This window comes from Pan paniscus, chromosome 19 (genome assembly GCF_029289425.2).
Source record: "Pan paniscus chromosome 19, NHGRI_mPanPan1-v2.0_pri, whole genome shotgun sequence".
NCBI classification, from domain to species: Eukaryota; Metazoa; Chordata; class Mammalia; order Primates; family Hominidae; genus Pan; species Pan paniscus.
Window position 1 is genome coordinate 14989672 of NC_073268.2, and position 134106 is coordinate 15123777.

Consider the following 134106-nt stretch of genomic DNA (forward strand, 5'->3'; position numbering starts at 1 on the left):
ATGAGCTCAGGGCCCTTAGTGTTAACTATCCTGCCTCGTGGAAGCATCATCTTGGTTTACGAAGGTCCCAAGAGCCTCTAGTATTCCTGATACCTCAAAGTTGGTGTCTGTGCCACAGCCACAGGTCCAGCAGGGCCCCACCACTCGCAAGACTGTCTGGCGATCGGCATCCTGGATGGAGAACTTGGGGAGGAAGGGATGCCAGGTCTGTAGCACGTGGCCAATGGTGGTGCCTGGTGGAGCCTGTACTTCCATCTGGGAGTGGGAAGCAGACAGGGTCACTGCGGAGGCAGGGGTCCCAGCTCTATCATCTGTCTATTTGGCCCTCACTAAACCTCCCATCCCCACCTGCCCACTCCCACCTGATCCAGGCCTCATCTCAGGTGGACCTCATCATTGTCCCGCCCCACCAAGGCCCGCCCTCCCGGCCCCCTCCCTCCGCCCTCCCGGCCCCCTCCCTCCGCCCACCTCCTGGAGGCCACAGGGGCAGCAGCTGCAGCCACAGTGCAGCGGGCGGAGCAAACGCAGCACCTCACGGTCCCCGGGGTCGGCCAGGCGGACACGCAGCGGCCGGCGGGCGCCACAGCACAGACGGGCGCAGCAGTTGCTCTCCTCGGCCGCCTGACCCAGGGGCTGCCCGGCCCCAGAGCGCAGTTCATACCGATTACAGGTCTCCCAGCCTAGGAACGCTGCCCGAGGTGATACGGGGAGACTCGTAGAGCCTCGCGCGCCCAGGAGCCCACCATCCGGGCCACCATCATGAGGTCCAACCTCCCACTCCTTCTACTTACTTTCCACTCGCTCAGCCTTCTGGTGAATCAAAATCTGATCAATCTGGAAAGAGAGGGGCGGTGCGCACATCAGCTGGCCCATCTGGACGCCCAAGTCCCCTCCCAGTCATCCTCCCTCCCTCCTTCCCACTCACCTGCACCAGGAATTCGAGGCCAGAAGGCACCCCTGGCAGTGGCAAGAAGGGGGCAGCAGACCCCGAGGCCACGGGGCCAGGCGAGGGGAAGAGGGCGAAGCCGGGAGCTGGGGCAGGTACCTGGGCGGGCACTGGCGCCTGCCCGGGCCCAGGATGTAGCGCCGGCTCCGGGTACCCAGGGGTGACAGGGTAGGGAGGTGGGGGCGAAGGGGCGTAGCCTTTGGGGGGCAAGTAGCCTGTAAAGCGGTGGGAGCAGGATAGATTAGAAAGGGACTCAAGGCCTCATCCCCTTATTCCTCAGCCCATGGGCCGCGAGGCTTCGGGGGAAACGTGGTGGCAAGAGGCAGAGAAAGATGGGGCAGGGGAGCAGGGTGGAGGTTCCCCGGAAGGAAGGGAGGGGCCCCACCCAGCCAGTCCGAGCACATTCCGGGAGGATGTGTTCAAACCCGGCTCCCAAGTCCGTGGGGGGGATAACGGAGACCCCCAGACTTGCGCGCACTTACCTGCCATGGGAGAAGGGCTGGGGTTTTCGGGATGATGGTATCTGGGTGGCTTAGTTCTGGAAGCGGAGGCAAACTCGGAGATAGCCAGACAGACACAGAGACAGACACAAAGACGGAGAGGCAGCTGCGCCCGGCGCCGGCCCAGGGTCTCTTGGGCGGCGCCTCTGACTCGGGGAGAAACCCAAGTGTCAGTGGGCGGGACCGGGTACCTGGGACCCTGGATTCCCTCGGGGGCCCCAGAACCGCCCCCTCCCTTTGTTCTCCCATCCTGCGGAGGAGGCTGTGGGCCGACGGCAGGACAGATGGACCCGCGGTCAGACCGACAGCCCCACCCCAAGGGCGGTCTCCCTGACCCCTCTGTGCCCCCGCTCACCTGGAGCCCCCAGAAGAGCCCGGGTGCCTAGCACTCGGCAGCTCACAGGAGCTGGCGGAGGCGGAGGCGGGCCCGAGCTCGGACCCCGGCCCCGCCCCCCGACCCGCCGAGCCCGCCCCCTCCTGGGCGGTGCGTTTGCGCCGGGAGGAAGGCGGCCGTCCGCTGCCCCGGGAAGCCGATCGTGGGCTTTGCTCCTCGGCGTCGCCGACGTTCCCGCCCCTTCCGCTCGGACTGCAGATGCCCAGAGAGTAGGAGCGCCTGGAGAAGGCGGCGGCTGGTCCCGGGCCCCGCGAACGCCGCCAGGCCGGCGGCGTGCGTGCTCAGCGCCCTGGGTGGGAGGCGAGGGCGGCCCGCGCCGCGCTGGCCCCTGGGCTCCTCCTCCCAAGGGCAGTCGGGCCTCGCTGACGCAGCGGAACACCCTTCACACTCACTCATTGGCTTCCAGGACTGGCTCCTGGCTCGCCTTCTGCCTCCCAGGGGCGACCTCGCCGTCTTCTCTCCCTGGCACAGCGGTGACCCACACGGGCACCTCGCAGCGACCGCAGTTTCTGCAGGTGCCCCAGCCACGCGGGTGACAGGCCGCCAAACGGTGTCAGTGAGCGTGCTCAGGCCGCCTAGAGGGCCAGAGGAGGAAGCGCGGTCAGAAAAGACCCCCGAGATGAGTCTCTTCGACTGGATCCTGAGCCAGGACCAGTCCTGCCTTGGGGGCCACTGGCTGAGCGGCGCAAGAGATGAGTTTAGAAACGGAGTGCAGTCCACATACACGGCGGGTTGTGTGGAAGCTGCCATTTGGCCCCACGAGCAGCGAGGAGTCCACCGAGACATTTTTAGAACAAAGAAGGTCAAATGTGTGTTTTAGAAAGATCGTGGCGGGGCGCGGTGGCTCACGCCTGTAATTCCAGCACTTTGGGAGGCCGAGGTGGGCGGATCACCTGAGGTCAGGAGTTTGAGACCAGCCTGGCCAACATGGCAAAAACCCATCTCTACTAAAAATACAAAAATTAGCCGGGTGTGGTGGCGGGCGCCTGTAGTCCCAGCTATGCAGGAGGCTGAGGTAGGAGAAACTCTTGAACCCGGGAGGCAGAGGTTGCAGTGAGCCGAGATTACGCCATTGCACTCCAGCCTGGGCAACAGAGCGAGACTCCATCTCAAAATAAATAAATAAATAAATAAATAAATATTTATTTAGACATCACCAATAAGGCGAAGGCATCACCAATAAGGCGATAGTTAGGCCGGGCGCGGTGGCTCACGCCTGTAATCCCAGCACTTTGGGAGGCCGAGGCAGGCGATTCACGAGGTCAGGAGATGGAGACCATCCTGGCCAATATGGTGAAACCCCGTCTCTACTAAAATACAAAAAAATTAGCCAGGTGTGGTGGCGGGCGCTTGTAGTCCCAGCTACTCGGGAGGCTGAGGCAGGGGAATCGCTTGAACCTGGGAGGCAGAGGTTGTAGTGAGCTGAGATCTTGCCACTGCACTCCAGCCTGGCGACAGAGCAAGACTCCGTCTCAAAAAAAAAAAAGAAAAGAAAAGAAAGAAAGAAAGAAGGTGATAGTTGACCCAGAACCCAAAGGAGATGAGGGACTGAGCTGTGCAGATTACTGGGTAAGTGTTTCAGGCAGAGGGAACAGCAAGGGCATAGGTCCTGAGGCAGAAGACCAGTGAGACTGGAATGGAGTTAATGAGGGGAAGGTCAGAGGGGTCACAAGAAGCCAGGTCACGCATGGCCTTTTACTCCACTGAATTATACCCTGAGATGGGAAGTGTTGGAGGGTCTGGACAGAGAAGAGACGTGAGACGTACTGCAGTGGTTCTCCACGTGGAGGTTCCCCCTGTGCCCTAGATGCCACCTGAGGTGAAGGATGGAAATGCAGTGAGAGCACTGGACTGGGAGGAAGGAGCCTACAGACCCAGCCTTGGCTCTGCCACTGGACCTTTGGGTCACTCTGGTTTTTCTGTTTTTTTGAGAGTCTCACTCTGCCGCCCAGGCTGGAGTGCAGTGGCGCTTTCTTGGCTCACTGCAACCTCCACCTCCCAGGCTCAAGCAATTCTTCTGCCTCAGCCTCCCAAGCAGCCAGGACTACAGCCACCACACCCGGCTAATTTTTGTATTTTTAGTAGAGACAGGGTTTCTGCATGTTGGCCAGGCCGGTCTGGAACTCTTGGCCTCAAGTGATCCTTACACCTTGGCCTCCCAAAGTGTTGGGATTACAGGCATGAGCTACTGCACCCAGCCCCTTTGGGCCACTCTGGAGGTCCCCTCTAAGGGTTGGTTTGTTTGTTTGTTTATTGAGACAGGGTCTTGCTCTGTTGCCCAGGCTGGAATACAGTGGCATGATCTCCACTCATTACAACTTCTGTTTCCCAGGATCAAGGCATCCTCCCACCTCAGCCTCCCGAGTACCTGGGACTACAGGCATGGGCCACCATGTCCAGCTAATTTTTGTATTTTTTGTAGAGATGGGGTTTTGCCATGTTGCCCAGGCTGGTCTTCAACTCCTGGGCTCCAACAGTACACCTGCCTCAGCCTCCGAAAGTGCTGAGATTACAGGTGTGGGCCATCACACCCAGCATATTTATTTATTTATTTATTTATGAGACTGAGGTCTTGCTCCGTCACCCAGGAGGGAGTGCAGTGGCACCATCAGAGATCACTGCAGCCTCAAACTCCCAGGTTCGGCCGGGCACAGTGGCTCACATCTCTAATTCCAGCACTTCACATCTCTAATCCCACTCTGCCCAGGCAGGCAGAGCACTGAAGATCAGGAGTTTGAGACCAGCCCGGCCAACACAGTGAAATCCCGTCTCCACTAAAAATACAAAAAAATTGCCCAGGCGTGGTTGGCACATGCCTGTAATCCCAGCTACTCAGGAGGCTGAGGCATGAGAATCGCTTGAACCCGGGAGGCAGAGGCTGCAGCAAGCTGAGATTGCACCACTGCATTCCAGCCTGGGCAACAGAGCGAGACTACATCTCAAACAAAAACAAAACAAAATTCTTAGGCTCAAGCTATCCTCATGCCTGGGGATCCTCAAGCTGGGACTACAGGCACATACTACCACATTATTATTATTTTATTATTATTATTATTATTATTGAGATGGAGTTTTGCTCTTGTTGCCCAGGCTGGAGTGCAATGGCCTCCCAGGTTTAAGCGATTCTCCTGCCTCAGCCTCCTGAGTAGCTGGGATTACAGGTGCCTGCCACCACACCTAGATAATTTTTGTATTTTTAGTAGGGACAGCGTTTCACCACTTTGGCCAGGCTGTTCTTGAACTCCTGACCTCAGGTCATCCACCTGCCTCGGCCTCCCAAAGTGCTGGGATATTTTTATTTTTTTAGAGACAGCATCTCACTATGTTGCCCAGGCTGCTCTTGAATGCCTGAGCTGTAGCTATTCTCCCACTGTAGCCTCCCAAGTAACTGGGTAGGGGGCTGAAGCAGGAGGATTGCTTGAGCCTAGCAGTTCGAGACTAGCCTAGGCAACCGACATGGTGAGACCCCATCTCATCTCTTTCTTGAACCTCCTGGGTTCAAGCAATTCTCCTGCCTCAGCCTCCCGAGTAGCTGGGACTACAGGCGCGCACCACCATACCCTGATAATTTTTGTATTTTTAGTAGAGATTGGGTTTCACCATGCCGGACAGGCTGGTCTCGAACTCCTGAACTTGTGATCTGCCCGCCTCGGCCTCCCAAAGTGTTGGGATTACAGGCATGAGCCACCGCACCCGGCAAGACCCCATCTCTACAAAAAAGTAATAATTAGCCAGTCGTGGTAGCTTACACCTGTAGTCCCAGCTAGTCGGGAGGCCGAGGTGAGAGAATTGCTTGACCCTGGGAGATGGAGACTGCAGTGAGTCCTTATGGCACCACTGCATTACAGCTGGGTGACAAAGCGAGACCCTGTCTCAAACAAAACGAAAAAGCACAGAGAGGCAGTGGAACAGCTGGAGGGTGGAGGGTGTGCCCCTTCAGATGTGGAAGGCCTCACCAAGGTGATCCTATTGAAGCTAAACTAAGCTTGCACAAAGTGTAGAAGTGTATTCTAGGCACAAAGAATAACTGCAAAACAGGCTGAAAGAGCAGCTCAAAATCTTGAGGCAGAAGAAAATGTGGTGGGTTGGCAATGTGGATGCCATGTAGTGACAAAGAATCACAAAGCCCAGATGGCCAGTGCAGGCCTTGGAGACAGTGGTATTGTACTTGGAATCTATTTGCAGTGCAATAGTAAGTAAGTCATTGAAAAGTTTAAGTCACTCTTTTTTTTTTTTTTGAGATGGGGTCTTGCTGTGTTGCCCAGGCTGGAGTATAGTGGCTATTCACAGGCTTGATCTTAGCACACTAGTCTCAAACTCCTAACCTCAAGTGATCCTTCTGCCTCAGCCTCCTGAGTAGGTGAGACTACAGGCACACACCACCGCACCCAGCTATCATCATTTTTAATTTCTATTTTTGTGTATGCTTTTTATAGTACAATCTGTATAATATATTGAGGGCATACTTAATTTTTCTGAAGATATGCATTTTTTTCTTTTTTGAGACAGGGTCTTGCTCTGTTGCCCAGGCTGGAGGGCAGTGACACGACCTTGGCTCACTGCAACTTCCGCCTCCTGGGTTCAAGCGATCCTCGTGCCTCAGACACCCAAGTAGTTGGAATTACAAGCACCACGCACCACCACACCAGCTAATTTGTGTATTTTTAGTAGAGATGGCATTTCACCATGTTGGTCAGGCTCATCTCGAACTCCTGGACTCATGTTATCCACCTGCCTCAGCCTCCCAGGATTACGGGTGCTGGGACTACAGGCGTGAGCTGCTGCGACCGGCTTGAAGGTATGCTTTTTTTTTTTTTTTTTTTTTGAGACAGAGTCTCACTCTGTCACCTGGGCTGGAGTGGTGCAATAACATGATCTTGGCTCACTGCAACCTCCGCCTCCTGGGTTCAAGCGATTCTCCTGCCTCAGCCTCCCTAGTAGCTGGGATTACAGGCACCCACCACTATGCCCAGCTAATTTTTTAAATTTTTAGTAGAGACAGGGTTTCACCATGTTGCCCAGGCTGGTCTCAAACTCCTGACCTCTTGATTTGCATGCCTCAGCCTCCCAAAGTGCTGGGATTACAGGTGTGAGCCACCGTGCCCTGCCGGTATGCATTTTTAAAAGTGTGCAGATTTTTTCTCTAATGAGAAGATTTTAGGTAATTTCATCTCATTCCGTATCTCTAGTTACAATCTGCATACTTTTAATTGCAGAATTTCTATCACCAACACTAGTCTCTACTGAGCTCCCGACTCCTGTAACAGCAGCTTTCCAGGCTTCCCTGAAGCAAGAGAGTGTGTTAGAGACCTGAAGGAATTCCTAGGGGCTGGCCTGAGGATTGTGAGAAGGATGACAGGGCCAAATGGTGGAGGGCCTTGTGCGGAGATGTTGTACTGTCTTCTGAGGGCAAAGGGGAGCCAATGAAGCATGTATATCCAGGGAGGTGGCATAATTTGAGGTACACTCGTAGATCACAATATTTCTTCATTTTAAAGATGAGTCAGAGGCCAGGCACAGTGGCTCATGCCTGTAATCCCAGCACTTTGGGAGGCCGAGGCAGGCGGATCACCTGAGGTCGCGAGTTTGAGATTAGCCTGACCAGCATGAAGAAACCCTGTCTCTACTAAAAATACAAAATTTACCGGGCATGGTGGCGCATGCCTGTAATTCCAGCTACTTGGGAGGCTGAGACAGGAGAATTGCTCGAACCCAGGAGGCGGACATTGTAGTGAGCCGAGATCGCGCCATTGCACTCCAGCCTGGGCAACCAGCGAAACTCTTGACTCAAAAAAAAAAAAAAAAAAAAAAAAGATGAGTCAGGAACCAGACATGTGTTCCTCCAAACTCAGCCTCCCGAGTAGCTGGGCCTGCAGGCTACAGGCACAAGCCACTACACCTGGCTTTTTTTTTTTTTTTTTTGAGACGGAGTCTGGCTCTGTCGCCCAGGCTGGAGTGCAGTGGCGCCATCGCGGCTCACTGCAAGCTCCGCCTCCCGGGTTCACGCCATTCTCCTGCCTGAGCCTCCGGAGTAGCTGGGACTACAGGCACCCGCCACCACGCCCGGCTAATTTTTTTGTATTTTTAGTAGAGACGGGGGTTTCACTGTGTTAGCCAGGATGGTCTCGATCTCCTGACCTCGTGATCCACCCGCCTCGGCCTCCCAAAGTGCTGGGATTACAGGCATGAGCCACCGCACCTGGCCATGGCTATTTATTTTTATTTATTCATTCATTCATTTATTTATTTTTTGAGACGGAGTCTCGCTCTGTCGCCCAGGCTGGAGTGCAGTGGCACTATCTCGGCTCACTGCAAGCTCCGCCTCCTGGGTTCATGCCATTCTCCTGCCTCAGCCTCCCGAGTAGCTGGGACTACAGGCGCCCGGCACCACGCTCAGCTAATTTTTTTTTGTATTTTCAGGAGAGACGGGGTTTCACCGTGTTAGCCAGGATAGTGTCGATCTCCTGACCTTGTGATCCGCCCACCTCGGCCTCCCAAAGTGCTGGGATTACAGGCGTGAGCCACCGCGCCTGGCTATTTTTTTATTTTTGTAAAGACAGGGGTCTCCCTGTGTTATCCAGGCTGGTCTCGAACTCCTGGGCTCGAGCAATGTTCCCACCTCCGCCTTCCAAAATGTTGGGATCACAGGCTTGAGCCATCGCACAGGGTCCTCTCTGTTCCTTTCCTTTCAGCATGCAGCACAATTTGTAATGATACATGTTTTGCAAATTTTATAAATGTTTAGTTGTTTCAGGTCCATTTCCACTACTAGATGGGAAACTCCTTGAGGGAGGGGATATCTGTCTCCCTCAGGGTTGATCTTCCTTGTAACGTGTCTGACGCATGATCAACACTGGTTTAATAAATACTGTCCCTGCCAGGAGCAGTGGCTCACACCTGTAATGCCAGCACTTTGGGAGGCTGAGGCAGGTGGATCACTTGAGGTCAGGAGTTTGAGACCAGCCTGGCCAACATGGCAAAACCCCGTCTCTACTAAAAATACAAAAATTAGCCGGGCGCGGTCGCGGGCGCCTGTAATCCCAGCTACTTAGGAGGCTGAGGCAGGAGAATCACTTGAACCCGGGAGGCAGAGGTTGCAGTGAGCTGAGATCGTGCCACTGCACTCCTGCCTGGGTAACAGGGCAAGACTGCGTCACAATAAATAAATAAATACTGTCCCCACTAAATATCTTCCAGTTTTCTACATGCTGTGACTGCCACTCCAGCCTGCCCTGCCACCTCTTCTCACTCCTTTCCTACCTAACTCAAACTCAGCCCACACTGAAGACTCCTGCTTCTCCAAACCCCTCCCCTCTCCATCTTGTTCTTTGTTCATTGTTTCTTCCATACAATAGAGCTCCTTTAAGGATCATCTCAAGCATTGTGACACATTTTCTGATCCCCAATACATGATCTGTCCCTGCTTTGAACCCCAAAGTATTTTGTAACTAATGACACGCCTATCCTGCCTTGCCTTAATCCTCACTTCTAGAGTAAGTGGGTGCTGATAACAACAGGGCTGAAAACCATGACCCTATAGTAATTTTTTAAAATCCCAGTACTTTGGGAGGCTGAGGCGGGTGAATTGCTTGAGGTCAGGAGTTCAAGACCAGCTTCGCCAATATGGTGAAACCCCATCTCTACTAAAAATACAAAAATTAGCCAGGCATGGTGGCATGCACCTATAATCTCAGCTACTTGGGAGGCTGAGGCAGGAGAATCACTTGAACTCAGGAGGTGGAGGTTGCAGTGAACCAAAATCGCACCACTGCACTCCAGCCTGGGCAAGAGTGAAACTCTGTCTCAAAAAAATAAAAATAAAAATAAAAACAGGCCGGGCGTGGTGGCTCATACCTGTAATCACAGCACTTTGGGAGGCCAAGGCAGGCGGATCACCTGAGGTTGGGAGTTCAAAACCAGCCTTGCCAACATGGCACAACCCCGTGTCTACTAAAAATACAAAAAATTAGTTGGACATGGTGGCAGGCGCCTGTAATCCCAGCTATTCAGGAGGCCGAGGCAGGAGAATCGCTTGAACCTGGGAGGCAGAGGTTGCAGTGAGCCGAGGTCGCGCCACTGCATTCCAGCCTGGGCGACAGAGCAAGACTCCATCTCAAAATAATAATAATAATAATAATAATAATAATAATAATAATAATAAAATTAAAAACCTACTATGCATCAGAACCACAAGATGAGCTTATTAAAATACAGATTCTCAGGCCTGAAAGAGTGCTTCAGTAGGAATCTGTTATTTCAAGCATTCTTTATGACTTTGATGCCCACCAGGGTAAGAACATTATAATAAGTTAACTTAAAGTGACCAGAATCCCCAGACCTAAGGCTCACTGATTAAGTCTTAGGAAATGGAGGGAGTTCAGAGGTTGAATCCCCACCCTTCCTCCTCCAAGAGGTTAGATGAACAAAGACTCCAAAGTTTATTTGCCTTTCCTTTTTAATCCTCTTCTTACTCCAACTCTTTTAAAAAAAAAAACTGCCCAGAAAACCCAGTAATTAAGCAAAAGGGAGCTCAAAGAGCCAAGGCAAGCCAGCCCAAGAGTAGCAGGGTCCCTCCCGCAGGGGCCAAAGTCTGGATGCTGGGGTCTCCACTCAGAGCCTGGTAGTAAAAGCTGGTGCAGAATAAGGTCGTTCCGGAAGCTAGCAATAACCCAGCCTGAAGGAGACACAGCACAGAAAACAGGATTGTTAAGAACAGGGCAGGCTGAGAGGGAGTGTGTGGGGCTTGGTCAGGGTTAGGCGCAGGGAAAGATTACCCAGAGTGGCTTTCTGCAATGGGGCACCCCTAACAGGGCCAGGCTGTGTAAGAAGTGGTGTTTGTTGGCCTTGTCAAACAGCTGTAAGAAAAACAGAAACGAAGGGATGTCGTAGGCAATACAGGTACTGAGATCCCCTGATGACACAAGGGACCAAAGTTCCTTCCCCCACCCCACCCTTGAAGTCCCAGCTTGATCCCAGGCCTTTGACTTAGAGAGCCTTTGGCCTTTGCTGCTCCAGAGATCCGCGGCTCGCCCCACCCTCTCCCCGCCCACTTCCCCCAGGGACCCCAGACTTTGTGCCTTCGTAGACCCACGAGTCAGGGAGCCCCAGCGCAGTTACTTCACCTCCTTCCCGTAGGCATCTGGGAATTGGGCACCTGTGGAGAAAAGAAGCAAAGGTTAGCGGTCCTAGTGCCAGCCCTGACCGCCCCCAATCCGGGGGGACCCAGGTGGACACTGGCGAGAAAGGGCACCCCCCCCAGGAAGCTTCCGATTGGTGGGAACACGCTCGGGCAGTACTGGGAACCAATTGGACCCAGCTGGGGGACTTTAAAAGGTTTAGGGCTCCGCGGACTGTCTGATAAACGAGAGGCCGGGCACCTCCCATAGGTTACGCCCTTGCAGCAGACCCCAGAGGACGCCCCAAGCACAGTCCCATCTTCGTCCCCAGCCCCCTGACCGTGCGCCCCGTAGGAGGCGAAGCCTAAGGCCGCAGCTCCGGACAAGGCGCCCAAGCGGCGGAAAACTGCAGCTGGCCCGGCCATAGCTGTAGAACAGGACGCACCGGACCAACACCGCCCAGGCCACCCAAGAGGCCAGCCAATCCCGGCCGCCCATGCAAATAAGGTTCACAGGCGCCCAATCCGGGCCGTGTTCATTTCAGCATTGCGCTCTTCACCCGCCTTTGTAAAACCGCTGCAGAGTGGCAAAGACGTCTGGCGGGCGGAGAAACCAGCACCAATTAGGAGCAGAGGAGCTAAGCAGTGGGGGGGCGGGGTTGAGGGCGGGACTAGGGGGATTTGCGTCACGGATTGGCCCACTTTCCAAGTTGATCGCCTCTTCGAACCCCCCACCCCCATGCTCCGGCCAATTTCCAAAGATCCCGGTCTTCTCTCAAAGTTCCGCCCCTTTTTCCACAGGCTCCTCCTGTTCAGCTTCAAATCAAACCCACTACCAAAAAGAGGCGGCCCGAAAGATAGCAAAGCCCCACCTATTGCCAGTAAACCCCGCCCACTGCACAAATGGCCCCTCCCCCATGTCTGAAGGCTCCGCCTTCTTTGTATGATGCCCCGCCCCCTGTAGTTAAGATATTCTCCCCCCGCCCCAGCCCTCCGAGACCGCGAGAGCCCCGAGGGTGGGAGATCCGGGGGAATGTCTCCACCCTGCCCTGGCCCGCTACGTCCATCTGTCCGTCTGTCCACTCCCGCCTCTTCCCACCATCTCCAATCCCCCCATTCTCCGGAGGGCGGGCGGGCAGGCGGGTGCGAGCGGGGGGTGTGCGCCGCTCTCTCGGCAGGGGGCGGGGGAGGCGGCCGCGCGGTGACGCGCGGGGCTGCTGCGGCTGCTCCGCCGGCGGATCATCACTCTCGGGCTGGGATGGACGCGGGGCGGGCGGGCCCTGGCGCGCGGAGCCAGGAGTCCGGGCCTCCCGGCTGCTGAGCGTCCCTCGAAGCCTCCCCTCACCCCCGCCTTCCCTCCTAGGATCCGCGCTGACCCCCGCCCCGGGGCTCTGGACTCGGCTCCCGCCCTCTTCTGACTCCCCGGACCTCCCCCTCCCGCCCGCCCTCGGGATCGACTAGATCCCTCCCCCTCCCCGAGGATTCCGGCTGGATCCCTGCCCCTGCACCGCGGATCCTGCGCTCCCGGGCCCCGGGCCCCTGGGGATTAACGTGGACTCCTCCTCCAGCACCCGATCCTTAGGATCCTCCGCCTGGACCGCCTTCTGGTCCCTCGAAGCCGGCCCACGGAACCAGCGGATCCTCAATCTAGTCCTGTCCCGTTGCCCCCTCCTTTCTCTAACGTCCCTACTGCGGGGTTCCCTGTTCTCGGGCTCCCCCTGATCCCATCCCCTAGCTCTCCTTTTCCCGGGGATCGACTGGATCCCGGCCCCGCCCCCCGGGGCTGGGGCGATCCCCCTCCCCCGCCGGGTGAGGCGTTGCGGGCGGGGGCTGGGCCTGCGGGGCCGCGGGGGCTCAGAGGCCGCCACCCCCTCCCGAAGGCCTTTCGCCCCCCACTCGGAGCCCTGGATGGAGGCACCACGGCCCCAGGGCTGAGCCAGGTAGGACCTAAGCCGGGTCGGTGGAGGGGGCTGCGTGGCGGTCCACTGGGGTCTCCCTCTCCCCATCTCCCTCCCTGCGCCTGGTTTCCCCCAGCCTGCTCTGTCTGCGTGTCTCCGCCTAGGGATGCTCTCGCCGTGTCTCTGCGTCTTGGTCTCTTTGTCTCTGCCTCTCTCCAGTCCATGAATGATCCTTTGAATGGGCCCACAGACCCCGTGTGTTCCCATCTCCCCCTCCCCCTCCTTCTCCCCTTCCCGGCCAAGCCATTTTCACCACTGCAGGAAGGGGGGGCCTGCGGCCTGAGCCCCCGTCCCTCAACTCTCCCCGGCTGGGGGAGTCAGGCCTGGGTAGGAATGGAGAGAGAAGGCAGAGGGATAGGGAGAAGGAGGAGGGAGCAAGATGTGGCAGACAGAGATGGGGAGAGAAAATGGGGGAGACAGTGATGGGGAAAGACAGGAGAGAGAGACAGAAGGCTTAAGGGGGAAATTTGGGGAAGGCATTTGGAGGAGAGAGAAAGAAATGAGAAACACCAAGGAGAGAGATACAGAAGAGAAAGATGTAAAAAGACCGAGGGTGAGAGACTGAAGGCAAGAGCTGGGGCAAGCTGGAAGAGGCCCACAAAAGATGCTCCCAGGGAGCACTACGGAGAGGAGAGAGATGGGGGGGCCTCCAGTGGGAGGGAAGGAGGGAGCGGAGCTGGCTGGTGGGAGGAGGCCAGGGGCCCAGAGTACCCTCAAGAGGAGAGGGTGACTGAGGCAGATCTTGTTGTGGGGAGGGGGAGGGGGCAGCAAGGCCATGGTAGCTGAGCCCAGTCTGGCACAGGAAAAGGAGATCCTGGGGGAATCAGCCCCGAGCCACCTCCAGGTGATGGAGGAATAGAGGAGCCTTAGAGAAGCTGAAAGGCAGGGGGCATGACTGGGTGTGTGTGGTAAGGATTCCTGTGTCCTCATCTCTGGAATAAATTGACACCTGCAGAGAGCCACCCGCGGGCTGGCGCCGGGCTCTGAAAACCCCGCGTCAGCAAACAGCTCTGGTGGCTGGTGGGGGGGTGGGGGGGGGGCTTGCCGAAATGACCTGGGTGTCTGCCCCTCCGGTCTGATCTTCTCCCTTGGCTGGCCCCTGCTGCCCTGAGCACCCAGGCATCAGAGCAGCAACTGTAGGGGGGGCGGCAAGGGGAAGGGTAGGTGAATGGATGGGTTGGGATGGGAAGAGAAGAAAGCTAAGTGTTGCCCCCAGGACATGGGTCACAATGGCTTGCAAAGATGAAAAGGTGGTGGGGTCCAAGGTTGCTTGAAATTGCTGGAGGGGGGCAGTCAGTAGGCTCCTGTGATGTCTCTTCAAGCCCACCTCAGCACCCCCTCTCCCAAGCCAGAGGCCTGGTCACTAAGGCTAGGCTCTGATTGGCCAACAGGTAGGGCTTTTAGCGTTCTTGGTGCCCCCAATCTCCCCTTCCTCTCAACATATATACTTCTTCCTCTATGTTAAGGTTGGGGGGAACTCTTGCATTCTGACTCACGCCTTTGCCCTCCCCTTCATGCCCTGAATGGACCCCCAAACCAAGCCAGCCCCTTCCCGTCTTCCTCCAGAACCCCCCTCCAGGGTTAAAGCTGCAGCCCGTTGCCGAGGTAACATTGCGGGGCAGCATCCCGTCACCCAGCAACCGGCTGCAGGATCACGCATCTGTCCCTGGATTTGCCCCTCCAGCGTCCCCTCCCTACTCTAACCCCAGCCTCAAGGTACCCCAACTTCTGATGGAGGAAATGGAGACAGTCTGGGGAGAGAGGGGTCACAGGCAGCACAAATCCCTAGCGAATGGTGTGTTGAAGTGGGGATAAGGTGCTAGGTTTGTGCAGTCCCAAGAAAGGCCTGAGTCTGGCCTGGGGTGGGGGTTCAGCGCCATGAAATTACAGCTCAGGAGTAATTAACACGTATAAACAAACCTGCCACTTCCAGCTAATTAATGACTTGGTATTTTTGTTTTCTCTTCCTTGTCTACCTCATTCCCTCCCAGGGAGGTGGGAGCTGGGACTCCTGAGTCCCTGAGGAGAACCTGCCTGGGAGGGATACATCAGCTGGAAGGGAGCATGCTGGGTCTGGAGAGCTGACCCGCCTCTCCTCTGGCTGGGTCCTGGACTTGAACCACATCTGGGCCCCACCCCCAACCTAGGCGTCTGCTGAGGGGAGAAGGGCTGCTAGGTGGGAGTGGGGAGGTGTCAGGGGGCCTGTGGGTGGGAGAAAGGGGCAACTTGGTCTGAATTCCAGGTCACTAACCACTTGTCTCTTCTGTTTCCCCATTCCTTTCTGTCTGCCCCATCCAATTTCCCTTGCCCTCTTCCACCTCTGTATTTTTCTGTCTGTCCGTCTGTCTGTATCCTGCCTCCCTGCCCCTCTCGCTCCACCTCCCGCAGGTCGGGCCTGCCTTCACCTTCTCCCACTTCCTTCCCCTTCCCCACCCCGTGCTCCCTCCATGGAGAGGAACAGACCCCTTCTCTGTCCAGTCTAACCCAGGTCCCTCCCCAACCCCCTCCTCCCTCCTTTCCCCCACCCCCTCCTCCCTCCTGGGGCGAGGGGGGCCTCCCTCCCTCTCCCCCCCTTCTCTCTCTCTCCGAGGGGGGGGGGTCCCGGGGAGGGAGGGGGGGTCCCCCGATCAGCATGTGGCTCCTGGCGCTGTATCTGGTGGGGCTGGCGGGGGCTCAACGCGGGGGAGGGGGTCCCGGCGGCGGCGGCGCCCCGGGCGGCCCCGGCCTGGGCCTCGGCAGCCTCGGGGAGGAGCGCTTCCCGGTGGTGAACACGGCCTACGGGCGAGTGCGCGGTGTGCGGCGCGAGCTCAACAACGAGATCCTGGGCCCCGTCGTGCAGTTCTTGGGCGTGCCCTACGCCACGCCGCCCCTGGGCGCCCGCCGCTTCCAGCCGCCTGAGGCGCCCGCCTCGTGGCCCGGCGTGCGCAACGCCACCACCCTGCCGCCCGCCTGCCCGCAGAACCTGCACGGGGCGCTGCCCGCCATCATGCTGCCTGTGTGGTTCACCGACAACTTGGAGGCGGCCGCCACCTACGTGCAGAACCAGAGCGAGGACTGCCTGTACCTCAACCTCTACGTGCCCACCGAGGACGGTAAGGGCGCGGGCACAAAGCCGGGCACCCCGTGGACACAGCCCACAAACGCACATGCAGACCCTCAGGCACTGGCACCGCTCTAGGGCTCAGAGCTGGGCCTTTGTGGGGGCAGTGAGGGACGGAGTGTCCCTGCAACCTCTACGTGCCCCCTGAGGATTGTAAGGGTGCCTCCAGGCAGTCCCAGGCACACACCCTGCAGACAGCCGCTCCATAAGTTCTTTATGCCCATGGGGGGCCATGGTAGGGATGGCAGGCACTGGACTAGGCTCACCCACTCTCTCCCCAAAGAGGCACAGTCTGCCAGCTAATCTCAACCTGGCCACGGAGGGGGAATCAGGTGATCCATCCTCTGCTCAGACACCCACTCCAACCTTGCCCCGCCTCCCGCCGCCAGACCTGGGCTTGTTCCTGGCAGAATACCCAGGTTAGCTACATCTGCACCCCAAAGACAACGCAGGCTCTCCCTCTCCCCCTGGCCGGCGAGGGCTGCCTTGCATCTATCACATCATGTCCAGAGCCCCTTGCCTGAGCTGAGCCCCTTGCCTGAGCTGAGCACCTTGGCAGTGGTACCGATGTCCTTCTCTTCTCCCTTGACCCCTGTACGCCCCTGAAGGATCAGGGAAGCTCCTTGCTGAGGGCCAGCGCAGCCCACCCATCTTCCCTGGGGCTCTTGAATTTCTGTTCTTAATGAACTCTTGTTCACTGCAGGACTGCTCATAGCCCCTGGCACATTCCTTCTGGACAGTTCTCCACCCTCCATCCTCAGCACTCCAAGACTAATCAGAACACCTTCCAGAGTGTGAACAGGGTGCAATAGGTGGATTCCAGCCATCTCAGCAGACCAGCCTCACAAACACCCCCCCGCACCCCGCATGGCTCTTCTGACACCCATCTTACCGCTCCAAAACATGGCAGCGTCTGCGTATAGACCATCCGCTGCCACCACGCTTCCCACAGTCCACGTTTCCAGCAACCTTACACATAGGCCTGGTACCCAGGAGCTCCTAATGTACCCTGTACATACCCAGCACCTCCACGGCATGTGCTCAAGTCCCAAAACAGATGGCAAATCCCAACTACTCCACACTTAAATCATCACCCAACCAACCTATACACTGACCTTGTGCTCCAGCACCCCACAATCACAATTCCCAATACTTTCATATCACACACACCCCCAGTACATCTCTGAAACTATGTACCATGTCACCCACACACACCTGTGCTCCCAAGCATCCCTGGATATAGATCACGTGCCTTAAGAACATCCACACATCCAGTAACCTGCGCGCCTGGGCCGTGTGCTCAGCAGGCCCCTCACACCACAGTCCCCAACATCCCCAACACTCCTCAATCATTGTTTACCCCACTCCTACCTAGAGATCATCTGCACTGGACCTCAGGTGGTGAAAACACATCCGGCAAGCTTGCACCCTACTCACCGAACAAGTACTCCAACACCATGCCCCCTGCACTCAGAATACTCCCCTGCCAAGCACGGAACATCTCATGCACCTCCACCCACCCATGTCCATCCCAATACCTCGCAAATGGACCATTCACCCTGTATCCCCCATCCCAGCCATACCCCTCTCCATATAAACCACGCCTCCCCACAACCCATACACACAATGCACAGAGCGTCATCTACTCTAATCCTATTCAAATTTGAAGCACCCTAGTTCCCCATAAGCCATTTATCCCAGTACATGCCCCACGTGCCCCCCAGTACAATGCCCTCCACAGAAGAGCTGTGCACACCACACTCCTCTGCCATCCCAGCGCCTACCCCATCATGAGTCCTTCACCTCAGCACCTCCATGTGGGCTGCCCATCCCAGCACTCCCTACTCTCACACAGGCTCTGCACAACCCAGGGCCCCCTCATGGGTGCTGTCTTGTCACCTTCCATGTGAAACATCCACCCAGCACTTGTCACCAACGGACTGTCCACCCCAACACCTCCACACAGTTGTCCAACCCTGCCCCCACACCACCCTTGCCCACACCTTCTGTATTTTTAGCCACTGCTGATTGCAGACCTGCCTGGGGCCTGACACATTCAGGTGATCTCACTGAATCTTCACACCAGCTCTGGGAGGAAGAGGTTGACTCAGGCGCGCGCACACACACACGCGCTTCATAGACTCACGTGCACACATGCCTTGCTCACTTTGTCCCCACCCCATCCTCTCACAAAGAAGAGGCCCTGTTCCCAGCGGGTCCCCGTGGGGCCATCACTGCCACTTAGGAGACGCCTTCCAGAGCTTGCCTTGGCCTTGACCCATCCTTGGCCTTGACCCACGTGCCAGTCCCTGTGCCATTGAGGAAAAACCAATCAGCCTCGGGGAACCCCCAGGCCTCTGGGCTCCAGCTCGCCCCTGACCAACCCCGTAATCTGGAAGAAGCCCTGACACTGGGCGAACCTGGTGCTCCCGGTACCTGCTGGCACCTGTGTGCCAGGCTGGCTCAGGGCACTGTGTTCCTCGTTCCCTATCTGTGGACTGAACCACCCGCTCGGCCGTTGGGGAAGGGGTGCTTTTTGGCAGTGGAGCAGGGGCAGGGGAGGCAGCGGCTGGTGGCCCTGGTGGGAAATTCACCATTCTGGGGGGAGGAGAGGAAGCCTGGGTAAGGGACGAGGTTGGGGGGAGTGCGGAGGGTTGAGCTGGAGTGGAGGGCAAGACCTGATGACCCCCTTCCCTGCTTTGCCCACACTGGGGAGCTGGGGTGAGAAGCCAGGCCTGTGAGTGCGGATAGACGAGAAGTGCTGGTGGTGAGGCTGGGTAGCGGGCGGGCAGCCCCAGCTGACCTTCCCATAGCCCTCCAGTGGGGAGCGGAAGGCTTCTGGGGCTGAGCTGTGGGGCAGGCTGCCCCCCAACCCTGTCCTGCTCGCTGCCCTGCAGAGTGGTCCAGAGGGAAGCAGAGTCTTTTCTGCGGCAGTCTCTCCTCCCTACAGCCTTGTGGGGGGCGGCAGGCAGGTGCTTCGCTGGCCCTGAAGGGGGCCTTCTGAGAGGTGGCCTGGGTGGCAAGCTGGCCTTGGTCTCCCAGGGGCTCCGGGTGGGCTTCCCCTCCCCTCCCACCCCACCTCTAACACTGTTTCATTTCCAGCAATTAGCAAACACATCGACAAGCCAAAACCTTTCCAGCCAAGTCGATATGTCTTAAGACAGGCCTCAGCCCACTCAGGCACCCCACCCCCCCAAAACCAGCCTTTTCTTTGGGGCATGACTTTTTCTGGGGAGGGGAACAAAATTGGGTTGTAGAAACGTTTTTCTCTTTTCTTGGTTTCTTTTTCTTGCAAACAAATTTTGCTTTTTTTTGGCTTATTTTTTCTGCCTCCCCCACCCTCCCCTTTTCTGCTTTCTCTCCTCCCCTCCCCATCCACCACCTCCCCCCGACCCCCATCTTTCCCCACAAAATTGTCCTTTTTTCTCTGTTTTGTGTTCCCGGTCTTAGGTCCGCTCACAAAAAAACGTGACGAGGCGACGCTCAATCCGCCAGACACAGGTAGATTTAAAAATCCCGCTGCTGCATGTGGTTGCTTATAAGAGGACATTCATGGCCCTGCCCCTCACTAAATGTCCCCACAGCCCTCAAGGCCCCTCAGTCGTTCTCCCAACTAAAATGAAAAAGAAAAGAAAAGAAAAATGTTTAATAATTGGAAAAAAGAATTATGAAAACTTCAAACGAAATTTGAACAATGTTGGACCCAGTAGAAAACCTGCCAGAAAAGCTAAACATGGTGAAAATAAGCTGAAAAACAAAAAGAAATTGGAATGTCAGAAAAATAAAATTCAAAAGAATTGGTTAAAATGTTTAGAATTTGAAAGAAATCTGGACAGTTTTGAAACTTGTGAAATGTAACATTTGAAAAAACCAATTTGAAATTGGAACAAAACAACAGTTCAAAAAAAATTTAAAAGTTGGCAAATTGATGACACCATTGAAACATCAGAAGCCTGTCGCAATTTCCAAAAGCCTGTCAGACACAGAAAACGCAAACATTCGAAGTGAATTAAAGAATTTGACAATTTTTTAAAACAGGGCCCAATATCTTGAAGTTTCACCACAAAATTTTGAAAAAAAAAAATGCAAAGAATTTTTTTCTTTTTTTCTTTTTTTCCAAAATGGATCTTTTTGTTTTTTCTTTTCTTGTTGAATCTGCCCCGAGAGCTTCTTGCTTTTTGGTTGTTTTTTTCTTTCTTTCTTTCTTTCTTCTTTCTTGATCCTGTTTTTGTTGTTGGTTTTGAATTCTTGTCGCCCCAGCCCCTCTTCCTGCTCCTTCCCTTTCTGACCCCTCCTCCCCTCACACTGGGAGAGGGGTGGGGTGAGGATGGGAGAACTGAGGACAATTAGGACAGGACCTTGGAGGGAAGGAGATTCCGGCCTGAAAGTGCTGGGAGGTCACTTGAGGTTCAGGAGCAAAGGAGAGGACAGGATTTGAGGAGAACCCAGCGAGGGTGCTGCCCACATAGAAGCTCTGGCGGAAGCAGTCAGGAGCATGGGGGCTGCACAGGGGGTCTTAGGGATGGGAGGCAGGAAGCTGTCTGTGAGGTCAAGGAGAATGTCTTAGTGACCTGCAGGTTGACCTTCTGGCAGGAGGGATGTTTCTACCAGGATGAGGGAGGTGGGCAGAGATGCTGGGGACCAGCTGTGGAGGCCCAGGCCTGGCTTTGGTTTGCTGAGTGTCCAGGCTAGCAGGGAGGGCCAGTGTCAAGAAAGAGGAGGGCCTGTGGGCCGGGGGTGACCCCAGCCCTAGCACTATGGCTGAATCATGGGGAGCTGCAGGGGAGGATACTGTAGCCTCGGGGACCCTGGCAAGCACTCTCAGACTCCCACATCCTCTGGAATTAGTCACCCTTCAGTCCAATCTGGAGCAACTCAAGGGCCTGATCACATGTGGCAGTGATCAGGGGATCCTTAGGGGGCATGGCGGGAAGGAGCCCAGTGCAGAACCCAGGGCTCAGGCCAGTTTGGGGGTGTCCAAAACTAAGCGGCACCCTGGCTTCATTAAGCAGGCTCTTCCTCCTCCTGCCACAGTAATTAGGCTGGGGGTTGCCATGGTGACTGGGGAGGTGACCTAGAAAGGAATTAGGGCGGGGAGGAGACCAAGCCCCAGGGACCCTAGGCCTGGCACCCCTCACCCACCGACCAGGGTGCCATGTGGAGTGGAGGCCCAAGGCCTGAGTCGGAGGAGACACCAGGACCCTCCCAGCAGCTCCAGCTCCAGTTCTAGCCTCGGGAGCTTGCTCTTCCCAGGGACAGGAAGGAGATGTGCTGTGTGCGGGGGTGCTGGGGGTTCCCTGGATCCAGCAGATGCCCTAAGGAGGGCCACTGCCCACCCCCAGCCTCTACGGGGTTTCTTGGAAAGTCTGCATTGGAGAAGTGCCGCGGGGAAGGCTGGCAGAGGGTGGGGAGGGAATGTCTGCCAGGGCTAGCTGGGGAGGGAGGAGGGGAATCCGGTCTTGCCCCCCAGGGATGGGAGTGACATGTCCCCTGAGCTCCAGGCCAGTCCTCAGCAGGCCTGGGAGCTGGGCGCTGCTGCTTCCGGTCTGACTGTGTCCTTGTCCCTGACCCCCTGGCCCACCTGCCCACCCCCTCCCCACACAGATATCCGTGACCCTGGGAAGAAGCCTGTGATGCTGTTTCTCCATGGCGGCTCCTACATGGAGGGGACCGGAAACATGTTCGATGGCTCAGTCCTGGCTGCCTATGGCAACGTCATTGTAGCCACGCTCAACTACCGTCTTGGGGTGCTCGGTGAGGGTGGGCAGCCAACTCTGGGGCTCGGGGGAGTCTGGGAGGTGGGCCTGGTGGGCAGGGTTCCTCCACATCCAGCAGAATGGCTTCTGGGCTGGACTGAGCTGCCCAGAAAGGGGGCAGGGGCGCTGTGACACCTCCAGGGAGCCCTCTTCTTCTCTACTCCCAGGTTTTCTCAGCACCGGGGACCAGGCTGCAAAAGGCAACTATGGGCTCCTGGACCAGATCCAGGCCCTGCGCTGGCTCAGTGAAAACATCGCCCACTTTGGGGGCGACCCCGAGCGTATCACCATCTTTGGTTCCGGGGCAGGGGCCTCCTGCGTCAACCTTCTGATCCTCTCCCACCATTCAGAAGGTACCAGCAGTGTCCCAGCCTGTTCCACCCTTCCCAACCCTGCCAACTCCCCCCTCTCCTTCAGGCCGGTACTCACAGCCTGGCCTGAGGTCTGCCTGTCCCGCCAGGGCTGTTCCAGAAGGCCATCGCCCAGAGTGGCACCGCCATTTCCAGCTGGTCTGTCAACTACCAGCCGCTCAAGTACACGCGGCTGCTGGCAGCCAAGGTGGGCTGTGACCGAGAGGACAGCGCTGAAGCTGTGGAGTGTCTGCGCCGGAAGCCCTCCCGGGAGCTGGTGGACCAGGACGTGCAGCCTGCCCGGTATGGGGTGGGAGAGGTCTGGGTCCAGGCCTTCACTATCCTTGCTGGTTCCAAGGAGGCTGAGGTGAGAGGTGCCTGTGGGCATACCATTTGGCAAGGAGAGATGGGCTTCTGGCCCCCAGTAAGTGGCCTCTTCTTGCAAGCCTTCCTTCAGTGGAGGTGCTCAGACAGAGCAGGTGAGCACAGGGTGCCGTGAAGTGCTTTGGGATGACTTCCAGAGAGGCCAGATCTCCCAAAGGACCCATTGGAGGATTTCAAGTAGGGAAGAAGGGTCTTGCAGGTAGAGGGAAGCATCTGCGTGTGGGCTTAGCAGGCCACAGGCCAAGAGGAGGCCAGTGAGCAGGTGGTGAGACCCTGACCCCTTCTCCCCAGCTACCACATCGCCTTTGGGCCCGTGGTGGATGGCGACGTGGTCCCCGATGACCCTGAGATCCTCATGCAGCAGGGAGAATTCCTCAACTACGACATGCTCATCGGCGTCAACCAGGGAGAGGGCCTCAAGTTCGTGGAGGACTCTGCAGAGAGCGAGGACGGTGTGTCTGCCAGCGCCTTTGACTTCACTGTCTCCAACTTTGTGGACAACCTGTATGGCTACCCGGAAGGCAAGGATGTGCTTCGGGAGACCATCAAGTTTATGTACACAGACTGGGCCGACCGGGACAATGGCGAAATGCGCCGCAAAACCCTGCTGGCGCTCTTTACTGACCACCAATGGGTGGCACCAGCTGTGGCCACTGCCAAGCTGCACGCCGACTACCAGTCTCCCGTCTACTTTTACACCTTCTACCACCACTGCCAGGCGGAGGGCCGGCCTGAGTGGGCAGATGCGGCGCACGGGGATGAACTGCCCTATGTCTTTGGCGTGCCCATGGTGGGTGCCACCGACCTCTTCCCCTGTAACTTCTCCAAGAATGACGTCATGCTCAGTGCCGTGGTCATGACCTACTGGACCAACTTCGCCAAGACTGGGTGAGGGCCAGAGGGGCTGGGCGGGGCTGGGCGGGGCCCTCCTTCCTTCACATGGCCGCCGTTCCTCTGTTAAGGCACTCACTCTGGCCTGCCCTCTTGCTCGAGTGAAACCAACCCAGACACCTCTGTGCCAGGCACGGAGTTGAGCGTTGGAGACTCAGCAGTATCAGACAGAGAAGCCGCTGTCCTTTCTGGGGAGTTGGGGGCCCACTCAGTGGCTTTGGCTTGGCGTCTATCTCTCCCTCCTCCTTGCCTGATCCCCCCTGCCCGACCCCCCCTAGGGCTCTGCATCTCTGGCTGACTGCTCAGGTGTGTGTGTCTGAGTGTGTGTAAGAGTTTGTGTGTCTCTACTTCTGTCTCTGTCTCTCTGAAAATCCACTGACAGCTCTCCACCTCCCTCTGCTGCTCTCTTTTGTCTGCTTACTTTTCGCTGTCTCTGGCTGCCGGCTGATTTCAGCCTGGCTGTGTCTCTGTCTCTGGCTGTCCCTCCCGTGTCTTTGACCCTGTCTGTGTTTCATTCAGGCTCAGCTTCTGCTTCTCCCTGGCTATCTCTGTGTGTGTCCCTGCCCCTCTGCCCGCATTTCTGGCTGTCTCTGGCAGTCTGTCTCCATCCCTATTTGCCTATTTGCCTGAAGAGACAGGCAGTTTCTCTGTCTCTTCATATCCATCTGTGTCTCTCTGCCTCTGTGACTTTTTCTCTGGCTTTCTTGCTGTCCCCCTGTCTCTCTGCATCTCTGTCTGTCTCCCTGCCCACTGCCATCCACCCTCCTTCAGAGCCTTGCCCTCACTCCTCCTTTCCCTGCCCTCCTGTGCCCACAGGGACCCCAACCAGCCGGTGCCGCAGGATACCAAGTTCATCCACACCAAGCCCAATCGCTTCGAGGAGGTGGTGTGGAGCAAATTCAACAGCAAGGAGAAGCAGTATCTGCACATAGGCCTGAAGCCACGCGTGCGTGACAACTACCGCGCCAACAAGGTGGCCTTCTGGCTGGAGCTCGTGCCCCACCTGCACAACCTGCACACGGAGCTGTTCACCACCACCACGCGCCTGCCTCCCTATGCCACGCGCTGGCCACCTCGTCCCCCCGCCGGCGCCCCGGGCACACGCCGGCCCCCGCCGCCTGCCACCCTGCCTCCCGAGCCCGAGCCCGAGCCCGGCCCGAGGGCCTACGACCGCTTCCCTGGGGACTCGCGGGACTACTCCACGGAGCTGAGCGTCACCGTGGCCGTGGGTGCCTCCCTCCTCTTCCTCAACATCCTGGCCTTTGCTGCCCTCTACTACAAGCGGGACCGGCGGCAGGAGCTGCGGTGCAGGCGGCTTAGCCCACCTGGCGGCTCAGGCTCTGGCGTGCCTGGTGGGGGCCCCCTGCTCCCCGCCGCGGGCCGTGAGCTGCCACCAGAGGAGGAGCTGGTGTCACTGCAGCTGAAGCGGGGTGGTGGCGTCGGGGCGGACCCTGCCGAGGCTCTGCGCCCTGCCTGCCCGCCCGACTACACCCTGGCCCTGCGCCGGGCACCGGACGATGTGCCTCTCTTGGCCCCCGGGGCCCTGACCCTGCTGCCCAGTGGCCTGGGGCCACCGCCACCCCCACCGCCCCCCTCCCTTCATCCCTTCGGGCCCTTCCCCCCGCCCCCTCCCACCGCTACCAGCCACAACAACACGCTACCCCACCCCCACTCCACCACTCGGGTATAGGGGGCGGGTGGGGAGGCCCTCCTCCCCGGCCCTCCCTGGCCCAGCCACTCTGAAGGCAGGGAGGAGGACTTGGCAACTGGCTTTTCTCCTGTGGAGTCGTCACACGCCATCCAGCAGCGCTAAGGTGGACATGGGATTCCTCCCTGCGATGCGTGTCTTTCCCACGCAGAGAAGCCCAGTCTCTTCTCTGGATCTGGGCCTTTGAACAACTGGGGGGTGTTTTCTCCCCCCGCATTGGGACACCAGTCTTCGGTGTGTGGAATGTGGTATTTTCCCGCGTGGAGGTGTGCTTTCTCACAACGGGGTGTGTTTTCCCATGTGCAGGGTGAGGTTTTTTTTTGCCACCCTGGACACATGTTGGCCCCCTCAAAGAATTTCTGTGGGGATTTGTACCCCAGAATCCTGTTCCCCATCCCTTCTCCCACCTCCTCCCCTCTCCCTCCCCCTGGAGACCCTGGAAGTGGTGTGTTCCCATACAGTGACCCTTGGCCACCAGACCTCAGAGGATGGAGCCTGGGAAGCAGCGAGGAAATCACAGCCCCCTGGCCCCTGCCTCCCTTGCCCCCACCCCGGCGAAGCATGTTCCCCCCGACGCCCCCCTTGGCACAAGTCAGATGAAGCACGTTCTGCCGGAGAGGCCCTCATCTTCCAGAGAGGACAGACACAGATTTCCTGCTGGGGGAGGGAGGAGTCCACGCATCCCGATGCTGCCTGGAAGCTTATTTTCCCATGGTCCAGGACGCATTTCTCTGAGTGGAAACAGGTTCTTGCATGTGGATGTGTGTTTCCCCAGGCAGACGGCCCCTCTCTTCCCAGCACTTCCCTGCCTCCCCCAGGCCTCAGGCCCAGCACCCAGTTCCTCCTCACATGGCAGGTGAGCACAGACTTCTAGTTGGCAGGAGTTGAGGAGGGTGAACAAACCCCGAGGGAGGCCCGGCCCATGCTCCCGAGTTGGGGGGAGGGGGCATGGCAACGTGCCCCCCGCAGAGGCCACGCATGTTTGACCAAAGCCCTCATTGTGGTCCGAGGACAGCCTTTTCCCCAGGCCTCAGAGCATTGCTCATCCGTGCCAAACTGGGTAGGTGGATTTGAGCGGAAAGACTCCCAAAATGTGCCAAGAATTTCCCAGTCCCAGGCAGGGCAGGGGAAACTAAGGGCAAGCAGGATACAGGGCGAGGGATGTGGCAGGTGAGGGGGCTCCCGCCTGTGCCCCTTCTCCTCACCATGTCTCCCCCACCCTGCCTCAGTTCTCCGTTCCCCTTCATCTCCGTCCCCCTCTTTGAAGCTGTCCCCATCTCAGTGTCAGACCAGCCTTCTCCTCAGCTGACCACCCTCCTCTGACCCATGCCCCCTCCTTGTCTGAAAGAAAGGAGCCTTGAATGGTGGAGGGAGGCAGTGGGGAGAAAGGTCTCACCAGACAGGTTGGGAGAATGAGGTCAGCGGTGCTGGGGAACAGATGGAGGGGGCAGTGGGGACAGGGCTTGGGCAGACACCAGCAGGAATAATTTGAAATGTGTGAGGTGACTCCCCGGAGGGCCTTGGGCTTGGGCATCTGGGAAAAGAATGATGTCTGGAAGGGCTTAAGGGACACAGTGGATGAGGGGAGAGTCCTCATCTGCTGGCATTTTGTGGGGTGTTAGTGCCAAACTTGAATAGGGGCTGGGGTGCTGTCTTCCACTGACACCCAAATCCAGAATCCCTGGTCTTGAGTCCCCAGAACTTTGCCTCTTGACTGTCCCTTCTCTTCCTACCTCCATCCATGGAAAATTAGTTATTTTCTGATCCTTTCCCCTGCCTGGTCTAGCTCCTCTCCAAACAGCCATGCCCTCCAAATGCTAGAGACCTGGGCCCTGAACCCTGTAGACAGATGCCCTCAGAATTGGGGCATGGGAGGGGGGCTGGGGGACCCCATGATTCAGCCACGGACTCCAATGCCCAGCTCCTCTCCCCAAAACAATCCCGACAATCCCTTATCCCTACCCCAACCCTTTGCGGCTCTGTACACATTTTTAAACCTGGCAAAAGATGAAGAGAATATTGTAAATATAAAAGTTTAACTGTTGGTTGTGCCTGCTCTGTTGTGGGGAGGGCGGTCTCTAAAGAAACAAGCCCTGGGGAAGTGACAAGGGAGTCGGGGTCTTTTCAGTGACCAGCTCTGAGGTCTGAGAGGAAGGGGGAGTGGGTGCTGGGGTCTGGTTGCCATGGTAATGGGTCTGTTTGGCAAATGAACGTCAGGACCCGTGTCTATGCCGAGACTGGAGCCTGGTGTCGTTCTATAATGGAAGGACAAAGGCTGATGGGGGCAGATGTCAAACAGGCCAGAGGCCCAGTGGGCTGGTGTAGGCAGCTAGCTCAGCAGAGGTATGTGAGGTGAGAGGCATGGCCTCTGCCAAGGCCTGGACTCAGGCGAGAGGGTCAGCCACGGGTCCAGGACTCAGGGTAGCCCCTTGGCACACTGGGAGGGAGTGGCCTGGCACCATTGTGACCCGTTCACTCCCAAGACCCTCAGGGACAGGCAGGCAGTCAGTGGACACTGTCGGCACGGTGGGCTGGGGGCGTAAGGGCCCCGGTGGTCCTAGGGACCCCATGGCCATGGTTGAGCGGCCGAGGCCCGAGTGGGCCTCGTATCACAACTGCAACAGCAACAGCTGCCAGGACCTGGGCAACTCTGTCCTGTTGCTGCTGGGCCTCATCATCTGCATTAACATTAGCATCAATATAGTGACCCTGGTCAGGGTGGGGCCGGATGGGAGGGAGCTGGTGGGATAGTGGGGGGCAGGCCTGCCAGCCAGGGCCTACCTGGGATCACTGTGTCTTCCCCCACTTAGCTCTGGAGCCGATTCCGTGGTGTCTTATACCAAGTGTTCCATGATACCATTTGTGAGAAAGGTAAGAGGTCTGGGGGCTGGGACATAGGAGGGGCAGAAACCAAGTGCTCTAGCCTCAGCCCTAAATTAGGCCCTTCCCTTCTTGCTCGCCCCTCTCAGACACCATAGCTGTGTTGCTGCCCTTCCTGGGCCCTGCCTCTCCATGCCTGTAGGAGCTGGCCTCCCCACTAGTCTCACCTCTCCCCCATCCACAGAAGCTCCCAAGTCATCATCACTCAGAAAGCAGACCCAGCCCCCTAAGAAGCAGAGTTCCCCTGCAGTCCATCTTCGGTGCACCATGGACCCTGTGATGATGACTGTGACCCCGCCCCCAGCTCGCCGCCATCGCCGTCGAGGCTCTCCCACACGCTGTGCTCACTGCCCAGTAGCTTGGGCTCCTGACACTGATGACGAGAAGCCTCATCAGTACCCAGCTATCTGCTCCTACCACTGGGATGTCCCTGAGGACTGGGAAGGCTTCCAACACACTCAGGGGACCTGGGTTCCCTGGTCTCAGGATGCCCCAGAGCCCCCTCCCCAGACCATCCGCTTCCAGCCTACCGTAGAGGAAAGGCCCCTCAAAACAGGCATACGGTCCGAGCTGGGCCTAAGGGCCTATGTGTATCCTGTGAACCCCCAACCTCCCAGCCCTGAGGCTCCTAGCCACAAGAACGGTGGGGAGGGGGTGGTGCCAGAGGCAGAGGCGGCTCAGTACCAGCCTGTCCCAGCTCCCACCCTGGGCCCAGCAGTCATCCCTGAATTTTCCCGGCGCCGCTCCTCAGGCCGAATAGTGTATGATGCCCGGGACCTGAGACGGCGGCTTCGGGAACTGACCCGGGAGGTGGAGGCCCTGTCCCGCTGCTACCCCCTAGCCTCTGGATCCAGCACTGCCGAGGAGACAAGCAAGAATTGGGTGTACCGTTCCCTAACTGGGAGGTGACTGGAAAAAAATAAAAAGGAGAGAGGAGGTGATCTGTGGTGGTGTTGGGGTGCCAGGGCCCACACAGCACCTAGAAGCTGTGGCTGTGAAGAGAATGCTCTCCCTAGCCACAGGGCCCTGAGCCCTGAGGACCCTCATTAACCTTTTGCCCCACAGGCCTGTCCCTGTCCTCAGCCTTTCCTAGGCCCTTCTGGGTTCCAAGGCTCTTACCTGCCTCTACCTTGTTTTCAATTTTTTTTTGAGACAGGGTCTTTTCTGTTGCCCGGGCTGGAGTGCAGTAGTGCAATCACAGTTCACTGCAGTCCCAACTGTCTCCCACCTCAGCCTCCTGAGTCACTAGGACTACAGGCATGGGCCACTAGTTTGTTGTTGTTGTTGTTGTTTGTTTGGTTGGTTGGTTTTTGTGTGTGGGGGGGGTTGTTTTTGTTTTTAAGACAGAGTCCTATTCTTGTCACCCACACTGGACTGCAATGGCACAATCTTGGCTCACTGCAACCTCTGCCTCCCAGGTTCAACCAATTCTCCTGCCTTCAGCCTCCTGAGTAGCTGGGACTACAGGCGTGTGCCACCATGCCCTGCTAATTTTTGTATTTTTAGTGCAGATGGGGTTGTGCCATGTCGGCCAGGCTGGTCTTGAACTCCTGACCTCAGGTGATCCGCCCGCCTCAGCCTCCCAAAGTGCTGGGATTACAGGCGTGAGCCACCCCGCCCCAGCCCACCACTATTTTTTGTAGAGATTGGGTTTCACTACTTTGCCTAGGCTGGTCTCAAACTCCTGGGCTCAATTGATCTGCCTGCCTCAGCCTCTGAAAGTTCTGGGATTACAGGCGTGAGCCACTGTGCCCGGACTGTTTCCTCCCCCTCCCCTGAGGCAGGGTCTTGATCTGTCACTCAGGCTGGAGTGCAGTGGTGCAATCATGGCTCACTGGAGACTCAATGTCCTGAGCTCAAGCAGTCTTCCTGCCTCAGCCTCCTGAGTAGCTGGGACAACAGGCACCACCACGCCCAGTTAATACCTTGTTTTCTTTAGTGCACAGAGAAGCCCCTAAATTCTACCCCAGGACCCCAGGCAGTCATGCACTAGAGGAGAGATCTCCATCTCCATGGCCCTAACTCCTCAGAAGGCTGGTGCCTGCCAGAGCCCAGGGTTAGGCTGCAGCCACCGGTGAAGCCTGGTTCCCACGTAAGCCCTGGTTTATTTGGGGAGGGATGGCTGAGAGGGTGTCTAGTCCTTCACAGTTCCCCAGTCACCCTGAAGGTCCTATACCCTTAAGCAGGACTGGAGCAGAGGATGAAATATTGGGGCCCCCTTGGCTGGGCGCAGTGGCTAACGCCTGTAATCCCAGCACTTTGGGAAGCCGAGGCGGGCGGATCACGAGGTCAGGAGGTCGAGACCATCTTGGCTAACACGGTGACACCCCGTCTCTACTAAAAAATAAAAAATAAAAAATAAAAAAAATTAGCCGGACGTGATGGCGGGTGCCTGTAGTCCCAGCTACTTGGGAGGCTGAGGCAGGAGAATGGCGTGAACCCAGGAGGCGGAGCTTGCAGTGAGCCGAGATTGCACCACTACATTCCAGCCTGGGCAACAGAGCGAGACTCCATCTCAAAAAAAAAAAAAAAAAAAGAAGAGAAATATTGGGGCCCCCCTCAAGAGGTACCTCACTGTAACATCATAGCTCTCTGTGACCTCACTCCTTTGATTAACTCACCATGTCACCAGTGAGGAGACTAAGTTCAGAGAAGCTAAGGGTCTTGCTCATGGTTACACAGACACTGAGGATCAAGCTCATGGCCTCAGATGCTCCATCCCATTGCTGCAGAGCCAGCCTGACCCACCAGAATCTCCCACCTTCCCCAGTTCACCATGTGCACTCAGAAACTGAGAAACAGAGAAACTCAGGTCCTGCCTTTCTGCTACACAATTGGGATCATATGCACATGCACACACATACCACTTGAGAACAAGCAGCTGTGTGCGTGAGCCCAGGCTGAGGGAGCGGGACTTCACCTTCCACTCTAGACAGATTCCTGGAATGTGAGCAGATGGACCGTTTGCAAATGGCCCTACTTCTCTCATTCAACTAACGTTACTGATCATTTTCAACGGATTCCATTCAGTGGAATCTGAATCTACTCTGCATCTACTCTGTGTTTGGAGGCTGGATGGGATATGCTCACTGGCCTTTCTTTCTGCTGAGTGGTTCACTGTGTAAACAAATGGCTTGCAGTCTCCAGGGCACCACAGACCCCAGTGATGCACCTGTTTTAAGTCAAACACTCTTTTTGGTATATTAACAATTACATGTATTTTGTGCTTTGTTAATTTCATGTGGTTTTCTTGTTGTTGTTGTTGGGTTGGTTGTTTGTTTTGAGACAGTCTCACTCTGTCACCCAGGCCGGACTTCTGTGGCGCGATCTCGGCTCACTGCAACCTCCACCTCCCAGATTCAAGCGATTCTCCTGCCTCAGCCTCCCAAGTAGCTGGGATTACAGGCGCCCACCAACATGCCCAGCTAATTTTTGTGTTTTCAGTAGAGGTTTCGCCATGTTGGCCAGGCTGGTCTCAAACTCCTGACCTCAGGTGGTCCACCTGCCTGGGATTATAGGCGTGAGCCACTGCTCCCAGCAAGTTTCCTTCCTTCCTTCCTTTCTTTCTTGTTTTTTTGGAGACAGATTCTCGATGTGTCACCCAAGCTGGAGTACAATGGCGAGAGCTCAGCTTGCTGCAACCTCCACCTCCTGGGTTCAAATGATTCTCCTGCCTCAGCCTCCCGAGTAGCTGGGACTACAGGCGCGCATCACCACACCCAGCTAATTTTTGTATTTTTAATACAGACGGGGTTTCACTACGTTGACCAGGTTGGAACTCCTGACCTCAGGTGATCCAGCCACCTCAGCCTCCCAAAGTGCTGGGATTACAGGCATGAGCCACCGCGCCCAGCTCGGGTTTTCTTCAGGTAGTAGCTTAACCGTTTTTCACCTTGGATTAAGGGTGGGTTGGTGGGAGTGCAGGTGGTTAGGTTGGAGAAACCATGGCTGGGGTTGGTTCCCAGCAGAGGCAGCCACCTCAGTGAGTCAGATGTCAGTGTGACGAAGTGGCTGGTGGGCTCAAGGACCACCAACACCTAGGGCTGGAGTCTGGCCAGGAAGAATTGGGCAGAGATGGGAGCTAGAGGACTTTTGACAGGGAAATGGGCAGAGTAGGGAGGGGCTGGTACAGCAGGGTGATGCCTGAGGGGACGCAGTGTCACCCGCCCATCTAGTCACCCTAGATGCTGGCCCCAAAGTAACCATGGGGCAAGGCACACCAACAGGCTATGTAAGTTGCCATAATGTCTCAAAAGAACAATAAAACAGGACATATCTTATGCATGCTTCAACCCTGTGACGACTGTGTCAGCCTCTAACTACCCTATCTTCAGCTCAGGAACCAGCTGTGGGGTTAAGCAAACCTCGTGGAGATAGAGGAACAGACTGAGATCTGGGATATGTGGGGACCGGTCTCCACCAAGTAGGAGCCAAGGGTGGAGATGGCGGTAGAAGGGGCCAGCAGAATGGATAAAAGCTGCCACCTCCACATTGTGACTCTCGCTAGCTCACCTCATTGTGACCTGGCTCCCTTATCAGCTTGTAGTTATCTCCGGGGATTGGCATGAGTGCAGTGTGGGTTGGGGCCGGGGGTGGGGGCAGAGGGGGGTGGCCCAGGTGGCCCTAGGACCCCCCCTCCATGGAAAACCAGCTATGGCATAACACCGTGAGATGTTGCAATCAATACCAAGAAAGCCCCCACGATGCCGAGGACATCTTACTCCTGCTGCTGGGCCTCATCGTTCTTGTCAACATTGGCATCAACGTGGCAACTATGGTCAGTGATGATTGTGGACTACCTCTGGGGGTGAACAGGGCCAAGGGTGGGAGCCAGCTGCAGCCTACATCTCCACCTGCGGGTGCGGTCTAGATTGGGGCGGGGGCAGGGGTGGTGGTGCTGGGCGCGGAGGGCCTGGCCTTCACTCTCTTCCACCCTGCCCCAGATGTGGCATGGACTCCAGAACGCCTTAGACAAGATGATTGATTGGGCTACTCAGAAAAGTAAGTGTGGCTGCTGGAGAGGTAGGGGACCCCCATCCCCACCCCTGACAATGGCCCTAGAAACCCAGGCCCCAGTGTTCCCAACCTTGAGCTCTTCTGACAATTGCCCTGACTTCATGGACTCTTGCCTTCCCCAGATGAAATTCAGGCCAGTGAAAGTCCCCCAAGTGGTCCCCCAGACAAGGCTCAGGATGTCCACATCCACTGCATCCTGGACCCTGTGCAGGTGAAGATGTCCCGACCCACGCAGTACTCCTCTTTCTCCTGCCACCATTTCTCCAACCATCACAGTAGCAGTCTTCTTCGCTGTGTTCGTCGCCACCGCCGCCACCGCCGTTGTCGCCGTCGCTGCTGCAACCACCAGCAGCGGCCACAGAACTACAGACAAATCCCCCATAGCCGCTCAGTCTTCCGTAACCCACATCGCAGCCAAAAGATGTCACAACTACACCGAGTGCCTTTCTTTGATCAGGAGGACCTGGATTCCTACCTGGAGGAGGAGGACAACCTGCCCTTCCCGTATCCCAAGTACCCACGTCGCGGCTGGGGTGGGTTTTATCAGAGAGCGGGCCTGCCCTCCAATGTGGGGCTGTGGGGCCACCAGGGTGGTATCCTGGCCAGTCTGCCACCACCCTCTCTCTACCTGTCACCTGAGCTGCGCTGCATGCCCAAGCGTGTAGAGGCCAAGTCCGAGCTGAGGCTGCAGTCCTGTGGGCGCCACGGTTCCCAGTCCCGACTGTGGGGCAATGTGGAGGCTGAGCAGTGGGCCTCGTCTCCACCACCTCCCCACCGGCTGCCCCCTAACCCCTCTTGGGTCCCCGTGGGGCACAGCCCTTACCCCTCAGTGGGCTGGATGCTGTATGACTCCTGGGATCAGCGGCGTCGTGGCATGGAGGGCTTTGAGCGCCCCCCTGCCTTGGTGTCCCGGAACGCCCGGCCTGAGGTCCAGGGCTGCCGGGAGCACCACTCCCTACAGTCCCACCGGCAGAGCCTGCTTGGTCACGCCTATGGCCAGTCCCACCGCAGTCCCCACCCATCCACGGAACCCTTGGGCTACAGCTCCCGGGACCCCCATGAGGTGCGGCGTCGGGCAGCTGACTGGGCTGAGGCTCTGCCCGCCTGGCGTCCTCTGACTACCTCTGCCTCCCTCACGGTGTTGGACGAGGCCTCCCACCAACGGACCCCAGCTCCAAGCTCAGTGCTGGTCCCCCATTCCTCCCAGCCCTGGCCCAAAGTCCAGGCTGCGGATCCCGCCCCTCCCCCGACCATGTTCGTCCCACTCAGCCGGAATCCAGGGGGCAATGCCAACTACCAGGTGTATGACAGCCTGGAGCTGAAGCGGCAGGTGCAGAAGAGCAGAGCCAGGTCCAGCTCACTGCCACCGGCTTCCACCTCCACCTTGAGGCCCTCTCTGCACAGGAGCCAGACCGAGAAACTCAACTGACCAGCAGGCGGATGTGGGGTGTGGGGCAGGGCATGGAGGGAGAGGAATAAAGAGAAACAGAGTCCAGGAAACACTGTGGTGGTCTGTAGCGTGGGAGTGCCACTCCTTCGGCCAGCCTGGGTCCCTGCCCTTGGCTTCCTGAAATGAGAAACCAGTGTCCCCTTCTTGGTGTGAGGCACCCCTTGGCTTAGTGGCCACGCGGCTGCCAGCAGGCCCTCCTGGTCTGCACCATGCACTACGTAGCTCTTGCACTGGCTGACGACAACCACCCGGGCTCTTTATTCTCCCTGTTTCCAGCAAGGATCAGGTCTGGATTCTGAACTCAGTGTCTTGAGTGGAGCTCTTTGGGATTTACTTAGCACATGGTACAGGACCAAGCCAAGGCTCTGGATTCCAGCCATGCCTTCCCCAGGGCTCTGAGGCGGAGGTCTTCCCGGTCTCTGGTGTGGTCAAGAGGTAAAGGGTTCAGGATTCTGAAATGAAACTGCAGGAGTGGCCGAGTGCGGTGGCTCACACCTGTACAGCGCTTTAGGAGGCCGGATCACTTGAGGCCAGGAGTTCGGGACCAGCCTGGCCAACATGATGAAACCCCGTCTTGGTCGGGCACGGTGGCTCACGCCTGTAATCCCAGCACTTTGGGAGGCTGAGGTGGGCAGATTACGAGGTCAGGAGATTGAGACCATCCTGACTAACACGGTGAAACCCCGTCTCTACTAAAGAAATACAAAAAATTAGCTGAGTGTGGTGGCGGGCACCTGTAGTCCCAGCTACTCGGGAGGCTGAGGCAGGAGAATCACTTGAACCCGGGAGGCAGAGGTTGCAGTGAGCTGAGATCACACCACTGCACTCCAACCTGGGTGACAGAGTGAGACTGCATCTCAAAAAAAAAAAAAAAAAAACAAAAAGAAACCCCGTCTCTACGAAAAATACAAAAATTAGCCAGGTGTCGTGCATGCCTGTAGTCCCAGCTACAACTATTTGGGAGGCTGAGGCAGAGAATCGCTTGAACCTGGGAAGCGGAGGTTGCAGTGAGCCGAAATCACACCACTGCACTCCAGCCTGGATGACAGAGCAAGAAACCATCTCAAAAAAAAAAAAAAAGGAAGGAAGAAAGAAAGAAACTGCAGGAGTGATGGAATGAGAGTGAGTGAGTCACCCAGCAGTAGAGAACGATGGAGAAACAGGAGAGGGTCACTGGCTTCCAGACCCTGTTTGCCTGTCCATACCTGGTTACTCAAACCTGGTTACCAGAGAGTTCCACCCTGGGCCCTCCTCTTCCTCGACGTTCCTCATTGTGACCCTGACCACCTGCCTCATTATGACTCAGTCCACCCCCTCCCCAACAACAGGAGTCTTGCTCCTAGTGACTGTGTGAGGGCCGGGGGCCCAGGCAGTCCTGGGACCCCAGGCCATGGGTGAGCGAGCCTATCATGGGGCCCAGGTGTGCTCTGGCACCAACCCCAGGAAGTGCCAGGACTTAGGAGACTCGATTCTTCTTCTTCTGGGCAGCTTCATCTTGCTCAACGTGTGGATCAATGTGGTGACTCTGGTCAGGGCAGGATCTGGGTAGCAGGGTTGGGGGAGCCCTGGGGTCTTGAAGGGGCTGAGGTGGGAGGGCTGTTGGGGTGTGGCCAGATAAGAGTTGGACTTAGGGGCTCACCCTGCTTCCGGACTCACCCGCCCTCCCACTCCCTTCAGCTCTGGAAGCATCTGAAGAGCTCCTTGCGGATTCTTTTCCGTCATTTTTTCCCCAAAGGTGAGTGGGCCCCTGTATGGGCTTCCAGGGATATGGGCCTGTCCCCTTTCTCCTATCCCTGGCCCAGTTCTTAGTCCCTAGGGAACCCGGGCATTGTCCCCATCCTACCTCTCCCTGCAGACAAGCAGCCCAGCGGCAGCCATCCCATAAGTATTTGCTCCTCCGTGGATCCCAAGAACCTGTGCTCAAAAGTCTCTTCCCGCGTCCATCCTCGCCCAGGCTTCCTGCTCAGGCGCGTTAACCACCTTGACTCCTGGATACCAGACATGAACGATGAGAAGGTTTCTGCGTGCTGCTGCATGCCCCCTAAATGTGGACATGCCGGCGTTCCCAGGGAGTCTGCATGGGGACTGTACAAGGCGGGGATGATGGGCGGGGGAGAAGCCCCTCAGGTCGCAGCCTCAAAGGCTCAAGCCTCCTTGCTGTCCAGGCCAGAGACATCTTCCCAGTTCCCAAAGATGAGCAAGTTGGACACGGGTCCATGCCACCTGCCCCAAGAGAGCAAGACTAAGACCCCAGACTGTGCCCCAGCCGAGGCCCCAGCTCAGGCCCAGGTCCACTCCCCAACCCACACTCCTGTGTGCACCCCAACCCACCCCTGGACCCGCTCCACGGACCACACCGCTGTGCACACCCCTGCCCACTCCTGGACCCACTCCAAAGCCCGCACCCCCGAGGGCACCCACTCCCAGGCCCAGGACACCTCAGCCCAGGCCCAAGCCCACACCTCGGCCCCTACCCCAGCTCAGACGCCAGCCCACATCCAAGCTCACACCCCAGCCCCTACACCGGCCCAGGCCTCAGCTCACACTAAAGCCCATACGTCAGCCCAGGCCCAAACCCACTCTCCGCCCCACACCCCTGAGCATACTCACTCCCAGGCCCACAGCCCTGAACACACCTCAGCCCATGCCCCAGCCCACTCCCCAGCCCAGGCTCCTATGCCTGTCCCAGCCCACCCCCAGGCCCATGCCCCTGAGTACACCTCAGCCCATGCCCCGGCGTATATCCCAGACCACTCTCATCTAGTCCGCAGCTCCGTTCCTGTCCCAACCTCTGCCCCAGCTCCTCCCGGAACTCTTGCCCCAGCCACTACTCCTGTCCTAGCTCCAACACCAGCCCCTGTCCCAACCTCTGCCCCAGCTCCTCCCGGAACTCTTGCCCTAGCCACTACTCCTGTCCTAGCTCCAACACCAGCCCCTGTCCCAACCTCTGCCCCAGCTCCTCCCGGAACTCTTGCCCCAGCCACTACTCCTGTCCTAGCTCCAACACCAGCCCCTGTCCCAGCCTCTGCCCCCACCCCTGCTCCAGCACTGGTCATGGCCCTGACTACCACTCCTGTCCCTGATCCTGTCCCTGCCACCACCCCTGCCCCTATCATAACTCCTATACCCTCTACCCCACCTGCCTTCAGCCATGACCTCTCCACTGGCCATGTGGTCTATGATGCCCGCAGGGCAAAGCAGAATTTCTTCCATATGTCCAGCCCCCAGAACCCTGAGTATTCAAGAAAAGACTTGGCTACCCTCTTCAGGCCCCAAGAGGATCAGGACCTGGTGAGTTCTGGCATATCTGAGCAAACAAAGCAATGCAGTGGGGATAGTGCCAAGCTTCCTGCAGGATCCATACTGGGCTACCTGGAGTTGAGGAATATGGAACGGAAGAACTCAGATGATGCCAAAGATAAGTTCCCCCAGACCGAGACTTCCCCTTACTGCAGCTTCCATCCTTGCAGTTCTGAGAAGAACACAGACTCCCAGGCTCCATTCTACCCCAAATTCCTTGCCTACTCCCGGGATACTGCATGTGCCAAGACTTGCTTTCATTCTGCAACCACTGCCCAGAGCTCAGTGTGCACCCTTCCTCCACCATTCACTCTTTCCCTGCCTCTCGTTCCTCCCAGATCCTTTGTCCCTCCTCAACCCACCAACCGTCAGAGGCCTTCCACCTTAATACAAACCCCTACTGTTCTTCCAACCTCCAAGTTTCCTCAGTCCATCCTCACTTCCCAATTCCCCATCCCTTCCCTGTTCGCCACCATTTCCCAACCCCTGATCCAACCCCAATGCCCTGAATGTCATGAGAGTCTAGGCCTTACCCAAGATTCTGGCCTTCAGAGGACCCCAGGCCCTTCAAAAGACTCCAGAGTTCCCAGGAATCTGGACCTTGCCCAAAACCCAGACCTCTACAAGAACCCAGGCCTTACCCAAGATCCAGGCCTCCACGAGAACCCAGGTCTTGCTCCAAATCAAGGCCTACATGAATTCCCAGGCCTTCCCCAAGATTCTTATCTCTGCCAGAATCCAAGCCCTTCTCAAGACTTTGGTCTTCACAAGAATTCAGGCATTACTCAAGATTCCCACCCCCAAAAGAACACAGGTCTGACTCAAGAAGCTGGTATCCTTAGGAGCCCATGTCTCACCCAACCCCCTGGCCTCCACAAGAAAACACCATTTACGCAAACTTCTGATCTTCAGAGGAGCTCAGGCTTTACACAAGACTCTGGAATCTATAGGAATCTTGAACCAAACCAAGAGACTGTGATCTACAAAAATCAAGATCTCTCCCAAGCAACTGACCACCAAAAGAACCTAGGCTCTTCTAAAGATTCTGGAGGTCACAAGAATACAGGCAATGTCCAAGATCCAGGAGTTTGTAGTACCGCAGGCCTTACTGAAGATTCTGGATCACAGAAGGGTCCGTATGTTCCCCAAGACTCTGAAGTCAATAAGAGCTCAGGAGTTATCAAGGAATCTTGTCTCCACAAGAGCCCAGGCCTTGTCCAAACCTCTGGCCTCCCAAAGTGCTCAGGCCTTACCCAAAACTCAGGAGACTACAAGAATCCAGGACTTATCCAAGATTGTGGTGGCCACAAAGTTAAAGGCCTTACTCAAGATTCCAACCTCCCAAGCCTTACCCAAGCCACTAAAGTTGAAAGAAGATTTAGCCTTCCCCAAGATGTTGGAGTTTACAGGAGCTCAGAACATAGCCAAGACTCTAATCTCCACAAGTGCCCAGGAATTAATCAAGATCCTGGCCCCCATAAAGACCCAGCCCTTGTCCAAGACTCTGGCCTCCCCAAGATTTCAGGCCTTACCCAGGAATCTGGCCCCTACAAGAACTCATGCCTCATCCCAGATCCCAGCCTCTACAAGAACCCAAGCCCTGCCCTAGGTTCTGATTTTGTCCAGCTTCTGTCCCTACTTCAGACCCCAAAGTCCACACTGTCCCTGATGAAGTCATCTGTGCCTGAGAAGGCTGCTCAGAAGGAGGACGCACAGCGGCACGTCCTCTGGGCTCGTGTCCAACTCAATCAGAACTCCTGCCCTTCCAAGGCCCAAGTGTTCTCCAATGACCTGCAGACCTTCTCAGAGGTACCTGTATTAATTGAGCTGCAGTCATCCTCCTGGCGGGCAGGCAGCCAGCACGGGGCGTACCGCCCTGTGGATACAGTTCCTTCAGGCTACCAGAACTATCGTCAGATGTCTATGCCTACCCATATCAACTGGAAGTCCCACTGCCCTGGACCAGGCACCCGGGCAGGGCATGTGGTTTTTGATGCCCGTCAGAGATGGTTGGCAGTGGGCAAGGACAAGTGTGAAGCTCTGTCTCCTAGGCGCCTTCGTCAAGAGGCACCCAGCAACTCGGGGAAACCATCAAGGAGTGGGGATATCAGAATGTGATGAGAACCTTGGACAAAGAGGGGACAAAAGCGCATCAGGAATAAAGAGGCGAGAGAAATGTTCTGTGTTTGTTTGAGGACATCCACCCCAGCCCATCCCCGATGCTGGCCACCCACAAAGCCGCTGAGGACAGGTCCCTGTTTCTCCTCCATAGCTGCATAGCTAAGCCCATTATCCTCAAGGCCCTAGAGCTCCTCTGTCCCATACACTAGCCATTAGCCAAATGTGGCTATTAAAATGTATATTAGGCCTGGTGCAGTGGCTCACACCTGTAATCCCAGCACTTTGGGAGGCCGAGGTGGGCGGATCACCTGAGGTCAGGAGTTCGAGACCAGCCTGGCCAACATGGTGAAACCCCGTCTCTATTAAAAATACAAAAATTAGCCGGGCATGGTGGTGCACGCATGTAATCCCAGCTATTCGGGAGGCTGAGGCAGGGAGAATCACTTGAACCTGGGAGGCGGAAGTTGTGGTGAGCCGAGATCGCACCATTGCACTCCAGCCTCGGTGACACAGCAAGACTCTGTCTCAAAAAAAAAAAAAAAAAAAAGTAGATGTTACTGCGGAACAGATTTTTAAATTTTGTTTAATTTTAATTTACATTTTCTTTTTTTCTTTTTCTTTTTTTCTTTTTTTTGAGACAGAGTCTCGCTCTGTCACCCAGGCTGGAGTGCAATGGCACAATCTCGGCTCACTGCAACCTCTGCCTCCCAGGTTCAAGCAAGCGATTCTCCTGCCTCAGCCTCCTGAGTAGCTGGGATTACATGCGTGCACCACCACGCCCAGCTAATTTTTGTATTTTTAGTAGAGATGGGGTTTCACCATGTTGGCCAGGCTAGTCTCGAACTCCTGACCTCAAGTGATCCACCCGCCTCGGCCTCCCAAAGTGTTGGGATTACAGGCGTGAGCCAGGGCGCCTGGCCACATTATCTACATTTCAAGTGCTCAACAGCCACAGGTGGCTGCTGGTGGCTACTGTATCAGACAGGACCAACTCAGGACATTGCTATCGTCACAGAAAATTATATTGGAGAGCCATGCTTTAGAGTTTAGAGGAACTATTCCTTGTCGCCCATTCTTAACATCTTCAAAGCTTCCACAGAGTCCAGAGAACTTAGTTCTTTTTAGAGTGCCTCGGAAGCCACCCTCTGGGAAGGAGGTGAGATGCAGGGATGTCTGATGCCTGGTTACTCCAGATTGTGAGAAACAGCCCAGTCTCCAGTTCTCCTGATCTGGCCTCTTGGGTCACAGCCAGATGTGTGTGTACGGGAACCTACTTGCACAGTTCTGGGCTGCTTTGGTGCTCTCGCTTCTCCCAGGGACCCCAGCTCTGGTTGCTGAAGGAGAAAACTCTCTGTCAGTGACGAGGAACCCCTGAGTCCTGGGCTTGCCAAATTGATCTCTACAGTTGGGGAGTCTCTTCTTTTACAGGCCTCTAATTTTCCTAGATGTCCTCCTTAATTATCTTATCCATGGACTTAGGCCTATCCCGTCCTGGAGACAGACCAAGGGCAGAAGGAATGTAAGAAGTCGTGGCCCAGGCCGGGTGCAGTGGCGCGTGCCTATAATCCCAACACTTTGGGAGGCTGAGGTGGGAGGATCACCTGAGGTCAGGAGTTCAAGACCAGCCTGGCCAACATGGTGAAACCCTGTCTCTACTAAAAATACAAAAAATTAGCCGGGTATGGTGGCAGGCGCCGTAATCCCAGCTTCTCGGGAGGCTGAGGCAGGAGAATTGCTTGAACCCGGGAGGTGGAGGTTGCAGTGAGCGGAGATTGCGCCACAGCACTCCAGTCTGGGCAACAGTGCGAGACTCAGTCTCAAAAACAAAACAAAACAAAACAAAAATTTGAGATCCCAAAGTGTTTTCCCTGCCACGACTCAGGTAGCAGTGAGCTGAGGTGGGCATCACTAACATGTATGTCTCTCCTATGAGTCAAACGTCCATTTCTGGGCCACCATCTGTGTGCTCCTGCCTAACACTACCACTTTTGGGATTCCAAGATGCACCCCCCCCCCACCCAGGCAGGGGTCCCTATCTCTCCCCAGGCCCTAGGGTGGAGTTTCGCTCTTATCACCCAGGCTGGAGTGCAATGGCACAATCTCAGCTCACTGCACCCTTTCCCTCCTAGGTTCAAGTGATTCTCCTGCCTCAGCCTCCTAAGTAGCTGGGATTACAGGCGTCTGCCACCACGCCCGGCTAATTTTTGTATTTTTAGTAGAGACAGGGTTTCGCAATGTTGGCCAGGCTGGCCTTGAACTCCTGACCTCAGGTGATTCACCCGCCTCAGTCTCCCAAAGTGCTGGGGTTACAGGCGAGAGCCACCGCGCCCGGCCCATCCCTCATTATTTTTTGCGACTCAGAGCCATCCTATTACCCCTCTCAAACCCCAAGGAATGTTTGAGTGGGGTTGATATGGGTGTGAAAAGACACAGAATAATCTGTCTCCAGAGGAACTACAACTTCCATCAGGCACTACTTCAGCGGAACAGGAAAGGATGTGGGGGCGTGGCTACTACGCCCTAGTAGAGCGGGAAACTACAACTCCCAGGATAACGCGGGATTTCAGCAGGGCCAAAGGAGTGATTGAGCTCTGACTGGCGACCCGACCCGGCAGAAACCACCTCGACAGCCTCCAGAAAGGGGCGTGGCCGAAAATGTAGGGGCGTGGCCACGTGGGCATCAGGAAGAAGTAACCTGTTGAATCTATTTCTGCTCCCCACCCTTACTGCTTCCCATAAGGGGGAAGCCGCAGACTAATAAGCCTCTTCCAAAAAAGAGGTAAAGGGAGGTAGACAAGGGGCGGTGGCGGAGGCTGGCTACTGCATTCCGTAGGAGGAGCCAACAGTTACTTTTTACCTGCTGAGTCCGGTGAACCAGTTCATGGGGGCGGGGACCTGCATATGAGAAAAGGGCGAAGATAGAAGAGGTATTTATTTGTTCATTTTGAGGACTAAATTTAGAACCCATCATCTACAGACCCATTTGTAGGTTGTCTGGGGCACTCGCTCGGCCTCAGGAAGAGGGAAGAACGGGGACGACTTTGTGGCAGCAAAGCCACCTCCCTTCCGTGTTTTCCGTAGCCCAAAGCGATAGAACCGCATGGCTTCCGCAGTCTGGGGGAGTGCCCCCTGGTGGGGCCCGCCGCCCCCGGCCCCAGCTCGGCCGCTCACGGACATCGACTTCTGCTCCGGGGCGCAGCTGCAGGAATTGACCCAGCTGATCCAGGAGCTGGGTGTGCAGGAGAGCTGGAGTGACGGGCCCAAGCCGGGAGCCGATCTCCTCCGGGCCAAGGACTTTGTCTTCTCTTTGCTTGGTAAGTAACCCTACTTGCCTTTGGGAACTCACAGCTCTCAGCCTCACCACGCCCCCGCCCCCGCCCCGGCTTTGGGCGACGCCCTCACGATCCGTTCCCTTTTTTTAGGTCTAGTTCACCGCCGGGACCCTCGCTTTCCTCCCCAGGCAGAGCTCTTGCTGCTTCGTGGTGGGATTCGCGAGGGCTCCCTGGATCTGGGGCATGCACCCCTGGGTCCCTACGCCCGGGGACCTCACTACGATGCCGGCTTCACACTCCTAGTGCCCATGTTTTCACTGGACGGCACTGAACTGCAACTGGACCTGGAATCCTGTTACGCACAGGTCTGCCTCCCAGAGATGGTGTGCGGAACCCCCATCCGCGAGATGTGGCAGGATTGCTTAGGACCCCCAGTCCCAGCAGCACGTGATTCGATCCACCGAACGGAGAGCGAAGAAAGTTCCAAGGACTGGCAAAGCTCTGTAGACCAGCCGCACAGCTACGTCACTGAGCACGAGGCGCCGGTGTCTTTGGAAAAATCACCTAGTGACGTTTCAGCGTCCGAGTCGCCTCAGCATGACGTCGTCGACCTTGGCTCTACCGCACCTTTGAAAACAATGAGTAGTGACGTCACCAAGGCAGCCGTCGAAAGCCCAGTCCCAAAGCCGTCGGAGGCTCGGGAAGCGTGGCCCACATTATGTTCCGCCCAGGTGGCTGCCTGGTTCTTTGCTACGCTGGCGGCGGTCGCCGAGTCTCTGATCCCTGTCCCGGGTGCTCCGCGTCTGGTGCACGCAGCTCGCCACGCGGGTTTCACCACCGTCCTCCTGGCTACCCCTGAGCCCCCTCGCCGCCTCCTGCTCTTCGACTTGATCCCAGTGGTGTCCGTGGCGGGCTGGCCCGAGGGGGCTCGGAGCCACTCGTGGGCCGGTCCGCTGGCCTCTGAGTCGGCTTCCTTCTACCTGGTGCCCGGTGGCGGCACCGAGCGGCCGTGCGCCTCCGCCTGGCAGCTCTGTTTTGCCCGCCAGGAGCTGGCGCTCAAAGCGCGCATACCAGCGCCGCTGCTGCAGGCGCACGCGGCGGCCCAGGCGCTACTGCGCCCGCTGGTGGCCGGGACCCGGGCGGCGGCGCCCTACCTCCTGCGGACGCTGCTGTACTGGGCGTGCGAGCGGCTGCCTGCGCTCTACCTGGCGCGGCCAGAAAATGCGGGCGCCTGCTGCCTCGGGCTGCTAGACGAGCTGGGCCGAGTGCTCGAGGCCGGGACGTTGCCTCACTATTTTCTGAACGGCCGACAGCTCCGTACGGGGGACGACTCCGCTGCGCTGCTCGGAGAATTGGCCCGGCTCCGCGGGGACCCAGCCCGGGCCCTCCGTGCCGCGGTGGAGGAGGCCAAAGTGGCCCGCAAGGGGGGCGGTTTGGCGGGCGTGGGGGGCGGGGCCCATTAAAGACGCTGTTCCTACCAGTGGAAAGTGCCTCTGTGGGCGAGCGGGACGTGGGGGGTCCTGCTCGCCCCTCGCCAGGGGGACTGACTGTGTGCCCTGGGCCTGAAGCCCCCCTTCTGGAAGGCCTCCCTGTTGGTTCCTCCTCTACGCCCACCCGCCTGCCCCCGCACAAGTTGCCCCATTCCAGCCTCGCTATTCTCCACATCTGTGGCCAGCACTCCGCCCAGGGGCAGCTTCCAGAAACCGTCTGTCCCCAGTTCTTTTGGTCATTTCTCTTAAGGGCCAATAGAAATGGGAGAAACATATTTGCTGACCAAACGCGAAAAGGAGTTATGGAGACCAGGGTCTGATCAATTTGGCTCACACAAAGGCAGAGATATGAAGGAGGCCGGATTTCGCCCAAGGCTGGATCTCACCACCCCCCATCCTCCATCTCTCCAGTTCTTCCCCCACTTTACTCGTGCGGTTCTTTCTTCACTAACATCCCGGCCAGTAGGGTCTCTCTCCCTTCTCCCAGCGTCCGCCATTCCATCTCCCTTAGGCCCAACCTCTCCTTCCTACCCAGGGGTGCGTTCAGGAGGCCTTCCTGTCCCTCCTCCTCTGAAGGCTGAGACGTGCGGCCTTGCCTCGGCTTTGCCTGCTTGTAAGACACAGTCCGCACTCTCTACCTCCAAAGAACCCCGGGGTTCCTCCTGCCCGGCTTCACCCTCCTATTTCCCAGCGTCTCCGCCCCCTGCCCCGCCCCCGGGCCGGCTCTCCGAGGAGGGGGAACTGCTGTCGCCGCCGCCGCCGCCGCCGCCGCCGCCGCCGCCGCCTCAGCTTCCCACAGCCGCTGCCGCTGCCGCCGCTCTGCCTGGTCCAGCCACCGGCCCAGTGCTCTGACTTCGCCGGACCGGGGAGCTCTGCAGAGACACCCTCACTCCTTCCCAAGGGTCCGGGACGCCTAGCCGGGCGTGGGGGGAAGCTCCGTTTGCGGGGGACAGGGAGGGAGGAGCCTGGAGCCGAAGCCAGCGCCACCCGTCGCCGGATCAACAGGACAGGACAGGTTGAGGGGCGTCGGGAAAAGGAAGAGGGGGTGCTATAGGCAATCCCGGGGAGGACAAGGAAGCCCTGTAGCAGGAAGCTGTGATCCGCTCTGACTTGAAGGGGGCCTGTTCACATCTGGGGACTGGTGACAACGTGGGTGCACTCCTCTCTTGGGGGGCTGGTTAGATTGGAGGGCGTGGGATCTAAACAGCACCAGCTGTCCCCAAGAAAACTTAAGGGGCAGCCAGGGGAGAAAAAAACAAAAACAAAAACAAACACGGATGCTCCTCATTTTGAGGTGGCGGAAGGCCCTCCAGACAACTACCTGGTGTATCCACTAGGAAGGGTGGATTTGGAGGTGACTTCAAAAGGAGCGGAGGGTGTGAAGGTGAAGAAAGGGTCTTGGCCGCTAGAATTCTATGCTACTAGACATGGGGGGGACTTGGTGAAAAAGGTATTATCCAGCCAGAGGGTCTGGGAGCCCTGTCTTACTGAACCTGGGCAACCTGGATATTCTGAGACATATTTTGGGGGGATTTCAGTGAAAAAAGTGGGGGATCCCCTCCATTTAGAGTGTAGCAAAGGAAAAAACACCAAGGTTGGGTTCCTTCCTGACATTGGCAGTGCCCCAGTAGGGGTGGGATGAGCGAATATTCCCAAAGCTAAAGTCCCACACCCTGTAGATTACAAGAGTGGATTTGGCAGGAGTGTGCCCCAAAATACAGTGGAAAGGTGCCTGAAGATATTTAAACCACGTCTTGGAAATTTAGTGGGTCTTGGCTTTGGGATAGGTGAAGTGAGGACAGACACTGGAGAGGAGGGAAAGGGGACGTTTTCAATAGGAGGCAAAACTCGAGGGTGGGATCCACGGAGGAGTACATAGGCTGCTGGATCTGGTGGAGCCAGCACTGGGCCCACGGGTGGTAACTGGCTGCTGTGGAGGGGGGTACGTGGGGGGGGGGGGTCTGGGGCTTATCCTCAGGTCCTGTGGGTGGGGCAGCGAGTCGGGGCCTGAGCGTCAAGAGCATGCCCTAGTGAGCGGGCTCCTCTAGCGGAGCCCAGCGCGCTCCGGGCGCCTGCCGGTTTGGGGGTGTCTCCTCCCGGGGCGCTATGGCGGCGCTGGCCAGTAGCCTGATCCGGCAGAAGCGGGAGGTCCGCGAGCCCGGGGGCAGCCGGCCGGTGTCGGCGCAGCGGCGCGTGTGTCCCCGCGGCACCAAGTCCCTTTGCCAGAAACAGCTCCTCATCCTGCTGTCCAAGGTGCGACTGTGCGGGGGGCGGCCCGCGCGGCCGGACCGCGGCCCGGGTGAGTGCGGCTGGGGCGGGGTCTCCCGGCCAGAGGTTTCTCTGCCTGGGAGATTGAGGCCAGGGACTCTGAAGAATAGGGCCCGGCTGAGGGGCTCCCCGAAAGTGGAAGGGGGTGGGCCAGGACGACAAAGTCCCTGCCAGACTGTGCCTCAGTTTCCCTTCTCTTTTGTCCATAACCCGGAGTCTCCTTATTTTCGAGGTCAAGGGGAAGGCTTGAGGGGCTGTCTGGCGCCCCGAAAGCCTCGTAGTTCCTGCTCGTCCCCCCTTCCCAACACAGCAGTCCCCACCCCCATCGTCCTCCGCCTACGTGCCGGTTCTCGCGATTCTTTCAATCTGGAGCGCAGGGGCCCGGGGGTTTCCAGATGCCTGGGTCACCCCAAGGATTTCTGCAGCTCCAGCCGCACGCCCCCCCAGCCCCCGCCCGCCCCGGTTCTCCCGCTCCTCCACGCCTGGGCTGGGTTCCTCCTGGTCGAGCTCTGCTGGCTCCGAGCCAATCTCCCCAGCTCTCCCTCGGGTGTCCTTGCAGCTCCCTCGCCAGCCAGCCCTCTATGCGCCCTCCTCCTGTGACCTGCGCTTCAAGAACGGAGCTGGGCACCCCTCCCATAACCCCCGCGCCACTCCGAAATCGGGTCCCGTAGGCTCAGGGGACCCTACGCTGGCAGGAACTCAGACACAGTTCACGGCTAGAGATGGGCGCCGACTCGGGGGTCGTACCACCTACAAGGGGGGACAGGGAAGTCGGCAGAGAGCAAGCGATGGGGGAGGAGAGTTGTGAGAGTTAGAATGTGGTCCCCGTCCATGTACGACAGTCAGGGAGTCCCTCTGGCCCTGCTCCCGCCCGCTCCCAGCTCCCCTAAGGGTAGCCACCTCGCGCCCTCCTCCCCGCGCCACCGGCTGCCCATAGTGGTACAATCCGCAGCCCACCCTCTGAGTAGGACCGGGCCCCCACGTGACTCAGCCTGCCTCTCCATCTCCTCAGCTCCCACCCCCCATATCCTTGGTAAGGTCCCCCTTACCCCAGGCGAGTTACCTGGCCGAAGGGGAGAGGCTGAGCCTCAGGGAGAACTGGGCCCCCGGGAGCCAGCGGACTGACAGACAGACAGACAGACAGACAGATGGGTCAGTGTCAGACAGGCCGGCGCTGGGCCAAGGCAAGGCTCTCGCCAAGCTAGCGGCAGCCGCAGCAGGTGCTGAGTCAGCGTCAGGCCCAGTCCCACCCCCACTCCTGAGGGAGAGCCCCTACCCTGTGGTCAATTTGCTGCTGCCAAGATCCCCCACCTTCGCAAACACGCTGCCCCTTCAGTACCCCTGCTGGTCTCCCTCTGTCCCTGCCTTTTGATATATCTCTCCCCTCCCTCCTCCCCCACTCCTTCGCCCTTCTGGTTGAGCTGTAGGGTAGGAATTAAGCCATTTAAATAAATTTCAATAAATTACACTGAAAGCTCCTGGTTATAGGAAACAGAAGGGGCCCACACCAGCTTTCCCAGGAGTGAAAGAGAGGTGGGAGAGAGCGTGCTTGGAGGATAAGAGAGCTGGGGCCCTGGGACCCTCTTCCTTCCTTTCATTCTCCTTTCTTCCCTCTAATCCTGCCAAGTGTAGGAATGTTTCTGGGAACGGAGATGTCATTTTCAAAGATGAATGTCTCTCTCTCCAGAGCCTCAGCTCAAAGGCATCGTCACCAAACTGTTCTGCCGCCAGGGTTTCTACCTCCAGGCGAATCCCGACGGAAGCATCCAGGGCACCCCAGAGGATACCAGCTCCTTCAGTGAGAGGGGAAGCTGGCCGCAGGGTGGGAAGGGGGAGAATGGGGACAGGAGATGACAATCCTATTCCCTCTTCAGCTTCTGTTGCCATTGATCCGTCTTCCTGACCTCTAAGGGAAAAAGTGGAGCTGGGATGAGGGGAGCTCAGGTGAGGGTCAGAGGCCTGGGTACTGATGCTCCCTCTCTCCACCTGCAGCCCACTTCAACCTGATCCCTGTGGGCCTCCGTGTGGTCACCATCCAGAGCGCCAAGCTGGGTCACTACATGGCCATGAATGCTGAGGGACTGCTCTACAGTTCGGTGAGACAATGAGGCTGAGTGGCCGGGAAATATTGGGGACTCCCCTTCCTCAATTTGTCCCTTGAGGGAATGACAACCTTCCTCAACTACAGACATTTTGCCCGGGACTCCTCCCTCCAGCTTTGCTGATGGCCTGTCATCGCTGCCCATTCCAGACCAGCTCCTCTAGGGTCTCTCCAGTCCCCACTCCTTGCACACCCCCAAAACAGCCCCAGGTTCTTTGAATGTCCAACTCTTTCTGCCTTTTAGGGCCCCTACTTCTTATCCCACCTCCTCCAGATTTTGTCATTACTCACTTCCCTGGAGTCATCCAGGATAGGGGATAGTGAGAGACTGGGAGTACAGTGGAGAGAAGGAATCTTATTGCAAGACCCCTAAAAGTCTAGTTCTTTTTTTTTTTTTTTTAAATAGTGACAGGGTCTTGCTATGTTGGCCAGGCTGGTCTGGAACTCCTGACCTCAGGTGATCCACCCGCCTCGGCCTCCCAAAGTGTTGGGATTATAGGCATGAGCCACTGTGCTTGGCCCAGAGCCTAGTTCTTAGCCCTCAGCCCTCTTCCTTGTCCTCCCTTTGCTCCCAGGTCCTACATGGACTCAGAAGTTGTCCTCCCCCTCCCCCAAAAAAGTACGGATTTGTGCTTTCCATGAGCTCCTTTCTGCCCAGTGATGTGTCTTTTTATCTCTCTGTCTTTGTGCGCCTTTCTGGGTCTTTGTCTCCTTAGCCGCATTTCACAGCTGAGTGTCGCTTTAAGGAGTGTGTCTTTGAGAATTACTACGTCCTGTACGCCTCTGCTCTCTACCGCCAGCGTCGTTCTGGCCGGGCCTGGTACCTCGGCCTGGACAAGGAGGGCCAGGTCATGAAGGGAAACCGAGTTAAGAAGACCAAGGCAGCTGCCCACTTTCTGCCCAAGCTCCTGGAGGGTGGGTATAGACTCAAGAAAATGTGGGCCACAGGAGAGGGTATTGACCTTGATATGGACATTTAGGGGCAGACAGCTCAGGCTACAAGTGATAAGAGGACCCTTTGTGACAGATCAAGCCAGGAAGGCTTTGCCCTTTGGGGGTTTGGGTGCGGTCCTCCTGTGGGGTTGGGGTTCTTGGAGGGTGAATGTATGGGAAGGGAGCCCTTTTGGAGCACTGGTTCTGCCTGGGTCCCTCTGTGCCTAACTCTCCTTCCCTGCTCCTCTCTTTCTCCCCTTCACAGTGGCCATGTACCAGGAGCCTTCTCTCCACAGTGTCCCCGAGGCCTCCCCTTCCAGTCCCCCTGCCCCCTGAAATGTAGTCCCTGGACTGGAGGTTCCCTGCACTCCCAGTGAGCCAGCCACCACCACAACCTGTCTCCCAGTCCTGCTCTCACCCCTGCTGCCACACACATGCCCTGAGCAGCCAGGTCCCACTAGGTGCTCTACCCTGAGGGAGCCTAGGGGCTGACTGTGACTTCCGAGGCTGCTGAGACCCTTAGATCTTTGGGCCTAGGAGGGAGTCAGAGAGGGGGATGTCTGAAGATGGTCCTGGCTGATCACTTCTTTCTTTCCACACTCACACAACCCCATGCCTTTTCCTGAGATGGCGCTGGGAGTTCCCACATGGACAGCCAGGGCATAAACACTTCCCACCCCGGCTCAGCCAGTTCCTGGAGTCCTGTGCCCCTTTTCATTGCCACTGAGCCATTTCTAGATTCACTGGAGCTCAGGATTCATGTGTCCTTCTTTCCCTACTCTACCTTCTACCTTGGTCTGGACACATTCTGGAACACTGGACACCCTCGCCGGGGCCACTTCTGCACTAGGGCTCTGTGCTGGAACCCAGGCATGCTGCCAGCCTTTTCTCTGGATCTGTCAGGCTTCTGTCCTTGACTCAGATGGACCCCTGGTTTCCAAGTAGAAAGAGGCTAGATTTGGGCCTTGTCTAGCTGTTGGCTTTGGCCTGAACTGGAACCAGTCTCAGATGACCACGGGTTTAACCTTCTTATCCCAGAGACACCCAATTCTAGAGCTTTATGGAGCCATACTCCCCCCTGAATCCTAGCTCTAGGACATAGATCATGACTCTCAGCCCTTTTACCCAGGATGGAGCTGGGGCCTGTATAGCCATATTATTGTTCTAAGTAAGTTCTAGCCCCACCCTCCCGCCTTCTTGAGTGATACCTATTACGGATGAGTTCTGGAAAAGACCCAGCTATGATTCATAAAAACAGTTCTGGATGAATCAAGAACCATTTCTTGTTTTTCCTAGATAATTCTCTAAAAATATGATTCTTCCATATAGAATGCTAAGCTTATTTTTACATGCAGTTTCTAGCTCCTTCAACCCAGCTGAGGTCGTGCCAGGGAGACAGAGTCTGGAGAAGGGCAGAGGAATTTTGGAAGGATCCCTGGCTCATAGTAGGGAAGCTGGGATGGGGGAGGGGTCAAAATTATGGCATGACTGAACCTGCGTCTGTGTTGGGTGGACATGAATACTTAGCTACCTCAGCAGGAATTCCTTCCAGGTCCCCTTTAAAGCTGAGGTCCTTAGAGTAATACGTCCTGAATAAAAAGGACAAATGGATACAGCCTTGACCCTCCCAGTGAGGAGACCCCAATTCAGCAATAAGTCTCACCCTTCTCCCCTACAGGTCAGGCCAAGAAGGGTGAAGGCCTCTTGCACTCCAGACCTCATATGCCCCAACAGCTTCTAATTGGATAGAACTTGCCTTACCTTACAGCTCACAACCTCAGCTGGGTTTTAGGTACCCAAAAAGGGCCTGTCTAGATTTTTTCAGAAAAACGTGGAGTGCTAGGGGCAGCCTGGAAAAGATGGGGAACCTGCTGGTGAACTAGGAGGGAGACTTCCATAGCCTCAGACTTGGATAGGGTAGGCTGAGGGGGCCCTAAGGGAGGGACTAAGGCTCCAAGGCAGGTCACTTTTCCTTAGGCTGTTCTACTTCTGGCTTGTTGCAAGAGGAGTAGATGCCCCCTCACCCACACAAACCCCACTCAGTCTCCACCCAACTCCTGGCACTGCTCCCAGGGGATCGGGTCTCCACTCCAGCTTTCTCAATTAAAGACGATTTATACAACTGAAGTGCTGTCTGTCATCTGTCGGTGGCGGGCTTGGCAGTTGCTCGAGGCAGGATCAAGTCCCGGGGGCGGGGCGGGTGGGCTGGCGGCTGTCCCCCAGCAACAGGTGCACATTCCCGGGCTCCTCGTCACTTCCCCTGTGCTGGCGGTCCCAGCGGCTCTCTGAGCGAAGTCACTGAGCGAGCCGCCAGACTATGACCCCAGGGGCTCTGCTGATGCTGCTGGGGGCGCTGGGGGCGCCGCTCGCCCCAGGTAAGTGTAGGCCCCGAAGGGGCAGTGACGGGGCCAGCGGTCGTGGCCAGGCACCAGGGCTGCACTTATTCTCTCCTCCCCCAGGCGTCCGCGGCTCGGAGGCGGAGGGTCGACTCCGGGAGAAACTTTTCTCTGGCTATGATAGCTCCGTGCGGCCAGCGCGGGAGGTGGGAGACCGTGTCAGGGTCAGCGTTGGTCTCATCCTGGCGCAACTCATCAGCCTGGTGAGGGCGCGCGGGGGGTGGAGGTCAGGCCAGCCGACCGGCCGGGGGCGTGGCTTTAGGCAAGGCCGGACCGGGGACAGGCTGGGGGCGGGGCCTGGGACGAGACCAGGCTGAGATGGACCAGCCTTTGGTGAAGATTGGATCGAAATCAGACCAGTGGACAAGCTCTGGCCGTGGGTGGTGGACGGGCCTGGAGTAGAACCGGGTAGGGTGAAGGACGGACCTGTGATCGGACCTTAAAGTGGAGCTGGGGACGAGGCAGGGGCTGGGGGACGGACCTCGAGGTAGGGCCACATGAGTCCTGAGTGCCCAGGGTGGGGCGGAGCTTGGTGCTCAGGGGTCAATAAATGGCAGCGGGTGGAGGTTCGGGGCTGGGTGGATTATGAGCTGAAGGCAGGGCCCGGGACAGAGCTAGGCGGAGGGCTAGGCAGGGGCGGGTCTGGTAGGTTGATAGGCTGGGAGTGTAGACGGCAGGAAGAGGTGTTTCTGAGATAGAGGCAGGTCTTAAACTAACGCCGCTTCTGGGAGGTGGACTTGGACCCGAGAGGGTGGGGCTCAGAAAAAGGGGGCGGCGTTCCCGGGAGAGAGGTTGGCCCCCCGAGCCCCCTCATTTCTCTCCACCCTACTTCACCTTTACGCCTTAAATTTTTCCCTTCTAGAACGAGAAGGATGAAGAGATGAGCACAAAGGTGTACTTAGACCTGGTATGGAGACCCCGCGGGGTGGGAAAGGGCTTCCCTCTGCCTTGACAATTTCCTTGAATATCCAGCCCAGTAAGAATATTTTTTATATCATGACTTTAGATAACACGTTTATAACTGAAGCAAAAGCTCGAGGAAACAACACTTAACTTTACTACAGGAGTTGCACCCCATGCATTTTTAATTCCAATTTTGTGTGTGTGTGTGTGTGTGTCTGTGTGTGTGTCTGTGTGTGTGTCTGTGTGTGTGTGATGCGGTCTCACTATGTTGCACAGGCTGTTCTTGAACGCGGGGGCTCGAGCCATCCACCAGCCTCGGGGGGAACCTCCACAAGTGCTGAGATTACAGCCGTGAGCCACTGCACCTGGCCCATTCTAATTTTTGAAACACTGGTTTGGGGCCGCTAATTTCATTCCCCATCCACTAAAGGATTGCGAACTGCAGTTTGAAAACCGTTTTAGAGGCTAGCTACTGCAGCCTCCTCATTTTTACAGAGTAAAATATTGAAACCCGGTGCGGGGGAAGGGAAATTAGCTGATGTGGATCCCAGCGAGTGAAGGCGGAGCCAGAGCCAGAACCCCGGCCCCTTGACCCACAGTTTATGCCTGTCCTGCTCCCCTTCCTTGCACTCCCTTCCTGGGCTTCCTTTGGAAATCCCAAGTCCCTCCCGGCCTCCAACCCGGGGCAGCCCCTCAGCCTCTGCTTCACTAGGAGTGGACTGACTACAGGCTGAGCTGGGACCCTGCGGAGCACGACGGCATCGATTTGCTCCGCATCACGGCGGAATCCGTGTGGCTCCCTGACGTGGTGCTACTGAACAAGTAGGAGAACTTCCAAAGCCCGGGAGGCGGCGCGGGGCCTCGGGGGACGGGGGGCCTCCGGGCGCGGGGCCTGATCCCTGGTGAGATCCCTTCTCTGCAGCAATGATGGGAATTTTGACGTGGCTCTGGACATTAGCGTCGTGGTGTCCTCCGACGGCTCCGTGCGTTGGCAACCCCCGGGCATCTATCGCAGCAGCTGCAGCATCCAGGTTTCCGGCCTCCACATTGGAAGCTGAAGGAGCTCTTACAAATCCTCCCTTTCCTTAGACATCCTGACTCCCCAGCGACTCCCATCCTTCATCCTTCCCCCATTATCTAATCCCCATGACCCTCACCTCGTCTACCCTCCTGGTTTTCCATTGAGTTTTCTGTACACTTTCTTTGACTTCTAGTCTTACTCAGTGACCACCCTCCCCACCCCTCCCCCATTAATGGCTTCCCTTCATAACCCTCCAATTCCTCCATGATTCCCCTTCTCTGTGCCCTCCCCAAAGACCTCCCAAACTCCACCAGCGCTGACTGGTTCTCTGGCAGCTCTAGTGACTCTCTCCTCCATCCAGGTCACCTACTTCCCCTTCGACTGGCAGAATTGCACTATGGTGTTCAGCTCCTACAGCTATGACAGCTCGGAGGTCAGCCTGCAGACAGGCCTGGGTCCTGACCGGCAAGGGCATCAGGAAATCCACATTCATGAAGGGACTTTCATTGGTGAGTAGGCATGGCTCCTACATCCATGGGCTCTATCATTTCCAGCTTCTAACAGACTCATAAATATACTGTCAGTGATGCCCAATATAGCTCTGTGGGGTCAGCAGGATGGGTATGGCTATCTACATTTTAAAAGTATGGAAATTGCCGGGGGCAGTGGCTCATGCCTGCAACCCCAGTACTTTGGGAAGCCGAGGCGAGCGGATCATTTGAGGTCTGGAGTTCGTGACCAGCCTAACGTGGTGAAACCCCGCCTCTACTAAAAATACAAAAAATTAGCCAGGTGTGGTGGTGGATACCTGTAATCCCAGCTACTTGGGAGGCTGAGGCAGGAGAATCACTTGAACCTGGGAGGCGGAGGTTGCAGTGAGCCGAGATCACGCCACTGCACTCCAACCTGGGCAACAAGAGCGAAACTCTGTCTCAAAATAAATAAATAAAAATATGGAAATTGAGACTTGCCCAAGTTTATTAGAGATGGGCTACTCAGCCCAGTTTTCACAGCTAGTTTCATCAAGTCAGCCCTCTCAGGTCTAGGCTGTGGCAGAGCAAGCCATACCTGGCACTAAGCAGGACAGCTCCCACATCTGTGTTCCCCTCCTTCTGCTCATCCCCAGAGAATGGCCAATGGGAGATTATCCACAAGCCCTCTCGGCTAATCCAGCCTCCAGGCGATCCTAGGGGAGGGAGGGAAGGACAGCGCCAGGAAGTCATCTTCTACCTCATCATCCGCCGCAAGCCTCTCTTCTACCTGGTCAACGTCATTGCCCCATGCATCCTCATCACTCTTCTGGCCATCTTCGTCTTCTACCTGCCACCAGATGCAGGTAATGGGGGAAGGGGCTCCTTACTCTTTTGTCATTGGCTCAGCTTCTTCCTCTTCATCCTTAATCCAGGCAGGGTTTTCCTGCCAATCCAAAGCATCATAGATTGGGCTTCAGCAATCCCGCCCAGGCTCTGCCTCCCGTTGACTGCCACCTTTCCTCCGCTCAGTGAAACTGGAACTCTTTCCTAATAGGAGTCCTAGCCTCTAATCCATAAAGCCTTTACTCCTCTGAACCACAAACCTCCAGGCTTAGATAGCTCTCCCATTCCCTTTCCCAACATTCCCTGCCCACTTTCAGACTCCCACTACTCCTTTAATTTTTTTTTTTTTTTTTTTTTGAGATGGAGTCTCACTCTGTCACCCAGACTGGAGTGCAGTGGTGCAATCTTGGCTCACTGCAAGCTCTGCCTCCCAGGTTCACGCCATTCTCCTGCCTCAGCCTCCCGAGTAGCTGGGACTACAGGTGCCCGCCACCACGCCCGGCTAATTTTTGTATTTTTAGTAGAGACGGAGTTTCACCGTGTTAGCCAGAATGGTCTCGATCTCCTGACCTCATGATCTGCCCGCCTCAGCCTCCCAAAGTGCTGGGATTACAGTCATGAGCCACAGGGCCTGACCTTTTTTTTTTTTTTTTTTTTTTTTTTTGAGACAGAGTCTTGCTCTTTTGCCCAGGCTGGAGTGCAGTGGTGTGATCATGGCTTGCTACAGCCTCAAACTCTTGGGCTCAAACAATCCTCCCACCTCAGCCTCCTGTGTAACTGAAACCACAGGTGCCCACAATCATGCCCAGCTGATTTTTTTGTATTTTTGGTAGAGAAAGGGTTTCACCATGTTGCCCAGCCTGGTCTGCAACTCCTGAACTCAAGCGATCTGTCCTCCTCAGCCTCCCAACGTACTGGGCTTATAGGCATGAGCCACCGCGCCCGGCCCCCACTAGTCCTTTAACCTCCTATCTCCCTGGGAAATATATAATAGTAATAGCCACCGGGCGCGGTGGCTCACGCCTGTAATCCCAGCACTTTGGGAGGCTGAGGCGGGCGGATCACGAGGTCAGGAGATTGAGACCATCCTGGCTAACATGGTGATACCCTATGTCTACTAAAAACACAAAAAATTAGCCGGGCGTGGTGGCGGGCGCCTGTAGTCCCAGCTACTCGGGAGGCTGAGGCAGAAGAATGGCATGAACCTGGGAGGCGGAGCTTGCAGTGAGCCGACATTGCGCCACTGAACTCCAGCCTGGGAGACAGACTCTGTCTCAAAAAATAAATAAATAAATAATAGTAATAGTCAACATTTCTTTAGGAGGCAGCAAAATAGGATAACTTTTGGCAAATTCCTTAATCTTTTTTTTTTTTTCGAGACAGAGTTTTGCCCCATTGCCCAGGCTGGAGTGCAGTGGGGTGATCTTGGCTCACTGCAACCTCCACCTCCTGGGTTCAAGCGATTCTCCTGCTTCAGCCTCCTGAGTAGCTGGGATTACAGGTGCCCACCATGCCTGCCTAATTTTTGTAGTTTTAGTAGAGATGGGGTTTCACCATGTTGGCCAGGCTGGTCTCGAACTCCTGACCTCAGGTGATCCACCTGCCTCAGCCTCCCAAAGTGCTAGGATTATAGGCGTCAGCCACCACACCTGGCCAAATTCCTTAATCCCTATGTGTCTCAGTTTCCTGATCTGGAAGTGGGCCAACCATTGTCCCTACCGCCTAGAATTATTTTGAGGATTGACAGAGTTAATAGAACTATGCCTGGCACCCAGTAAGTTCTATGTAAGCACTGGGTTTTGGGTTGTTTTTTGTTTTTCTTTTTTGAACACTTGCTATAAGGTAATTCATTTAACATGGTACATGTACTAATTCTAAACTTTACAACAATCCTGTGAGGTAAGTAACGAATTGTCATTCTCATTTTACATTGGAGGATAAAGAGGCTGAAAGAGTTTAAGTCATTTGCCTGAAATCATTACACAGTTAGAGAGGGGCAGTGTTGCAATTCCAACCTGGGTCAGTGGCAGTCTGATTCAGAGACCTGATATCCTTAACTCTGGTATTCAAAACATGCTTTCCTCCTCTCTGCCATCAAATCCTTTGTCTAAAGAAGGAAAGCAGGCTGGGCGTGATGGCTCACACCTGTAATCCCAGCACTTTGGGAGGCTGGGGCTGGTGGATCACCTGAGGTCAGGAGTACTCAAGAAACAGAAAGGAGGCCAGTAGAACTGAATGAAGTAAGCAGAGGGGAAAGCAGTAGGAGATGAAGTCAAGGAGCTCATGGGAAGGACCTATAGACCATAACCAGCTGCGTTTCAAAGGGACTCTAGACCCAGGAAGGCCCAGAACCACTGATGCTGAGTAACACCCTTGGCCTTCTGGTCTGAGTTGCTATGGCCTTGGGCATGCTACAACAGGCAAGTGAGTTTCACTGGGGCATGTGTTGGGTGGATGTTTCAGGTTCTTTTCTTTTCTTTCTTTTTTTTTTTTTTTTTTTTTTTTGAGACAGTCTTGCTCTGTCTCCCAGGCTGGCATGCAGTGGCGCGATCTCGGCTCACTGCAACCTCCACCTCCCAGGTTCAAGCAATTCTCCTGCCTCAGCCTCCCTCCCCGGTAGCCGGGATTACAGACATGCGCCACCATGCCTGAGTAATTTTTCTATTTTTAGTAGAGATGGGATTTCTCCATGTTGGCCAGGCTAGTCTCAAACTCCTGACCTAAAACGATCCACCCGCCTTGGCCTCCCACAGTGCTGGGATTACAGGTGTAAGCCACCCCGCCCAGCCTGTTATGTTTTTTAACGTTGGTCTTTTGGCCACCAAGAGCCCAGGAAGGCCACATGCACAGCTCTGCCAGGTGCAGCCCAGGTGTCCAGGGCTCTCTGGTCCAGGACACCATGGCCTGGTGTGCCCTTATCTCCAGGCCTGAAGCCCCACCTGTCCAACCTGGAGACAGCTATGCAAGGTTCTCTTGCCAGGTGCTGTTTAATCTTGGGCCCTCCAGGGCCTGGAGCAGCTTCCAGGGCCAGTTCTCCATGCCCCCACCCAAGGACGTCCTCACTCCAGCAAGCTCAGCTACATGCTCAGCAGTCAGGGCCACTGAGGCCACAGCCCCGCCGCCACCCACACCAGGCTGTCCTAGAGGGCCACCCCAGGCCTGGAAGCCCCCTCAACCCCTGCTTTCATACAGGAGAGGGGGAGCCACTGGAAGGTTCTGGAAAGAGGAATAATATGATCTGATTCTATTTCTTTCTTTTCTTTTTTTTTTTTTTTTTTTTAGATACAGTCCCTGTCTGTCACCCAGGCTGGAGTGCAGTGGCGCGATCTTGGCTCACTGCAACCTCCGCCTCCCGGGTTCAAGCGATTATTCTGCCTCAGCCTCCCGAGTAGCTGGGATTCCAGTCACACACCACGATGCCCAGCTAAATTTTTTGTAATTTAAGTAGAGATGGGGTTTCGCTATGTTGGCCAGGCTGGTCTCGAACTTCTGACCTCAGGTGATCTGCCCGCCTCGGTCTCCCAAAATGCTAGGATTACAGGCATGAGCCACCGCACCCAGCTTGATTTATATTTTAACAAAAGCAGTCTGGCTGCTCGGTTGAGAACAGTCAGCATGGGAGAAAAGGATGGAGCAAAGAGACCAGTTAGGAGGGCTTTACAATAATTCAGACCTAAGGTAATGTGCTTTAGAGCAAGGTGGTGATGTAGGAGGTGGGACTCGACTCCAGACCAAATTGAGGACCAGCTAGAACAGGAACAGGGCAGATGCAGCTTTCCATAAGACATACGAGTGTGCCATGTCAGTTTACCATTGCCATGGAAACACCTGGGAGTTACCACCCCTTTGGCAATCACCTGATGACACAGAAGTTACTGCCCTTTCCCTAGAAATTTCTGCCTAATCCGTTGCTTAATCTGCATGCAATTAAAAGTAGGTATAGGCCAGGCGCGGTGGCTCACGCCTGTAATCCCAACAGTTTGGGAGGCCAAGGTGGGTGGATCACTTGAGCTCAGGAGTTTGAGACCAGCCTGGGTAACATGGTGAAATCCTGTCTCTACAAAAAGTACAAAAATTAGCTGGGCATGGTGGCGTGCACCTGTAGTCCCAGCTACTCAGGAGGCCGAGGTGGGAAGACCACTTGAGCCTGGGAAGTGGAGGTTTCAATGAGCCATTATCATGCCACTGCACTCCAGCCTGGGTGACAGAGCAAGACCCAGCCTCAAATTTGTTTTTGTAGAAAAGAGGTCTCCCTATGTTGCTCAGGCTGGTCTGAAACTCCTGGGCTCAAGCAATCCTCCCACCTTGGCCTCCCAAAGTACCAGGACTACAGGTGTGAACCACTGTGCCTGGCTGTAGAAATCTGTCTTTGAATGGCCTGGAAACATGGTCACTGATTATGCCATAGAGCTTTCCTGCAGGCAAGTCTAATCCTTCTCTCTTCCCCTCTGCCCTCCAAGGAGAGAAGATGGGGCTCTCAATCTTTGCCCTGCTGACCCTTACTGTGTTCCTGCTGCTGCTGGCTGACAAAGTACCTGAGACCTCACTATCAGTACCCATTATTATCAAGTACCTCATGTTTACCATGGTCCTCGTCACCTTCTCAGTCATCCTTAGTGTCGTGGTTCTCAACCTGCACCACCGCTCACCCCACACCCACCAAATGCCCCTTTGGGTCCGTCAGGTAAGAAAGATCTCCTCCTCCAACCCCAATTTTCCTTTTACAGACCATAGGGAGAACTATAGCTATGTGGCAGAGTGTTGAAGTGTCCAAGCTTGTTGAGTGTTGAAATGTTGCACAGTTAAGCTAGCCCCCATCATTATCATTTCACAGATCCCATACTCTCTTCATCAATACTGCCCATCTCGGGTCCCAGGGAAATATTCTTAGGGTTAGGTACTATCAGAATGGAAGCCCTCTCTTTCCAGTTGGGATATCTCCCAACCCACTAAAGAGTTTTTTTTTGTTTTTTTTTTTGTGTGTGTGTTTTTTTTGAGATGGAGTTTTGTTCTTGTGGCCAGGCTGGAGTGCAATGGCACAATCTCAGCTCACTGCAACCTTCACCTCCCAGATTCCAGCGATTCTCCTGCCTGAGCCTCCCAAGTAGCTGGGATTACAGGCACCCGCCACCACGCCCAGCTAATTTTTGTATTTTTAGTAGAGAGAGGGTTTCACCATGTTGGCCAGGCTGGTCTTGAACTCCTGACCTGAGGTGATCCACCTGCCTCGGCGTCCCAAAGTGCTGCGATTACAGGCGTGAGCCACCGCGACAGGCCCAACCCACTAAAGAGCTCTTAGGTCTGTGTGGCTGCATTTCCTTGTGTAGCTCGTTTGTGGAAGAATATGCACGCACATACTCACGCGCGGGAATGGGCATGTGGAGTGGGGTGGTTGGCTGTTTCCCTTCTGGTCTGAAAGCATGAAAGCCCCCACCAATACGCCTCTTCTACTCTGCAGATCTTCATTCACAAACTTCCGCTGTACCTGCGTCTAAAAAGGCCCAAACCCGAGAGAGACCTGATGCCGGAGCCCCCTCACTGTTCTTCTCCTGGAAGTGGCTGGGGTCGGGGAACAGATGAATATTTCATCCGGAAGCCGCCAAGTGATTTTCTCTTCCCCAAACCCAATAGGTAGGGCTACGCCCGTTACCCACATAAAAGGGAGAGGGAGAACTACAGTTCCCAGAAGAGTGTGCGGAAGAAGCGGCCCATGCTCCCGGAAGACGCTGTGGTTGAGCATCATGGGAGTTGTAGTACTCCTGCTGCTCACTTTGAGGGTTGGTGGGAACTAAAACAGAGGCGGTGGAAGAAGTTGCACAAGGCTAGAGAGATCACTGCTGGAGGGAAAAGCATGATGGGCTCTCGGGTTTTGAGAACTGGCAAGTTGTTGGAGGCAGCTGGAGCGGGGCCTGGGTCGCCGGCACTGGCTGTCTTTGCGTTTGGGCGTGGCCAGTCACTCCTCTTCCAGGTTCCAGCCTGAACTGTCTGCCCCTGATCTGCGGCGATTTATCGATGGTCCAAACCGGGCTGTGGCCCTGCTTCCGGAGCTACGGGAGGTCGTCTCCTCTATCAGCTACATCGCTCGACAGCTGCAGGAACAGGAGGACCACGATGCGGTATGTCCAACGGGGGTGGAACAAGGCCAGGCCTAGGCGACCTTGGCCCCACCCCCAAATTCCGCACCAGCACTCGCTTTCGTTTTTTGTGTGTGGTTTTTTTTTTGGCTTTTTTTTTTTTTTTTGAGACAGAGTCTCGCTCTGTCGCCCAGGCTGGAGTGCAGTGGCTCGATCTCGGCTCACTGCAACCTCCGCCTACGGGTTCAAGCGATTGTCCTGCCTCAGCCTGCCGAGTAGCTGGGACGACAGGGGCGCGCCACCACGCCTGGCTAATTTTTGTATTTTTAGCAGAGACGTGGCTTCACCATGTTGGCCAGGCTGGTCTGAAACTCCTGACCTCAGGTGATCCGCTCGCCTCGGCCTCCCAAAGTGCTGGGATTACAGGCGTGAGCCACCGCGCCCGGCCTCGCTTTCGTTTCTGATTGGACCTCTCCCTCATTTGGTCCCACCCCCTGCTTACCTACTGGTTCTTTATGCCCATGCATTGCCTGCAGTCTCGCTCTCCTGTTGGCGCTGCCGGCTGTTGCCTCAAACCAGTGGTAGGAGGACTCAGGCGGGTAGCGGGCGGGGAAATGGGGGGGTTTCCCTGGGGGTCTGGGCCCAGAGCTCAGGAAGTTTCCTTTGCCTACCCACAGCTGAAGGAGGACTGGCAGTTTGTGGCCATGGTAGTGGACCGCCTCTTCCTGTGGACTTTCATCATCTTCACCAGCGTTGGGACCCTAGTCATCTTCCTGGACGCCACGTACCACTTGCCCCCTCCAGACCCCTTTCCTTGAAGACTGGAGGGTCAAGACCCAGGCCCTCTGCCAGTTGAAGTGAGAGTTTGGTGATACTGTCAAGCCCTATCCTTCTCTGCCTCTTAACTCCTTCACAAGGAATCTGGGCCTCTTATTTCGTTTCTGGGGACTGCATTGGACTGAGGGCTGGGTAGGCAGGTGTCTTGGACCCACCTGAAATGCAGTATCATCTGATTTACTCTTTGGGATCTTGAAGAAGCTCTTTTGGGTATCAACACCTAGGTCGCCAGTGAAATAGAACAAAGAACAGGAACTAGATTATAAGCCTTATGAGGTCAAGAAATGTGTCTTGGCCGGGCGCGGCGGCTCACGCCTGTAATCCCAGCACTTTGGGAGGCCAAGGCGGGTGGATCACCTGAGGTCGGGAGTTTGAGACCAGCCTGACCAACATGGAGAAACCCCGTCTCTACTAAAAATACAAAATTAGCCAGGTGTGGTGGTACATGCCTGTAATCCCAGCTACTAGGGAGGCTGAGGCAGGAGAATCACTCGAACCCGGGAGGCAGAGGTTGCAGTGAGTCAAGATCACGCCATTGCACTCCAGCCTGGGCAACAAGAGCGAAACTCCATCTCAAAAAAAAAAAAGTGTCTTGTTCACTGCAGCATCCCCAGTGCCACGCACAGGTGCTGACCTATAGTAAGTGCTTAACATTTGTTGAATAGGGGAAAGAAATTTCCGGAAGTAAATACAGCAATTAATAATGTTTATAAGCTGGGCATGGTCGCTCAGGCCAGTAATCCCAGTGACTTAGGAGGCTGAGGTGGGAGGATTACTTGAAACCCACAGTTTGAGACCAGCCTGGGCAACATAGTGAGACCCTGTCTCTAAAAAAATAAAAATAGAAATAAAGTAGTGCTTATTGTTTGCATGTTGGGTCTTGTGGTCGTTTTCTTTTTACCTTTCTGTAATTTATTATGTTTTGTAATGTGTACTATCTCTGGGATTAAAAAAAGTTATTTCTACAAGCATGCATTGGTAATGAGAAAAAACAAGCGTTTTGAAGGCCTTTATTCAAGTTCCAGCCTTGGTGCTCACACAAGCCACTAGCTTGCTCTGTACTTGTTTCAACATCTGTAAAATGAAACTAATGATAGCATATGCCCTATAGGATTGTCTGGGGATCACAGGAGATGGGAAAAAAGCACTATGCGATATGTATCAGAGGTTGCAACGGTGTGTTTTTTGTTTGGCCTGCACAGTTTTAAATTTGAACTAGTTCACTACTTTTATTTTTTATTTTTTTTCGAGACAGAGTCTCGCTGTGTTGCCCAGGCTGGAGTGCAGTGGCGGGACCTCGGCTCACCACAACCTCTGCCTCCCGGGTTCAAGTGATTCTCCTGGCTCAGCCTCCTGAGTACCTGGGACTGCAGACCCACACCACCATGCCCAGCTAATTTTTGTACTTTTAGTAGAGATGGGGTTTCACTATGTTGGCCAGGCTGGTCTAGAACTCCTGACCTCGTGATCTGCCTGCCTCAGCCTCCCAAAGTGCTGAGATTACAGGCGTGAGCCACCACGCCTGGCTACTAGTTCACTGCTTTTAAAATGTGGATATTTCATGAGAAATTTGGCTCCTGGCTTCTCTTGAAAATAATCTTATTTTAAAAAAAAAACTATAGAGACAGAGTCTCACTATGTTGCCCAGGCTGGTCTTGAACTTCTGAGCTCAAGTGATCCACCTGCCTTGGCCTCCCAAAATGCTGGGATTACAGGTATGAGCCATCACACCCAGCCTCAAAGATAATTTTAAAAACTACAGTAGTCCGGGCGTGGTGGTTTATGCCTGTAATCCCAGCACTTTGGGAGGCTGAAGCAGGCAGATCACGAAGTCAGGAGTTCGAAACCAGCCTGACCAACATGCTGAAACCCTGTCTCTACTAAAAATACAAAAATTAGCTGGATGTGGTGGCGTGCACCTGTAATCCCAGCTACTCAGGAGCCTGAGGCAGGAGAATCGCTTGAACCTGGGAGGTGGAGGTTGCAGCGAGCCAAGATCGTGCCACTGCACTCCAGCCTGGGCAACAAGAGCGAAACTCCATCTCAAACAACAACAACAAAAAAAAACTATAGTAACACCAGGCCTGATTCCCCTGTTGGCAACAACTTGGCTAGAGCTTAGTGGCTGCCACTCTGGTCAAGTTATTCATACCATAATTCCTCAAAGCCCCTGTACACCTGACCCACGTCACTTAGTTTACCTGCCCATCCCTCCATAACACTAGAAAAGATACAGGGGGCAACGAATTGAAGCCAATGGGGAAGCTACAAGTGGAAAAAGAAAGGTTGTGTCTCTTATGGCCATCACACATTTTATGCCTCAGTTTTCTTTCAATTTGGAAGGAAGGTTAGACCTGGTTTAAGGCAGGGCCATTTTGGACATAGAGATCTCGCGCCCAGCAGGTTGTATGAACTAGACTGTTAATATTTCTGGCTGGATGTTGGGCCAAAGTCAGCTTGAGCCTACAGTCAACAAGCCCTCACTCTACTCAACTGCTGGAAGTTGCTGTCCAAACAGGGAGCATTGGGCCACAACTCGCAGGGATCCCTGTGGGACAAAGTTAGCATGTTCCTTTCCCCCAGACCCACCAGCCACGCAAATAATTGCACCTGGCATCCCACTGTGGAGCACAGTTCATTTGTCTTGTTGGTTTATTGGCCTACAGAGTTGGACACACACACAAATGCGGAGATAAATATTGGTCAGTTTCTCTAAATCTGGGTCCTCACTACGTATAGAGCTAGTCTGTAGAATTCTAAATTTTGCGTGCTGCGGCACAGAACCAGTGGCCTTCTCACTCTGCCACCACCCGTCTTCCCAGGGAACATGGGGAAAGAGGGCACGAACTGACAAGACTTGATCATTTTCAAAAGACAAAACTGCAAAATCCCAAATTTCCAACATCTGAAACTCACAATATTCAAATTCCCCAGCTCAAATACATATATTTTAATCTCCACGTCGCCACAATCTCATTTGTTGCCCAGAACCACCACATTCTGGAAGCTATTTTCCTTGATCATATTTAAGAAAAAAAAAAATGTCTACAATCTCAATTCTCCCAAAAAAAAATGTCCATGGTTTTGGAATTTTGACCTATTCTGAAGTTCCAATTCTCCGGTCCATCCTCAACCCTTCCATTTTCCCATGCCTGTTTGCCTCAGAGGAGTATGGGTTAAGGATATAGGGGCACTGTCGTCACCTCTGCCCCTGCCTCCAGGCCTTCCTCAGTCTCTCTTGTGGTTCCGCTGTATAGATAGATAGATATATAATTTGTGTGTAGATATATATATATGTATTCTTTATTACGTATTTTTTTGCAGTTTTTCTAAAGTGCCAGAAACAAGATTTGTGGGAATTTTTAGTGATTTTTTGTGTGTGTGTTTTTCCCCATTTGAAACCTTTCCCCCCCCTTAAAAATTGGAACTTGGTACATTCAGTAGGAAATTCGTCACTCAGGCTGTGGCCAAGACCAAGAAAAGTGCAAAGAGACAGAGGAGGAATGAAGGAGTGACTCCTCTGTGGTTAACATTCAGGGAGCCTGTCTAAAACCTCCCCTTTTGTATATGCTGGGAGGGTATGAGGGGTAGGAGGATGGTCCTGGCCCTCCCTAAACTCACCTCCCTCCAAAAGCCATGATCTTGCCCTTGGCAGTGATTGCTGCTAGGGCAGCCATCTTGGCCCCAAAAACAGTAGCTGGGGAAAAGGCTGCCATTTTGATGACAGCAACTTTTCCTTTTAAAACTGCACTCCTCTAATTCCCATTTGTGCTCCCCCATACTGGCTCTCCCCTTGTGAGCTATTTTTTGGGGGGAGGTGGGTGGGATGGGAAATATTTATCCAATCACAGAGCAGGGAGGCCCAGTTTTCAAAGAGAATTAGGAGCAAACATTTCTTTATCTCCCCCACTGGAAGGAAATACAGGGACCCTGACCAGGGTTAACTAGTGCAAATTAGGGATTAGGGACTATTTAAAGTCCCTGTACCCCATCCCTAGGCTGGGATCTTTGGGTGTGGGGAACTGAGTCAAAGATGGGGTGTAAGGTGCTATTTTGAAGGGAAAGTTGGTGGGGATACCCCAAAGCCCACCAGAAGAGTAGAATGGTTCCCCCAAAACCATCTGGAGTGATTGGTGAGGGGAGTGACACTGGGGAGATGGGAATACAGGTAAGGATGGAAGGTCATGTGCAAATCCTGGGCTTACCCACCCATCCAACCCCTATCATTTTTCTGGCTATTTGGTCTAGTCTGGGAGAAACCATCAGGAAAAAAAAACAGGGAGAAAGTAGATTCCCTTCTCCATCCCATATGGAGTTCTTCCCTCCTGGCCCCCAAATCTGGTTTAGGCCAGAATAGGCCATATGTAGAGGCAGAAAGAGGTGTGATCTGCTTACCTCTTTTGCCTTGGAAGAATCTGGAGCTTACTGGATTTGGGGGTCAAGATAGGGCCAATATTTCCCTGCCCTGGACTGGGAAAGTGCTCAGCCACAGAACAGAGGGGCAGAGGGGCAACCCTCCCCCAAACCTCCTTGACCTGGCTTGGGAGAGGCCATCTCCGAAGTCCAGGAATATGGGGAGGAACATGGAAGATCCAAAGGCATGGAAGCCGAGGAAGGTGTCTTGATGCAAGGGAAACAGAGACGTAGAGACCCACGCTGGGGAAGGATGAAACCCAAAGCCACACTCCCAGGTGGGCGGGGTCAGGTATCACAATGGTCTGGTCCAGGCCCTGGGCCACAAAGAATGGAATGTGCTAGGAAGCAACTGGGAAGGGCTTAGAGAAAGCTTCAGAACAAGGGGGGTCATTAGGTGAGAGAGATGGTTTCCCCTAGGTTTACGAATCAGGGGAGCAGGTTAGACATTCAGAGCTGGTGGGGGCTGTGAGTAGAGATTCAGGTTAAGTATATTGCTCAGTTGCCCCAAGGGCTGGAGAAGGGATGGAAGCTGGCCCTGCCCCTCATGGAGGCCATTCCCTGGAGGAAGATTGAGAGGGGAACCTCGAAAGATCCCTTCCCAGGAGATGGGAAAACTACAATCTCACGCAAAGCAGCCTGACCCCTGAGCTCCAGGGGCCCCCAAGTCCCTGCACAAGAGTGTGAAGGGGCTCCCAAGGGGCAGGGAGGCCAGGGAGCTGGTAGTGGTGGGGGGTTCAGGGAGGGTGGCATCTGGTGAAAGGGGGATTGAGCCCCAGGGTTCACCCCACATCGCCCTTCTGGGTTCTCTCAACCCCTGCCCTTTCCCCTTCTCCCTTAGGGGGAATTGGTGGAGGAAGAGTTGGGGGAGGTGGTGTTGGTGGGGCAGGGGGTGCTGCTTGAGGATTCACTGCGTAGCCAAAGACCCCTGGTAGGAAGGGAAGGGCCCCCGCACCCTTCTCATCAGGTAGGACCATGTTGAGAGCAACCGGGAGAGCGGCCAAGTTACTGAAGTTGTAAGGGTAGGCGGCAAGGAGCTGGGGGCCATAGACGAGCGGGTAGGGCTCAGGGTAGAAAGTGACTTTGGCAGCCCCTATCCCCTCCATCCGGTCCCCCTCACCAGCCCCCACTGGCCCTTCACTCCCAGATTTTCCCCTGCCACCGCCAGGTTCCCGGCCGCCCCCAATCAAGGCCAGTGGAAATTCCTGCACAGGTGGGTATACATAGCTGCCCCCGCTTGCCACTACTGGGGGCTCCTCACCCCCTGAGATGACAGGGTCCTGGAGTGAGGCGGTCTCGGAAGCTTCCTCAGCAGCAGTGCTCCCGCCACCTGCCTCACCGCTGGATGAGGAGACTTGCATCTCTTGGGGGGCTTCCTCCTTGACATCCCCAGGCCTGGTGCCAGCGCTGCCCTTGGAATAGGCAATGACAGGGGTTGGGGTGCCCCCGGGCCGCTCAGCAGCATGCCTCTGCCCGTGGCGGCTCAGGGCAGCTGCGGTCTTGCACACCTTGGCGCAGTGGGGGCAGGTAAAGCGGGTGGAGGGCCTCCGTCCGGCCCGGGAGCTGTGGGAGCCCCCACCGTGGGCCTCTTGGTGCTTCCGCAGCTTTCTCAGGGTGGTGAAGGTCTGGGCACAGTCCCCGCATCGGTGCCTCCGCTCTGTGCAGGCACGTCCCGCTGGGCTCTCGGCCGCTGGGGTTTCCTCCCAGCTCCTCCGCTCCAGCTTCTGCCTCCAACGTGGTGGCCGGCGGCCTCGGGGCAGCCCACTGCCCCCCACACTGGCACCTCCAGCAGCTCCAGCCTTGCGCTTAGGCTTGTAGGAGTAGTAGGGCCTCCAGAGCTGGTCCTCCCCACCAGCCTTTGATTCCTCCTCATCCTCCTCCTCCTCCTCCTCCTCCTCTTCGTCCTCCTCACTCTCCTCCATCTCCTCTCCGCTCAGCTCCCCAGGACGCAGGTCAGTCTCTGAGATGCGGCGCTTGACGATGGCCTCCTCCCCTATTCGCACAGTGATCTGACACAGTGGAGGTGGAGCCTGCAGCTGAGAGGGGCCCCGGCCAGCCCCTGTGGGGGGACCCCCACCTCCACCAATCCCGCCCACTGGCTTGGCTGTGTAAGTCAGAGTCCTTCCAGCCCGCGGATTCCGGCCCTTGGCCTCCTCCGTGGCGGTGGCCGTGGCTGGCCCTGCAGCGGTGGCTGGGCTGACTGCTGTGGCTGGGCTGGTGGGTGTGGCTGCAGGCTCAGGAGGAGGAGGTGGGTATTCTCGTTTCTTGGGTGGCCTCGGGGGAGCAGTGTAAGTGATAACCGAGGCAGCTTGGGACCCTCCTGTGCTGGCCGTCCCACTCCCCCCTCCACCACTGCTACTGCCCCCATGGACAATGACAGAGGGGGCTGGGTGGGCAAAAGTGATGACAGAGGGTGGAGGGCCAGGCTCTGGGGCAGGTGGAGGCCCAGGCGGCGGGCTGGCTGGCATTGCCACAGGGGCCGGTGTGTTGAGGCTTGGAGAAAGGGGGGCCTCCGGGGCTCCCTGGCTGTAGGTCTTGTAGGGCCGCTTGGCTGCCCGCATGGGGAGCAGGCGGTAGAGCTTGAGTGTATTGAGCTTGGGCTTGTAGCCTCCATTGGGTGTCTTCTCACTGGCAAGGAGGCCCGGGCTAATGCCGTGGAAGGCTCGCTGGTGGGTCTTCAGGTTATAGTAAGTGACAAAGGTCTCCCAACAGAAGATGCACTGGTACCTGGGTCAGGACAGCAGGGAATAGGGCAGGAACACAGCCACTTGAGTCAAGGGCCCTGAAGCCTCCCAGGTCCTCCTACACCCTGCACTCAAACCTGTGACTCCCGTAGCCTTGTGCTGCCTCCCTCACCAGGCCAGCCTCAGTGCAGGGTGCCCGTCTGAGCTCAGTGCCTCCACTGGCTGTGAGACTCTAGGCCTCAGCTATTCCATCTGGGACGCAGCCTAACTCACGGAGCCTTCTTCTCAAGCCCAAATGGCAGAATGGGGAAACGACTTACGAACAGGGACACCACGTGGAAACACAAGGCCCTGCTCAGAATAGTGTAATGACTCCCGGACATGCCTGTGCCGCCACAGTCCTTTCTGGTGAGGGGAGCTTTCTCGTTCCTTCTAGGCCTTCCCCACAGCAGCAAGCCAGGACATGGCACAAAGAGGCCCTAACAAACCTCAGCTGATGAACCCTGGAGGCGAGGTTGCAGTGAGCCAAGATTGCACCACTGCACTCCCGCCTGGGCGACAGAGTGAGACTCTGTCAAAAAAAGAAAAAAAAAAACAAAAAAACCTCAGCTGAAGGAACTGGGGCTGGAGGGAGGCAGACCGGTGAGTGGTGGTGAGCAGGGGCCTCAGGATGGCTTTTTTTTTTAATTCTCAAATTGCTTGTAGAGGCTGAGTGCAGTGGCTCATCCCTGTACTCCCAGCACTTTGGGAGGCCGAGGTTGGCGAATCACCTGAGGTCAGGAGTTCAAGAACAGCCTGGCCAACATGGTGAAACCCTGTCTCTACTAAAAATACAAAAATTAGCTGGGCGTGGTGGCGCGCGCCTGTAATCCCAGATACTCGGGAAGCTGAGGCAGGAGAATTGCTTGAACCCAGGAGGTAGAGGTTGCACTGAGCTGAGATTGCGCCACTGCACTCCAGCCTGGGGGACAGAGCGAGACTCCGTCTTAAAAAAAAAAAATGCCGCCAGGCACGGTGGCTCATGCCTGTAATCTCAGCACTTTGGGAGGCCAAGGCGGGTGGATCACAAGGTCAGGAGATCAAGACCATCCTGGCTAACACGGTGAAACCCCGTCTCTACTAAAAATACAAAAAATTAGCCGGGCGTGATGGCGGGCGCCTGTAGTCCCAGCTACTCGGGAGGCTGAGGCAGGAGAATGGTGTGAACCTGGGAGGTGGAGCTTGCAGTGAGCCGAGATCACGCCACTGCACTCTAGCCTGGGCAACAGGGTGAGACTGTGTCTCAAAAAAAAAAAAAAAAAAAAAAAAATGCCAGGTGTGGTGGCTCACGCCTGTAATCCCAGCACTTTGGGAGGCCAATGCGGGCAGATCACGAGGTCAGGAGTTCAAGACCATCCTGACCAACATGATGAAACCCTGACTCTACTAAAAATACAAAAAAAAAATTAGCTGGGCATGGTGGCGCATGCCTGTAATCCCAGCTATTCGGGAGGCTGAGGCAGAATTGCTTGAACTGGGACCTGGGAGGCGGAGGTGGCAGTGAGCCGAGAGGGCACCACTGCACTCCAGCCTGGGCTACAGAGAGAGGCTCTGTCTCAAAAAAAAAAAAAAAAAGAAAAAAAAATTGTTTGTAGAGATGGCGTCTCTATGTTGTCCAGGCTCGTCCCAGACTCCTGGCCACAAGCGATCCTCCCACCTCAGCTAACCAAAGTGCTGGGATTACTGCAGCTAGCCTAGTTTCAGGATAACTTTCTAGGCCCCAAGCCCCACCCATTGCCGCCCTTGTTCCTATGATAGCTGAGTGCCAGCCTCCAGCTGCTCCCCCACCAGCCTGGATCACTCACCTGCGCTCCCCCGTGTGCCACACTTCATGCTTCGTGCGGTACTCCGCCAGAGCAAACACTTTCTCACAATAGCGGCAGGGGTACTTCCTCCGCCACGAGTGTACATTGCTGTGTCTCTTCAGACTGGACAGGGTCACGTAGGAACGCTCGCAGGCCGCGCACACATACAGCACGTGGCCGCCCACCACCTTCACCACGTGCTCGGGGCCCCCTCGGAAGCCCACTGGTGGAGGCAGGGCTGAGGCGTCCACCCCTGCAGGACCACCAGGGCCAGCGCCCCCAGCTCCCAGCCCTGTAGACCCCCGAGTGCTGGCCCCTCGTCGGCACTGGGCCTCATGGGTCTGCAGCCGTTTGGGATGGATGAAGCTTTTTCCACACTGGGGGCAGGGGAGGGGCCGCCGGGGCAGGGAGCACTGCAAGTCAGGGGCCTGGGCCTCAGCCCTGTCACCCTCCCACTCCCCAGCTGGCCTGGGCCCGGGCCCAAAGCTGTCCTCTTCAGGCTGCGAGGTGGCCATGGGGGCTGGGGTAGGAGGTACCCAGGCATCACCTCCCTCCCCCAGGCCCTGAAGGCGGGAGATGCCCAGACGGCGCCCCAAAGCTCCAATCTCTGCTACAGCTGCCCCGTCCCCTCCACCACCAGGCAGTGCGAGCCGGGCGCTATAGATGAAGTTGAGGACATCAGAAAATGCAGCTGCTGGGACTCCTGGCAACTCCAGGACCCGGGGTGGGGAAGAAGCAGGGGGAGAGGCTGGAGGGGGAGAGGACGAGGAAGAGGAGGAAGAAGAAGAAGCAGAGGAGGAAGAAGAGGAAGAAGACGAGGAAGAGGAGGAGGAGGAAGAGGCAGCTGTGGTGGTGGCAGGGTTGGGTGCGGCGCCCCCAGTAGCTGGTGGGAGGGGTAGTGGGGCTGAAGTGAGCAGGGCCTCTCTGAAGAAGGGACTTGAAGCAGCCAGGACGCTGCGGTGAGCAGGGAACTTGGTGTCTCCGGCTATGAGGGTGACGTCACAGAAGAGGCCACGGAGCCGCTGTTCATTGAGCTGGCGCAGGACGGCGGGGGCATGGGACGGGTCCGTCACCTCTGCAGGGGGGGGCATGGTGCCAGCCTAGACAGTGGGAGAAGAGGCCGGGTAGAGTCTCAGAGGCTGGGCAGAGGGCAGGGGCTTCTAAAATCAGGCAGAGAGAGGATCAGGAGCTGCTGGTCAGAAACTAGTGGAAGGCTGAATCTCTTCTGGTCACAGAAGTCAGGGGTTGGCCCTTAGCCACCCAAGTCTGGCCAGCATCCAAGACCAGTATGTCTAACTCACTTCTGAGGCTGGAAGAGGCCAGAGATACCTCAGGTCATGGTGAAGGTCAAGGGGTCATGACCTCTGAAGTCACAGACTAGAGATGTGAGGCAAACCTCTCTCATGGGAAGGAGGAGGGAGCTCCACAACTCCTGATAGCCATTTCACAGAACTCCCCAGCCTAGACAAAATGGCCGCCCCTACTGGCCTGCTGCCTTGGGTCTACTTTGTCCTCACTGTAGGCCTCTGGGTACCTTCTCACCTGAGAGCACAGCCAACATGGAGTGGGGCGGGGGGTGGCTCAGCGAGTCCCTTCTGCTGGGCCTCTTCCTTCTGCGGAGAAACAGAAATTATGTCAGGGGAACCTAGAGGAGGAGCAGAAGAGGGTCCTCAGGGAGGGAAGTGAGAGGAAAAGCCCCCAGGAAGTGGGGAGGGGTGCAGTACTGTGGCCAGAGAGGACACCTGGGTGAGCCCAGACCCCTCCCCGGAGCCTCTGCCAGATTATTTGTTTGGCTGTGTCCAGTCAAACCTGGGAGGTCACGCAGATTATTGCAGAGCCTTGTTCTGCGGGCCCAGAGAAGTACAGTGACAAGATAATTCGCATATTCCCAATTCACCTCCAAACAATATAGTAGCACAGGTCCAGTCCATAGGTTCAGGGAAGCCTGTCACAGCACTCTCAAGTCCCTTTGGCCCAATCTCCAGGGCTCAGAGGAAGTCAAAGATTTGCATGTTGTCATGTATCACAATGGTCTCATTTACATATCAAAATAATTTGTGAGGTTTTAAAAATTGGACCTAAGCTGGTAGATATTCAAATTAGGAGAGGACATCTTCACACCCTTCCAGCCCCATACATCTTAGAAGGGGGTTTCTGGCGCAGCTGCCAGGCAACCATTGAAGACCACTGACCCATACACAACTGCCAGCTTGCTCCAGCCTCTGGAGGGCACTGGAAAGGCCACAAGACCAGGAGGCCTGGTCCCACGCCTTACTCAGAGACCTGATGCCCTAGGGATCTGGACTTAAAAAGCAGCAGAATCACAACTCCTACCTCACCTCTTGCTGGGAGACTCGTCCAGAGGGAAGAGCAAGGCCAGGCGCGGGGGCTCACGCCTGTAATCCCAGCAGTTTGGGAGGCCAAGAGGGGTGGATCACCTGAGGTCAGGAGTTCAAGACCAGCCTGACCAACATGGTGAAACCCACATCTCTACTAAAAATACAAAAAATTAGCCGGGCATGGTGGCACGTGCCTGTAATCCCAGCTGCTTGGGAGGCTGAGGCAGGAGAATCACTTGAACCTGGGAGCTGGTGGTTGCAGTGAGACGAGGTCAAGCCACTGCACTCCAGCCTGGGCAACAAGAGCAAAACTCCATCTCAAAAAAAAAAAACCCCAAAAAACAAAGGGAAGAGCAGACAACTGAAATGCAAGCTCAGGCAGTCAGCAGCAGAGAAAGCACCGCGCAGCCACCTTCCCCTGCAGGCACCATCAGGGCCTTGAAGACTCTTTTTAGTTGAAGGTTTGAGTTCAAAAGCCAGACTTATCCAAAGTCACACAGTGCTGGTAATGACAGGCGGCACCTATTTAGAGATCCAGGCCCGCAGACTTGAGAGCAGAGCTCTCCGGACCCTCTCCTCTGCCCTCCACAAAGCCTGGGAGCTGTCACCCATCTTTGAGGGTGTCCTTCCGTATGCCGTGGGCCACGTGTCTTCAGAGGTGTCCGGCATCAGGAGTTCCTCATACAATTCCCATCCCCTGAAAAATGTTCTTTCCCATTTATCACTCATACTATCTGGACTCAAAGGCCTTTTCCCCACATATACCCCATTTCACATTCCCCAAAATATTTTCCTGACACCTCTCCTGGATGGGAAGAAGGAAGATGGTAAACAGGGATGATATTCCAAAGTTTTAACAACCCTGTCTGCCAGGGACTGATCAGGTTCTAGGTCAAGTGTTACCCTGTCAGTTGGTGAACTTCAGATAGGTCAGGCATCCTGAGGAAGGGGCCTCACTGCATTCATGGGCTGATGCTCAGGCCTCCCACTCGCTTCCATGATAACCACTGGCTCACTGGGACCCCAAGAGTCAGTGTTTTATTTGGATTACCTCATTTGTTCCTTATCACTACCCTGAAAGGTAGCAGTTAGCTTTCCCTCTTTTTAAATTTTATTTATTTGTTTTGAGATGGAGTCTCGCTCTGCGCCCAGACTGGAATGCAGTGGTGCAATCTCAGCTCACTGCAACCTCCGCCTCCTAGGTTCAAGCGATTCTCCAGCCTCAGCCTCTTGAGTAGCTGGGATTACAGGCGTCCGCCGCCATGCCTGGCTAATTTTTTGTATTTTTAGTAGAGACAGGGTTTCACCGTGTTAGCCAGGGTAATCTTGATCTCCTGACCTTGTGACCTGCCTACCTAGGCCTCCCAAAGTGCCGGGATTATGGGCATGAGCCTCCATGCCTGGCCACTTTCCCTCTTTAAGGCCGGGCACGGTGGCTCACGCCCGTAATCCCAGCACTTTGGGAGGCCAAGGCGGGCGGATCATCTGAGGTCAGGAGTTCTAGACCAGCCTGGCCAATGTGGCGATCTCTACTAAAAAAAAAAAAAAAAAAAAAAAAAAAATTAGCCAGGCATGGTGGTGGGTGCCTGTAATCCCAGATACTTGGGAGGCTGAGGTAGGAGAATCGCTGGAATCCAGGAAGTAGAGGCTGCAGTGAGCCGAGATCGCGCTGGATGGAGATCAATCCAGCCTGGGTGACAGAGTGAGACTCTGTCTCAAAAAGTAAAAATAAAAATAAATAAAAAATAGGCCGGGCACGGTGGCTCACACCTGTAATCCTAGCAGTTTGGGAGGCAGAGGCGGGTGGATCATGAGGTCAAGAGATTGAGACCATCCTGAAAAACATGGTGAAACCCTCTCTCTACTGAAAATACAAAAATTAGCCAGACGTGGTGGCAGGCACCTGTAGTCCCAGCTACTCGGGAGGCTGGGGCAGGAGAATCACTTGAATCCGGGAGGCGGAGGTTGCAGCGAGCCGAGATTGCGTCACTGCACTCCAGCCTGGTGACAGAATGAGACTCTGTCTCAAAAAATAAATAAATAAATAAAATGACAGACCATGGGCTGGGTGCAGTGGCTCACACTTGTAATCCCAGCACTTTGGAAGGCTGAGGCAGGTGGATCCCTTGAGCTCAGGAGTTCGAGACCAGCCTGGGCAAGATGGAGAAACCTGGTATCTACAAAAAATACAAAAATTAGCCAGGTGTGGTGGTGTGCACCTATAGTTCCAGCCACTCAGGAGGCTGAGGTGGGAGCATCCCTTAAGCCCAGGAGTTCCAGGCTGCAGTGAGTTATGATTATGCCACTGTACTCCAGCCTGAGTGACAGAACAAGACCCTGTCTCAAAAAAATAAAATAGGCTGGGCATGGTGGCTCATGCCTGTAATCCCAGCACTTTGGGAGGCCGAGGTGGATGGATCACCTGAAGTTCAGGAGCTCGAGACCAGCCTGGCCAACATGGTGAAACACCGTCTCTACTTAAAATATAAAAAATTAGCAGGGCATGGAGGTGGGCACCTGTAATCCCAGCTACTCAGGAGGCTGAGGCAGGAGAATCACTTGAACCCAGGAGGCAAAGGTTGCAGTGAGCCGAGATTGCACCATTGCACTCCAGCTTGGGCAACAAGAATGAAACTTCGTCTCAAAATAAATAAATAAAATGTCAGATATGGCTTATAGATGCTAGGTAGCTGGCCCAAGGACGTATGACCAGCTAGTAGCAGGGCTGGGATCTGATCCCAGGAAGTTTGGCTCCAAAGCCTGAGTTCCTGATGACTTCACCATATATTAATGAAGGACGTGTTTATGGCACCCACTAGGGCACAAATATCCTACCTGGGTGCCTTTCTGAAAATTAGAAGCAAGGTTCTTTCCTCCAGGAGGTAGCAGCCCTGTGTAGGTGGGCAAAGTCAAGCTTTGCCTCCAGTCCCCATTCACCCCATTGGCTGGGCCTGCCAACCTGCACAACCATATGTGGTGGGCTATGCATGTGTGACCGTGTGCTGACTACCACAGTACTTGGACGAGACCTGTCAGGGCTTCTTAGAACTAGAGACACCCAATGCTGGACTGGCCCTTAGAGATCACACACAATCATTGTCATCATGGTCTCTGTAGCTGCCATTTATGAAAAAAAATTTTTTTTTTGAGACAGGGTCTCATTCTGTTGCCCAAGCTGGAGTGCAGTGGTGTGAACATTGCTCACTGCAGCCTGGACCTCCTGGAATCAAATGATCCTCCTGCCTCAGCCTCCTGAGTATCTGGGACCATAGGCTTATGTCACAATGCCTGGCTAATTTATTTATTTACTTTTGTAGAGATGGGGTCTTGCCATGTTGCCCAGGCTTGAAATACTTATGATGTGAAAAGTATAATGCTAAGCATTTTATCTGTATCATCTCATTTCAACACTCAAAATGGCCAGTGAGACAACGGGCTTAGAGAAATCAAATACTCTAAACTCCTCCCTTTCAGGTAGAAGGAAGGTACTGATGGGGTTATTTGCCTCTGGTTTTGTTGCTAGCCAACCCAGCGTTTGGACGCAGCTTGAGTTAAACTGCCCTAACCTGGCTACTGCCCTGCAAGGCCTTATAGGAAGTGGAAAAGACTAGCTATGTGACCCCAGACAGGTTACTTAACCTCTCTGTATCTGTTTCTTTGTCCATACGGTGGGGACAATTAATAGGTCCTACCTTGTGGGGTTGTTGTAAAGATTAAATGAGCTAACAACTGGCAATATTTAGTTTGTAGAACTCAGTCCTGGAAAATGGTGGGGAGAAGTAGTGAAGAAAAAAAGGCACAAATTGGGCTTCCTGGTAGGTTTGGTGGCTCTGTGGTTTTAGAGATTTTTATTTGTTCTTACCATTTCTCTACTCTTCAGTGCCTGTGTGACCTCAGATGTGCCACTGAGGTGGGGATCTGAGCATGGACACCAGACATGCCCTACATCTTGCGGTTCCCTCTGGCTGGAATGTTCTTTCCTCCAGATAGCCTCATGCAGTGAACCCCAACTTCCTTTAAGCCTTGACTTAGAAGCCACGTTCCCCTGAGGCCTTCCCTGGCCACTCCCCACCTTCTAAAACTTCCTATCTCCCGACCCTACTTTATTTTGCTCCTTGGCACTTAGTAACACTTTTTTTTTTTTTTTTTTTTTTTTTTTTTTTTTTTGAGACACAGTCCAGCTCTGTCGCCCAGGCTGGAGTGCAGTGGTGCGATCTGGGCTCACTGCAACCTCCGCCTCCTGGGTTCAAGCGATTCTCCTGCCTCAGCCTCCCGAGTAGCTGGGATTACAGGTGCCTGCCACCATGTCCGGCTAATTTTTGTATTTTTAGTAGAGACGAGGTTTCACCATCTTGGCCAGGCTGTTCTTGAAATCCCAACCTCGTGATCCACCTGCCTTGGCCTCCCAAAGGGCTGGGATTACAGGCATGAGCCACCGCGCCCAGCCTGGCTAATTTTTTTGTATTTTTAGTAGAGGTGGGGTTTCACCATGCTGGCCAGGCTGGTTTTGAACTCCTGACCTTAAGTGATCTGCCCACCTCTGCCTCTCCAAGTGCCAGGATTATAGGAGTGAGCCACTGCACCTGGCCATTCTTTTTTTTTTTTTTTTTTTTTGAGATGAGGTCTCACTCTGTTGCCCAGGTTGGAGTGCGGTGGCACAATCATGGTTCATTGTAGCCTCAACCTCCCAGGCTCTCATGACCTCCCACCTCAGCGTCCCTAGTAGCTGGCACCACAGGTGCACACCACAATGCCCAGTTAATTTATTTTTTATTTTTAGTAGAGATTGGATCTCTCTCTGTTGGCCAGGCTGGTCTCGAACTCCTGGGCTCAAGTGATCCTTCTGCCTCGGCCTCCCAAAGTGCTGGGATGACATGCATGAGCCACTGAAACTGGCCCAACTGCTTCTCTTTTTTTTTTTTGCGGCTGGGGACAGAGTCTAGCTCTGTCGCCCAGGCTGGAGTGCAGTGGCACAATCTCGGCTCACTGCAACCTCCGCCTCCCGGGTTCAAGCGATTCTCCTGCCTCAACCTCACGAGTCACTGGGACTATAGGCACGCGCCACCACGTTTTTTTTTTTTTTTTTGAGACTGAGTCTCGCTCTGTCGCCCAGGCTGGAGTGCAGTGGTGCGATCTTGGCTCACTGCAAGCTCCGCCTCCTGGGTTCACGCCATTCTCCTGCCTCAGCCTACGGAGTAGCTGGGACTACAGGCACCCACCACCACTCCCGGCTAATTTTTTTTTGTATTTTTAGTAGAGACGGGGTTTCACCATGTTAGCCAGGATGGTCTCCATCTCCTGACCTTGTGATCTGCCCACTTCGGCATCCCAAAGTGCAGGGATTACAGGCATGAGCCTCCGCACCTGGCCAGGCCCGGCTAATTTTTGTATTTTTAGTAGAGATGGGGTTTCACCATGTTGGCCTGGCTGGTCTTGAACTCCTGACCTCAGGTGATCTGCCCACCTCAGCCTCCCAAAGTGCTGGGATTACAGAGCCTGGTCAATTATTTGTCTTTTTTTGAGACAGGATCTTGCTCTGTTGCCCAGGCTGCAGTACAATGGTGAGATTGAGGCTCACTGCAGCCTTAACCTCCTGGGCTCAAATGATCCTCTCACCTGTCAGCCTTCTGAGTAGCTGGGACTACAGGTACCTGCCACCATGCCCAGCTAATTTTTGTATTTTTTGTAGAGATGAGGTTTCCCCATGTTCCCCAGGGCTGGTATTGAAATCCTGGTCTCATGCAATCCGCCCAGCTCAGCCTCCCAAAGTGCTGGGATCATAGTGGAAAGCCACCGCGCCCAGCTCCTATTTCTTATTTATCTCTGGAATGTAAGCTCCAAGGGGTAAAAGGTAGGAATGTTTTTGGTTTTGTTTTGTTTTTGAGATGGATGGCATCTTGCTCTGTTGCCCAGGCTGGAGTGCAGTGGCACGATCTCTCTCGGCTCACTGCAACCTCTGCCTCCTGGGTTCAAGCAATTTTCCTGCCTCAGCCTCCCAAAAACCTGGAACTACAGGCATATGCCACCACACCCGGCTAATTTTTGTATTTTTAGTAGAGACAGGGTTTCACCATGTTGGCCAGGCTGGTCTCGAACTCCTGACCTCAGGTGATCCACCCGCCTTGGCCTCCCTGCCAAAGCGCTGGAATTACAGGCATGAGCCACCATGGCCAGACTTTTTTTTTTTTTTTTGACATGAGGTCTTGCTTTGTCACCCAGGCTGTAGTGCAGTGGTGTTACCACAGCTCCCTGCAGCCTTGACCTCCCCTAGGCTCAGGTGATTCTTTCATTACAGCCGCCCAAGTAGCTGGGACTACGGGCATATGCCACCACGCCCAGCAAATTTTTTGTACTTTTAGTAGAGATAGGGCTTCACCATGTTGCCCAGGTTGGTCTCGAACTCCTGGGATCAAGCAATTCACCGCCTTGGACACCCAAAGTGTTGGAATTACAGGTGTGAGCCACAGCGCCCAGCCAAGGGTAGGGAATTTTGTCTGCTTTGTTCATTGCCGTATCTGAAGTCCTTAGAATAGGGCCTAGCACGTAATAGGTGGTAAAAACAAAACAAAAAAACTGGTAAATGAATGAACCTGTCCTCAAAGTCCATCCTCCAGGACGGAAGCCATCGTCCACGCTGGACTGAGTTGGCCTGGAGATAGGGATGACAATTATAACTTGACCACTTCTGGGCCAGGCACAGTGGCGCACACCTGTAATCCCAGCACTTTGGGAGGCTGAGGCGGGCAGATCACTTGAGGTCAGGAGTTCCAGACCAGCCTGGCCAACATGATGAAACCCCATCTGTACTAAAAATACAAAAATTAGCTGGGTGTGGTGGTGCACGCTTGTAACCCCAGCTACTCAGGTGGCTGAGGCAGGAGAATTGCTTGAACCGGGGAGGTGGCGGTTGCAGCGAGCAGAGATTGCGCCACTGCATTCCAGCCTGGGCGACAGAGTGAGACTCTGCCTAAAAAAAAAAAAAAAAAAAAAAAGGCCAGGTATGGCCAACTCACGCCTGTAATCCCAGCACTTTGGGAGTCCAAGGCAGGTGGATCACCTGAGGTCAGGGATTGACCACCTGCCTAGCCAACATGGTGAGACCAGCCTGGCCAACATGGTGAAACTTGGTCTCTACTGAAAATAAAAAATTAGCTGGGCGTAGTGGCGGGCGCCTGTAACCCCAGCTACCCGGGAGGCTGAGGCAGGAGAATCACCTGAACCCAGAAGGCAGAGGTTGCAGTGAGCCAAGATCATGCCATTGCATTCCAGCCTGGGCAACAAGAGAGAAATTCCGTCTCAAAAAAAAATTAAAAGAAACCATAAATAAGTTGACCACTCTGGAGTCCTCACAATTTGCCTCATACTCTTCTTGGGGCCTCACACACATTACCTCATTTAATGATATTCTCAGTACAGCCACCCACAATAGGTTTTATATTATCCTGTTGCCCAGGCTGGAGCGCAGTGGCGTGATCTCGGCTCACTGCAACCTCCGTCTCCTGGGTTCAAGCAATTCTCCTGCCTCAGCCTCCAGCGTAGCTGGGATTCCATGCCCGGCTAGTTTTTTTATTTTTAGTAGAGACAGGGTTTCTCCATGTTGGCCAGGCTGGTCTTGAACTCCTGACCTCAGGTGATCCACCTGCCTTGGCTTCCCAAAGTTCTGGGATTACAGGCATGGGCCACTGCGCCCAGCCATATTATTCTAATTTTACAGAAGAGGAAACCGAGGCTCAGAGAGGGATATACCTTACTCGAGGTCGCACAGCTTGTAAGCAGCAGTCAAGATTCGAATCCAGGCCCAGCTGACCCCAGATGCTCAATCTTTCCCTCTGCCATACTGCTAGACCTGGCCCTGAAGAGGGCTATGGCCCGCCAGCTGGTTACATAAACCACCGCACAAGGTCTCACGTGCTAAGTGCTAAATGTGTCATGTCTGACTCCACCCTTTCCCTCACTTCCACATCCAGCAGTCATCAAGTGTGGCTGAAGTCGCCGCCGAGCTTGGGAATGGCTCTGGAAATCTTCCCTTCGATAGCTCAGGTCCTTGTTAACACTCACGTGGTCCAAGGTTATGGCCTCCCAGCTATCCCCTGGCCTCCAGGCTTACCTTCCTCCATCCAGCCCTCCTCCCCCTGAGGGTCAACATCCCTAACCACAGTTCAGGACTATCACTCCTGGGCTCAAAACCTCCACTGGTCCCCACTGACTCTAGAAGAAAGTTCAAATTCTTCTACCAGGCAGTCAAGGGCTCTGGTCTAGCTCCAATCTTCCTTTTTAATCTTGCCTTGTGTTATCCTCTTCAAACACACAGTACTCAGTATGAGCCAGGCGTGATGGCAGATACCCATATTCCCAGCTACTCAGGAGGCTGCAGCTAGAGGATTGCTTGAGCCCAGGAGTTTGAGTCCAGCCTGGGCAACATATTGAGACCCCGTCTCTAAACAAATGAACAAAACCCCAGACACCCAGTGTGCTCTCCAGCTTCTACATGACCCACACCTTCACGCCTTTGCCTGTGCTGGCTTGTTCTGCCAGAAATGCTCTTTCCCCAAGCTTGTCAAAATCCCTCCAAAACGTTAAGATCTAACTCCAAGGCCACCTCCTTCTTGGCCCTCCCTGATCCACAGGATGAGAACGATCACTCCTTCCTCTGACTCATCAACCTTTTGTGCTCCTATGGCCAGCATCCACCTTATACAGCAGCAGAGACTCGGGTTCTCATGCCCTCAGCTGGGGATCCCTGAGCATCCGGGTCTTCTGAAATGGACTGCTGCAAATGCTAAGTTCTGCAGCAACTGGGGAGAAGAGTGTTGGAGGGAGTTGCACAGAAAGGACCATCCACTGAATGTTCCAGAAGGCAGCAGAGTACAGTAGTTAAGAGCACAAGATCTTCAACCTGATTGCCCAGGTTCAAATACAGCTTCACCTCTTACTAGCTAAGTGACTTGGGGCAGATTACTTAACTTCTCTGGACCTCAGCTGCCTCACTTGAAAAAGGGAGGTAATTAGAGTGCCTACTTCAGGGTGTTGTTCTGAGGACAGAGTGGCCACATATAAGTGCCCTGAGGACAGGCTGGTGCACGGTCAGTGCTAAGCAAGTGTGTGCTGCCATTATTATCAGCGAAGCCCCAAGAAGGGAATTCCCAGTCCTGGGGGAGGGCTGACAGGGGCTGGCATAGGCACAGCCCCCAGACTATAGCCACTTTCCGGGTCCGTTTCCCATGTGCTTTTGGAAGATACGCAGGGCAGACAATCAGCCCCATTCTGCAGATGAGGAACTGAGCTTCCTTCAGATCAAGTGCCAGTGAGGGAATGGTAAAGACGCCAGAGCTCCTCAGCCCTGGACCATGGCTCCTTTCTCTTCACCAGACCGTCACTGTGCACCTGTTGAGCAGGCTCCCACGGCAGCCACCCCTTCCCAGCCCCCCATGCCGGAGGGCCTGTCCGCAGCACCCTCCCTTCCCCCACGTACACACATCTTTCCAGTGGGGCCGGGCACAGTAGACAGTGGTGTGCAGGCTTGGAATGCACTCGCACACACAACCCTAGAAGGGCCCAGTCCCCAAAGGTGAGGAAAACCTGTTCTGAGGAATCTGCCTAGTGAGCGAATTCCGTTCTGAGGCCCTTCCACCGTCGCAGGAGTGGGGCCCAGTGTGCGTCAGAGATACCCACAAGGGGGGCAGAGAGAGAGGGTGAAGCAGGAGGAGACTGAAAACTTCACGTTTCTTTTTTCCATTTTAGTGACAAGAGTCACACCCAGCCTTTACATAAACATGGCCAAGGAGCCTCTCTGTCTAAGCTTACTTCCCTTGTGGCCGCCCAGCCTCTCCTCTGGGTGACCCTGACACGCTGGGCAGGCTCATGAGGGGCAAACATACAGACCCTGCAAAGATTAGCTGGGCCATCTGACAACACCCATGCCTCCCGCCGGCCTCCACGCGCTACCCTGCATTTATCTCCTGCCTTCCTCATACCAAATCCCCTCCGCAGCCCCACCGCCACTTAAGCACACAGACGGCAGGCACGCACACACAGCCTGCTTGCGGCTGGCCTCTTGGGTCTGAGGCCCACACTGCCCTTGTCACGCCACCTCCCTCCCCACATGTGTTTTCTGACCAGTTTGCCTCCCAGCTCAGCAGCCCGGACAGGCTCCTACAAACAACGTCACAAAAGAATCCTGTGGAGAATGTTGCAAACACACAACCTTCCCCTCGCTTGGCTGCCCATGATCCCATAAACACAACTGGCGCATTCCACCTCGAGCCCCTCACACCAGTGCCAACTGACCCACAGGCCCCTGAGACACACCCCGGGGTTCCTCGCTCCTCTCGTGATCTTTGGGATCTGAGTTCTAGACGCGCAGCCCCCACGCAACGCGCTCATCACAGACACGCAAACCCATCCATCGCCCTCTTCACCACTGGACCACACCTCAGCAGGGCCACAGAAATGGGACCCAGACGTGACGCCTTGTGACTCAAAGGCCCACAACCGCCCCCTCCAAAAGGGCACATACACTGCATCCTGGCACCCTCCGCAACACATACAGCATGCCAGCTCTGCAGAAAACAGTTCATAAACAGGTCATAGGTGCAGCACAAGACACACATGCGAGAAAACACATGCTGTAGAAAACATACAGCCCCACATCGAACAAACTCTGCACCCAGCATGCTGTGCCCTGCTCAGAATACCCATCTGTCACCCAAAGCCACAGGGCTCGTCTTGTAACTCTGCCCCACAACACTGGACACCCCTCCTGGCTTTCTATCTCCATGGCCCAGGGAGGGCCCTACCCAGACCCCTGGCTGCCAGCAAACGGTGGTGCCCAGGAGAGGTTTACCTTGCCCCACCACACAGCACAAGACACACGATCTCCAAGACTCACAGCCACAACCCTGCCCCGACGGCGCGGCGGTTCCGGGGCCCCAGCTCGCCCTGCGCACCCCGCACACCCCAACTCTGGGGCGCTCGGCGGCCCACCCCTCCCCCTCTCTGCCTGGCTTCTACGCCATCACCCTCCCAGCAGCTTGCAGCGCTTGCCCGGGCTCACACCCGCCCCACCCCACCCCCAATCTGCCCCACGGTGGGAGGGGGCCATTAGGCTGCAGAATTAACCCTTCAAAGAGGGAGTGAGCACCTCCCCTTCCACGGCCCCAGGCGATCGCGTCCCACGGCCGCCCCTCGCTCGGACGCCATACCAGGGCCCCCTTAGTCGCCCCCCAGCGTCGTGCGCGCCCGGGGGCGGGGCCAGGCTCAGCCCCCGACCCCTGCGCCCCCAGGACAACCCCAAAGGAGAGCGGTCTGGGCGCGGGGCGCGGTCGGGGCTCCCGCAGCGCCGGGCAGCGGAGAGGGGGCCTGGCAGTTGGCTCCGGTCCGCCCTGGCCCTGCCCAGTTCGCCCCGGGGCCCACCTGACTGCGATGGCGCCGCGTCCGCCAGGCCCGGCTCATCACCGTGGCCGCCCCCGGCCGCTCCGGTTTCGCCCGCCTCCAGCTCCGGCTCCGGCTCCAGCTCCGGCCCTGGCCCCCCCAGCGCCTGGCCCCGGCCCGGCCCCGCTGCCGCCGCCGCCGCCGCTGACATCATCGGCTCCCCCCGCCCCGGTCCTACCCCCACCCCCACCCCCGGAAACAGTCCCCCCCCAGCGCCGCCGCCGCCGCCGCCGAGAGGAGGCCGGCGCAGCGCAGCCGACACCGACACAAAGCTCCGAGCGCCCGACGGCCTTCCCCAGGACTGATCCCCGCGGCAGGACACTGCGCCGCGCTGGGCCACCGGGCGGGTGGACATCGAGCGGGGCGCGGGCCGGGCTGCAGCATCCCGGCAGGGGCGCAAGACCACCGACCCCCAGGGAAAGGGCTCCCTCCGCCCTTCCTCCTGCACGCCCTTCACTCAGCGGTGCACACTGCCTGAAAGCATAACACACAGGCTCTCAGGGTGCAGACATGACATGGCAGACTCATAATGAGGCCCGGTGGGACTCACAGACCCAGGGTCGGCACACTCAAAGAGGGCCAGCCCTGGACACACACACATACCCTCTCCAGGAATGCGCAGGAAAGCTCAGCAGGCCGCGGAAAAGGAAGGCCCTGGCCCTGCATACGGGACACACATGAACGACCACCAGCGCAAATGAACACATGAAGCTGGCTGGGTACTTTGTCCCCACCAGCAGATAGATCCACATCTGTATACTTGAACATAAATGCAGAGGCCTTGGTGTCGGCCTCTGGGGACAGCATCAACAAAACACCAGGTGGAAGCACACACAGAAAAAACACATTCCTGAAACTCCACAGGGACAATCCCAAGAACTCCTCCCTGGTGCTGGAAAATTAAAAACTAAGGAGATGGAGGAGCCAGGCTTCACAGCTCCTTGCCTTAAAACCTCTCAGAGGCTGGGCGCGGTGGCTCACGCCTGTAATCCCAGCACTTTGGGAGGCCGAGGTGGGCGGATCACGAGGTCAGGAGATCGAGACCATCCTGGCTAACACGGTGAAACCCTGTCTCTACTAAAAATACAAAAAAATTAGCCGGGCGTGGTGGCGGGCGCCTGTGGTCCCAGCTACTCCGTAGGCTGAGGCAGGAGAATGGCGTGAACCTGGGAGGCGGAGCTTGCAGTGAGCCGAGATCTCGCCACTGCACTCCAGCCTGGGCGACAGAGACAGACTCCGTCTCAAAACAACAACAACAACAACAAAACCTCTCTGAAACCATGCAAGATATAAATAAATTAATGTAAAGCCACAGAGCTAGCCATAAAAAGAATAAAAGAATCAGACAAACTTTGGAGTCATGGAGACATAAATAGAAAAGAAGCAGAGTTGGGCTGGGTACGGTGGCTCATGCCTGTAATTCCACCACTTTGGGAGGCGGGGGGTGGTGGGGTGGATCACTTGAGGTAAGGAGTTCAAGACCAGCATGGCCAACATGGAGAAACCCCATCTCTACGAAAAATAAAAAATTAGCGGGGTGTGGTGGCACATGCCTGTAATCCCAGGTACTTGGGAGGATGAGGTAGGAGAATTGCTTGAACCCGGGAGGTGGAGGCTGCGGTGAGCCGAGATTGCACCACTGCACTCCAGCCTGGGCAAGAAGAGCAAAACTCCGTCTCAAAAAAAAAAAAAAAAAAAAAAAAATAGCCAGGTGTGGTGGCGCATTCTTGTAATCCCAGCTACTTGGGAGGCTGAGGCAGAAGAATCGCTTGAATCTGGGAGGTGGAGGTTGCAGTGAGATGAGATCACACCATTGAACTCCAGCCTGGACAACAAGAGTGGAAACTTCGTCGCAAACAAAGAAAGAAAGAAAGAAAAGAAGCAGAGTTGGACTCAGCGGGAAAATAGGCGTGCTACCACCTCAGGAGAGTTCCAGGGAAGAACCCCATCCCCACTCCAACCAGGTCACAATGGCTGGAGCTCTGAGGGGCCCAGGCTCCCTGAGCCAGGAGGAGAGGAGAAAGTCCAAGGAAAGATGGTGAGTGTGGGGGCCAGGGGCCCAGTACTCCCTCCCTATAGCTCCTGGTTGCTCCATTTCCCCTCCTTTCCTAAAACTTAGCTGTCTCAGAGATACCCACAAATAGGATTCATAATGGTGTACCCAGATGTCTCTAGAACCTGTGGCATCATACAGATGCATAGCATCTGAGGCTTCCTCCCCTTCCTCAATCCAAGAGAGCATCCTGGGTCCTTTTTCTCCTCCCAGGAACAACTTACCCAGGGAAACGATGCTCCAGGACTGCTCACTCCTTGCTTCCTGCTCCAGGCCCACATTATAACATCTCACTCATCTTTTAGGCCCTTTCTAGCTCCCAAGAGTTCCTCAGCAAAATAGCCCAACACTGTATAGTCCCACAGGGTCCCAGACCCCATCCTGGCATCTGCCCTGCCCCAGGTCGCCCGGGCTGCGGCTGCTGTCTACCCTGAGCTCCTTTCTCCCTAACAGGCTGGCAGTCACCCCTACTTGAACCCGCCTGACTCCACACACCCACCGCCGCCCTCCGCTCCACCCAGCCTCCGCTGGCACCAGCGCTGCCAGCCCTCTGATGCCACCAATGGCCTGCTGGTGGCCCTGGTGGGTGGGGGCCTGCCTGCTGGCTTCGTGGGCCCCCTTTCTCGTATGGCTTACCAGGCTTCCAACCTGCCCTCACTGGAGCTGCTCATCTGTCGATGCCTCTTCCACCTCCCTATTGCCCTGCTACTTAAACTGCGTGGCAACCCCCTTCTGAGACCTCCTGACATCCGAGGCCGGGCCTGCTTCTATGCCCTGCTCAACGTCCTCAGCATTGGATGTGCCTACAGTGCGGTTCAGGTGGTTCCCGCTGGCAACGCTGCCACTGTTCGCAAAGGTTCTTCCACTGTCTGCTCCGCCGTCCTCACCCTCTGCCTTGAGAGCCAGGGTCTCAGTGGCTACGACTGGTGTGGACTGTTGGGCAGCATCCTAGGACTAATCATCATTGTGGGACCTGGACTCTGGACACTACAGGAGGGGATCACGGGTGTCTACACTGCCCTGGGCTATGTGCAGGCTTTCATGGGAGGCCTGGCGCTGTCCCTGGGGCTTCTGGTCTATCGTTCTCTGCACTTTCCCTCCTGCCTCCCAACAGTGGCCTTCCTATCTGGCTTGGTGGGGCTGCTGGGCTCTGTGCCAGGCCTCTTTGTGCTGCAGACCCCCGTGTTGCCCAGTGACCTCCTGAGTTGGAGTTGTGTGAGGGCAGTGGGGATCCTCGCCTTGGTCTCCTTCACATGTGTGAGCTATGCGGTCACCAAGGCCCACCCTGCCCTGGTGTGCACTGTCCTGCATTCCGAGGTGGTGGTGGCCCTTATACTGCAGTATTATATGCTCCATGAGACTGTGGCACCTTCTGACATCGTGGGGGCAGGGGTTGTGCTGGGCAGCATTGCCATCATCACAGCCCGGAACCTCAGCTGTGAGAGGGAAGGGAAGGTGGAGGAGTGAGATAGAACTTGGGAGCCCGGGGGTTGGGAGGGACAGGGATAAATAGAGGCAAAGACTGAAGACAAACATGGGAGGAGAAGTGACTGGAAAAGAACTGGTGTGGGAGAGGGATACCTCTCAGAGTCAAGGATGACTTGGGGACTTGGTGGAGAGGGACTACCTGGAAGACCTGGGGCCAGCCTGGGACCAAGGGATGTGGAGTCCAGGCTGGGTCCTGGAATCAGGGCATAACTAAGGGGTAAAGTCCGAGGAGCAGATCCAAAGGGCTGAGGCAGGGAGGCCGTGGGCCACGGGGAGGACTTCACTCAGCAGCAAAGAGAAGAGCATTGGGGCTGGAGTGTTCTGGCAAAGACAGAGCCAGCAGCTGCGCTGGGGGAGGGGAGCGTGCCTCCCCACCCCTCCCCTCACGGCGAAGGTTTCCTTTCCTCGTGCTTGTGCCCCCCCCTTGGGGTGGTGACGTGACATTGACATCAAACAAGGATTACTCTGAATGTGGCTTGCAGTGGTGTCGTCTCTGCTTTGGAGGGAGAGTGGAAAGTCCTACGACCGTTCTCATTGGAGAACCCCTTGGGATTCCCGCCCCCTATTTTATTCCTGAAATATTCTACAAAGTGGAGGATTTCCTAATGTTCAGATGCCTTGACCCCAAATCCCCCAGGACTTTCGTGGCCCGCCCCATGGCTAATCTGCTTTTCTCGGATTGTCGCGGTCCCGTGATCTCTCCCGGACAGTGGCCACCCTCCTTCCAGAGCAGGTCTCCCAGCTGAAGTCTCTTCGAGAGGCTCAGGCCATGGATCTAGGATCATGGCTCGGTACAGCGCGGCATTACAGGCCAGGAGATGCCCACCCGTCTCCGGGGGCCGTTTGACAAACATCGGCTACTTCCGGACAAGCCACTGGTCCTGCCATCTTGGTTTGTTCATGCATATTCAGCAAGAGAACTGCATATTCATGAGCAACCGCCCTTCCCCGGGAGGACCCGCCCCGCCCCGCCGCCATTACCGATTCGCAGAGCAGACCATTTTCCAGCTGGGGGGGGCTACGAATGAGAGGCTTTTGCTGAAGAGGAAACCGTTGTCCAAACTAGAATGAAAGCGGCCCAATTTTACCCTCGAGTCTTCAAACCTTAAGCCTCAGTGCAGAAGGGAGCAGCGAGGAGAGGCGGTGGGATTAAAGAAAAAAATTCTTCTCTCCCTGTCGCTTCAAAAGATCGCCCAACCAGCGAGCGGGGGGTTGACCCACGACGCTGGCTCGCACCCCTTGCGGGCCTGCGCAGGCGGCCCCGTAGCGCAAGGGAGGGCGGGAAAGGAAGGGGCGGGGACGCGAGGGCGAATCTATAAGAAGCGTCGTTCAGCGAGTTCGCTGCTCAGAAGCGCCGAGAGCGCGGCCAGGACGGTTGGAGAAGAAGGCGGCTCCCGGAAGGGGGAGAGACAAACTGCCGTAACCTCTGCCGTTCAGGAGCCCGGTTACTTATTTATTCGTTACCCTTTTTCTTCTTCCTCCCCCAAAAACCTTTTCCTTTCCCCTTCTTTTTTTTTCCTTTTTGGGAGCTGAAAAATTTCCGGTAAGGGAAAGAAGGGCTCCTTTCGCTCCTTATTTCCCCGCCTCCTTCCCTCCCCCACCTTCCCCTCCTCCGGCTTTTTCCTCCCAACTCGGGGAGGTCCTTCCCGGTGGCCGCCCTGACGAGGTCTGAGCACCTAGGCGGAGGCGGCGCAGGCTTTTTGTAGTGAGGTTTGCGCCTGCGCAGCGCGCCTGCCTCCGCCATGCACGGGGGTGGCCCCCCCTCGGGGGACAGCGCATGCCCGCTGCGCACCATCAAGAGAGTCCAGTTCGGAGTCCTGAGTCCGGATGAACTGGTAAGCGGCTCTGTCCTCCCCTTCCTCCCTCCTCCCCTGGCGGGCGGGGCCGGACGGGGGCTGCGGAAACTTGGCGCTTTCTCGCTGCTTATGGGTGACGGGCCAGGAGCATGGCTCAGCAGCGCCAAGGCCGTGTAGGCGCCAGTCTCGGGCCTCCCAGAGTTATATTTTGCAAAGAGTTGAGCAGGCTTAGCGCTTCGTCCGAGATGGGGGGCTGGCTGGAGAGTGAGAAGGAGGGAGAGAAGGATGACTGATTTCACACTCCAGAATTACCGACGTTAAAGGCGATCAGACGAATCCTAGGGAGTCTTTACAAGTTTGGTTAAGAAGCCAAACCCGGGTAGCTTCCTCCTCTTCTGTAATACAAATGTTAACTGAGCACCTGCTGTGTTGAAGACACAGGAGACTCGGGTTACAGAGGTGTACACGACAGACCAGGACCCTACCTTCAAGAGCACTATCTGTGAGAAAGGGCAAGCAGTAAACATGAATACAATGAATGAACGAGATAATTCAGTTAATGGCAGTTGTCTCGAATAGAGTGAAAAGGGGTAATCCCATGGAGAGTCACTGAGCTGGGGCTACTTTATTTTTTTATTTTTATTTTATTTTATTTTTTGAGACGGAGTCTTGCTCTGTCGCCCAGGCTGGTGTGCAATGGCACGATCTCGGCTCACTGCAATCTCCGCCTCCCGGGTTCAAGCGATTCTCCTGCCTTAGCCTCCTGAGTAGCTGGGATTACAGGCATGCGCCACCATGCCTCGCTAATTTTTGTATTTTTAGTAGAGGAGGGGTTTCGCCATGTTGGCCAGGCTGGTCTCGAACGCCTGCCCTGAGGTGATTCTCCCCCGTCTTTTTTTTTTTTTTTTTTTTTTTGAGACGGAGTTTCGCTCTTGTTCCCCAGGCCAGAGTGCAATGGCTGAACTCCTGACTTCAGGTGATCCACCCGCCTCGGCCTCTCAAAGTGCTGGGATTACAGGCGTGAGCTACCGCGCCCGTCGAGGTGGGGCTACTTTAGATGGGATGGTGTCAGGGTCTGGGAAGGCCTGTCTTAGAAGACATTACCCAAATGATGAGAGGCAGCCAGTCGTCGAAGCCATAGTTTGGATGGCGAGAGCTTTTCCGGCAGAGGAAATAGCAAGTGCAAAGGGCCTGAGGGAGAAATGAACTTGGGCTTGTCCTACAGGGTGAAAGGCGGCCGGTGTGGCTGAGGTTTAGTGGATGAGAGAAGAGTGTTACAGAAATACGCTGGAGAAGCATGGGATATTGTATATTATGGTAAGGAGTCAGGACTTAATTCCATTTTCAGTAGGTAGTCGTTGACAATTATAAACAGAGTGACAGCACATTTGAAAAAACTACTGCTGTAGTCGCTCTATGAAGAACTGATGCGAGAGGAGGAGAGACCAGAGAGAGGAGGGCAGCCCTAGGGGAGAGCTATTGGTGACTTGGACTTTTTCCCTTGTGGCGCTAAGTAGAGGAGCCCACTGGCTGGAAAGAATGGAGTTAAGTGGCTGTTTGTGGATAGAGACCATTTTTGCTGGGAGAAAGTTCAGCTATGTCAGGAGTCAGAACGTCCTGACCTCACACCATACCACAGAATCAGTTCCAGATGAAGTTAAGACTTAAACCTAAAAAAACCCATAAAGCACTAGAAAAAAAATAGAAGGCTTTTGCAGGGCTGATACCAGAGACAGAAGTCCTTAATAGTAGTGAATTAATTATAGGCAAATTTTATGGAGTGCCTAAAATGAGCTAAACGTTATATATAAGGAAGACCAAGGCAGATTTCACTACATAAAAGTAAGAGCCACTTCTGTTTATAGAGGCACTGTGGCAAAGCTGAAAAACAGATCAGGAAACAGTATTTGCAATTACGCAGAGAAGGTTAAATTTATTGATGTACAAGGAACACTTACAAATCAGTAAGGAAAGTACCTATCTACTAGAAAAATGGGTAAAGGAGATGAATAGGCAGTTCACAGAAATAGTGCAAATGGCCAACAAAGAGTAGACTTTCTAATAAAATCCAGATTAAAATAAAATTATTTCTCATCTGATTTTTTTTCCCTGCTGGCAAAAATATTGGGAAATAGACATGCTTATACATTGTTGGTAGAAAGATAGATTGGTATAACCTTTTTGGAGGATGGTCTGACAATTTTTTTTTTTCGAGATGGAATCTCACTCTTGTTGCCCAGACTGGAGTGCAGTGGCACGATCTTGGCACACTGCAACCTCCACCTCTCGGGTTCAAGCGATTCTCCTGCCTTAGCCTCCCAAGTAGCTGGGATTACAGGCATGTGCCACGATGCCTAGCTATTTTTGTATTTTAGTAGAGATGGGGTTTTGCCGTGTTGCCCAGGCTGGTCTTGAACTCCTGAACTCAGAGGACCCGCCCGCCTTGGCCTCCCTAAGTGCTGGGATTACAGGCATGAGCCACCATGCCCGGCCTCTGGTCTAACAATTTTATCAACCTTTTAATATGTAAATCATTTGATCAAGCATTACCACTTATAAAAATTCATCCTTAGGTTAAAAAAGCTTAATTCTCCCCTCAATGATGCCCCTTTCCCAGTCTTGCATGGTTCATTAAATAGTTTCTCCATTCATCCATTTGCTTAGGCCGAAAATCTAAAAGCCATCTTTGATTCTCTTTCTCACAATCTCCACTTAGTCCATCTGCCAGAGTGTCAGTTCTACCTTTCAAAATATGCCTGGAATCCAGCCATTTATGACCATCTCCACCACCATGTCCCACCATATTCCACCCTACTGTCATCTTTCCTGTGGGGTGCTATAGAGCCCTAATTGGTCTTCCTACAGTTTGTAAGAACAGCTAGAACAGGCTAGAGAGATCTCTTCATCCCTTCCCTTCATAGAATCCTTTCCAGAGGTTTCAGGACTCCTTACTCTGACCTATAAAGTGCTGTTTTATCTGGCTCCTGCTTGCTTCTCCATCTCATTACTAGTCTCCTCTTTGCTTTTCTTGAACCACGCTGACTGCTTGCTCCTCTAACACTGCAAGCTTATTCCCACCTCAAGGACTTTATTATTCACTATTCCTCCTGCTTGGAACAACATTGCTCAGACCTCTGCTCTGCATGCCTGTTCCTTTATGTCTGTATGTTCTGTGTTGAAATGGCATATCTTTTTTTTTTTTTTTTGGACACAGGGTCTCCCTCTGTCCCCCAGGCTGGAGTGCAGTGGCTCGATCACAGCTCACTGCAGCCTCTTGGGCTCAAAAGATGCTCTCTGGCCAGGCTCAATCACGTCTGTAATCCCAGCACTTTGGGAGGCCAAGGTGGGCAGATAACGAGGTCAGGAGTTTGAGACCAGCCTGGCCAAAATAGTGAAACTCTGTCTTTACTAAAAATACAAAAATCAGCTAGGTGTGGTGGCAGGCGCCTGTAGTCCCAGCTACCTGGGAGGCTGAGGCCGGAGAATGGCGTGAACCCGGGAGGTGGAGCTTGCAGTGAGCCGAGATTGCGCCCCTGCATTCCAGCTTGGGCAACAGAGCGAGACTCCGTCTCAAAAAAAAAAAAAAAATGCTCCCACCTCAGACAGACCCCTAACCCCCACCTCAGTAGCTGGGACAACAGGCTCATACCACCATGCCTAATTTTTAAATTTGTTGTAGAGATGGGTTCTCACTATGTTACCCAGGCTGGTGAACTGGGCTCAAGCGATCCCCCTCCTCTGCCTCCCAAAGTGCTGGGATTCCAGGCATGAGCCACTGCGCCTGGCCGATGTCATATCTTTAGGAGCGCTTCCCTGACCACTCTGTTTAAATAGCATCCCCTGCCCTGCCCTTGTTTTCTCTGATCATTCTCTGCTATATTTTCCTTCACAGCCTGTCACTCCAGAAAGGATTAGTTTTTCTGTTTCTTGCTTCCTTGCTAGAGAATGAATTTCATGAGGGACTTTGTCTGTGTTATTCATGTTCCCTTAGTATCTCAGGTAGTGCCTGGCACATGATAGACATGTAATAAAAATTAGTTGAATAAACAAGTGAATGAAATAATTAGGCAAATATGCATAGATAATGTAGAAGGACTTTTATTGCAACATTGTTTGAAAGTGACAATTATAAATTACTCGGTATTTACTAATAGGAATCCTGTTGAATAACTTAGGGTGTATTCTTACAATGTAAGAGAGGAACTTCCCAATAGGGTCCCACACTGTGCTGATGCCCTGAGACACTGTGGCACATGGTGGGCACAGTGAGGTATTTTAAATTTCCAAGAGAAACACAGGTACATTTGTCAGATACCCTGGAACTCCTAGTTCCTGGTAGTTCTGTTTCAACATTAGATGGTGCCAAATCCCTTTCTATAATGTCATATTTTTGTGAAACTGGGTTTTTAGCAGTTGCTAAGTACAGGCAAAAATCAGTTTGTAGAAGAAATAAAGGTGGTGCTGTTTAGTCTGATTCCAAGGTTTGAGAGGTGCAGTGCCTAACAGGTGCCATAAGTGAGTGAGATGGTTATTTGGTAAAGAAATAAAAATGTTATTTTGTTTTAATATATTAATAGTATTTTCAACTTGTGTGTATTTTCTCAAATGGCTAGTAAGTTCCTAGGACATAAATGCTTAAGTTGTTTGGGTCTAGGTGCTTAATAAATTGCTGTCTTTTCTTTGAAAGATGGAGTCTTGCTCTGTTGCCTAGGCTGGAATGCAGAGGTGAGATTTCAGCTCACTGTAACCTCTGCCTCCTGGGTTCAAGCTACTCTCCTCCCTCAGCCTCTCAAGCAGCTGGGATCACAGGCATCCGCCACCATGCCTGGCAATTTTTGTATTTTTGGTAGAGACAGGGTTTCGCCACATTGGCCAGACCGGTCTCAAACTTCTGACCTCAAGTGATCTGCCCACCTTGGCCTCCCAAAGTGCTGGGATTACAGGTGTGAGCCACCGCGCTCGGCTGTGGCTCTCTTTTGACCTAGTAAGTGCTGTGAGAGTTACTGAAATGGTAAGGGCACTGTGGGCTGTTGATAATGTTAGGGAATCTATGGATAAATGAAAAAGTTACTCAAAAGTATGCAGAGTGAAGGCCTTATGTTAAAGTGGGAACGTATTTATGTTTTTTTTAAAGCATGAAAAAAAAAATGCATGCCGTGGCTCATGCCTGTAATCCCAGCACTTTGGGAGCCTGAGGCAGGAGGATCACTTGAGGCCAGGAGTTCAGGACCAGCCTGGGCAACACAGCAAGACCCTATCTCAATTAAAAAATAATAATAACAAATGGGCTGAGCACGGTGGCTCGCTCCTGTAATCCCAGCACTTCGGGAGGCCAAGGTGGGCAAATCCCCGAGGGTCAAGAGTTCAAGACCATCCTGTCCAGCCTAGTGAAACCCCGTCTGTACTAAAAATATAAAAATTAGCTGGGTGTAGTCGTGGGTGCCTGTAATCCCAGCTACTTGGGAGGCTGAGGCATATGAATCACTTGAACCTGGTAGGCGGAGGTTGTACTGACCCAAGATGGAATAATAACAACAAATAAAAGTATGGGACACTGTTGACAAAGCTCTACCAGAGTCATCTCTGGGGTGTAGGATTGTTGGGCTTCAATAGTGCTCTGCATGTCTTGCGGTTTATACGATGTCTGTATTTTGAGGGAGCAACAGGTGGTTCAATTTTGGGTAGAAGGATGGGTGAGGGTGAGTAAGGGGCCTCTTGTTGTGAAACAGGTGGTATTTTAGGCTAAAATGTTTTACAGAAGTCTTAGGGGTCAGAGTGTATGGAGGTACAGAGGGCTCTTTGAATTGGCTTTGAGATAGAGCTGTTGTCCTTGCTGTTAGAAGTTGGATTTAGATGTTGCTAGGTGAGGGGAAGGTTACAAGGCGGGTTGGTACTAGAGCTTTGTACCAGCGTGTGCACAAAATTTTGGGGAAAGAGGGTGCTGGATTTCCTTCGCAGTAGTTGACCCCTATTCATTAAAAACAACTGTTTACCATGGAATGCATAACTTATTTATACCCTGACTTATTTAAATAAGGATTTAAAGCAGTAATCTGTTCTTTTTTTTTTTTTTTTGATATGGACTCCAGCTTTGTTGCCCAGGCTGGAGTATAGTGGCACAGTCTGTGCTCACTGCAACCTCTGCCTCCTGGATTCAAGCGATTCTTCTGCCTCAGCCTCCCGAGTAGCAGGAACTACAGGAGCACGCCACCACACCCAGCTAATTTCTTTTTTGTATTTTTAGTAGAGACGGGATTTTACTGTGTTGTCCAGACTGGTCTCGAACTCCTGACCTTGTGATCCACCCACCTTGGCCTCCCAAAGTGCTGGGATTACAGGCATGAGCCACCGCACCCGGCCTAGTTTTTGTATTTTTATTAGAGACAGGGTTTTAGCATGTTGGCCAGGCTGGTCTCGAACTCCTGACCTTAGGTGATCTGCCTGCATTGGCCTCCCAAAGTGCTGGGATTACAGGCTTGAGCCACTGCGCCTGGTCAGTAATCTACTCTTTTAGGTAGAGTGTGGGCTACATTGATGAGTCAGAAGATGATCCTTGTTTTCAAGTTACTTATAATCTTGTGAGGGATTTCCTATGTATGCAGCAAATAGTTACTGAGCCTCAACCATATGTTGGTTACTGTGCTAGGTGCTGAGGATATGAAGAGAAAACAAGACCCTTGCCCTCAAGGATTACAGTCCAATGAGAGAGACAGATGTGTCACCAAGTAATTAAAATTGGGCTGAGAACCTTGCTGGGGTGTGCATAAGACTAGGAAGAGTTAGAGAAGACTTCATAAGGAGGTGACCTCTGAACTGGGTCTTAAAGAATAAATAGAAGTTTACTCCCAAGGGGGTGTGTGAAGCAAAAGGAAATTTGAGAAATCTATTGTATTTAGAACATAAATGTGGGAGGTGGGTAGGAGAATGTGGTACCAAATAAAGCTGTAAAAGCAACTTGAAGCCAAATTGTAATAAGGACCTTGTTAGCTTTGCTAAAGCAGAGGAAAGAGAACGAGTATTTACTGAGATTCAATGACAGCCCTTTTGTTTTGTGGCCTCAGGGGCAGAACCCAAAGAGAACCCAGCCTGACTGGCCACCCCCTCAAGTGTTTAACCTTTATCCTGTAGGCAGTGAGAACCAGTGTTGGCCGAAGGGTTGGGGGCTAATTTAAAATGACAGTTTGAGGCCTGGTGCGGTGGCTCACGACTGTAATCCCAACACTTTGGGAGGCTAAGGTGAGTGGATCACTTGAGGCCAGGAGTTTGAGACCATCCTGGCCAACATGGTGAAACCCTGTCTCTACTAAAAATACAAAAATTAGCCAAGTGTGGTGAGCACCTGTAATTCCAGCTACTTGGGAGGCTGAGGCACAAGAATCACTTGAACCTGAGAGGCAGAGGTGGCAGTGAGCCGAGATTGTGCCACTGCACTCCAGCCGGGGTGACAGAGCAAGACCCTGTCTCAAAAAAAAAAAATAAAATAAAAAATGAGAGTTCGTGAACTTGGTGGTGGAGGGATAGCTCTTCTCATTAACAAGGATATGCGTGTCTGCTGTCTAGGACACCCCCTGACCTGGTCTCAGAAAGCCTGAAAGCAGAATTAGTCATTAGAAGGGTGGTTGGCTTGGTCGGCATAGACTTTGAGCAGAAAGAGGTTGAAAATGTTGAGCCTGATTTCTCTTAGGCCCCTCTGCAGTGTCTGTTCTGGAGGCCAGATACGTAACTGTTTGCGCTTTTTTTGGTCTCATTCAAGGTGAGCAAATCCCCTTCATGTTTCTCACCAGACACAATGCAGCTGATGAGGTTCCAGCTTTGCAAATGTAGTCATCCATGAGGACTGTCTCCCTGAGATTTCATCAGGTCATGTTGATGAGAGTTTTGAACCTGTCTGAGGCTGAGAGGTGTGCAGAACTTCTTCAGCTTTGCATCTGTAGACCATTTTGGTTTCTACCCAGCAGTGGCCAGTCAGACCTATTATGAGGGGATTACTGGTTTGACTGTCAGAGGGTAACCTCTCTTTTTCCAAGTTTTTTGAGGGTACCTCCCTCCAGTGGAGAGTCCTAAGCAGTAGGTCAATTTAACAGACATTTGTTAGGAGCCCACCATGTTTCAGGCAGGCACATGGGATTCAGGATGGTTGAGGCATTCTGCCTGCCTGAGAGGTGCTTATAGTTATAGGGAAGACAGACCCCTGTAGTTCATTTTATTGCATTGTTGTATGTGCAGTGATAGAGGGCTGTGGAAGCACAGAGGAGGGGTGCCTGTCTACTTTGGGGAGGCTGTGGAAAGGCTTCCTGGAGGAAGCAGTGCCTGAGCCGAGTCTTGAAATAGGAGTTTTGCAGTGGGAAGAGCATTCCAAGCAGAGAGGCACTAGCATATAGAAAACCCCAGAGGAACGCAGCATGTGTTGCGCTGGATGTGATAGGCGACTCCAGGGAATTGTTACTGAGGAGTGAACAGGAAGGTGTGGAGCATCAGGGAAACAAAGGTTGAGAACATCATAAAATCCTTTTGGGAAGCTGTCCTGCTGAGTTTGGATGTCAGTCTGAGGACAAGAGGGTATGAATGATTACATTTTTATTTTATTATTAATTTTTATTTTATTTATTTTTAGCACACGTTTTTATTTTAGAATGAGCACCCCAGTTGTAATGTAGAAGGATTGGAGAGAGACAGGCTGGTGACCCATAGGAACGCTCTGTTGTAGACTACAAAGGAAGGGCCTGAACTAGGGCAGTGGTGGTGGGGATGGAGAAGAGAGGCAAGATTCAAGAAACACTTAGGAGGCCAGGCGTGGTGGCTTATGTGTGTAAACCCAGCTGAGATTCCCGCCACTGCACTCCAGCCTGGGTGACAGAGCAAGACTTCTTAAAAAAAAAAAAGGGAGGTAAAAGTGACCAGTACCTGGTGAATGACTGAATAATAATAATGTCCATTCATAAAGCGCCAATTACATCCTGGACTTAAGCAAGCTAATTAAGTCCTTAATGGTTACATAGTTCATAAGTAATACAGGCAGAATTCCAAAGCAAGGGTGCCCGACAGCTAAGTCCATGTTCTTTGGACTGTTTTGTGCTTGAAGGTAAGGAAAGGTAAGCATAGGTTTCTGAATCTGGGATAGAGACTAAAGGAAAAAGAGAAGCTTTTGTGGAAAAGGGAGTTTGCTTTTAAACATGTTTAATTTGATTTTTTGGCGGGATGTTTGCAGGGGGTTCAGTAGGTAGTTACATACGTGAACCCAAAGTCCAGAAGAAAAGTAAGGCCTGGAATTAGAGTTGAGAATGAGTATCCAAGCATACCTTGGAGATACTGTGAGTTTGGTTCCAGCCCACCGCAATAAAGCAAGTCACATGGAGTTTTTTGGTTGCCATTGTGCATATGTTACATTCGTACTATGCTGTAGTCTACTCAGTCTAAGTGTACAATAGCATTACAATTTTTTTTTTTTTTGAGACGGAGTCTTGCTCTGTCACTCAGGCTGAAGTGCAGTGGTGCGATCTCAGCTCACTGCAACCTCCGCCTCCTGGGTTCAAGTGATTCTCCTGCCTCAGCCTCCTGAGTAGCTGGGATTACAGGTGCCCATCACCACACCCAGCTAATTTTTTTGTATTTTTAGTAGAGATGGGGTTTCACTATGTTGGCCAGGCTGGTCTCAAACTCCTGACCTCAGGTGATCCACCCGTCTCAGCCTCCCAAAGTGCAGGGATTACGGGTGTGAGCCACCGCACCCGGCCCATCTACTTCTGAGTTCTTCTGTTTCCTCCTTTCCTTCATTGAAATGTCCCCATCAAGTCCTGGCTCTTCCTTTCTTGGGATTCCAGCTATTCACTTTTGCTTCAAATCATTTCCACCAACCTGTTTTTCTAGCACCTGTTTCTCCAGTCTTTTAATAAAATCTCTGGCCTGGCGCGGTGGCTCACGCCTGTAATCCCAGTACTTTGGGAGGCCGAGGCGGGTGGACCATGAGGTCAAGAGACCATCCTGGCCAACCTGGTGAAACCCTGTCTCTACTAAAAATACAAAAATTAGCTCGATGTGGTGGCGCTCACCTGTAGTCCCAGCTACTTGGGAGGCTGAGGCAGGAGAATCGCTTGAACCCAGGAGGCAGAGGTTGCAGTGAGCTGAGATTGCGCCACTGCACTCCAGCCTGGCGACAGAGCGAGACTCCATCTCAAAACAAAACAAAACCAATAATAAAATCTCCATCTGGACACGAAAGGGTTCAAGCAGTTCAGGCCTTGAGAAGGAGGGCATGACAAAGATGAGGGAAAAGAAACAGGACTGCATCTCTGAGTGCCTCGTTTCTTATCAGGGGCTTGAGTTGGCGGGGCATATCTTGGTGCAGAACACCTGGGCTGTCATGGCAAGGGTACAGGTACAGAGAGGCTTCTGCCAGGATCTCAGATTCATGAGCTTGATTTCTGCTTGGGAGGAACAAATAAAGCATTGTTTTGTTTTTTTGTTTTTCCTGAAGCAACTTTGATTTCTTTTTGTGGCTAAATCCTATGGATGTCAGAGACCTAGAATTCAACCCAGATGGAATTCTGGGGTTCATGTCCCAGTAGCAGGTGATTTGTATGGAACCCAGGATCGACCATTATCTAGTGTGAGTGCTTTTCCTGCCTCAGTGACTGGAATAAGCCTCTGACTTGGGATATTCAACTTTGGCCTTTTCAGAAGTGTACACACACCAATCCCCCATTCCCCTCACTCCAGGCTAAACTTAGTTCTTCTGTAAGTAGTTCAGGGTTTTCCCAGACCTTAGTCCAGAGCTCCCCAGCCACAAAGGCTAGAAACTAGGAACGCTGTTCAGTTGTTGGCCTTTCTTTCTTTGCAGAAGCGAATGTCTGTGACGGAGGGTGGCATCAAATACCCAGAGACGACTGAGGGAGGCCGCCCCAAGCTTGGGGGGCTGATGGACCCGAGGCAGGGGGTGATTGAGCGGACTGGCCGCTGCCAAACATGTGCAGGTAAGTGCTGGGGGGCCAGGTGGGATCCCAAAGGGGAGGTGGGTTGGGTCCTCAAAACTAGGGCTGACGGTCGACACCTGGAGGCCTCTGAGATGAGTGGGAGCTGGGAGGAAAGCACTGGGTGTGTGTCCCACAGGAAACATGACAGAGTGTCCTGGCCACTTTGGCCACATTGAACTGGCCAAGCCTGTGTTTCACGTGGGCTTCCTGGTGAAGACAATGAAAGTTTTGCGCTGTGTCTGCTTCTTCTGCTCCAAACTGCTTGTGGACTCTGTGAGTGGGGAACAGGCTCTGGTCTGGGGGGGGGGGGTGCTTGGTAGGGGGCAGGGGGACAGCTTCAACTGACCCTGCTCTGCCCTGTCCCCAGAACAACCCAAAGATCAAGGACATCCTGGCTAAGTCCAAGGGACAGCCCAAGAAGCGGCTCACACATGTCTACGACCTTTGCAAGGGCAAAAACATATGCGAGGGTGGGGAGGAGATGGACAACAAGTTCGGTGTGGAACAACCTGAGGGTGACGAGGATCTGACCAAAGAAAAGGTGGCTGGGGCTGGCGGAGACTTTTGGGAAGGAGGGGTCAGAGGCCTGGAGGGAGGAAACTGGAAGGGAAGGAAACAGGAGGGGCTGGCCTGGTGTGGAGGGAAATGGCCCACCCTCTGGGCTCTGATGGCCCCTGTCTCTCCTTGGAAGGGCCATGGTGGCTGTGGGCGGTACCAGCCCAGGATCCGGCGTTCTGGCCTAGAGCTGTATGCGGAATGGAAGCACGTTAATGAGGACTCTCAGGAGAAGAAGATCCTGCTGAGTCCAGAGCGAGTGCATGAGATCTTCAAACGCATCTCAGATGAGGAGTGTTTTGTGCTGGGCATGGAGCCCCGCTATGCACGGCCAGAGTGGATGATTGTCACAGTGCTGCCTGTGCCCCCGCTCTCCGTGCGGCCTGCTGTTGTGATGCAGGGCTCTGCCCGTAACCAGGTCAGTGGCTCCAGGGCTCTGCCTCTTAGCTGGAGGGCGAGGTGTCTAAAGGGAGGAAGCCCTGTAGGTGGGGATGGATGGATGGACCTGGGTTTGAAAATTCCCCTGCCACTTACTAGCTGTATGATCTTTAATGAGTCCTTTCACATGGTTAAAGGCCACAAACGTGTTTCTGAATCTATAAATGATAGTGGGCAGTCCTGCCTCCTGGGGTGGTGTGAGGATGAGAGCTGTGCTGTGTGCCTGGTACGTTCCTGCCGAGCGCTGGCAGTGGTGGCTGGACCATGATGATTCTGACTTCCTGCCTCAGGATGACCTGACTCACAAACTGGCTGACATCGTGAAGATCAACAATCAGCTGCGGCGCAATGAGCAGAACGGCGCAGCGGCCCATGTCATTGCAGAGGATGTGAAGCTCCTCCAGTTCCATGTGGCCACCATGGTGGACAATGAACTGCCTGGCTTGCCCCGTGTGAGTCAGCATGCTCCCCACCCCTCTGTGTATTGGAGCCAGGGTGGGGGCTAGCATGAGGCTTCAGAGCTCTGGAAGAGGGCCCAGTGCTGACTTTCTGGATTGCCCCCACCCTGTGTTTTTTCCTCACAGGCCATGCAGAAGTCTGGGCGTCCCCTCAAGTCCCTGAAGCAGCGGTTGAAGGGCAAGGAAGGCCGGGTGCGAGGGAACCTGATGGGCAAAAGAGTGGACTTCTCGGCCCGTACTGTTATCACCCCCGACCCCAACCTCTCCATTGACCAGGTTGGCGTGCCCCGCTCCATTGCTGCCAACATGACCTTTGCGGAGATTGTCACCCCCTTCAACATTGACAGGTGTGCCTCCGTTGGAAAGCCCTTCCTGGAATGGCTAGGGAAGACATGGCCTCAGTGGCAAGGCTTCGAGAGTCTGCTCCTCCTACCTTGGGCGTGGGCTTGGAGCAAGGAGGAATTGAAGTTCTGAAGTTTAACTTCCACTCAGGGCTCTGGGGTGAGGGTGGCTGCAGGGGTATTTTAGGAAGCATTGAGTTCATTGCACCTCTTTCCTTCCTAGACTTCAAGAACTAGTGCGCAGGGGGAACAGCCAGTACCCAGGCGCCAAGTACATCATCCGAGACAATGGTGATCGCATTGACTTGCGTTTCCACCCCAAGCCCAGTGACCTTCACCTGCAGACCGGCTATAAGGCACGTAGCAGGCCAGGGCCTCTCAGCCACCTGAGCAGAAAGCTTTCCAAGATAGGGCAGGCTGGGTTAGGCCATCTGAGTCTGTCTCGTTCATTGGGATCCAGACTTGACTGTCTTGTTAAAGGGTGTTGCTGCCCAGGTGTGCAGGGAGCTGTTGGCCTCTGGCATTCAGGGTGGGGGTGGTATAAACCCGGGGCAACTTGCATATGGCAGGGAAGAGGGATCCGTGGAGGAACAGTGCAGAAGGCTTTATGTTCAGAATCTCTCTTGCTTTTCTTCTAGACTGAGTTCCTTGAGATTGGTGAATGCTGTGTATTATTCATCCCTGATGACCTGGTGTTTGGCCCAGGGCCTTGTCCAGAGGAGTGTTTAATAAGTGTTTCAAGTGAATTAGCACCACGATGTCATCTCTTTTCAGTTTGCAAAGGACTTTTTTTTTTTTTTTTTTTTTTTAAAAAAAAAAGAAGACAGTCTCACTCTATTACCCAGGCTGGAGTGTAGAACGCAGTGCTGTGATCTTGGCTCACTGCAACCTCTACCTTCCAGGCTCAAGCGATTCTTCTGCCTCAGCCTCCCGAGTAGCTAGGATTACAGGCGCGCGCCACCACACCCAGCTTATTTTTGTATTTTCAGTAGAGATGGGGTTTCACCATGTTGACCAGGCTGGTCTCAAACTCCTGACCTTAAGTGACGTGCCCGCCTCAGCCTCCCAAAGTGCTTGGATTATAGGTGTGAGCCACTGCACCGGACTTGCAAAGGACTTTAGGTCCATTGTCCTTTCATTCTTAGATACCTCCTTCACTGAGACCTTTTCCTTACCTCACCTCCCTAGGTGGAACGGCACATGTGTGATGGGGACATTGTTATCTTCAACCGGCAGCCAACTCTGCACAAAATGTCCATGATGGGGCATCGGGTCCGCATTCTCCCCTGGTCTACCTTTCGCTTGAATCTTAGGTCAGTCCCTGGCTGAGGGAAGCAGGCTGGAATTGGTGGGAGGCGGGCAGGCTGGGTGGCTCCTGAAGGTTTCGCTGCAGACATCTTCCCAACCCTGACTTTTCTCTTTAACTGTAGTGTGACAACTCCGTACAATGCAGACTTTGACGGGGATGAGATGAACTTGCACCTGCCACAGTCTCTGGAGACGCGAGCAGAGATCCAGGAGCTGGCCATGGTTCCTCGCATGATTGTCACCCCCCAGAGCAATCGGCCTGTCATGGGTATTGTGCAGGACACACTCACAGCAGTGCGCAAATTCACCAAGAGAGACGTCTTCCTGGAGCGGGTGTGTGGTCCAAATGGAAACCTGGCTTAAGTGGGCAGTGGGGCTCTGGGGTGCAAGGTGGAGGCTAGAAAGGAAGAGCTGTGTTTTTTTTCCTGACTTACCCAGCAGTGGTCTGTGAGATTGTCTTTTCTGGTGGGCGAACAAAAAGGGGGGGTTAGGAAAACTCAGGCCAAAAAGGTGTAAGGCGTTAATTCCCCATTTAATTTCTTAAAATTTCATGTAATACCAGGTATTGCCTGTAAAGGAAAGATAAAGGGAAAAATAAGTAAGACCTTGTTAAAATTTTATTTTTCTATTTTAACCTTCACTTATTTCGTAATTATTAAAAGAAATTTATGCTTATTTTTAAGAACAAAAACAAAAATTTCAGTATTACAATGAATTTTTAATTAAAAGTTTTTGGGGCTGGGCGCAGTGGCTCACGCCTGTAATCCCAGCACTTTGGGAGGCCGAGGCGGGTGGATCACGAGGTCAGGAGATCAAGACTATCCTGGCTAACACGGTGAAACCCCATCTCTACTGAAAAATACAAAAAATTAGCCGGGCGTAGTGGCATGAGCCTGTAGTCCCAGCTACTCGGGAGGCTGAGGCAGGAGAATGGCGTGAACTTGGGAGGCGGAGCTTGCAGTGAGCCGACATCACACCACTGCACTCCAGCCTGGGCGACAGAGCGAGATTCCGTCTCAAAAAAAAAAAAGTTTTTGGGACTGGGCATGGTGACTCACACCTGTAATTCTAGCACTTTGGGAGGCCGAGGCAGGCACATCATTTGAGGCCAGTAGTTGGAGACAACCCTGGCCAACATGGAGAAACCCCGTCTCTACCAAAGATACAAAAATTAGCCGGACATGGTGGCAGGTGCCTGTAATCCCAGCTACTTGAGAGTCTGTGGCAGGAGAATTGCTTGACCCCAGGAGGCGGAGGTTGCAGTGAGCCCTGATTGCACCATTGCACTCCAGCCTGGGTAAACAGCAAGACCCTGTCTCAAAAAAATATTAAAGTTTGGAAAAAACTTTTCCTGTCATCTTTGCCTCCAAAATCTGCTTTCTCCCTTGGGCAGGGAAACCTCCCCAACATTTCTCTATCATCCCTGAGATGTGGGGCCTGCACTCTGACTTCTGTCTGCCTTACTCTTTGTCTTACAGGGTGAAGTGATGAACCTCCTGATGTTCCTGTCGACGTGGGACGGGAAGGTCCCACAGCCGGCCATCCTAAAGCCCCGGCCCCTGTGGACAGGCAAGCAAATCTTCTCCCTCATCATACCTGGTCACATCAATTGTATCCGTACCCACAGCACCCATCCCGATGATGAAGACAGTGGCCCTTACAAGCACATCTCTCCTGGGGACACCAAGGTAGGGCTTGGCTTCTGGATATGTGAGGACAGAATTTGGGCATGGGAGCCAGGACCAGAGCAGGGGCCTTGAGTGGGTGCTTTGTCCTTAGGTGGTGGTGGAGAATGGGGAGCTGATCATGGGCATCCTGTGTAAGAAGTCTCTGGGCACGTCAGCTGGCTCCCTGGTCCACATCTCCTACCTAGAGATGGGTCATGACATCACTCGCCTCTTCTACTCCAACATTCAGACTGTCATTAACAACTGGCTCCTCATCGAGGGTGAGCATGGAGGCGTGGTACCAAGATGTCTCTGTGAATTCTCTAACTTCTTACTGTCCTTCCATCCCTTTCTTTCCTCCTTGGATTTGGTGCCCCCTGCTTCTACTCTCTTGGCTATAATTCCATTCCATGTTTCTTAGAGGTCCAAAGGGGTTTGCTGATGCTTTTCCCTGTCTCTAGGTCATACTATTGGCATTGGGGACTCCATTGCTGATTCTAAGACTTACCAGGACATTCAGAACACTATTAAGAAGGCCAAGCAGGACGTAATAGAGGTAAGAGGGGAGGCCACCAGAGACAGAATAAGGGGTTTCCAGGGACTTTGAAGTTAGCATCATCAAGAGCAAAGGGAGTGTAAGGTTAGAGGGAAGGGGCAGAGAGTAGGGATTGATGTCTCACCGAGAACTCTGCCTCCAGGTCATCGAGAAGGCACACAACAATGAGCTGGAGCCCACCCCAGGGAACACTCTGCGGCAGACGTTTGAGAATCAGGTGAACCGCATTCTTAACGATGCCCGAGACAAGACTGGCTCCTCTGCTCAGAAATCCCTGTCTGAATACAACAACTTCAAGTCTATGGTCGTGTCCGGAGCTAAAGGTTCCAAGATTAACATCTCCCAGGTGAGAAGCCTTGTTTTTCCACATACGGGGCCGCTGTGAAGTTTGGGAGGAGGAAGGAAGGTGTTTGTATGTATTAGGGTCAGGAGGATCACGGGAGTTGGGGGAAATTTTGGGAACTGTTATTCTTAAGGCAGAGGGAATTCAGTATACCCCACCTTTCTGTTTCCCAGGTCATTGCTGTCGTCGGACAGCAGAACGTCGAGGGCAAGCGGATTCCATTTGGCTTCAAGCACCGGACTCTGCCTCACTTCATCAAGGATGACTACGGGCCTGAGAGCCGTGGCTTTGTGGAGAACTCCTACCTAGCCGGCCTCACACCCACTGAGTTCTTTTTCCACGCCATGGGGGGTCGTGAGGGGCTCATTGACACGGCTGTCAAGACTGCTGAGACTGGTGAGGCTTTCCTCAGGGGTCTTCCTTGGGCTGTTAGCAGGGAATGCTGCAGGCTGAGAAACCCCTAACAGGTGGGGAGTGGAAATGCTCAGGCTCCTATTCCCAGGGTATAATTCTGGCCCTTGTGGAAAGAATAGAGACTCAAGAGTAGGCAAACACCCTTGTTTGGATTGTTGTGCAGCATTGCACAGTGCAGGGACAGAGCTTCCGGGGCTCTGCCAGCCTGTCCCATGGGAGTGGTTCCTGCTGGGCTTTTTGTCCGTCTAGTGGTAGACACTGAGTTTGCATTCAAAGGCCTCAGACAAAGAGAGTACTAGCTGACTCTTCTGACAGTCAGGTAGCTTAAGGCCCCAGCCTGGGTCTTTGGGCTTTATCATCCCCTTTTTGCCTTACTTCCCTCCAGGATACATCCAGCGGCGGCTGATCAAGTCCATGGAGTCAGTGATGGTGAAGTACGACGCGACTGTGCGGAACTCCATCAACCAGGTGGTGCAGCTGCGCTACGGCGAAGACGGCCTGGCAGGCGAGAGCGTTGAGTTCCAGAACCTGGCTACGCTTAAACCTTCCAACAAGGCTTTTGAGAAGAAGTGAGGAGGCGGGCAGGCGGGTGGTTCTTGCCCCTGGGGCTCAGGGCCTGAGTAGTAGGATTCCCATACCTATTCCAGAAAGATAGCCTGGTGTGTGTCTTGCACTAGAGCTTACCTTTCAGCATCCTTTCCCCACCTATCTGAAACAGCTGTGTGACATGGGGGAGGTGGTGGATGGAGGTGGATTTAAGATTGGTCCCCACTTCGTCCCTGCTGATATTATAAAGCAGATGCAGAGGGGTGGGCCTGTACTCAGGTCCCAGTGGCAGTCCTTGGGCCTGAATTTTTCTCTGTCCAGGATTCTTGCCTCCAAACCACTGTACCTGGTCGGCTGTGCACCTTTGGGAACCTTACAGTGCGTTTTGTGGGGACCAAGGTCCCAGAGCCCACCTGTCCACTAGCTACCCCTTGCACTTCCAGGTTCCGCTTTGATTATACCAATGAGAGGGCCCTGCGGCGCACTCTGCAGGAGGACCTGGTGAAGGACGTGCTGAGCAACGCACACATCCAGAACGAGTTGGAGCGGGAATTTGAGCGGATGCGGGAGGATCGGGAGGTGCTCAGGGTCATCTTCCCAACTGGAGACAGCAAGGTGCGTGTGGGTCGAAGTGCTGATGCTAGAGATGTGCCTCCCTGGATGGCTGTCCCCAGACACAGCCCTCCCTCCATTTCCCCCTCTCTCAGGTCGTCCTCCCCTGTAACCTGCTGCGGATGATCTGGAATGCTCAGAAAATCTTCCACATCAACCCACGCCTTCCCTCCGACCTGCACCCCATCAAAGTGGTGGAGGGTAAGTACCTGCTTAGGGGTCTCCAAGCCAGGCTAGGGGATAGGAGACTGCTGGGCCCTGGTCTAATGATCTCCTCACCTTTAATTGGTCCCCAGGAGTCAAGGAATTGAGCAAGAAGCTGGTGATTGTGAATGGGGATGACCCACTAAGTCGACAGGCCCAGGAAAATGCCACGCTGCTCTTCAACATCCACCTGCGGTCCACGTTGTGTTCCCGCCGCATGGCAGAGGAGTTTCGGCTCAGTGGGGAGGCCTTCGACTGGCTGCTTGGGGAGATTGAGTCCAAGTTCAACCAAGCCATTGTGAGTGTTGTGCTCTTCACAGCAGTCTTCTTTTCCTCCTTTTACCTGTTGACTTCTGTGGTTTCCAAGAGCAGCCCACTTCTGTCCACAACCTACAGAATAGGTTCTGTAGGTTCTGTCCCACCTAATAATAGCTCTCATTCATGGAGAGACTGCTTGTACCTTACCAAGTCCTGTGTTTGGCCCATTATCGCTTTATACCATCATGGCTTTAATACACTCCTAGTAGGGGAGGGTTTGTTAGTCCCATGTTGCAGAGACAAAAACTGAGGCTTGGAGAGAGTGACTGGATTGTGTGATGGTCATATAGGAAGTAAGTGGCATGACTGGGATATGACATAGGAGAATTGTTCTTTTTTTTTTTTCTCTACACTCTCTGCTGTGTGCAGGGGCTAATTTAGATAAAGATAGGGAATTGGGGCTAGGTGTGGTGGCTCACACCTATAATCCCAGCACTTTGGGAGGCCGAGGCGGGCAGATCACAAGGTCAGGAGTTCGAGACCAGCCTGACCAACATGGTGAAACAAGGGTGAAATACAAAAATTAGCCGGGCGTGGTGGCGTGTGCCTATAATCCCAGCTACTCAGGACGCTGAGGCAGGAGAATCGCTTGAACACAGGAGGCAGAGGTTGCAGTGAGCCAAGAGTGTGCCTTTGCACTCCAGCCTGGGCAACAGAGCAAGACTCCGTCTCAAAAAGGGAGTTGGAGAGAGTAAATAGAAAAAAAGATTTATGGATATTGGAATGTGCTTTCACTGGCTTTAAGGATTTTATAGGATAGTAAGAGGGTAAAGCACTGTTACAGGCATACCTCTGAACTTGTTTACTGTAAGTCAGTTTTTATAAATTAAATAATTAAAAATGTATTAGGGAACACCATAGAACATGGCTGAAAGAAATTGTAAAAGACCTAAATGAGGCCGGGTGCAGTGGCTTATGCCTGTAATCCCAGCACTTTGGGAGGCCGAGGTGGGCAGATCACCTGAGGTCAGGAGTTCAAGACCAGCCTTACCAACAGGAAGAAATCCCACCTTTACTAAAAATACAAAATTAGCCGGGTATAGTGGCACATGCCTGTAATCCCAGCTACTCTGGAGGCTGAGACAGGAGAATCACCTGAACCCGGGGATGGAGGTTGCGGTGACCCGAGATTGCACCATTGCACTCCAGCCTGGGCAACAAGAGTGAGACTGTATCAAAAAAAAAAAAAAAAAAAAAAATCCTAAATGAAAGACCTCTCATATTCATGGATTGGAAGACTTAATATTGTTGAATATTAATATTGTTAATATTAATATACTTCCTAAAATAAGCTATAGATCCAATATAATCCCTATCAAAATTCCAACTGGCTTTTTCTCAGAAATTTATTAAGCTGATGTTAAAATTCATATGGAAATGCAAGGGATATAGAATAGCCAAAACAATATTTAAAAGTAGCAAAAGTTTGGAGAACTCACATTCCCTGATTTCAAAACTTACTACAGAGCTACAGTAAACAAGACTGTGCTTCTGTCATGAGGATACGTATAAAGACTGATAGAGTAGAATTGAGAGTCCAGAAATAAACCCTCACATTTATGGTCACTTGATTTTTTGCAAGAGTCCCAATTTAATTAAATGGGGTGAGAATACTCTTTTTAGCAAATGGTGCTAGGGCAACTAGATATCCACATGCAAGAGAATGAAGTTGGATTCCTACCTCATACCATGTACAAAAACTCTCAAAATGCCTAAATTGAAGAGCTAACACTATAAAACTCTTATAAGGAAACTTGAATAAATCTTCATGACTGTGGCTTAGCAGTGAATTCTTAGGTATGACACCAAAAGCATAAGCATCCAAAGGAAAAAACAGATGAATTGGACTTCATCAAAATTTAAAACTTAATGCTTCGTAGGACACTATCAAGAAAGTAAAAAGATAACACAGAGAATGGGAGAAAATATTTGGAAATCATCTGATAAGGGCCATACATAAAGAATATATAAAGGACTATAACAATAAAAAGTCAACAATAAAAAGTCTCAAAGGATTTCAACAAATGTTTCCTGGCTGGGCGTGGTGGCTCACGCCTGTAATCCTAACACTTTGGGAGGCTGAGGCAGGTGGATCACCTGAGGTTGGGAGTTTGAGACCAGCCTGATCAACATGGAGAAACCCCGTCTGTACTAAAAATACAAAATTAGCCGGGCATGTCGGCACATGCCTGTAATCCCAGTTACTCGGGAGGCTGAGGCGGGAGAATCGCTTGAACCCGGGAGGTGGAGGTTGCGATCAGCCGAGATAGTGCCATTGCACTCCAGCGTGGGCAACAAGAGTGAGACTGTGTCTCAAAAATAGTAATAAAATAAAAAAACAGGCTGGGCGCGGTGGCTCACGCCTGTAATCCCAGCACTTTGGGAGGCCGAGGCGGGCAGATCACGAGGTCAGGAGATTGAGACCATCCTGGCTAAGACGGTGAAACCCCGTCTCTACTAAAAAATACATAAATAAATAAATAATAAAAAAAACATGTTTCCCCAAAGAAGAGTACTATTCATGTAAATGATCAGTAAGTGCACGAAAAGATACTCAACATCATTAGCCATCAGGGAAATGCAAATGAAACCAGAGTGATGTGCCACTTCACATGCACTAGGATGACTGTAATCCAAAACACAGATAATAACAAGTGTTGACGAGGATGTGGAAAAATTAGAACCCTCATACATTGCTAGTAGAAAAGGTACAACTGCTTTAGGAAGTTAAAGCAGTTACCATATGGCCCAGCAGTTTCATTCCTAGAGAGATTATACACACACACACACACACACACACACACACACACACACACACACGAGAGAACAGAAAACATATGGCCACACAAACATTTATACACAAATGTTCATATCAATGTTACAGTAGCTAAGCAGTGAAAACAAGTGTCCATCCACTGATGAATGGATAGGCAAAATGTAGTATGTCCGTACGAGGGAACATCATTCAGCAATAAAAAGTAATGAACAGGCTGGGCCTACGTGGTGGCTCACGCCTGTAATCCCAGCACTTTGGGAGGCCAAGGCAGGTAGATGACTTGAGTTCCAGACCAGCAGCCTGCCCAACATGGTGAAACCCCCAACTCTACCAAAAATAGAAAAATTAGGTGTGGTGGTACATGCTTGCTATCCCAGCTACTTGGGAGGGTAAGGCAGGAGGATCACTTGAACCCAGGCAGCAGAGGTTGCAGTGAGCTGAGACTGCACCACCGCACTCCAGCCTGGGCGACAGAGGGAGACCATCTCAAAAAAAAAAGTAACGGACAGCCAAGCACAGTGGCTGATGTCTATAATCCTAGCACTTTGGGAGGCTGAGGTGGGAAGATTGCTTGAGCCCAGAAGTTCAAGACCACCCTTGGGCAACATGACAAAACCCCATCTCTACAAAAAATTTAGCCAGGTGTGGTGGAGTGCACCTGTAATCCCAGCTACTTGGGAGGCTGAGGTGGGAGGATACCTGAGGCCAGGAGGTTGAAGCTGCAATAATGAGCTGAGATCATGCTACTGTACTTCAGCCTGGGCAACAGAGTGAGACTCTTATCTCAAAAAAAAAAAAAAAAATCTGTCAAGCCACAAAAAGACAGTGATAAGCCAGATGCACTGGCTCATAACTCTAATCTCAACACTTTGGGAGGCCGAGGCAGGAGGCTCACGAGAGCCCAGGAGTTTGAGACCAGCCTGGGCAGCATAACGAAATTCTGTCTTTGCCAGTGATGAACCTTAAATGTATACTTGCTTAATGGAAGAAATTAGTCTGAAAAAGTTAGATACTGTGATTCCAGTTAAGTTTAATTTCGTATGTGACTATCTCATAACACATATGGGGAGCTTCCTATTTAGCTAACTGTTATAAAATGAATATTTACGGAGTAATTTTAACATACGTTTAGAAATTTGGATCTTGGCCGGGCAAAGAGGCCCACACCTGTAATCCCAGCACTTTGGGAGGCCAAGGCGGGTGGATCACCTGAGGTCGGGAGTTTGAGACCAGCCTAACCAACATGGTGAAACCCCGTCTCTACTAAAGATACAAAAAAATATTAGCTGGGTGTGGTGGCACGCGTCTGTAATTCCAGCTACTTGGGAGGCTGAGGCAGGAGAATCGCTTGAACCTGGGAGGCGGAAGTTGGCAGTGAGCCGAGATTGTGCCACTGCACTCCAGCCTAGGCGACGGTGAGACTCCGTCTCAAAAAAAAAAAAAAAAAAAACAGAAAAGAAAAAATTTGGATCTCAGATGGTATAGTAGCTTTCTTTGGATGTGCTGCATACCAGGTGCCAAATGGCGTCCTATAAATGGAAGCTCTTGTGTGAGGAAGGGGATGATCAAATAAGAGTTTTGTTTTTGTTAAGAGTCTGTCTGCCTTTTCCGAACTCATCTACCCATGTCCTTTAAGATTACAGTCCTGGCCCTGTGATAAGCCAGATGCAGATCCGCATCGTACTCATTCACTGAAAGAGAGGCGTTGGCTTTGTCTGATGCTAGCTTTTTCTTAGGCGCATCCCGGGGAAATGGTGGGGGCTCTGGCTGCGCAGTCCCTTGGAGAACCTGCCACCCAGATGACCTTGAATACCTTCCACTATGCTGGTGTGTCTGCCAAGAATGTGACGCTGGGTGTGCCCCGACTTAAGGAGCTCATCAACATTTCCAAGAAGCCAAAGACCCCTTCGCTTACTGTCTTCCTGTTGGGCCAGTCTGCTCGAGATGCTGAGAGAGCCAAGGTAGGGATCAGGACTGCTGGGCTTTTTGGCCGGAAGAAAAGAAGGAGAACTCAACTGGGTGTGGTGGCTCATGTCTGTAATCCCAGCACTTTGGGAGGCCAAGGCAGGTGGATCACCTGAGGTCAGGAGTTCAAGACTAACCTGGCCAACGTGGTGAAACCCTATCTCTACTAAAAACAGAAAAATTAGCCGGGCATGGTCGTGTGTGCCTGTAATCCCAGCTGCTAGTTGGGGCTGAGACAGGAGAATCGCTTGAACCTGGGGGCAGAGGTTGCAGTGAGCCGAGATTGTGCCACTGCACTCCAGCCTGGGCAACAAGAGCGAGATTCCATCTGAAAAAGAAAAAAAAGGAGAACTTTTCCCCTTGAATAAAGGGTTTTGGATTCCCTTGATAAGGAGGGTTAGAAGAGGCGTTTAGAGCTACTCAGTTCCCTGTGTCATGGACTTCTGTCTCTTCCCAGGATATTCTGTGCCGTCTGGAGCATACAACGTTGAGGAAGGTGACTGCCAACACAGCCATCTACTATGACCCCAACCCCCAGAGCACGGTGGTGGCAGAGGATCAGGAATGGGTGAATGTCTACTATGAAATGCCTGACTTTGATGTGGCCCGAATCTCCCCCTGGCTGTTGCGGGTGGAGCTGGATCGGAAGCACATGACTGACCGGAAGCTCACCATGGAGCAGATTGCTGAAAAGATCAATGCTGGTAAGCCTAGGAGGGCTGGCCCGGCTCAGGAGCCCCGCTCTCTGGGCTACCACCTATCGTGTTCACCGCACTTGAGCCCCCAAAGAGCTACCCACCCTCACCCCCATGCATGTACCAGTTCCGCCCCTCCGAGGCATCCTCCAACTCTCCAGGTCCCCTCTGCACTCCCTTTCTCTTCTCAATGTTCTCCCTTCCCCTTTCCAGAGGGTTCTATGAAAAGAAAGTTTCTGTGAGGAGCGGGGAGCCAAAAGAGAGCCTTGCTCAGAGAGAGCTGCGAGTGGACAGTGGCTGGGGCCAGTCCCCTTAGCTGCAGCCTTTCTCATGGCTCCTCACCCCACTAGGTTTTGGTGATGACTTGAATTGCATCTTTAATGATGACAATGCAGAGAAGCTGGTGCTCCGTATTCGCATCATGAACAGCGATGAGAACAAGATGCAAGAGGTAATGGGGGTCCTAGAAGAAGTCAGTGTGTCACATGTATAAAACTCATGAATCATGTTAGATACCAAAGAAAAGAAGATGCAATCAACATTGAGGGGCGGCCAGGCGTGGTGGCTCACGCCTGTAATCCCAGCACTTTGGGAGGCTGAGGCGGGTGGATCACCTGAGCTCGGGAGTTCGAGACCAGCCTGACCAACATGGAGTAACCCCGTCTCTACTAAAAATAAAAATTAGCCGGGCATGGTGGTATGTGCCTGTAATCCTAGCTACTTGGGAGGCTGAGGCAACAAGAGTGAAACTATCTCAAAAAATAAAACATTTGAGGGGCCAGTCATACCCACCTAATTTAGGGATAGGGAATGGTGATTAGCAACGATTTTCAAAATCCACAGCACCGGCCGAGTAGATAAAACAGGTGGTGTTGAAATAGGAGATAGGAGTGCCTCCCTGTCGCGCTGTCACTTGGCTCTCCTCCCCCAAGGCTCCTGCAGCTTGCTTTGCTTAGGGAATACAAGCCCCACCCCTGAGGCAGGGGCCAGACTTGGGGGCAGGTTGGGCAGTAGGCATTGCTATGTCCTAGGGGAAGTCGTGTGACAGCCATAACAAGACCCATGAAAAGGCTGGATCAGTGACTTCACTCCTGGGCATGGCTCCTGAGATACTTGTTTGGCACATGTTGGTACCTGGTGCTTTAGTAATAAAAACTGAAGAACTCAGTCTGGGCATGGTGGCTCACACTTGTAATCCCAGCACTTTGGGAGGCCGAGGCGGGCAGATTACCTGAGGTCGGGAGTTCGAGACCAGCCTGACCGACATGGAGAAAGCCCGTCTCTACTAAAAATACAAAATTAGCCGGGCGTGGTGGCGCATGCCTGTAATCTCAGTTACTCAGGAGGCTGAGGCAGGAGAAATGCTTGAACATGGGAGGCAGAGGTTGTGGTGAGGCAAGATCACACCATTGCACTCCAGCCTGGGCAATAAGCGAAACTCCATCTCTAAAAAAACAAAAACAAAAAACTGAAGAACTCACTAACTGCTGAACTGCTGTCAGAGAACAGTTATAAAAGCATTGATAGGTCTTGATGGAATACAGTATATGGCCATTAGAAGAGATCACTGTCATGCCAGCAGCAGCCTAGATGAACACGCAGTGAAGTGCCAGAGCAGGGAATGGTGTGTGCTCGGGTACAGCAGTTGGGAGGATATGACATGTACGTGGAGCCCGCCTCTCGCTAGGCGCAGGACTGCACGAGAGTGGAAGTTGTGACGGGGTGGTGGGATTTGGGTGCCTTTCCTTAGGCTTATTTTAATATTGTAAAATCAGGATTAAAAGTCTCACTGGAGAACTGCTGGAACATGGGAGGTAGAGGTTGCAGGGAGCTGAGATCGTGCCATTGCACTCCAGCCCAGGCTGATAACAGCGAGACTCCATCTCAAAAAAAAAAAAAAGTCTCACTGGAACTGTGAGGGGCAGAGCCTGGTGACTGACTCGTTTGGCCCTCAAAGAGGCTGTAGTTGGAGGCGAGAGCCGGGGAAGAGACCAGAGGATGCCATGTGCTGACCTCACTCTCACTGCAGGAGGAAGAGGTGGTGGACAAGATGGATGATGATGTCTTCCTGCGCTGCATCGAGTCCAACATGCTGACAGATATGACCCTGCAGGGCATCGAGCAGATCAGCAAGGTCAGCCATCCCCTCTGCCACCGCCTTCCTCCTCCCACTCCCACACTCCCCTCCCTGCCTACTCTGAGCACGCTGTCTTCCCACAGGTGTACATGCACTTGCCACAGACAGACAACAAGAAGAAGATCATCATCACGGAGGATGGGGAATTCAAGGCCCTGCAGGAGTGGATCCTGGAGACGGACGGCGTGAGCTTGATGCGGGTGCTGAGTGAGAAGGACGTGGACCCCGTACGCACCACGTCCAATGACATTGTGGAGATCTTCACGGTGAGCCCGTGTGTGCTGCCTAGCTGCCTTTCATGGATCTCTGGCTCTCAGGCCCCTCATTCTGTGCTGTCCACTCAGGACTTTGTCTGCCTGATTCCATTTCTGAGTGTGGGATATCGTGGCTCCTGACACCCTCCCTGGATCTGGGTGGCGACAGAAGCAGGGAAGAGAGCAGAGTTGCTCAGTCCTGGCCCTCCCCTCCGCTTCCCTCCCCTGTGCCAGGTGCTGGGCATTGAAGCCGTGCGGAAGGCCCTGGAGCGGGAGCTGTACCACGTCATCTCCTTTGATGGCTCCTATGTCAATTACCGACACTTGGCTCTCTTGTGTGATACCATGACCTGTCGTGGCCACTTGATGGCCATCACCCGACACGGAGTCAACCGCCAGGACACAGGACCACTCATGAAGTGTTCCTTTGAGGAAACGGTAACAGTGGAATTTCTGCATAGGGCAGAAGGAGGGAGTAGTGTGAGAAAAAGGGCACACACTTTGGGCAGCTGGGCTGTGGTGATGGGACAGTCAGGTGCTGTGTGTGGAGGGGTCTCATGGGGCCGGTCTGCTCTGTTCAGGTGGACGTGCTTATGGAAGCAGCCGCACACGGTGAGAGTGACCCCATGAAGGGGGTCTCTGAGAATATCATGCTGGGCCAGCTGGCTCCGGCCGGCACTGGCTGCTTTGACCTCCTGCTTGATGCAGAGAAGTGCAAGTATGGCATGGAGATCCCCACCAATATCCCCGGCCTGGGGGCTGCTGGACGTGAGTATGAGGCCCCAGCTGCGGTACCTGCTTGCGTCGGCGAGGCGGTGGGGCAGGCCGTGGGTGCGAGGGTGTCACCAGTCCATGGTTGCTGTTCTTGCTCCTCACGATTTCCTGTGTTCCTCTTTGCAGCCACCGGCATGTTCTTTGGTTCAGCACCCAGTCCCATGGGTGGAATCTCTCCTGCCATGACACCTTGGAACCAGGGTGCAACCCCTGCCTATGGCGCCTGGTCCCCCAGTGTTGGTGAGTAACCTGATCCAGGAAGAGCGCCCTCCAGGTGGTTCAGAGGTGGCTAAGCTGGGATCGTGAACAGTAGCCATTGTTGGAACTCTGAAGGCCGCAGAGGGCTAGTGAAAGGTGGGGCAGGGAGAATTGGGGGCCTTTGGTCTCCAGCTCTGGCCTTAACTTGCTTCTCTCACTCTGTAGGGAGTGGAATGACCCCAGGGGCAGCCGGCTTCTCTCCCAGTGCTGCGTCAGATGCCAGCGGCTTCAGCCCAGGTTACTCCCCTGCCTGGTCTCCCACACCGGGCTCCCCGGGGTCCCCAGGTCCCTCAAGCCCCTACATCCCTTCACCAGGTGAGTTGTCGCCATCTGTCAGGCCAGGTTTGTTTCCTCCACAGTTCTGGGTGAGTCTGTCCATTGCTCATCTCCTTTGTTGGCTGCTTCCCCACAGGTGGTGCCATGTCTCCCAGCTACTCGCCAACGTCACCTGCCTACGAGCCCCGTTCTCCTGGGGGCTACACACCCCAGAGTCCCTCTTATTCCCCCACTTCACCCTCCTACTCCCCTACCTCTCCATCCTATTCTCCAACCAGTCCCAACTATAGTCCCACATCACCCAGCTATTCGCCAACGTCACCCAGCTACTCACCGACCTCTCCCAGCTACTCACCCACCTCTCCCAGCTACTCGCCCACCTCTCCCAGCTACTCGCCCACCTCTCCCAGCTACTCACCCACTTCCCCTAGCTACTCGCCCACTTCCCCTAGCTACTCGCCAACGTCTCCCAGCTACTCGCCGACATCTCCCAGCTACTCGCCAACTTCACCCAGCTATTCTCCCACTTCTCCCAGCTACTCACCTACCTCTCCAAGCTATTCACCCACCTCCCCCAGCTACTCACCCACTTCCCCAAGTTACTCACCCACCAGCCCGAACTATTCTCCAACCAGTCCCAATTACACCCCAACATCACCCAGCTACAGCCCGACATCACCCAGCTATTCACCTACTAGTCCCAACTACACGCCTACCAGCCCTAACTACAGCCCAACCTCTCCAAGCTACTCTCCAACATCACCCAGCTATTCCCCGACCTCACCAAGTTACTCCCCTTCCAGCCCACGATACACACCACAGTCTCCAACCTATACCCCAAGCTCACCCAGCTACAGCCCCAGCTCGCCCAGCTACAGCCCAACCTCACCCAAGTACACCCCAACCAGTCCTTCTTACAGTCCCAGCTCCCCAGAGTATACCCCAACCTCTCCCAAGTACTCACCTACCAGTCCCAAATATTCACCCACCTCTCCCAAGTACTCGCCTACCAGTCCCACCTATTCACCCACCACCCCAAAATACTCCCCAACATCTCCTACTTATTCCCCAACCTCTCCAGTCTACACCCCAACCTCTCCCAAGTACTCACCTACTAGCCCCACTTACTCGCCCACTTCCCCCAAGTACTCGCCCACCAGCCCCACCTACTCGCCCACCTCCCCCAAAGGCTCAACCTACTCTCCCACTTCCCCTGGTTACTCACCCACCAGCCCCACCTACAGTCTCACAAGCCCGGCTATCAGCCCGGATGACAGTGACGAGGAGAACTGAGGGCACGTGGGGTTGCGGCAGCGGGCTAGGGCCCAGGGCAGCTTGCCCGTGCTGCTGTGCAGTTCTTGCCTCCCTCACGGGGCATCACCCCCAGCCCAGCTCCGTTGTACATAAATGCCTTGTGGCAGAGCTCCCGGTGAACTTCTGGATCCCGTTTCTGATGCAGACTCTTGTTCTCCACTCGTGCTGTTAGAACTCACTGGCCCAGTGGTGTTCTCACTCCTACCCCACCCACCCCCTGCCTGTCCCCAAATTGAAGATCCTTCCTTGCCTGTGGCTTGATGCGGGGCGGGTAAAGGGTATTTTAACTTAGGGGTAGTTCCTGCTGTGAGTGGTTACAGCTGATCCTCGGGAAGAACAAAGCTAAAGCTGCCTTTTGTCTGTTATTTTATTTTTTTGAAGTTTAAATAAAGTTTACTAATTTTGACCAAAAGTATGTACATCGAGTGCTTCATTGGGGTTCAGGAGACCCCCAGGCCCCTGCCTCCTGCCTGGGCTGCTGCTTGATCTGTTAGGGGGAGGGGACCAGGAAAATGGGAGGGTACCTTACAGTCAACCCACACACAGCCCCTGCTCTGTGCCAGGCACTGCTCTGTACTGAGTTTGTTGTAGTCACAACAGATGCAGCTCTTGTCCTCTATTAAGGTGATATTGACCATAACAGCTTTTTAACTTGTTTTACTGATTGTCATAAGTAATTTGGAAGTGTAGAAAAGTATAATGCAGAGGGAGAAAAATGATCACCCATAATCCCACCACTAGGAGGCATACTTTCTTTGGTATTTTTTCCTACACTTTTCTTGAGTCACTAACAAGTGAACAAAAATGTACTTTGATTTTGGCCTCAAACCAAGAATGAAAAGATTATATAGATGTTGTAATACAGAAGCTGAAGTAAAAGGACTTGGGGGTAATACGCTAGTTTTAGCTGGCTATTTTTCCCCCTTTCATTAGCGCCTTAATGTGGTATCAATGTTCTACATCCTGTGCAAGTCATTTCTGATTTACTTGTATTTTTATTTTTATTTTATTTTTTTGAGACAGTCTCGCTCTGTTGCCCAGGCTGGAGTGCAGTGGCGCAGTCTCGGCTCACTGCAACCTCTGCCTCTTGGGTTCAAGCAATTCTCACTGCCTCAGCCTTCCAAGTAGCTGCGATTGCAGATGCCCGTCACCATGCCCAGCTACTTTGGTATTTTTAATAGAGAAGGGATTTCACAGTGCTGGCCAGGCTGGTCTCAAACTCCTGATTTCAGGTGATCTGCCCACTTTGGCCTCCCAAAGTGCTGGGATTACAGGCATGAGCCACTGCACCTGGCCTATTATCTAGAAATGTCTGTTTTGCCTTCATTCCTAAAGAATATCTTTGCTAGAGATAGGATTCTGGTGTGACAGATTCATTTTTTGTTTTTAGCACTTTTTTTTTTTTTTTTTTTTTTTTTTTTTTTTAGGAGCAGAGGTTTAATATGCAAAAGAGAAAAGAGAACAGCTCGCTCTCGTGGGGGAGAGGGGCTTCTGAAAGGGAAGTCCCTAAGATGTCCTATCTTCCGGCCCTCACAGTTTCTAGTGAGAAGTTCACAGTCTTTGGGATCATATTTCTTGTGTTATTTTTCTCTAAATGCTTTCAAGATTTTCTTTTTATCTCTGGTTCTTTGGTTTTTGACAGTTTAGCTTTGGTGTGTATATTGGAGTTCTCCAGAGAAGCAGAACCACTGGGAGAGATAGATATATATCTTCCTGTGCTAATAATCACATTACTTTTATATGTGATTATATATATACATATATATTTTTTTCTATTTATTTACTTGAGCTTCCCCACAGCAAAAACGAGGGGTTTTGTCCCTCAAACGATTACAGGGACCAAGAAGTTTCACAATCTGCCATCTGTAATCTGGAGAACCAGGAAGCTGGTGGTGTAATTCAGTCTTGAGTCCAAAGGCCTGAGAACTGGAGGTGGGGTGGTGGTGGTGGTGGCAGTGGTGGCGCTGGTGTAAGTCCTGGAGTCTAAAGACCCAAGAATTGGGAGCTTCTAGGTCCAAAGGCAGGAGAAGTTGGATGTCTGAGCTCAAGGAGAGGACTCACCCTTCCTCTACCTTTTTGTTCTTTCCAAGCCCTCACTTGATTGGACAATGCCCACCTACGGCGGTGCAAGAGAACCTTACTCAGTCTACCGATTAAAATGCCGACCTCTTCAAGAAACACTCTCACCGACACACCCAGAAAGAATGTTTTTCCAGCTCTCTGGGCGTTCCTTAACTCAGTCAAGTTGACGCGTACCATTAACCACCACTGTGTGCCCAGGCATAGTTTTCTCATTTATCCCGTTTGAGTTTCCCTGAGATTTTTGATTCTGTAAAATTGCCTTTTAGCGTATTTGGGAAGTTTTTAGACTTTTTTTTTTTTTTTTAAGATGGCGTCTCGGTCTGTTACCCAGGCTGGAGTGCAGTGGCGCTATCTTGGCTCACTGCAACCTCTGACTCCTGGGTTCAAGCGATTCTCCTGCCTCAGCCTCCCAAGTACCTGGGACTACAGGCGCCCGCCACCACACCCGGCTAATTTTTTGTAATTTTAGTAGAGACGGGGTTTCACCATGTTAGCCAGGATGGTCTCGATCTCCTGACTTTGTGATCCACCTGCCTCAGCCTCCCAAAGTGCTGGGATTACAGGCGTGAGCCACCGCGCCTGGCCTAGACATTCTTTCAAATACTTTTTTTCTGTCCTATTCTTGCCTTCTGAGAATTCAGTAGCATGCCTACTAGACTTTTTGATTTTCCCCCCACAGGTTTTTGAGGCTCTTAATCATTTTTGCAAATTTTTCTCTCATTCTTTTTTCGAGATGGAGTTTCACTCTTGCCCAGGCTGGAGTGCAATGGTGCCATCTCGGCTCACTGCAACCTCCGCCTCCTGGGTTCAAATAAGTCTCCTGCCTCAGCCTCCCGAGTAGCTGGGACTGCAGGCATGCGCCACCACACCCAGCTAATTTTGTTTTTTTTTGTTTTTTTTAGTAGAGACGGGGTTTCACCATGTTGGTCAGACTGGTCTTGAACTCCTGACCTCAGGTGATCCAGCCGTCTCGGCCTCCCAAAGTGCTGGGGATTACAGGTGTGAACCACTACGCCCGGTCTGGGGGGCACATTTTATTTTATTTTATTTTATTTTTTATTTCATATGGTATGTTTTATGTTATGTTTGTTATGTTATTTATTTTGAGACGGAGTCTTGCTCTGTCGCCCAGGCTGGAGTGCGGTGGCGCGATCTCGGCTCACTGCAAGCTCTGCCTCCTGGGTTCTCGCCATTCTCCTGCCTCAGCCTCCCGAGTAGCTGGGACTACAGGTGCCCGCCACCACGCCCGGCTAATTTTTTGTATTTTTAGTAGAGACAAGGTTTCACCATGTTAGCCAGGATGGTCTCGATCTCCTGACCTCATGATCCGCCCGCCTCGGCCTCCCAAAGTGCTGGGATTACAGGCGTGAGCCACCGTGCCTGGCTTGGGGGGCACATTTTAATCAGCAAAATAACAAAAACCTTCAAGCTATGAAAAACATGTCATTAAGTAGATTGAAAATAGAAAACTAGAAGGCAGAGCACTGCCTTGTTTAACCTCAGTGGTGAACGTGTGCGTTGGGTGACTCAAATTTTTCACCAGTTTGCTCATGTCTGCAAATGGCCACAATTATTGATTTTAAAGTTATAAATAAATTTTAGGAAGTAGGTGAATTTGCAAATATTAAATCCACAAACAATAAGAATCAACTATATGTATGTGTCTTCTCTTTTTCTCTCCCTCTCTCCATTTTTTCATTCATCCTGAGAATATATATAATTTTTTTGAGATAGGTTTTCACTCTGTTGCCCAGACTGGAGTGCAGTGGCGCAGTCTCAGCTCACTGCAGCCTCAACCTCCCAGGCTCAAGCGATCCTCCCACTCAGGCTCCTGAGTAGGTAGAACTACAGGTGTGAGTTACCACGCCTGGCTAATTTTATTTTTTGTAGAGAGAAAGTCTCACTATGTTGCCTAGGCTAGTCTTGAACTCCTGGACTCAAGCGATCCTCCCTCCTTGGCCTCCCGAAGTGCTGGAATTACAGGCATGTGCCACCGCACCCAGCTAGGTTCATTTTTGTTTTTATTTATTTATTTATTTTTGAGATGGAGTTTCGCTCCTGTCGCCGAGGCTGGAGTGCAAGGACACAATTTCGGCTCACCTCAACCTTTGCTTCCTGGGTTCAAGCGATTCTCCTGCCTCAGCCTCCCGAGTAGCTGGAACTACAGGTGCGTGCCACCACACCCAGCTACTTTTTTAGTAGAGACTGGGTTTCAGCGTGTTAGCCAGGATGGTCTCGATTTCCTGACCTCGTGATCCACCTGCCTCGGCCTCCCAAAGCACTGAGATTACAGGCATGAGCCACTGTGCCCAGCCTCAAGCCATAGGTTTTTATGCTACATGGGACTCTATCATCATTATTCCAAATCATTTTCTAATTTCCATTTTGATATGTTTGATCTGTGAGTGATTTATTTTGTACATATATATATGTATTTTTTTTTCTTTTCTATTTTTCGAGACAGAGTCTCACTCTGTCACCCAGGTTTGGAGTGCAGTGGTGCAATCCCAGCTCACAGCAACCTCCACCTCCCAGGTTCCCATGATTCTACTGCCTCTACTGCCTCAGCCTCCTGAGTAGCTGGAATTACAGGCGCACGCCACCATGCCCAGCTAATTTTTCTGTATTTTTAGAGACGGGGTTTTACCATGTTGGCCAGGCTGGTCTCGAACTCCTGACCTCAGGGTGATCCACTCACCTTGGCCTCCCAAAGTGCTGGGATTACAGGCATGAGACACTGGGCCCGACGAATTTTTCAATTTCATCTTACTTGTCTTACTTTGTATGCTTAATGTTTTTAGTTCATTCCAGCTTAAAATTCTAATACTTTCCTGGTGAATGGACTCTTATCATTGTAGCAATCCTCTTTATCTCAAGAAGTGCTTTTTAACTTAGGGTCAATTTTTTTTTGTTTGTTTTTGTTTTGGGATGAAGTCTCGCTCTGTCACCCAGGCTGGAGTGTGGTGGTGCAATCTTGGCTCATTGCAACCTCCATCCCTCAGGTTCAAGCAATTCTCCTGCCTCAGCCTCCCAAGTAACTGGGATTACAGGCGCCTGCCACCATGCCCGGGTAATTTTTGTATATTTAGTGGAGACAGGGTTTCACCTTGTTGGCCAGGCTGGTCTCGAACTCCTGACCTCAGATGATCCACCCACCTCAGCCTCCCAAAGTGCTGGGATTACAGGCGTGAGCCACCATGCCTGGCCAACTTAGGGTCAATTTTATCTGAGATAGCTACACCAGTTTTTCTTTCAGTTAGAATTTTTCAAGTATATTATTCTTCCATCTTTCTGTATCTTTACATTTAAGCCTCTTATAAATAGTATATCATGGGCTTTTGTTTTTTATACCTTCTTACAACCAATTGTCCTTTTATTGGAGAATTTAGCCTATTTGCATTTAGTATGACGACTAATACATTTGGATTTTCTTCCTACTCTCTTATTTACTTCACAGTTATCTTTCTCACTTTTCCTCCTTTCCTCTCATGCCTTCCAGAGGGTTAATGTTTTTTCTCATTTCATTATTTTCTCACTATATGTTTAAAATCTATGCTTTATGTCTATTTTTTGTGTGTGACTACCCAAATTATTATTTTTCTTTTTTTGTATTTTATTTTTTAAAAATTTACCAAAATTATTTTAAGCTATATAAGTTGAAGTCTAAAGTTAGAAATATAGGCTGGATGCAGTGACTCATGCCTGTAATCCCAGCACTTTGGGAGGTTGAGGCAGGAGGATCACTTGAGTCCAGGAGGTCGAGGCTGCAGGGAGCCAAAATAATGCCACTGCACTCCAGCCTGGGTGACAGGGTGAACACTGTCTCTAATCAATCACAATCAAATCAAATAAATAAATAAAAAGATAAGATATAGTTAAAAAACAGTTACTCTTGCTGAATCATACTAGGATCTTACAATGCTTCAATTCTGAACCCTTCTTTCATTTAAATGCAACTACTGTCTAGTATTTGTACTATGACAATTCTCATAAATAAGACATTATTATATTTTACTATTAAAGTTATTTTAGATTTCCTTAGATATCTATCAATATCTTTTTTTCTTTTTGAGACGGAGTTTCGCTCTTGTTGCCCAGGCTGGAGTGCAGCAGCGAGATCTCGGCTCATCGCAACCTCCGCCTCCCAGGTTCAAGCGATTCTCCTGCCTCGGCCTCCCAAGTAGCTGGGATTACAGGCATGAGCCACCATGCCCAGCTAATTTTGTATTTTTTAGTAGAGATGGGGTTTCTCCACGTTGGTCAGGCTGGTCTCGAACTCCCGACCTCGGGTGATCTGCCCGCCTCAGCCTCCCAAAGTGCTGGGCTTACAGGCCTGAGCCACCGTGCCTGGCTTCAATATCTTTTCTCTTAATTCCTTCTTGCATCTCAAATTTTCTTTCATCTGGGATCATGTTTCTTCTGTCTGATGCATGTCGAACAATTTCCTTTAATGAGTTATGTTGGTCTTAATCTTTTTCAGCTTTTGTTTATCCGATGATATATTTATTTCACTCTCATTCTCTTTTCATAACAGCTTTATTCAGATATAACTAATATACAATTCACCTAAAGTGTAGATTTCAATGGTTTTTAACATATTCAGACTTGTATGACCACCACAATCTGTTTTAGAACAGCTTAATCACCCCAAAAGAAACTCCATATACTGGCCGGGCTTAGTGGCTCACACCTGCAATTCTCCCAGCACTTTGGGAGGCCGGGCAGGCGGATTATGAGGTCAGGAGTTCGACCAGCCTGGCCAACATGGTGAAACCCTGTCTCTACTAAAAATACAAAAATTAGCCAGGCATGCTGGCACATGCCTGTAATCCCAGCTACTCAGGAGGCTAAGACAGGAGAATCGCTTGAAACTGGAAGGCAGAAGTTGCAGTGAACTAAGATCGCGTCACTGCACTCCAGGCTGAGCAACAAGAGTGAAACTCCATCTCAAAACAAAAAAGAAAAAAAAAGCCAGGCACGGTGGCTCGTGCCTGTAATCCCAGCACTTTGGGAGGCCGAGGTGGGTGGATCACGATGTCAAGAGTTCGAGACCAGCCTGGCCAACATGGTGAAACCCCATCTCTAGTAAAAATACAGAAATTAGCTGGGCGTGGCAGTGGGCATCTGTAATCCCAGCTACTTGGGAGGCTGAGGCAGGAGAATTGCTTGAACCTGGGAGGTGGAGGTTGCAGTGAGCCAAGATTATGCCACTGCACTCCAGCCTGGGTGGGTGACAGAGGAAGACTCCGTCTCAAAAAAAAAAAAAAAAAAAGAAAGAAACCCCATATACATTAGCAGTAACTCTTCATTTTGTTTAGCCCCCAAGCCCTGCACTAGGCAATCACGAACCTGTGTTCTGTCTCTTTATATTTGCTTATTCTGGTCACTTCATATTCATGGCATTGTAGAATATGTGGTATTTTGTGATTGGCTTCTTTCACTTATATAATTTCAACATTCATACATTTTGTAGCCTATATCAGTAATTAATCACTTTTTGTTGTCATGTATTCCATTGTATGTGAATATACCACATTTTCTTTCTTCATTCATGAGTTGATGGACTTTGGGTTGTTTCCTTTTTGTTTTTTGTTTTTTTTTTTTTGAGACAGTGTTGCTCTGTCATCCATGCTGGAGTGTAGTAGTGCCATAGCTCACTGCAACCTCGGCCTCCCATATTCAAGCAATTCTCCTGCTTCAACCTCCCGAGTAGCTGGGATTACAGGCGTGTGCCACCACTCCCAGCTAATTTTTTGTATTTTTAGTGGAGACAGGTTTCACCATGTTGGCCAGGCTGGTCTCAAACTCCTGACCTCAGGTGATCCACCTGCCTCGGCCTTCCCAAAGTGCTGGAATTACAGGCATGAGCCACCGCGCCTGGCCTAGTTGTTTTTTAAACTAATATGTATAATTGTGGATCTCTTTGTGTCTATTCTGCGTAGAGTTTGTTGAGCTCTTTGGATTTGTACATTAATGTTTTTCAGTAAGTTTGGGAAGTTTCCAGCCAATTATTTCTTTGACTTTTATTTGCTCATTCTCTGCTCTGCTTCTGGTATTTCCCTTACATGTATGGTGGTGTGCTTAATGGTGTCTCACGTTTCTTTGATGCTCTGTTTATTTTTCTTCATTTTTTTTTTTTTTTTTTGAGACAGAGTCTCACTCTGTTGCCCAGGCTGGAGTGCAGTGGCGCAATCTCGGCTCACTGCAACCTCTGCCTCCTGGGTTCAAGTGATTCTCCTGTCTCAACCTCCTGAGTAGCTGGGATTACAGGTGCCACCGGGCATGCCACCATGCCCAGCTAAATTTTTTTTGTATTTTTAGTATAGATGGGGTTTCATCATATTGGTCAGGCTGGTCTCGAACTCCTGACCTCAGGTGATCTGCCCACCTTGGCTTCCCCAAAGTGCTGGGATTACAGGTGTGAGCCAACGCGCCGAGCCTTTTCTTCATTATTTTTATTTCTATTCTTTGGATTGCATAATATTATGATCTATCTTCAGATTGTAATTCTTTCTTCTGTTAGGTGATACTGTTGCAGAAAAACCAGGTTCTTATCACACGACCAGGAAAATTTACGCACACGGACACATTGAACAGTGGGTAGAGCGGGGTTTATTGGGTGAAAAGGAAAAAAAAAAAGAAAGAAACTCTCAGCAAAGTGAGAGGGCAGTCCTGCGAGCAGGCCCCCACCTTACAGATTGAATCCCAGGCCACCACACAGGAACTGAAGAGGCCAGGCTCCACCTGGATGCAAACGGCGTGAACTTCCATGGCTCCACCACATTCTTCTAGTACGTAGGCTGGTCGGAGATTCTCTGGGGACCCACCCCCTTATCTGCCTCCTGCATCTATCATTGTTATTCCCGCCTCTAAAGAAGTCCATGTAACTGCTGTTAGAACAAGGATAAGGATAAAGACCAAGACCGGTCTTAACTGCTTCCTGCTGACAGGGGGCGCTGTTTTGGGAAGATAGCTGTCGGAGCTCCCTTAGAGGCCTATCTAAGGGTCCCTGGCAAAAGGGGCCGCCATCATCTGAGGCTCCAGTTGCATGACCATTTGGAGTTTGATGGCCTGAAGCCGAGAAGAGACAAACCAGGTTGTTAGAAAACTTGTATCAAGGCAAAATAAGGTGGGGGTAAGGATAGCTTAAAAATCCTGTGGCCTTGGCTGGGAGTGGTGGCTCACGCCTATAATCCCAGCATTTTGGGAGGCCGAGGCGGGTGGATCACCTGAGGTCAGGAGTTCAAGACCAGCCTGACCAACATGGAGAAACCCTGTCTCTACTAAAAATACAAAAATTAACTGGGCATAGTGGCACGTGCCTGTAATCCCAGCAGGAGAATTGCTTGAACCCGGGGAGGCAGAGGTTGCAGTGAGCCAAGATCGTGCCACTGCACTCCAGCCTGGGTGACAGAGCAAGACTCCGTCTCAAAAAAAAGAAAAGAAACGGCCAGGTGCGGTGGCTCAAGCACTTTGGGAGGCCCAAGCAGGTGGATAACCGGAGGTCAAGAGTTCGAGACCAGCCTGGCAAACATGGTGAAACCCCATCTCTACTAAAAATACAAAAAAAAAAAAAAAAAAAAAAAATTAGCTGGGCACAGTGGCAGGTGACTGTAATCCCAGCGACTCGGGAGGCTGAGGCAGGAGAATCGCTTGAACCCAGGTGGAGGTTGCAGTGAGCCAAGATTGCGCCATTGCACTCCAGCCTGGATGACAAGACAGAAACTCCGTCTCAAAAAAAAAAAAAAAAAAAAAAAAAAAAAAAAAAAAATCCTGAGGCCTTTTACTGGTTTGCACAAGGAGTGGAAGGCCAAAAGCCTGACTTATAAAAAATCCGCTTTACCCTTTTTACCCTTTCACCAGGCTTCTGGGTTCCCCTCCCCTGAGCCCCATCCTAAGCCAACCAGTCTAAGGTTTGGGAAATTTTTTTTCTTTTTTTTTTTTCTTTTTGAGATAGAGTCTTGCTCTGTCGCCCAGGCTGGAGTGCGGTGGCGCGATCTCGGCTCACTGCAAGCTCCGCCTCCCGGGTTCACGCCATTCTCCCACCTCAGCCTCCCGAGTAGCTGAGACTACAGGCGCCCGCCACCACGCCCAGCTAATTTTTTATATTTTTTAGTAGAGAGGGGGTTTCACCGTGATAGCCAGGATGGTCTCGATCTCCTGACCTCGTGATCCGCCCATCTCGGACTCCCAAAGTGCTGGGATTACAGGCGTGAGCCACCGTGCCCAGCAGGATTGGGAAATTAACTCATCTCAGTTTGGAGGATGCATCTGAGGGGAATGTCCCGTAGTATGGAGACACAATTACCTATCGGTGAAGAGAGGACAGAGGAGAAAAAAGGAAAAAAAGAAGGCGTTTTCCTCAGAGGAGTCCCAAGGGTTCAGGACGCATTCGAAAGGAGCACAGACAGCGGGGCCAGTGGCTCACGCCTGTAATCCCAGCACTTTGGGAGGCTGAGGCGGCCGGATCACCTGAGATCAGGAGTTGGAGACCAGCCTAGCCAACATGGCGAAACCCCGTCTCTACTAAAAATACAAAAAAATTAGCTGGGTACGGTGGCTCACGCCTGTAATCCCAGCTACTCAGGAGGCTAAGGCAGGAGAATCGCTTGAACCTGGGAGGTGGAGGTTGCGGTGAGCTGAGATTGCTCCACTGCACTCCAGCCTGCCAGCCTGGAGTGCAGCGACAAGAGTGAAACTCCGTCTCAAAAAAAAAAAAAAAGAAAAGAAAAAGAAAGAAAGGGGCACAGACTGAAGATGAATGGCTACTCAACTAGAAAGAGGGGAACAGGTCTGTCCCTGGTTCCTTTCCCTTCCTAGCAAATACCCAGAGTACGTGAGGGAGAGAAAGTGAGGTGTCACTCCTTCTCTCTTCTGTCCTTGTATCCCTGAGTCCCAGCAACCATGACAGGTTCCCACCCATGGGTGTCAAAGTGGTTTTCACTCATATTAACAGGGGGTTCTAGGGGGTGGGAATATCTACTCTTACCCACATACGCCCTATCTCCCCTGCTGTCAGTAGCTTTTAAATTCCCTAGACCTCATTTATGCCACAGATACTAGCAAGATGTTTATCCATGGAACGGGAAGCTTGGCTTAATCAGCAGGAATTAATTATGCTCACCTGCACTGTGCCTTTTAACTTTCATTATCACCTGCCTCTGGATCCCTCAGATCCAGTTTTCTTTCTAGGGCTTTGACCTGAAGCTTGAAATTGAGTTTGGGACAAAAATGTTTTTTGGGGGGGTTGCGTGGACTCCTTATCATAAGCTGAATGCTAGGGTGAAGATGTGGGATTGAGTCTTCCTCCAACAAAGGAGAGAAAAAGATGTCTTGTGACATGGCCAGATAACTGGTGGCTATAGTTATGCTTCCTGGGATTTGGGTGCATGAGGCTTGGCTTTGGTTAGCTCCCTTGGTCTTACTTTCCCACAAAGGAAACCTCTGGGTTATGGGCACTGTATTTATTCCCATCACCGGGAAGGATTTGCAGGATAATTGCTCAGAACTAGAATATTGATCCAGATTTTTACATTACCCATCCCTCTTGTTCTTTCTTAGCTGCAGCCAGAGATCCCTGGTTGGTTTACAGGAATAAGCAGGGTTAGTTTAAAATGTAGGCAAAAACTTAGAAACAACTAATGAGTCTAAACTTTAATGACAAATATATACGTTTTGAAATATAATTTCTCTATATATATATTTTTTAATCTTTTTTTTTTTTGAGATGGAGTTTCACTCTTGTTACCCAGGTTGGAGTGCAATGGCACAATCTTGCCTACCAGGTTCAAGCGATTCTCCTGTCTCAGCCTCCCATGTAGCTGGGATTACAGGCATGCGCTACCACGCCCAGCTAATTTTGTATTTTTAGTAGAGGCAGCATTTCTCCATGTTGGTCAGGCTGGTCTTGAACTCCCGACCTCAGGCAATCCACCCACCTCGGCCTCCCAAAGTGCTGGGATTACAGGTGTGAGCCCCCATGCTCAGCTTCACTCCCTCCCCTCTTTCCATCTCCCCTCTTTCTCCCCTCACCTCCCCTTCCCTCCCCTCCCCTCTCCTCTCCTCTCCTTCTTCCTTACAGAGTATTGCTCTGTTACCCAGGCTGGAGTGCAGTGGCACAATTTTGGCTCACCACAACCTCTGCCTCCTCGGTTCAAGAGATTCTCGTTCCTCAGCCTCCCAAGTAGCTGGGACTACAGGCGCACACCACCACACCTGGCTAATTTTTAATATTTTCAGTAGAGATGGGGTTTCACCATGTTGGCCAGGCTGGTCTTGAACTCCTGATACCAGGTGATCCACCCACTTTGGCCTCCCAAAGTGGTGGGTTTACAGGCATGAGCCACCATGCCCAGCCTTCTAGTCCTCATTTCTGTTAAAAACAAATCAAGTTAGAACTCAGTTGTTTGCAAAATCGACTTTAATCTTATACTTGGCCTGATTATTTGCATAAAGTGCAGCAAAAATAATTATTTCTACATAGGCCTTTTAGATTGACTTTGATGGAACTCTGTTCCACAAGGAATTTCAGATAAGACCTTTTAAAGCTCAGGCCAGCCATGAGTTTGTATCCTCAAATACCTGTGAGTTGGGTAAACTCCTCTCTTCTTGAGGTCCCAAGAGCATGTGTTTTCTGGGCCTGTTGGAAAGTGACATTCTTTACTCATTGCAGGTTAGGAACCCTGTACGAAGACTGTGTAGACAAGGGCATGAAGCCAGTTTTACCAAGGGACTTTTATTGGCTCTGCAAGTTGAGATTGACTCCTTAAAGGGAAGCATACCATTCCAGTCAAAGCCTTGGTAAAACAACCAGTTTCTCCAATTGCATCCTGTTGCAAAAGAAAATGGATTCTTACTGCACTGATACAAACAACTATATTGTCAGAAGTTATGAATACTCATAGATAGTTTCTAAATTCTAGAGGAACCAGGCAGAGAGAAACAAACATGCTCCAAATTTTGTTCACAGGAGTATACCCTACTCAATTTTTTTTTTTTTTTGAGACGGAGTCTTGCTTTGTGGCCCAGGTGGGAGTGCAGTGACGTGATCTCAGCTCACTGCAAGCTCCGCCTCCCGGGTTCATGCCATTCTCCTGCCTCAGCCTCCCGAGTAGCTGGGACTACAGGCACCCGCCACCACGCCCTGATAATTTTTTGTATTTTTAGTAGAGACACGGTTTCACCATGTTAGCCAGGATGGTCTCGATCTCCTGACCTCGTGACCCACCCGCCTTGGCCTCCCAAAGTGCTGGGACTACAGGCATGAGCCACCACGCCTGGCCACCCTACTCAATTATTAAAGGCTGTAAATAATTCCTAATAATTTTCCTCGACTCTGAAAAATGAAACAAGGATCAGCAATGTTCCAAGCAAAAGTCCAAAAGATTACTTCAGTTTTCTATTAGTTCAGTCCATCCAGTTAACTCTTGTTTTGCTTGATATTCGTGAACATTTCAGCTCTTCATGAGTCCTGTACATTTTTCCTGTGTGCCAATGTCACAATCTCCAAAGTTATCAGAAACTGATATTTGAGCATACTTGTCAGAGTCCTATAGCTTATTTTTTTTTTAATTTTGCTTTAAGTTCTTGGATACATGTGCAGAACATGCAGGTTTGTTACATAGGTATACCTATGTAACATGTGCCATGGTGGTTTGCTACACCTATCAACCTGTCATCTAGGTTTTTTGTTTTTTGTTGTGTGTGTGTGTGTGTGTGAGAGAGAGAGAGATGGAATTTCGCTCTTGTTGCCCATGCTGGAGTGCAATGGCATGTGATCTTGGCTCACCACAAGCTCCACCTCCCGGGTTCAAGTGATTCTCCTGCCTCAGCCTCCCAAGTAGCTGGGATTCCAGGCATGTGCCACCATACCCAGCTAATTTTGTACTTTTAGTAGAGATGGGGTTTCTCCATGTTGGTCAGCCTGGTCACGAACTCCTGACCTCAGGTGATCTGCTCGCCTCGGCCCCCCAAAGTGCAGGGATTACAGGCATGAGCCACCGCACCCAGCCTATCATCTAGGTTTTAAGCCCCACATGCATTAGGTATTTGTCCTAATGCTCTCCCTCCCCTTGTCCCCCACTCCCTGACAGGCCTTAGTGTGTGATGTTCCCCTCCCTGTGTCCATGTGTTCTCATTGTTCAACTCTCACTTATGAGTAAGAACATGTGGTGTTTGGTTTTCTGTTCCTGTGTTAGTTTGCTGACAATGATGGTTTCCAGCTTCATCCATGTCCCTGGAGAGGATATGAACCCATTCTTTTTTATGGCTGCAGAGTCCTGTAGCTTATGAAAAGGATCAAAACAAGACAACAATTGT

The 134106-nt window shown here is 53.2% G+C and overlaps 12 protein-coding genes and 2 long non-coding RNA genes across 44 annotated transcripts in view; 9 read left to right on the plus strand and 5 right to left on the minus strand.

Annotated features, from left to right (window-relative positions):
- The window catches only part of PLSCR3 (phospholipid scramblase 3), a 5981-nt gene extending 2967 nt beyond the window's left edge, over positions 1 to 3014 (minus strand). Inside the window, exons 1-6 of one of the 10 annotated variants that reach the window (XM_063598931.1) lie at positions 2233 to 2689; positions 1429 to 1596; positions 926 to 1161; positions 792 to 834; positions 469 to 689; positions 94 to 255 (exon numbers count right to left, since the gene is read on the minus strand). In XM_063598931.1, coding sequence (XP_063455001.1) covers positions 94 to 255; positions 469 to 689; positions 792 to 834; positions 926 to 1161; positions 1429 to 1596; positions 2233 to 2626 — 1224 coding nt within the window. In that variant the 5' untranslated portion in view covers positions 2627 to 2689. Of the gene's footprint in view, positions 1 to 93; positions 282 to 468; positions 690 to 791; positions 835 to 925; positions 1162 to 1428; positions 2174 to 2232 lie in introns of those variants that run through there. The other 9 variants (XM_063598936.1, XM_034941428.3, XM_057300380.2 and 6 more) reach the window with 9 other exon arrangements.
- Positions 3015 to 10277: 7263 nt separating this feature from the next.
- Positions 10278 to 11450, minus strand: TMEM256 (transmembrane protein 256). Its single transcript, XM_008962458.4, has 4 exons — positions 11297 to 11450; positions 10963 to 10994; positions 10615 to 10695; positions 10278 to 10514 (listed from the first exon to the last, which is right to left on the minus strand). Exons 1-4 carry the CDS (start codon positions 11379 to 11381, stop codon positions 10371 to 10373), a joined length of 342 nt encoding a protein of 113 aa, XP_008960706.1. The 5' UTR covers positions 11382 to 11450; the 3' UTR covers positions 10278 to 10370.
- A 673-nt stretch (positions 11451 to 12123) lies between these two features.
- Positions 12124 to 27146, plus strand: NLGN2 (neuroligin 2). Of its 5 annotated transcripts, XM_034941436.3 has the most exons (10): positions 12125 to 12895; positions 14480 to 14629; positions 14905 to 15089; positions 15302 to 16005; positions 19464 to 19514; positions 21618 to 21767; positions 21937 to 22122; positions 22230 to 22422; positions 22795 to 23391; positions 24211 to 27146. In XM_034941436.3, the coding sequence occupies exons 4-10, from the start codon at positions 15546 to 15548 to the stop codon at positions 25082 to 25084; spliced, it is 2511 nt and encodes an 836-aa protein (XP_034797327.1). In that variant the 5' UTR covers positions 12125 to 12895; positions 14480 to 14629; positions 14905 to 15089; positions 15302 to 15545; the 3' UTR covers positions 25085 to 27146. The 5 variants fall into 5 exon arrangements, with proteins under 5 accessions (XP_034797328.1, XP_034797327.1, XP_034797326.1 ...); XM_034941435.3 differs by lacking the exon at positions 14480 to 14629; XM_034941433.3 differs by lacking the exons at positions 14480 to 14629; positions 14905 to 15089.
- A 449-nt stretch (positions 27147 to 27595) lies between these two features.
- SPEM1 (spermatid maturation 1) lies at positions 27596 to 29265 on the plus strand. Its single transcript, XM_003810089.6, has 3 exons — positions 27596 to 27814; positions 27913 to 27973; positions 28167 to 29265. The coding sequence occupies exons 1-3, from the start codon at positions 27671 to 27673 to the stop codon at positions 28889 to 28891; spliced, it is 930 nt and encodes a 309-aa protein (XP_003810137.2). The 5' UTR covers positions 27596 to 27670; the 3' UTR covers positions 28892 to 29265.
- Positions 29266 to 29741: 476 nt separating this feature from the next.
- SPEM2 (SPEM family member 2) lies at positions 29742 to 34495 on the plus strand. 2 transcript variants are annotated; one of them, XM_055102306.2, is made up of 5 exons: positions 29742 to 30074; positions 31730 to 31851; positions 32674 to 32759; positions 32926 to 32983; positions 33121 to 34495. In XM_055102306.2, the coding sequence occupies exons 2-5, from the start codon at positions 31818 to 31820 to the stop codon at positions 34425 to 34427; spliced, it is 1485 nt and encodes a 494-aa protein (XP_054958281.1). In that variant the 5' UTR covers positions 29742 to 30074; positions 31730 to 31817; the 3' UTR covers positions 34428 to 34495. The 2 variants fall into 2 exon arrangements, with proteins under 2 accessions (XP_054958281.1, XP_003810135.1); XM_003810087.4 differs by lacking the exon at positions 29742 to 30074 and having other exon boundaries at positions 31751 to 32759.
- A 1226-nt stretch (positions 34496 to 35721) lies between these two features.
- Positions 35722 to 40179, plus strand: SPEM3 (SPEM family member 3). Of its 6 annotated transcripts, none has more exons than XM_055102302.2 (4): positions 35748 to 35976; positions 36126 to 36183; positions 36304 to 36464; positions 37670 to 40063. In XM_055102302.2, the coding sequence occupies exons 1-4, from the start codon at positions 35839 to 35841 to the stop codon at positions 37682 to 37684; spliced, it is 372 nt and encodes a 123-aa protein (XP_054958277.1). In that variant the 5' UTR covers positions 35748 to 35838; the 3' UTR covers positions 37685 to 40063. The 6 variants fall into 6 exon arrangements, with proteins under 6 accessions (XP_034797329.1, XP_054958277.1, XP_054958275.1 ...); XM_055102300.2 differs by having other exon boundaries at positions 35769 to 35976; positions 36304 to 36737; XM_055102301.2 differs by having other exon boundaries at positions 35769 to 35976; positions 36403 to 36737.
- A 1819-nt stretch (positions 40180 to 41998) lies between these two features.
- TMEM102 (transmembrane protein 102) lies at positions 41999 to 44621 on the plus strand. The gene is made up of 2 exons (XM_003810086.5): positions 41999 to 43183; positions 43292 to 44621. The coding sequence occupies exons 1-2, from the start codon at positions 42970 to 42972 to the stop codon at positions 44602 to 44604; spliced, it is 1527 nt and encodes a 508-aa protein (XP_003810134.1). The 5' UTR covers positions 41999 to 42969; the 3' UTR covers positions 44605 to 44621.
- Positions 42785 to 45345, minus strand: LOC134729488 (uncharacterized). Its single transcript, XR_010110614.1, has 2 exons — positions 45163 to 45345; positions 42785 to 43768 (listed from the first exon to the last, which is right to left on the minus strand). It is a non-coding gene; the product is annotated as an uncharacterized LOC134729488 (long non-coding RNA).
- Positions 45346 to 45393: 48 nt separating this feature from the next.
- Positions 45394 to 52060, plus strand: FGF11 (fibroblast growth factor 11). 2 transcript variants are annotated; one of them, XM_057300381.2, is made up of 5 exons: positions 45394 to 46930; positions 48587 to 48697; positions 48892 to 48995; positions 49717 to 49915; positions 50199 to 52060. In XM_057300381.2, exons 1-5 carry the CDS (start codon positions 46738 to 46740, stop codon positions 50267 to 50269), a joined length of 678 nt encoding a protein of 225 aa, XP_057156364.1. In that variant the 5' UTR covers positions 45394 to 46737; the 3' UTR covers positions 50270 to 52060. The 2 variants fall into 2 exon arrangements, with proteins under 2 accessions (XP_057156364.1, XP_034797335.1); XM_034941444.3 differs by lacking the exon at positions 45394 to 46930 and adding an exon at positions 47715 to 47932.
- Positions 52061 to 52140: 80 nt separating this feature from the next.
- On the plus strand, positions 52141 to 63351 carry CHRNB1 (cholinergic receptor nicotinic beta 1 subunit). 4 transcript variants are annotated; one of them, XM_003810084.4, is made up of 11 exons: positions 52141 to 52308; positions 52393 to 52532; positions 53192 to 53236; positions 53945 to 54054; positions 54155 to 54263; positions 54615 to 54762; positions 55380 to 55589; positions 60030 to 60253; positions 61028 to 61200; positions 61538 to 61685; positions 62321 to 63351. In XM_003810084.4, the coding sequence occupies exons 1-11, from the start codon at positions 52251 to 52253 to the stop codon at positions 62459 to 62461; spliced, it is 1506 nt and encodes a 501-aa protein (XP_003810132.1). In that variant the 5' UTR covers positions 52141 to 52250; the 3' UTR covers positions 62462 to 63351. The 4 variants fall into 4 exon arrangements, with proteins under 4 accessions (XP_003810132.1, XP_034797331.1, XP_034797332.1 ...); XM_034941440.3 differs by having other exon boundaries at positions 52162 to 52532; XM_003810085.6 differs by lacking the exons at positions 52141 to 52308; positions 52393 to 52532 and adding an exon at positions 52597 to 52737.
- A 1753-nt stretch (positions 63352 to 65104) lies between these two features.
- On the minus strand, positions 65105 to 89851 carry ZBTB4 (zinc finger and BTB domain containing 4). Of its 8 annotated transcripts, none has more exons than XM_003810083.5 (4): positions 89713 to 89851; positions 72964 to 73034; positions 71422 to 72521; positions 65105 to 69620 (listed from the first exon to the last, which is right to left on the minus strand). In XM_003810083.5, the coding sequence occupies exons 3-4, from the start codon at positions 72510 to 72512 to the stop codon at positions 67676 to 67678; spliced, it is 3036 nt and encodes a 1011-aa protein (XP_003810131.1). In that variant the 5' UTR covers positions 72513 to 72521; positions 72964 to 73034; positions 89713 to 89851; the 3' UTR covers positions 65105 to 67675. The 8 variants fall into 8 exon arrangements, with proteins under 8 accessions (XP_003810131.1, XP_034797339.1, XP_034797337.1 ...); XM_034941448.3 differs by lacking the exon at positions 89713 to 89851 and adding an exon at positions 85794 to 85932; XM_034941446.4 differs by lacking the exon at positions 89713 to 89851 and adding an exon at positions 85173 to 85378.
- On the plus strand, positions 87226 to 88710 carry SLC35G6 (solute carrier family 35 member G6). The gene is made up of 2 exons (XM_055101685.3): positions 87226 to 87234; positions 87697 to 88710. The coding sequence occupies exons 1-2, from the start codon at positions 87226 to 87228 to the stop codon at positions 88708 to 88710; spliced, it is 1023 nt and encodes a 340-aa protein (XP_054957660.2).
- Positions 89852 to 90074: 223 nt separating the features above from the next.
- On the plus strand, positions 90075 to 120118 carry POLR2A (RNA polymerase II subunit A). The gene is made up of 29 exons (XM_008962447.5): positions 90075 to 90566; positions 101365 to 101497; positions 101634 to 101770; positions 101865 to 102038; positions 102189 to 102470; positions 102781 to 102942; positions 103075 to 103295; positions 103513 to 103645; positions 104478 to 104602; positions 104720 to 104930; positions 106076 to 106285; positions 106377 to 106545; positions 106726 to 106820; positions 106963 to 107166; positions 107337 to 107559; positions 107963 to 108146; positions 108567 to 108738; positions 108831 to 108936; positions 109032 to 109237; positions 113770 to 113994; positions 114456 to 114702; positions 115044 to 115144; positions 116723 to 116827; positions 116914 to 117096; positions 117319 to 117522; positions 117666 to 117852; positions 117985 to 118098; positions 118282 to 118431; positions 118529 to 120118. The coding sequence occupies exons 1-29, from the start codon at positions 90474 to 90476 to the stop codon at positions 119683 to 119685; spliced, it is 5913 nt and encodes a 1970-aa protein (XP_008960695.2). The 5' UTR covers positions 90075 to 90473; the 3' UTR covers positions 119686 to 120118.
- Positions 112805 to 113329, minus strand: LOC134729489 (uncharacterized). Its single transcript, XR_010110615.1, has 2 exons — positions 113201 to 113329; positions 112805 to 112886 (listed from the first exon to the last, which is right to left on the minus strand). It is a non-coding gene; the product is annotated as an uncharacterized LOC134729489 (long non-coding RNA).
- Positions 120119 to 134106: the final 13988 nt, after the last annotated feature.

Excerpts from the sequence above, each read along its gene's own strand:
- POLR2A (XM_008962447.5), top strand. The coding sequence starts at position 90,474 with ATGCACGGGGGTGGCCCCCCCTCGGGGGACAGCGCATGCCCGCTGCGC. Across the intron at positions 101,498-101,633 it reads CCGCTGCCAAACATGTGCAG|GAAACATGACAGAGTGTCCT; the intron begins GTAAGTGCTGGG and ends TGTGTCCCACAG. Across the intron at positions 102,039-102,188 it reads AGGATCTGACCAAAGAAAAG|GGCCATGGTGGCTGTGGGCG; the intron begins GTGGCTGGGGCT and ends TCTCCTTGGAAG.
- TMEM256 (XM_008962458.4), bottom strand. The coding sequence starts at position 11,381 with ATGGCCGGGCCAGCTGCAGTTTTCCGCCGCTTGGGCGCCTTGTCCGGA. Across the intron at positions 10,696-10,962 it reads CAGATGCCTACGGGAAGGAG|CTGTTTGACAAGGCCAACAA; the intron begins GTGAAGTAACTG and ends TTTTTCTTACAG. Across the intron at positions 10,515-10,614 it reads ATTGCAGAAAGCCACTCTGG|GCTGGGTTATTGCTAGCTTC; the intron begins GTAATCTTTCCC and ends TGTCTCCTTCAG.
- SPEM1 (XM_003810089.6), top strand. The coding sequence starts at position 27,671 with ATGGCCATGGTTGAGCGGCCGAGGCCCGAGTGGGCCTCGTATCACAAC. Across the intron at positions 27,815-27,912 it reads GCATCAATATAGTGACCCTG|CTCTGGAGCCGATTCCGTGG; the intron begins GTCAGGGTGGGG and ends TCCCCCACTTAG. Across the intron at positions 27,974-28,166 it reads TGATACCATTTGTGAGAAAG|AAGCTCCCAAGTCATCATCA; the intron begins GTAAGAGGTCTG and ends CCCCATCCACAG.
- NLGN2 (XM_034941436.3), top strand. The coding sequence starts at position 15,546 with ATGTGGCTCCTGGCGCTGTATCTGGTGGGGCTGGCGGGGGCTCAACGC. Across the intron at positions 22,423-22,794 it reads CAGGACGTGCAGCCTGCCCG|CTACCACATCGCCTTTGGGC; the intron begins GTATGGGGTGGG and ends CCTTCTCCCCAG. Across the intron at positions 23,392-24,210 it reads ACCAACTTCGCCAAGACTGG|GGACCCCAACCAGCCGGTGC; the intron begins GTGAGGGCCAGA and ends CTGTGCCCACAG.
- CHRNB1 (XM_034941440.3), top strand. The coding sequence starts at position 52,251 with ATGACCCCAGGGGCTCTGCTGATGCTGCTGGGGGCGCTGGGGGCGCCG. Across the intron at positions 60,254-61,027 it reads TGCCCCTTTGGGTCCGTCAG|ATCTTCATTCACAAACTTCC; the intron begins GTAAGAAAGATC and ends TCTACTCTGCAG. Across the intron at positions 61,686-62,320 it reads AACAGGAGGACCACGATGCG|CTGAAGGAGGACTGGCAGTT; the intron begins GTATGTCCAACG and ends GCCTACCCACAG.
- TMEM102 (XM_003810086.5), top strand. The coding sequence starts at position 42,970 with ATGGCTTCCGCAGTCTGGGGGAGTGCCCCCTGGTGGGGCCCGCCGCCC. Across the intron at positions 43,184-43,291 it reads CTTTGTCTTCTCTTTGCTTG|GTCTAGTTCACCGCCGGGAC; the intron begins GTAAGTAACCCT and ends CCCTTTTTTTAG.
- ZBTB4 (XM_003810083.5), bottom strand. The coding sequence starts at position 72,512 with ATGCCCCCCCCTGCAGAGGTGACGGACCCGTCCCATGCCCCCGCCGTC. Across the intron at positions 69,621-71,421 it reads TGGCACACGGGGGAGCGCAG|GTACCAGTGCATCTTCTGTT; the intron begins GTGAGTGATCCA and ends GTCCTGACCCAG.
- FGF11 (XM_034941444.3), top strand. The coding sequence starts at position 47,716 with ATGTGGTCCCCGTCCATGTACGACAGTCAGGGAGTCCCTCTGGCCCTG. Across the intron at positions 47,933-48,586 it reads TCCCACCCCCCATATCCTTG|AGCCTCAGCTCAAAGGCATC; the intron begins GTAAGGTCCCCC and ends CTCTCTCTCCAG. Across the intron at positions 49,916-50,198 it reads TCTGCCCAAGCTCCTGGAGG|TGGCCATGTACCAGGAGCCT; the intron begins GTGGGTATAGAC and ends TCCCCTTCACAG.
- SPEM3 (XM_034941438.3), top strand. The coding sequence starts at position 35,839 with ATGGGTGAGCGAGCCTATCATGGGGCCCAGGTGTGCTCTGGCACCAAC. Across the intron at positions 35,977-36,125 it reads GGATCAATGTGGTGACTCTG|CTCTGGAAGCATCTGAAGAG; the intron begins GTCAGGGCAGGA and ends CACTCCCTTCAG. Across the intron at positions 36,184-36,303 it reads CCGTCATTTTTTCCCCAAAG|ACAAGCAGCCCAGCGGCAGC; the intron begins GTGAGTGGGCCC and ends CTCTCCCTGCAG.
- SPEM2 (XM_003810087.4), top strand. The coding sequence starts at position 32,622 with ATGGAAAACCAGCTATGGCATAACACCGTGAGATGTTGCAATCAATAC. Across the intron at positions 32,760-32,925 it reads GCATCAACGTGGCAACTATG|ATGTGGCATGGACTCCAGAA; the intron begins GTCAGTGATGAT and ends ACCCTGCCCCAG. Across the intron at positions 32,984-33,120 it reads TGATTGGGCTACTCAGAAAA|ATGAAATTCAGGCCAGTGAA; the intron begins GTAAGTGTGGCT and ends TGCCTTCCCCAG.